Genomic DNA, 127,602 nt, shown 5'->3' on the forward strand with positions numbered 1-127,602 from the left:
TTAGTTAGGTCTTTTTCTTTTACCTTTTTTTGAAGGGGATACACCCAGAGGAACTCAGGGCTAACTCCTGGTTTGAGCTCAGGGACCACTCCCGGCAGTGTTCAGGGGACGATAATGTGTTGCTGGGGACTGAACCCAGGTTCGTGGTGTGCAAGGCAAGTGCCCTATATGAAGTACTCTTGGGCCCTTACATATTTTTTTCTTTGGGGGGCAGGCACCCTGCTGTGCTCAGGGTTTATACCTGATCCTATACTTAGGGATCACTCCTGGTGGGACTTGGGGGACCGTATGAAATTCCACGGATGGAACAAGATTGACTGTTTGCAAGGTAAATGCCTTACCTGCTATTTATTAAACAAATATTTCCCTGACCCTATTTATTACCATTTATTTCTTGGTTTGGGGGCTACACCCAGCCCATCTTGGGGGCTCTTCCAGGGTATAACCTCTGGTGGTACTCATATATGTGATAACAGGGATTCTTACCAGTGCTGTAGCTACTACAGCCACAAACAAGGCAAATGCCTTACCTCCAGCCCAATAGGCATGTTTTAAGAATTACGTGAGTTAATTCAGGGGCCAGACCCATGTACAGTGGGTAGGGCGTTTGTTTTGCAAGCAGTTGACCTGCGTTTCATCTCTGGCACCCTATATGATCTCCAGAGTCCTGCTAGGAGTGATCCTTGAGCACAGAGTCAGGAGTAAGCCCTGAGCACTGCTGGTGCTCTATTCAGGTAAGTTTGTTAACTATTCTTACCTTAACTAATGGTTAACTATTAGTTATTCTTAATTATTATTCAACTAGATTGTTAACTATTACCATAACTAATTTTAATCCTACTTTAATTATTCAGGTTTGATTGGCACTTTGAGTGCCACACACTCTCATCCCCAAAGTGGTAGCTGTTATTATCCTTAAACCTTGTTTCATTCACATTCCTGTTCAAATTCCACTCCTACAGGGCCAGCTTTCCCTCTCTCCTGAGCCTTCTGTGAATTCTACGAGTATAATCCTCAATTTAACACTGAAAGAAGCCACAGTGAACAAAAAATTCTCTAATAAGTTTACTGCACAGAATTTTTCCTGTGAACCTGTTCTATCACACTAACCAGCAGAGGGTGCACAGCGAAGAAAAGCTGCTGGCCTTGGTAGGATAAGTCTCACACAAATCTGAACACGGTTTTAGTGAAGAACTAAAATGTTCTTCATTGAAACCAACCCACTCTTGCCTGAAAACTGCCAAAGAATCTGGCCTGGAGATTTGTCTGGAGGTTGGCAGAGGTTTGATCTCTGGTACCACATAGGTTTCCTCCAAAATCCTGACAGGACTGATCCCTGAGTACACGGCCAGGAGTAAATACTGAACACCTCACCGTGTGGCCCAAAAGAGACCAAAATAAAAACGGGCTATAGTGACAGTACAGCGTTTGCCTCACACACAATCGACCAGGTTCGACTCCCAGCACCCCATATGGCTCCCAGGCCCAGCCAGGAGTGATCCCTGAATGTAGAGCCAGAAGTAGTAACCTCTGACCACGAGCAGGTTTGGCTCAAACAAACAAAAAATCTCGAGGGGACCGGAGAGAAAGGCGCTTGCCTTGCACACAGCTGACTTGGTTTGATTCCTGGCACCACATAAGATGCCTCCGAGTCCCACCAGGTGCGACCCCTGAGCAGAGAGCCAGGGAGAAGCCCGAGAAACCAAAAGTTTAAAATAATTTGATTTGTCCAGTTACCGAGCGGCGAAGCATACTTCAGCACACTACCCCTCCCCTACACAAAAGCGGGCGATTCTGCCACGCGGCTTCCTAAGCTTCCATCTTTTTTGCACGGACACCTCCACACTCACTGCACAGGTGGCGTTCCGTTCCCGGCATGCGCTTTTCCTGTCAGGTGGCACTCAGGCTCCCGAACGCTTCCAACTATCCAGCGAGGAAAAGAGTGGAGAGGTCAATTAAGAAAGGATGGCTCGATCCCCGGCGCGGCCCCAGAGCGCGAGATGGAGGCTGGCAGCTGCTGCAAGAGCCCGGACTTCAGCCGGAAGGGGAGTCCCCAGCATTCCCGCCTCCCGCCCCCCCCCCCGCCCCGAAGCCCCCCGCCGGGCCCGCCCCCGAAGCAGCTCTGCAGGAGAAGCTGCTCCCGCCGCCCCCCGTCTAATGGTCTAATGCTCCGGTCCTGAGTCTGCCCTGCCTGCCTCCGACCGTCCAGCCTCGCGCACGGGGCCGAGGGAGCAAAGCAGCCCGGGTGGCTCAAGGGCCTTCCCGTTTCGGGTCCAGGATCCAGGGTGTGTGTGTGTGGGGGGGGGCGTGGGGGCGCGGTGGGTGAGGAAATCGGGGCTCCCGCGAAGGCCCTGCAAAGCTGGGAAATCGTGGCGTCCCGGCCCAACTCGTTTGAGGAGAAGCTCCTTCGGCGCGAAGGTTTCTGGGAATGGAGCGCGGAGGTGGGGGGGGGTCCGTCCCGACTCACCCTCGCCGCTCGCTCCCGCCGCACAGAAGCTTTGCAAAAGTCCCCGCCGCCTCTCCCGCCTCGGTGTCTGTCCTGGGCAGGCCGGGGGTCGCCAGCGGTCGCATGCACCGAGGGGGGCTCATGTGCGAGGGGGTGGGGGTGATAGCGAGAGCCTGAGGCTCGCAGGCGGGCGGCCCGCGCCACGCGTCCTCGCGCTCTCGTGCGTCGCGGGCCCGACGTCCTCCTTCCTCCCCCCGCCCTCTGAGGACGTCATCCCCATTGGCCCACGGCTCCGCCGACAGCCAATCACAGGCGGCGGAGCATTTGGGCGGGAGACTAAGTCTCGAGCGACTTGCGAGGGCTGCTGCGGGGCATCTCAGGCGCTGAGGGGAGGGCGCCCCTGAGAGGAACTTGGAGCGAAGCTTCTCCTCCCTCCCCCGCCCCTCCCCCACCCCGCGCCGCTCCTGGCAAACACGCCGCGGAGAGGGTCGTGGCCTCCCCGGGGCGACCCCCATCTTGGGTGAAAGGGGCTTCGCCGGTGGCCCTGGCCCGGCACGCGTCAGGCATCATGAGGGCGAATGGCCCTGGGGGGCGCTGCTGTGGGTCAGCGCCAGGGCTCGTCACGTAGGATCCACCGAGGGCCCCCAAAGCCCCCCCAGAACACCATCTTGGGGGTTGAGGGCTGAGGGGGCGGGGTTGGTGGTGTTGGCGGGAGAGTCATCATGGAATTGGCTTTTTTTTTTTTTCACGCTTTCTCTCAGCAGCCACGGGACTTGGGAATCTTTTCCCGCCCCCGGTGACCCCGGGGTGTCCTTCCAGAACGGAGCCACTCGGTGCCCTGAGGGCTTCTCGAGGGTGGCCCGGAAACTGCCACCTCCCCCTACTCCCCCCGCCCCCATGGAGGGTGTTACAGCTTGGGAAAGTGCCAGCCCGCGCGGCCGGCGGCACCTGCCCGCGGCTGAGGCAGCCGGTCCCGGCCCACCGGGTCGCTCCCGACTTCCCGAGTCCCCAGGCCTCGGTCGGGGACACGTGGCAGGGTGACCGCGCCGCGGAAACGGCGGCGGCGGCGGCGAGCCAGCGGCGGCGGGAGAGGAAGGAGACGCGGCGGGGCGTGTGAGTAGTCTGGTGTCCCCCCCTCCCCGACCCCACCCGTCCCGGCAGCCTCGTGCAAGCCCAAGGCCCTGCTGGGGCGCGGGGGTGTCGGGCTGCAGCGCCCCGAGGTGCGCGAGCGAGCGGGACAGCGATTCTGTGGGCTGTGTGCTCGAGAGTGACCCCTGGCGGTGCCGGGGGGGACCCGCGCTCGCCAGCCCCGGAGCCCGGGGGGGGGGGGGGGTCTCCTCTTGCCCCAGGCCACGTGGCCTTTTTACCACAGCCTGGGGATGGCTCAACGAGGTGGGGGGTGGGGTGGGGCTCGTTCTCCCGTTGGGTCATCATCCCCCGACCCCTTGGGCGCCTCTGGTGTCAAGAGGGAAAAAAAAATAAAATAAAACAAGGAAACGAACGAAAGACATTTTCACTTGTAGTTGTCAGCTTGGAAAGAGGAAGCAATCCGTGGCAGGAATCTTCAGAGGGAGCACAGATTTTAGTTTTTATTTTTTTGCATTTAGGGTCACATCGGGCGATGCATAGGGTTACTCCTGGCTCATGTGCTCAGGAATTATTACTCCTGGCGGTGCTCGGGGACCATATGGGATGCTGGATATCGAACCCCCATCGGCCGCGTGCAAGACAAACGCCCTCCCCGCTGGACTATTGCTCTAGGCCACGGGAACCCAGATTTTATTTATTTATTTTCTTGTTTTTGCTTTTTTTGGGTCACACCTGGCAATGCACAGGGGTTACTCCTGGCTCTGCACTCAGGAATTACTCCTGGCGGTGCACAGGGGACCATATGGGATGCGTGTGCCTTGCACACGGCTCACCCGGGGAATCAAACCCGGGGCATCTCAGGCGCTGAGGGGAATCAAACCCGGGTGGGCCGTGTGCAAGGCAAACGCCCTACCCGCTGTGCTATTGCTCCAGCCCCGGAACCCAGATTTTCGATGTCGTCAGCAGCAGCACACCACACAGGCGCCCGCACATGCACTGCTACTAAAGGCAGGACTGTGCTTTTTGTGGCACCTGTCCTGGCAGATGGGGTGCCAGTGTAGGTAACTTGGGATGGTAAAGAGAACACTACTTTTTGTGTGCCCCACCCCTACCATGAATGTGTTCTTATCAGGATTGGATTATTTTTCTGCCAAGTAGGGAGGACTTAGCTTGACTTTTTATTTATTTATTTATTTATTTATTTATTTTTAAATTTTTGCTGTATCCTGTGATGTTCAGGGGTTACTCCTGGCTCTGCACTCAGAAATCACTGCTGGCAGTGCTGTGTGGGGAACCCTATGAGCTGCCGAGAACTGAACCCTGGTCCACTGCTTGCGGGAAAAATGCTTTACCCACTGTACTATCTCTCTAACCCGGCTTTCAGTTTTCTTTTCTTTCTTTTTTTTTTTTTTTTTTGCTTTTTGAGTCACACCCGGCGATGCACAGGGGTTACTCCTGGTTCTACACTCAGGAATTACTCCTGGCGGTGCTCAAGGGACCATATGGGATGCTGGGATTCGAACCCGGGTCGGCCGCGTGCAAGGCAAACGCCCTACCTGATGTGCTATCGCTCCAGCCCCCAGTTTTATTTTCTTTTAGCACCATTTTTTTTTTAAACCCAGCAGTGCTCAGGAATTACTCCTGGCAGTGCTTGGGGAACCATATGGGATGCCGGAGATCAAACCCTGGGTTGGCCATGTGCGAGGCAAACACCCTCCCCGCTGTACCATTGCTCCGGCCCCAGCACCATTGTCTTTTTCTCTTTTGGTTTTAGGGCCACGACTCCTAGCTTGGTGCTGGAGGTTCCTCCCAAGGGTGATTAGAAGTGTTCAAGGTTCCATAGTCCATGGAACCTTGAGAGTGAAGGGAAATGAGCTCTAGGGTGCAAAGGTCTTAACTGTAGCCCTCTGCACTGCCTTTCCACCCTAACACCATTTTACTTTGCTCTCATTCGTGCAACACCTAAAAAGGAATGATAAAAACTTATGTAGGACTTCAAAACTGATCAGCTTCAAGTGGTAATGTGTAGCCACCAGAGGGTAGAAAGGAGCAAACAAATGTGTTTTCCTTTGTGTGGATGGCAGTGTTATTTTATTTTATTTTTTTCATTGTTGAGAATTAAACCCAAGTGGCCTGCACAGATACTGGTGCTTTATAGCTGAGCCACATCTATGACCCTTGCCAGTGTTATTTTGGAGTTGAAAATTTTAATTTCTTATCCTTGGCATTTATAATGTCTTAATCTATTTCAGAACTAGAGCCATCACAGCAGAGTGCTCTGTCCTATGTGAGACATGTAATATTTATTTAAAAAATAGTTTTATGGGGGGGTTGGAGAGATTGTACGGAGGGTAGGGTGCTTGCTTTGCACATGGCCAACTGGGTTCCATTCCCATATGGTCCCCCGAGCATCACCAGGAGTAATTCCTGAGTGTAGAGCCAGGATCACTTCTGAGGATTGCCAGTAAAAAGATAAACCATACAAAGATAAACATACAAAGTTTTATCTTTCACCATAAAAGATAAAATATACAAAGTTTTATCTTTCACCATCCTATGGTATCTTGTTTTTTGGGGGGTAGGGGTGGGGCGGGGTTTTCTTTGTCCATGGAAGTGTTCAAAGCTTACTCCAGGCTCTACACTCAGTCACTCACGAGGGCATGGAAAACCATATAGGATGCTGGCGATTGAATCTGGGTAGGCTGCCTGAAAGGCAAGTTCCTTACCTGCTGTACTATCTCTCCTCTACAGCCCCATCATTTCTTAGATTAAAAAAAAAATATGGAGGTCACACACCTGGTGGTGTTGGGGGTGGCAAGGGGCATGTGATTCCAAGGATGAACTCGGGACCTCACATGTGCTAGGCAAATGCTTTATCATTTGAACTATGTCCCCGGCCAGTAGTCTTTGCTTTCTGGTAACTGAGTGTGAACAGTTTTCCCGAAGTGACTATTAATGCTTGTGATGCTTTATTTGAAGATGTTTGTTTTAAAAAAAACTTTAAGAATTTTTTCGCCACTAAGGTATCTTTTTAAATTTTTTTTATTGAATCACTGTGAGATAGACCTTTACAAAGCTCTTCATGATTAGATTTCAGTCATACAGTATTCCAACACCCATCCTCCATCAGTGTATATTTCCCAGCACCAGTGTCCCCAGGTTCCCTCCCATTACCCCCGACCCCCTGCCCCCTGCCTGCCTCAGTGGCAGGCGCTTCTCTCTCTCTCTCTCTCTCTTTCTCTCTCTCTCTCTTCTCTCTCTCATTCTCTCTCTCTCTCCTCCTCCTTCCTTCCTTCCCTCCCTCCCTCTCTCCCTCCCTTTCCTTTTGGGCATTGTGGTTTGTAATATTGTAAGTTATCTTTTTTTGATTGGTGTATTTATTTATTTTGAATGTTAATTACAATTTCATTCATGTGAAATTACTTGTCTATAGCTAAATAACTAATAAGACAAGAGGCTTCATTGTGTCATTCATCTGTTGCTAAAAATGAGATATTAAAACTGGAGCTATATGATGGATACAGTCAATTAGAAAGACACTGTCATGCCTTTATGGAGTTTGTCTTATGATAGTGGAATAGGAAAACACACACACACACACACAAATACTTTCAAGTTGTTTGTGGTGATCATTTCTAGAAAATTGTACAATGTTCAGTGTTCAGGAATATAGCTCTAATCTAGGAACCAGTGAATCAAGATGTTGCTTATGCCTGATTGTTTTCCTTTGGCAGCCACTTTTTTTTGGGGGGGGTGTTTAATATTATTTTAATATAGCCAATAAATAAATGTTGTACCTTGAAAGCAGGGGAGAAATATGGCTTTTATTGACAACTATGTAAAATGATAGCCTTGGGCTTTGTAGTCAAATTGATGAAAGATTCTTTTTATTTTCCTTGGAGGGACCTCTTAAGCAGTGCTTAGGAGGAGGGGGGGAGGGCCTCCTCCAGTGAGTACTTGGCAACTGGGCTGCAGTAGTGGGAATTACCCATGCCACTGTGGTGGTGGTGCTTGGAGGCCTGTAGGGCTGCTCCTGGAAAGGTTTAGGGGCCCCTGTGACTGTGAGGATGGGATTGGAGTCAATTGCATACAAAGTGTGAGACTTAACCTCTCTACTGTCTCTTTGGCACCTCATTTTGTGAAGTTATACAATTTTCTCATCATTGCTTAGCCTTGATTTCCTCATGTATAAAATAGTAGTAACACAGGACCAGAGCGATAGTATAGCCAGTACAGCCGGTCAGGAGCAGGCAAGGGTGTCAGGTCTTGGCAAACACCCTTGCCTGCTCAAGACCTGAGTTCGAGCCCCAGCATCCCATATGGTCCCCCAAGCACCGCCAGGAATAATTCCTGAGTCCAGAACCAGGAGTAACCCCTGAGCATCTCTGGGTATGACCCAAAAAGAAAAGAAAAATATTAGCTCTTTGGTAGTATGTTTTTAGAAGTTAGAGATATATGAGAGATATGAGGACAAAGTGCCTCTTGTAGATATGCTTCGTTACTGTTTGCCATTATTAGGCAGTGGTGGGCCATTAAAGGTCTGGGGTCAGACTAGATACTGATATTAGTAACTCATTTTGTAAGGTTTACTATGTACAATGCATCATTTGAGTGTGTGTGTGTGTGTGTGTGTGTGTGTGTGTGTGTGTGTGTTTTGCAGGGGGAGGGCCACACCCAGGACTGATCAAAGATCTCTCCTGGTGGGGATTGGTGGACCATATAGGGTCCTGAAGATTGAACCTGGGTTGGCTGTGTGCAAGGCAAGGGCCCTACTCACTGTACTATTGTTCCATCCCCAATGCATTGTTCTAAGAACTTTATGGATATTTTCATTCTTTTTTTGGGGGGGGGGATTTTGGGCCACACCAAATAATAGCCAGAGATTACTCCTAGCTCTATGCTCAAGGATCACAACTGGCAGTGCTTGGGGGACCATATGGGATACTGGGGATCGAACCTGGGTTGAAGCACCTTACCTGCTATGCTATCACTGTACTATCACTCTGGTCCTGGGTTATTTTAATTCTTGCAAAAGCTCTAACAAAAGATTTATAGTCCTCCTTGTTTTTTAATTAAGGGAACTGAGATTCAGAAAGTTTAAATTGTTTGTTCAGGTTTATGTAGTAGTACATTTACCTGAATAAGTTTTAAGCCAGGCAGCCTGCACAATCTAAGCTTTTTAACCACTATTCTATGACAATGAAAAACTTAATGAATATTTATTTGGTTGTAGTTAACTAATAGACTATAGTATCAAAAAAAAAAAAAAGAAAATTAGTCTGTATTCTTTACAGCTGGAGCGATAGCACAGTGGGTAAGGTGTTTGCCTTGTACGCGGCCGACCTGGGTTCGATTCCTCCGCCCTCTCGGAGAGCCCAGCAAGCTATCGAGAGTATTTGGCCTGCACAGCAGAGCCTAGCAAGCTACCCGTGGTGTCTTTGATATGCCAAAAATAGTAACAAGTCTCACATGGAGATGTTACTGGTGCCGGCTCGAGCAAATCGATGAGCAATGGAATGACAGTGATACAGCGATCCTTTACAGCTAAGAACATGTTAAGAATAATTCTGAACATTGAAAGAGAATACCTGTATGATTCTTGATTTCGTGTACGAAGAGATATGTAAATTTTAATTAAAAAAATTTTTTTTTTTTTTTTGCTTTTTTGGGTCGCACCTGGTGATGCTCAGGGGTTACTCCTGGCTCGGCACTCAGGAATGACTCCTGGCCGTGCTCAGGGGACCATATGGGAAGCTGGGAATCGAACCCAGGTCGGCCGCGTGCAAGGCAAACGCCCTACTCGCAGTGCTATCACTCCAGCCCCGAGATATGTAAATTTGAAGTTCACAAAGAAATAAAATTTAGCATGTGAGACTTTTCCTTTCATATGTTATTATGTCTTCTAAATATATTGCTTATATATTGGTCACTCCCTTAAACATACAGGGGACAAATGGGAAATCAGTGATTTTTTTTTTAAAACAGTCCAAAGTATTCAGCTTCTAGTTGAAAATATAGACACTAGGGAGAGACAGTGCAGAGGGTAAATTGCTTGCCTTGCACGCGGTCAACCTGGGCTCTCTTCCTGGCACTGAACATGATCTCTCAGCCCTTCCCCAGGAGTGATTTCTGAGCAGAGACAGAAGTCCTGAGCATGGCCAGGTGTGGCCCCAAAACAAAGAAACAACAACAACCAAATAAAAAAAAAAGAAAGAGAAGAAGGAAAATGTAGATGCTAGAAGCTTAATAAGTTTAGGCATTTTTTTTTCTATGTAACTCTAAAGCCAGAGTCAAAAAATGAAATTGAGTTTGTCCTAGGTATCTCCTACCTTTTAAATATTACGAAGTATTCCTATTTCTCGGCTTTCTCTCCTTTTCTTTGGAAACATGCTTTTGGGTAGAAAGCAACAAATCAAACAGCAGGAGGCAAGTAAATTAAGCTTATTTTAGTTTTTCCAGTGAAAAGAAAGAGGGAGCAAAACCCGTCCCATTGTAGAGAACCGAGGCTTGGATGTGCCATTCTAATAAGCCCTTGTTCCTTATCCCCCCAATGGAACGCTGCATTAATTCCTCAGATTGTATAGTCTTCACTTTAAATATAAATATATATATAACTTCCCCTTCGCTTTCCTCCTCCTCCTCTCCCCCTTTTTTTTTTTAATTTCCTATAATAAAGTTTCCTATTGGATAAAATCAGCTCCCTGATTTATGCCTGGTTCCTATTGGAAGTTCTCAGGAGCTGACATCACTTAGGAAAGCGAGGGGGTAGGGCTGCCAGATCAGTTTGTCACCACCCAGGCTCCTTAGCCTTTGGCTGGGTGCAACTTCCATTTTAGGTGTTGGATCTTAGAGAAAAAAAAGAGAGAGAGAAAGAAGACCAGGAAAGATCCTGAAAGGAGGAAGAGGTGGCGAAAAACCAACTGCCTTGCTGGATTTGTCTTTCTCAGCACATTGACGAAGACTTGGGTTTCTTTCTTAAAAGGACTGGCTTTTAGAAGTCCACATTTGAGGTGTGTGCCTTTTTTGAAAAAAAATATATAGAGTGGGTTAAGAGGATAAGCCAAGTCGGAATTTTGTTTTATGATAACGTGGGAATTTGAAAACGAGAGGGGTCTGTTATGCTGAGGAGTAGCTTCTAAGGAGCTATTAATGTTCTTTCTACTTACTTTGAGGAATTTTGATATTTTATTAAGTTGAAAGAAAAGGTAAAATACTCAGCACCCAGAAGCAAACTTCTCGGTTTTTCTAACATAGGGAGATGAATAGATACAGAGTGGTGAGAGCAATTCTGTAAATCTGCATTTCAGGGTGTTCTTTTTCTTTTATTCTGCTAGCGAACTTGTGTTTTTAGAGCCCAAACCAAAAGGTTTTTTTTTTTTTTCTTGGCATGTTTCGTGTGGGCTGGGAAAGGAATTTGTCCGGGTCGGAAGCTAGTTATACAGATGGTTCTTCATATGTTTCAAAACTTTTTAATACCACTTTTATTTCAGATAGATTTGGAGAAGTGCAAAGTTGCAAGGAGCTTTGCAACTTAAATGGTGGTTTTTTTTCCGCCACAAGAGAGTTTGAAGGGCCCGATCAGTTTCAGCCCTGCTGTTCTGGGTGGATCCCTCTTACTTTTCCAGGTGCGGTGGGTGGGAGCTTCATTCCCCGGCTAAAGTTGTTTCCCTGCTTTGCCTTATAAAAGAAAACAAATGGATCCTTGCTAATTGAATTGCCATTCCATTCTTTCTGTAACTACCTTTGGTGGCAAAAATTTGTGGAGCCCTCTGCAAATTTATTGTTCGGTTTTTATCTTTAAAGGGATAAGGAAGTTCTAACCATCTTATGTTCACCTGAAAAAGTGGCACACACCTGAATATATTTTCAAGCATTTTGTTCTCTGAATTGTCGATGGATTAAGTAAGGTTAGGCTAACAGAAAACACTTATTTTTGGTTTCTGTTATAAAAAATAAAAAAGGGGAATTTTTATTTTTAAATCAAACTGAAAGTTACTTTTTGAAGGTGAGTTTACTCTGGTTAAGTTGCTGTGAAATTAAAAAAATCTGTAAGAGTTGAAGGCCCATAATTGTGCATTATACTTAGTATATTTAATCTTAAAATTCGTTTTTGTAAGTATATTATTTCAAAAATACTCATTCTAGGTAATTAAATGGTCAGTTCACCAGTAGTCAAAATTTCTGTGTTCTTGTCCTTTTTCCCTTTGAAAAAGGAACCAGTTTGAATATTATAGCTGGACTAGATACTACCCTAATTGTAGCAAGATGAGTGTTAATATTTGAGTAAGCTGCTTATTAGCTTATACTGGTGTGTATCTTTACTATCCCCCGGCGCAGACCCTCTTCTTTTCAGGCTACAGCACTTTCTTCAGTTTATTTTCAAGTGTGTTTCTTGAAAGATCGTTTTATCCTAATGAGCTTTTTAGCTCCAGAGGCAGCGGAACTTTGTTCCTCTTAGGACCATCTATACAAGGAATACAGAAAATCTTTAGTGTCTGAATCCCATAATTATAGGAAGTGCAGTGAAAAAAAGACAATGTGCATATACAGTCTGTTAGACTACTGTAGTTCCTGTTTAATATTTTCCAATTTTTCTTTCAAATAGTCTCTGCCTCTGATTGCAGCATTTGGGGAGGTTTCTTGGTGGACCTCTGGAGGGTTGTTCGTGTTGCTGCCAGAGTGTCGGTTTCCCAGCTCAACCTTTAGGGGGAGGGATTGAGGGAATCTGAAGAACTGGAGTACAAAGGCAGTTTGAAAATAGGTTCTGGATGACTGAGTGGTGGTGATTTGGGTCTAGCATTAAATCCTTGGCTTTGTGTAGCTGTAGGGAGCATCCTGGTGACTAGTGTAGAGGAGGACTGTTTCTACCAACTGAGGTATTGTTTTAACTGGTGTGTACTAAAGAGGCTTTTGGATGATAAGATGGAAGATTTTCCTTTTACCTCACCTCTACTGGTTCTTGCAAGAAATATATAATAAAGCACGTGAATAGGTGATTTTTTTTTTTTCTTTGTTCTTCATTTTGGTTTTGAGATGGAAAGTGGTATGAGTTGTGCAGGTTTTCCTTTCTTGTTTGACTCCTCTATTCTGATGGTTTCTTTGTTATGAATAAGGTTGCGGTCTGTGTCCAGGTGGGTTCTCTTGGGTGGTTAGAGTTCTAGTGCCTTTCTTAAGATTCCAGTTATGGAGAATTAGAGAGGCAATCATGAACCAGAGAACAATCATGTTCTTTCAGCTGACATAAAAAAAAAAAGTGACGATTGGAGATCTTAAAAAAAAAAGAGATCTGAGTAATTACAATTCAGTCTTTAGTATACGAGATAGTTGCTCTCTAGGGATGAGGGAGATAGAATGGATGGAAATAAATAAAGCAGACATCACTGTTCAATCGGAATAACAATATGTTTAGCTCTGTATATTTTATTGCTTTCTATTTTGGTATCGGGATAGTCCCCTGATACTAGCTATAAACCCACTCTCCCACCCTTTGTTTTTTTTTTTTTTTTACTGTGTTCTACTTATCTTTGCATAAGCTATTTAATTTCTCATAGCTAGGTTATTGTTTATTTTTAATCAAAAGTATATGAACCTCAGAGAAGCCAAGGGTTGCTGAAAATCACATTGCCTATAAGTGATCAATGCCAAGTCAAACCCTGGCCTCACTACAAAGTCCCAGGACTTGACTACTACACTGCCATTTTCCCGAGAGAAAAGAAACAAGGAACAGCCGAATTCTTGTTAGAGGCAAGGGTGTCTTAATGGGAAGGGTGTACAGCGGGGCTTTGAGGGGAGGTCAGTCCTCACTTAGCAACTCCCTCTGTGGTGGGATAATGTATGTGAAAAAAATCTATTTCCAGTAAGCACATGGAGCGCTGGATATGACAGAATGTATGTTATCTCAATCTTTAGAACAGAATCTTTCCAAATGTACACCACTGCTGTCCTAATTGCTTACATTGCTTAAATGTACTAGAAAGACTTCAAACTTGCAAGTAAATTTTTTTTCTTTCAGAGAATTTTTTAGGAAAGTAGTTTGGACTGATAATGCCAATTTGCATAAAGAGGTTTATACTGATAGGGAATTCAAATAATGTATCACACTATTAATACTGTGTGTTTAACCTCATACATGAGAGGCATGCACTCTGCCAGTGAGCTCCATAAAATTTGTCTTTATTTTTGTCTTTCCCTCAAGTTTGAGCTGTCTGACTGTGAGTGCTCTTATCTCTGCTTCTTCTTAGCACCTATTTTAGTACTTGTTTTTACTGAGGTGCGTGCTCAGTAAGCTTTGGTCAAGTAGGCATTTGATGGGAATTAGTGACAGACATTTGTGGGGAAGGGAAATTGAGACAGGAAGTAGTATAGCAGATTAAAATCATAAATCTCATTTTGAAACACTTTCAACCTTTTTTACATCACCTCTGAAAGTTTATGGAAATAAATGGAAGATTTAAAATTTTAATTTTTCTTTAATCTTGTTTCCTTTCTAGGCAAATAATTTAAAAAGTAAGGATCCAATTTTATTTCAAAATATAGTCAGCTGCTGACTTCGGCCGAGAAACCTTAAAACCATTTTTTAGGGAGAGGAACTTGTTAGGAGAACATTTTAGAGTAAGCAGCAGCAAAGAAGTATTGCTTTTGGCTGCATTGAAAGTTAGTGGTTTTTGTTGTTGTTGTTTGTTTTGGTTTTGGTCCACACACAGTGGTACTCAGGCTTATTCCTGGCTCTGTGGGGATTGAACCTTCCTTGGCCATGTGTAAGGCAATCGCCCTGCTTGCTGTTATTCTCTCTGCCCAAGTTAGTGGTTTTTGTACACTTGTTAATTAAAAACATTAAGCTTGGGGTTGATAGCTTTGAGCATGAGTATTTCAAAGATGTTTGGATGTTTGTTGCATTTTTTTTTTCTTTTTGGGTCACACCTGGCAGTACACAGGGGTTGCTCCTGGCTCTGCGCTCAGGAATTACTCCTGGGGACCATATGCTCAGGGGACCATATGGGATGCTGGGAATCGAATCTGGGCCGGCTGCGTGCAAGGCAAACGCTCTACCCGCTGCGCTATTGCTCCAGCCCTCATTGCATTTTTTTCTTATTGTTTTTGCCCAAGAAACTTCAGATTTTGTTTATAAAATAATGTATTGGGATGGTGCTGAAGAGATAATAAAGGGGATAAGGCTGACCTGGGTTTGATTTGTAGCATCCTGTATGGTCCCCCAAGTGCCGACAGGAGTAATTCTGAGTAGAGAGCCAGAAGTAATCCCTGAACATTGCTGGGTGTGGCGCCAACCCTCACCCCCACCAAAAAAAAAAAAAAAAGTATTGGGAATTTTGAGTTTAGAAACCCAAATTGATTTTCATGGGTAATTTACAATAACAGTAACCAAAATCTTGCCTAGAGGAATGAACTTAGGTACCCAGTGTACATACACAGATATTCTTTCATGTTCTCTCTCTCACAAAAAAAAATGTTTAATATCATGAGAAGCCAAAGCAGGGTTTGTGCTACTTACATGTTACTCCTAAAAGGTTTCTAATAGAGATCATTGATGTAACCTGTGCAGATATAGGGAGGAGTAACTATCTGGTGAGAACAGACAAGGAGTGGGGGTATAATATGGATTGATTTTTTTGAATTTTTATGGCATACTGTATTTTAAATTTTTATATCTGTTTTTGGGCTATACCTGGCTGTACTCAAAGATCACTTCTGGTGGACTTGGGGGGCCAGAGAGGGTACCAGGGATTGAATCAAGGTTTTCTGTGCAAGGCAAACTTGCCCCATCATATTGTATTTTTAAAAATAATTTTATTTTTTGGGGGGGAAGTTTGAGGCCACACATTACAATGCTCAGGGGTTACTCCTGGCTTTGCACTCAGGAATCACTCCTGACAGTGTTCCAGAGACTATATGGGATGCTGGGGATCAAACGTGTGCAAGGCAAGCACCTTTTTGTACTATTCCTTTATCCATCCATGGCGTGCTGTATTTTTAGAAATGATTTTCTCCTTCATCTTAAATTGTATACATATCTCTGTATTTTTTTTGGGGGGGGCACACCCAGTGGTACTCAGGGGTAACTCTTGGCTCTGCGCTCATGAATTCTATCAGTGCTTGAGGGACCATATGGGTTGCCAGAAATCGAACCTGGGTTAGCCATGTATAAGGCGAGTGTACTATCACTGTACTATCACCTGCTGTACTATCACTCTGTCCCCTTAGGATCGACTTTTTTTTTTTTTTTTTTTGGCTTTTTGGCACACACCTGATGATGTTCAGGGGTTACCTCTGGCTCTGCACTCAGGAATTACTCCTGGTGGTGCTGGGTACCATAAGGGATGCTGGGGATTTTTTTTTTTTTTTTTTTTGCTTTTTGGGTCACACCCAGCGATGCTCAGGGGTTACTCCTGGCTCTGCACCCAGGAATCACTCCTGGCGGTGCTTGGGGGACCATATGGGATGCCGGGGATCGAACCCGGGTCGGCCGCGTGCAAGGCAAACGCCCTACCCGCTGTGCTATCGCTCCGGCCCTGGGATGCTGGGGATTTAACCCAGGTCGGCCGCTGTACTGTCGTCTGGCCTATAGGATCAACTTTCGATTTTAAAAAATGTTCAGCCTCATAGCAAAATTGCAGTAGCATAGTAACTCTTGTATACACTTTATTTACCTAGATGCCAATTTTTACCATCTCACTACAACTAATTTATTGTTCTCTTCGTGTATATTTGTCAGTACTCTGACCAGACAGAGTTTCCAGAAATTGGGAGCACAAGGTAGTGTAAATTAGCGATTAAATACATGGATTTTGGAGCCAGACTCTCTAAGTTCAAATCTTGCTCTGCCGTTGACTAGCTGTGTAATCTTGGTAAATTATTGAATTGCTTTATACCTTAGTTTCCTTATCTGTAAAATGAGGATAATATTAGTTGTGCCTTCAGATTGCCATGTTGATTTTATATTTGTAAAATTCATAGGATGGTGCTGAACTCAGTAATGTCATTTTTGATGTCAGAAAGGATGCTTTAAACAAATCAAACTTCATTTGTCTGGATCTTTTAAGAGCTAATAGAGCCTGTGACTATATGGTAGACTTAGTTGCTTGTGTTACAAGTAGTTATAATTTCTTATCCCAGTAAGATAAAACATTTTTGTTTGAATGGGTGGGATGGGGAATTGTATAGGTGGGATCATCCAAAATAATCCCCAATAAGGGTGTTAATGGAATGGAGAACTGTGTATTTTATTTTTTGGGCCACAATTAGCAGTGCTCAGGAGTTACTGTCAGCTCAGTATTCAGAGTACCTAACTTTTAGTAAAGTAAGCAAGCAATTGGGACAATTGGTAAAGTTTGAATATCTTCCAGTAATTTCTTCCATGACTTGGGTATTTTAGGGAGAATTTTTTTCTACCTTTTTGTATCTCTAAGAGGAAACTGTGGTCTAACATTTAAGACCAAACTCTGTGTGTGTGTGTGTGTGTGTGTGTGTGTGTGTGTGTGTGTGTGCGTGTGCGCATGCACGTGTGCCCTTGTGCAAGAGTATGTTTGTGCACTAGTGGGGTCTAGCATTCAAATGTCAACTCTTCTGTGTGGGGGCGGGTGTGCACAAATCAGTGAAGTTCTGGGGGCTATTCCCAGTGCTGCTAGGGGCAATTCATGGGAATAACTGCTGAACCCCTCCCACAGATAAGCTTTTATTTTGTCCCGGGGGGGATTGGAAGAGACTCATTTATCTTTATTATGCTTGACTTTGAACCAGTTTGTTTTGGGACACACCCAGTAGTGCTTAGGTGATACTTTTGGCTCTGTGCTCCTGGATAACTTCTGGAGGTATTTAAAATACTATGGTGTAGGGAATTGAACCCCAGCCTTCTGCATGCAAAGCATGTACTCAACTTGATGCGCTATCTCCCTCATCCCTGAACCGATTTATCTTTTATTTTTGAACAAGTTTATCTTGAGGACTCAGTTGTCGCACCATGATTTTACAAGATACAATTGCATAAAAATGAAGGAAGGTTTTTTTTTTTTTTTGCTTTTTTTTAGGTCGCACCTGGGGATGCACAGAAATTATTCCTGGCTGTGCACTCAGGAACCACCCCTGGCGGTGCTCAGGGAACCATATGGGATGCTGGGATTCAAACCCGGGTGGGCCGCGTTCAAGGCAAACGCCCTACCCACTGTGCTATCACTCCAGCCCCTGAAGGAAGGTTTTTTAACCATCCCTTGGAGTAATCTTTTTTTCTTTTTTTTTTTTTGCTTTTTGGGTCACACCCAGCGATACTCAGGGGTTATTCCTGGCTCTGCAAGGCAAGTGCCCTACCCGTTGTGCTATTGCTCCAGCCCCTGGAGTAATCTTTTTATGTTTGGGAAATATCCTTTATTTTCATCCCTTATTTTTATTTTTTTTTGCTTTTTGGGTCACACCCAGCGATGCTCAGGGGTTACTCCTGGCTTTGCACTCAGGAATTGCTCCTGGCAGTGCTTGGGGGACCATATGGGATGCCGGGGATCGAACCCAGGTTGGCCGTGTGCAAGGCAAACGCCCTACCCCCTGTGCTATCGCTCCGGCCCCTTTTATCCCTTATTTATAGACGTTTGTAAAACTAGGTAATGAAGGAATTTTTTAGTTCATCAATGAGTGTTCTTTTGAGAAAGGAGACGTTCTTTTGGGTGGCTTGGAGAGATAGTACAGTGAGTAGGGCTCTTGCCTTGCACTCAGCCAACCCAGGTTCGATTGCTGGCATCCCGTATGGTCCCCTGAGTCCACTGTCTATGAGTGTTTCCTGAGTGCAGAGCTAGGAATAACCCCTTAGCACTACTCGGCATGGCCCCCCCAAAAAACCAAAACAAAATGGAATAAAACAAGAATAACAAAAATAAGTCTGTTCTTTTTCTGGCGCACTGGAGGTGGGTCTCCGGGTGTTGATGTGGGGTGGGAGGAGGAAGACACACACTCGGGCGATGCTCAGGGCTTACTCCTGACTCTGCGTTCAGGGATCACTCCTGGCAGTGCTCAGGGGACCATATAGGGTGCCAGGGATTGAACCTAGGTTGGCTATGGGTTCAAATGCCCTACCTGCAGTACTAGTGCTCCAGGCCAAGAGATGTGTTCTTATGTAGAAAGAGGGAAATATGGATAATGTTTGTGCTAGGTGCAATATTGCCTGGAGACTTGCCAGGGTAGTTGTTTCTCGTGTAAGGTTTTGTTCTATTTTCTTTCTGTCTTTTCATACTGCACAACACATGAACTAGTATCCTGACCAGTATTTTAGCACTGTTACTTGGGAGTTTCCTATTATAAATCCCCTATTCGGCTCTCAATTTTTTTTTTTTTTTGGGTGGGGGCACATCTAGCACTGTGTTTCGTTGTTGCTCCTAGTGGTGCTTGGGGGCCATGTGGTGCCAGGAATGGAAACCAGTCATCCTACATGCAAAGCACTTGCTTAGTCCGCTTCAGTCTGGTGATTATCTCTCTGGAGCCTCCATTTCCCCCCACCCCCCCCTTTTTTTTTTTTAGGTTTTTGGGTCACACATAGCAGAGCTTAGGGCTTGCTCTTAGGGCCCTGTTCTCAGGAATCACTCCTGGTGGGCTTGGGGGACCATACGGAGTGCCAGTGATCCAACCCGGGTGGGCTACGTACAAGGCAAGCACGTTACTGTCTGCTGTCCTATTGTTCAGCCCCCCTCCACTTTTGTTTTAACCTACGTTTTCTCCACTGATCCTCCCACATTATCATTTTTGCTTTCCTGTCCTCTAATGTCTCTTTTCTCTCTTCACTTTCCGTATCTTTTGTTTTCTTTAGTTTGGTGGCCTTTGTGGACATCGGGACATTGCTTTGCTTTACTAATACTTAATATGGAAGAAGTTTTGAAATTTGTTTCTTTTTTTTTCTTTTTTTGTTTTTGGACCACATTAGGCAGTGATACTTAGGGGTCACTCTTGGTGGTGGTTAGGGGACCACATGATGCTAGAGATTAAAGCTTGGCCCATTTTGGGGGATTTGTCTTTGGGCCACACCCAGCTGTACTTAGTTGTCATCCTCTGTACTCTGGGATCATTCCTTGAAGACTTGGGGGGGACCATATGCAGTTGCTGGGGATAAAACCTGCATTTGTCTGTTTAAGGCAACTGTCTAACCTCTAACCTGCTGTCCCATTTTTCTGTCTCTCTGTCTCTCTAAGTATATACATACATATATATATATGATTTTTTTAGTAGAATAAAATGTGCTCATGTTAAAGTTCATTTCAGTTAAACCTGAATTTGAACTTGATTGTGTTCTGAGAAATGTGGTCTGTTAATTAAGACCAGTTTTAGTATATATATATATACACACACATATATATATGCATATATATATATGTTTTTTGCTTTTTTGGGTCACATCTGGCGATGCACAGGGGTTACTCCTGGCGCATGCACTCAGGAATTACTCCTGGTGGTGCTCAGGGGACCCTATGGGATGCTGGGAATCGAACCCGGGCAAACGTCCTACCCGCTGTGCTATCTCTCCAGCCCCCAGTCTTTTTTAATTTATAGATCTCATTTGTATGTACTAATTTGTTACTCATTTTGGTTCAGTACAGCAAAGAAGCAGAGTAGTAGATTACTTTCCCCAAAACATAGAGTTTTGTGTGTGCGTCCCATGTTCTGTGATGGAATGCAGGTAGTTGAGGAGTGAAAAGAATTTTATTTTAGAGAACTTACATATTAAGAAAGCAAGTTATTTTCTGATGGTTTAGGACATAAGACATTGTTATAGAAATTGGGTCAACTCTTCAGTACCTTTATCAAAGAACCTGCAGTTCCTGTTTCATTGCAAGTGAAGTAAGCCTCACTGAAATAGAGTATTGTATGTTCGGCTTACTTTTAAAATAAAGAGTCTTAAATAGGGGAAATTGGTGCCAATCTGATTTCTTTCCACTGTTTCTTTGTTGGAATAGGGAAGTTTTGTTACCTCTCTGCTGTTCTGCTCTCCATCATTTACTTTGTAAATCAGGGCAGAGTTTGCTATTTGAGTGTATTCCCTGCTAACCAAATCTGCTGGTAAGGCTATAGGAGATCCCAATTTATTGGACCTGATATCATAATTTTATAAAAAAAATGTGTAGAAAGAAAATGTAACAAAATTCCTTTCTTTAAAATTTTTAACTTTTTGTTCTTTTGAAAAAACAAAATATTTTTTATCATTGAGAAGACATGTAAAAGCTTGTGCCAAACACAACTTATAGAGGTCTAGAAGAATATTCTGGTTGGGAGAGACCGCTAATAAACAAGTCAATATATAGTATCTGAGGGTATACTATTAAGAATAAGGGAAAAGAGAATTAGGGTAACAATGAGGTTTTTGCTTTTTATGTTTTTGGTTTTGCTTTTTAGGCCACAGCCAGCGGTGCTCAGGGTTTACTCCTGACTCTGCATTTAAGGATCACTCCTGGTGGGGCTTGGGGACCGTATGTGGTGCCAGGGATTAAACCTGAGTCAGCCACATGCAAAGCATGTGCCTATTTCTCCACCCCCACAATGAGGTTTTCAAGTATAGAATGTCCGAAAGGTAGATCTCAGTTGGGGGCTGAGAGATAGTACAGCTGATAAGGCTCTTGCCTTGCACATGGCTGACCCAGCCTTGATCCCTGGCATTCCTTATTATCCTCTGAGCAATGCCAGAATGATCCCTGAGTGTAGAGCCAGGAATCACCCCTGAGCATCGCTGGGTATGGCCCCATATAAAAACAGAAACAAAAAAAAAAAAGAAAAGAAGAAAAAAGAAAAGAAAAGTAGATCGCACACAGTATGTTTGAGAGAGAGACCTAAAAAGTTAGGGTGGAGTCACTTAGATAATGGAGTATAAAGGCCCTATGAACTCTTGTGTTTGCTCAGGGATCACCTCTGGAAGTGTTCAGTTGACCATATGTGGTGCCAGGAATTGAACCAGGGTTGGTTGCATGCTTCTATTTCTCTGGCTTAAGTCTTTTCCATGAGGGAGGACACACCCGGTGGTGGTAGTCAGGGCTTCTGACTCTGCTCAGGGTGGTTCTGGAGATAGCGAAGGGGCAGAAGTAGACCGGTTTAGAGTGACCCAGTGGGTTTGTATTTGGGGAAGGGAGGATGATAGAGGAGCTTGTTACTTGTACTGTATAGTACAAAGAAAAGTTAGCTCCTGACTTCAGACCACAGCTGTTAACAATTCTTTGTAAAGAGGTGACATCTGACCCAGCTTCCATCTTTTCCCATTGCAGAAATTCCATGTGAGTGTAGTCAGCAAATAATTTGCAGAGTAGCAGATTTTTTCATAGGTTGATGACCCTCATCTTGCAGATTACTATTATGGTAACTACTTAGAATAAGTGTGCATGCATTTGGGAAGTGAGACTAAAATTTTCTTTCGCAGAGAAATGTATTCCTTCATGATTTTTATCTAGTCAATTTTCTTTTTGGTTTTTGGGCCACACCTGGCAGTACTTACGGCTTACTCCTGGCTCTGTGCTCAGGGATTCCTCCTGGCTCAGGGAATCATGGGTTGCTGGGCTCTCACCCAGGTTGATTATGTGCAACACGTGCTCACCTGCTGTATCTCTCCCTAGTTCCAAGTAGCAGTATCAGTGTAATTTTTGGAATTTTGGTCCACAACTGGCAAAGCTCAGGGATCACTCCTAGAGATGCTCAGGGGACCATATGGGATGACAGTGACTAAACCTGATTGGCCACATGCAATGCAAGTGCCCTACCCACTGTACTTTCTCCAGCACCAAAAGCAGTAAGGGTTTTTAAACCATAAAGAGCCAATTAGTGAAATTTGTGGATTTGAGAAAGAAGTATGAAATATTTAGTGTTCTGATATGGCAACCCTATTTGAAAAAGTAAGAGTATATTTCATTCCAGAGTACTCATATCTGGAATCATTTGTTCATCCTTTCCCTCTCAAGATTTCTGGTTTAACTAGTCTGGCCCTCAGTGAAAGAGTCTCTCTGTCTCTCCATTGGAGTTTAGCCTTGGAACATGACCTGGTTACCTCTGTACTTCCTTTTAATTATACCTCTCTACTTGTCATCCTGTTACTTAATATGATCCTTGGGGGATGACCTCAATCAGTAAACATTTTTCCCTTTTTCATTCCCGTTTCCCTTGGCCAGGTAACTATCACCTTGCATAGAAAATATTCTAGATAATCACAGATTACTTCTAAATTTGAAGTTGCTTTGTATAAGTGCTGGAATTTTTTTTTTTCTTAAACAGTTTTTAGTTGTTATTTTGAAAGTGTGCTTTCAATGTCATTCTCCTTTATTAAAACCTTTTTTTGTTGTTGTTGTTTTGAGCCACACCCTGCATTTCTCAGGGATTACTCCTGGCTCTACTCCTGGCTCTACCTAGGACTGTATGGGGTGCCAGGGATTGAATTTGGGTTGGCTGCGTGCAAACAAGAACTCTATCTGCTGTACTTTCACTCAGGCCCCCTCCTTTCCTAAATTTTTAGAGACATGGTTCCTTGTGGAAATATTTTCTGTTATGTTTCTAAACCATATTGCTGTGTTCTAAACCAGAAATTAAATTGACTTGCTTAGAAAGGTATCAGAGGTAACATTTGAATCCAGAGTTTGTGGATTATTGTCAGTTTGACTAGAGAATCTCGAATGATAGATTTAGGTTAGGACTTTGTACTTTTATCGACATATAACATGGGACTGGTCTCTGAAATTGTGGCCCAGCTCTTTGTTCCTTGGAGGATAGTTAAACTAAGTATTATAAAAAAGAAGCAGGTAAAAGAAGCAGTCTGAAGTGTAAATAGGAATATCTTCCAGTGTTGCAACTCAGAATTCTAGAGAAAGTCAAAGAAACCTTCCTTTTAGATTGTGAATCTAGAATATAGGATTAGGATTGTGTCATTCTATATTTAAATCTTTAAATATATTATAAATATAAGTATATTTAAATATAAATATAAATATATTTAAATCATTCTATATTTAAATCCTTATATTTAAATCTATATTTTCAGATGTGCTTTTTTCACTGAATAATAATCAGAGAGGTCGGGTAAACAGTAAGGGAAGCCTAAATAATATATTTTATAAGCAGTGCCCTTTTTGTTAGTTTCTTTTGGGGGGGAGTAGGGGGAGACTTGTGGGGAACCACACCCAGTGGTGCTGGGTATGGGGACTCCTAGTTTTGTGCTTAGGGAGTTATTCCCAGTGGTGTTCAAGGAACCACGTAGTGCTGGGAATTGAACTGAGGGCCCCATACATGGGTTACCACTGAGCCACACCCCAGTGCAGTGCCCTTTTTGTATAGTGGTCAGAGGGTTTTCAGGGTTAGGTCAGTACAGTGGTTTGTAACAGCTGACAAGTAGAAGTATTTTGGGGGCTTTTTAATTTTTTTCTTGGGGAGGTCTTCCCTACCCTGCTTAGGATCTGTGGAGGTTACTCATGGTGATATTTGGCTTAGTTGTATCCCTACAAGCCTGGCTTCTGATAGAGTTCTACCAGAGGCCTCCAGGCTCACATTTATAGGTGCCCCGGGGTCTTTGCATGCCAGTAATGGACACAATTCTTTGAGGTATCATCCTGACCTTTTGTGGGCTTTTAAAAAATATGAATTCCGGGGCTGAGATAGTACAGGGTTAAGGTGCTTGCTTTGTATTTGGCTAACCCCGATTCATTCCCTGGCAAAACACATATGATCCTCCTGGACACCTCTAGGAGTAGGCCCTGAGCACAGTTGGGTGTGACCTAAATCCCCCACCCTACAAATGAAAAACGTGAATTCCCAGCATTCCTTCAGAAATTGAGATATTGGTGATGGAAAGTAGATTTTGGAGCTGTAAAGCTTCCCAACTGACTGATCACTAAGATTTGAGGAATATGAAACTTGAGTTACACAACATATCTGTGACTTCTCAGCTTACTAATATGGAAAGTGAAGACTATTTCACGGTAATAGATATGATGAGAAAATTTCAATCTCTGCCATGTATTATTTCGGAGTTATAGATGTCACTGTTTCCTCTAAGGATTATGCCAACATGTATGGTATGGGGGACTTGCCTCTTAGGAGGAAGGGAAACTTTAGACCATATCTTCATTTCCCCTCTTCGTTTTGAAACTCCAACAAATTCAGGAGAGGATGTTAGCATTGAAATTCAGCTGGACAATTTGTTTAAAACTCGACAGGAAGGGCCAATGTTACTTCCTGTCTGAAAAGGAACTGCTGGCTTCCTCCTTGGCTAACTGGTCAACTTGGAATATGGATGGGGGGGAGGGCTGACCAGTTAATCCTTTTTTTTTTTTTCGGAGGGGTGGGGAGTACCTCTGAAGAAATGGCTAGGGGTTCTGGGGCTACCCCTGACAATACTTGGCCAACCAGGCCAGTGGGCTCAGTACTAGGACCCAGTGGTGCTGGAGGCCACCATAGCCACAGTCATCAGGACAGGAAAGTGACATGAGACGTGGGGCGGGGAGGGTCGAACTCTGCACTTGCAAGGCATGCATCCTGGAACACTGGGCTATCTTCTGATTAACTCCTGATTAGTTAATGCTTTTGTCTAGCTACTTATACCTTGGGAAATTGTTACCACCAATGTTTAAGTGAGTAAGCCTCTTGTTTGCCTGACATGGCTACTTTTTTGCTCGTATGTGATGACCCCATACTAGGTTTGACTATGCAGTCCTATTGAGCCCAATGGAAGCATTCCAATCTCCCAGATATTTTACATTCAACTTAAACCACCTTTGTTTTCTCTGACATTTGAAAATAGATCAAGGAGTTGTAGAGGAGAAGCAAAAACCCATTTGACACTGAGGGTAAGCCGTGAAAAGAAGAACATAATTGGGAAGAGGGGAGTGGATGACAAAGGTTTTTTATTTTTAAATTGAGCCAAGAAAGCATTCCTTCTAAGTGGGGCCAGTTGGCATTCTTCCTGCTATTTTAGTCCAGGCTTCTCCTTCCTACTGGCCAGTCAATTGTATTAAGTGTTTGATGTAAGTTTGAACTGTGGTCTCTGGGGGTGGGGGAGGTGAATGGTGGAAACAGCTGGTGCCTTCATCAAGCTATCTCAATTATGTTTGTTTTCAGTGTTTTGGTGGGGGGTTGCAAAGGAATTGGATATGTGTTAGCAGAGTCCCATTAACTCGTGCAGTAGGTTTGGATTCTCAGGCATTCTTATTACTTTGTGTTGGCTAGCTGGAATTTAAATGTTTCCCAATTACATCATATTCTCTGTTGCCTCCTCCCCCTCCAGTTCTTTATTTTGAGCCTGATTTGGAGAGAAATGGGTTATGTGGGAAGTTAGATTCATGCTTTTCCAGCCATTGAGTATTGAGCTTAAGTCTTGTCCCCTTCGTTGACTTCAGCCCCTCCATTGACTTTCTCTTTATCCACTCGTTATTTCTTTAAGATTCCTATATACGTCGGTCTGCAAATAATCTTAGAATCAGGACCTCTGGTGAAGTCCTGCTGCAGTGTAATTCGTTGTCTAGATTCCTCTCCTTCCTTCCTATTCACCCCGGGGTGACTATTTCTGAGTCAGCATGCTTTTATGTCCACCTGTTCAATGTGAATGAGAGAACGTGCTAGGCATCCTTTGTGAGCATCTTTAGCACCGATATAGTTGTGTCTAATCATCTATCCATCTTATAACCCTTTTGGAAATTTTTAAAATATATGAAACCTCTCATAAAATCAGAGATTTCCAAACTTGTGGCATAACATCCCTTTTTCTGGGGGGGGTGCGGGCGGGTGGGTGGTGTGTGTGTGTGTGAGAAACAGTCAGTGCCTTATTTTGAAATTTACCTTCTTTAAGCAAACAAGCAGAGAGCATCCTCCTCTCCCCCCACGCCCTCCATTTGCATTCAAACCTTCTGCCTCCTACCCCTGGATTATTACTAGATTAGCTGCTTCATGTTACTGTGCCCATTTTGGGAAACACTGTACTAGACTATTTTAAATCTGCTTTTGTGTAATCCCCTCATACTTTAGTACAACTAGTGTAATATAACTTGGACTGTAAATGACGGGGTATTTAAAAAGTATTAGCTATGGGGTTGCTCTTTGCTCTGCTCTTAGGAATTATTCCTGATGGGTTGGGGGAACCAAATGGGATGCTGGAGCTTGAACCCCGCTTGACTGCCTACATGGCAAGCACCCTGCCCACTGTACTATCTCTCTGGCCCCCTAATTACTCTTAGAAATTAAAAAAATTAGCCTATTTCAGTTCAGGTGAGAGATTCTTCCCTCCCTCCCCCAAGTATATCAAGTTTATTGGGAAGTAATGGGAAGTAACAAGAGTGGAGCAAGCCTTGAGGTAAGAGATCTTAAACTTTCAGTTTGTGTGCTCCAATGTCTCTTCAATGGCTAGATATTCAATGGCTGCTTTTGAAGATCTGCCCAGGTCCAGAGTTGAACACATGCTTTTTATGCAGGAGGCCAAGGTTCAACCCCCCTCATGGCCCCTTGAGCATCACTGGGGGTGACCCCTGAGCACAGCCTCGTATGGCCCCAGACTATTCTGCTTTTCCTCCAGAAAGTTAGATTCTAAAATATAGTATTGCCATTGCACTTTTTTTTTTCTCTCCAGCCTTTAAATGACTGATTATTGTGTTTATTTTGTCCCAGTTTTAACTAAGTGGTGCTCATATCTTACTCCTGGTTTTGTGCTTAGGAATAACAAGGTAAGAGGGCACTCTATGCCCCTTTGCAAGGCAGGCATAATCCCTCTCCTCTGTCTTCAGCCTCTGTTCCATCTTCTTTTACCTGATCATCTTGGATCCAGATAGGGATGAATTGCTTCTAAGTTATGCTGTTTTAGACTTTGCTATATTCTGTATGGTCTTTAGGACCAATTCAGAGCACTTAAGCAGATTCTAGGAGGCAGGAATCCATGAGAAAGAACTGGAGAGCAAGTGAGAAATGATAGCATATTACTGTAACTTGTTGGTTGCCTGGAGTGCTGTGCTTGTATGCTTGGGAACTGAGCCCTTTAGGCAAAGGGTGTTATACCTCTTTGGATTTCAAGAATCTCTGGCTAATAGGGCCTTGACATCTACATCTTTGCTTCTGGGTTTTAGGGCTAGCATCCAATGGAATTGCAGAAGATAATAGAAAAATGCTTCACTTATCCCATTTTTGGAATCAGCTGAGTACTGATTTTGGAATTCGGAAGGGATGCTTTCTTTTTTGATGAGATTCCAAGCTTGCAACCCCTGCTCCAGGGAGCAGTGAGCAGGAAAAGTGTGGTTGCTGTCTTGATCTCTTTGTTGCCAGGGCTATTACGCAATTTCTATGGGTTCTCCTCTCATTCCCTAGAGTAATAGGGAACTTTGCTCTCAGCACCTGCTGGTGCCTCTCCCACTTCATTGTAGGGTGTTGTCTGAAGTTGATCTTTGTGTGGCTTCTTAGAAGTTAACTGTGCTTGTGGGGAAAGGAGTTTGAAAGAGTCTGAAAACAGTGGAAATGGGTGATCGAGAAGGTGACAGAGGATGTGCCCCAAGATGCTTCTCCAGGTGGGAATATTCCATAGACTATTCCAAGTTGGCTATCAGATTGCCATGATGAAGCTTTCTTTGAGATGTATCATATATAGCTGACCTGCATATAATAGCTGCAGTAGCTTTACAAACCTCTAGTGGTACAGTGCCTGCAAAGTACAGCAACTTGCCAAGTAGGAATCTTAAAAATCCCCTCAGCTTCCCCCCCCCCCCAGCTCCCCCTCTCCCCACAACCCTTGCACATGGTATCTTTCTGCTGATTCTTAAAGGTCTGAGCTTTGTCCCATGTAGTGTTGGCTTGGGGCAGGGAGGAGGGTTGTTTTCTCCGAACATGATAAGGAACTGAGCAGGGTAAAGTGGGAGCTCTGGCTGGTGATTGGTAGACAGGATGCCCTGGAATGCGGTTGGCCTGCAGCCCAGAATCCGGCACTTTGTATTTGTTTGTTTCTGGGAGACTGTGGTCTGGTGCTACTGTGACAGGAAGTGAGAAAGCTGGGAGTGGGGGAACTGAGAGGGGCGATGTCTTTGTGGTTCTCCTGTGAAATCTCTTTGTCCCTGGAGAGCTGCTCTGCTACAGAAGAGAGCAGCCTTTGTGTGTCAAATGGGTCTCAGAGCTTCTAGCTACTCTGAGGGGATTAGGGAGTGTGAATTCTGACTGTATGTAGCCTTTTGCATTTTAGCACTTGAGTTGTATAAATGGCCTCAATCCCTTAACATTAGGGACCTCACTGAGTTATGTGTGTGCTACTGTTAATTCTAGATCTCTAGGATTTAATTGAAAAAGGGATTCTGGAAGAAGAGAAATGCTGCCCCTCTCAGAGAGCCCAGCAAGCTACCGAGAGTATCCTGCCCGCACGGCAGAGCCTGGCAAGCTACCTGTGGTGCATTCGATATGCTAAAAACAGTAACAACAAGTCTCAAAATGGAGCCGTTACTGGTGCCCGCTTGAGCAAAATGAACAACAGGACGAGAGTGCTACAGTATATAGACAGTATGTCTATATACCTCACTGGGTCTGAAAGGAATGGAAACAGGAATGCTGGGGTCCTACATTTTTGGTCTCAGCATGTTAATTGGTACCCAGTGTTTATGGAGTTAGAGAAACCTACCCTTGTTAGATTTAGTATGGAAAGGTAACTGCCGATTCTCTGCACATAAGTAGGGAATGATTTATAGAGGTTTTTTTTTTTTTTTTTCTTTGCGGGGAGAAGGGGTGTGTGGGGAGAGGGCACACCTGGCAATGCTCAGGGCTTACTCCTAGCTCATTACACAGGGATCACTCCTGGGGCTTGGGTTCCATATAGAGTGCCAAGGATTGAACCCTAGGTGAGCCATGTACAGGCAAGTGCCCTTCCCCCTGTACTATTGCTCTGGCTTCTGATTGGTAGTTTCTGAGGAATTTTTGCCCCTTTGTCTAGACTGAATTAGCACCTGTAGCTCTGTTTCTCTCCTCCTTCCTTTTTGCTCCATGTTTTGTGTTTTCCCTGCGCTTCATTCCAGATGTGAAACAGGCATTTCTTCTCACTTTGTGAATTGGGTAGCTGAGAACTCAACTTCTTGCCAAGCTGGCCAGTCCCTGAGAACACATACAAACCCGCCTTTGATTGCCCAGGAGGACAGCTGCCCTAGAGGCAGATTGCTAACATACCACTAGAACAATCCCTTCCCTCTGTTCTGTTGCTGGCTAGCACTATCTTCCTTCCCTGCTTCTAGTTCTTTCTGCTTCCCTTCCCAACGCCAGTCTGGGCTCGTGGTTTAAGGACATGTCACATTAAAAATGAAAGTAGGTGGGGTTGTATCAGTAGTACAGTGGGTAGGGCGTTTGCCTTGCCCATGGCTGATCCACACTCTGTCCCTGGCATCTCATGTGGTCCCCTGAGCCCACCAGAAGTAATTCCTGAGCGTAGAGCCAGGAGTTACCCCTGAGCACCGCTGGGTGTGGCCCAAAAAACAACAAAAGAAAACAAAAGGCTGGCATATTTGTGATCAGATTCTTTCTTAAATTAGGGATCAATTAGTTAATATACATATCCATATTTCTAGATAGGTAAATGTCTTTGTACAAAGTAGTACTTTTATTTTTAAAATGTTACTCTTTAAAAAATATTTTTGTTTTGGGACCATCCTTGGCAGTGCTCAGGAATTACCCCTGACTGTGCAGAGGACCATATGGGTTGCCAAGGATTGAACCCGGGTTGGCTGTGTGCAAGGGATTGCCTTTGTGGCTGTACTATCTCCCCAGTCCCCAAAGTATTACTATTTTTGTGTCTAGCACCTTCAGTCTTGAGTTTCTGTTCACTTGTATCACTTGTCATCCCGTTGATCTTCGATTTGCTCGAGCGGGCGCCAGCAACGTCTCCATTTGTCCCTGTCGCATGCTAGTGTAGCCCAATGATATCTGCTCGCTCCAGGAACAGGAAGAGCCTCAGACCATTCATTCAGGGTTTTGACGAAGAAGTCTGGCTATCTCGTTAGTGGGTGACCACGCGGTCTTTTGATGTCCCGTGGAATCTAGTCAGTAACAGCTCTAGTCCAGCGGTTGTCTCTGAATCGCATTACATGTCCGGACCATCTGGAGACTGCACTAAAAGCCTCCATCCCTCTCGGAGAGCCCAGCAAGCTACCGAGAGTACCCTGCCTGCAAGGCAGAACCTGGCAAGCTACCCGTGGCGTCTTCGATATGCCAACAACAGTAACAACAATGGGCCTCATTCACCTAACACCAAAAGAGCCCCCAATATGGCAGCATTAAGAAAGAGTTTCTGTTGCTTGAAAAAAATGGGATATATGAGGTAGGTTGCAAGAGTAACATCAAAAGGCCTAGCTTTTTCCATCTCATGTCTCACTTATTTCCCCTCTCCTCCCATGAAAATTTATATTCGGGAACTTCTCTATTAGGATTAGTATGCTTTTTAACCACAAAGAGTATAGAAAGTTAATACCCCTTTCTATGAAGGAGGAAGAACCTGGATTTGGAGTAGAACATACTACTTATTTCTGCCACTAACTTGCTATCTGGCTTGGGGAAAAAAGGTACAGTTTATATAAAGGGGCCAACATTAACCCAGAGGTTGTTGAGATCATTTGTGATAATTTATAGGGAAAGGACAATAATAATACAACTTTACTTTCTCTCTGTGATCAGATTTTTCTTTCCTTTTTGGGCCACCCCAGGGTTTATTCTTGGCTCTGTGCTCAGGGATCACTTCTGGAAGGAGGGGCAGGGGGGCGTCATATAGATTGCTGGGGATTGAACTTGAGTTGGCCATGTGCAAGGCAAATGCCCTACTGATGTGGTATCTTTTTGGTCTTCCTTTTTTTCTTTTAGATAGGGAGAAACATTTGCTTCATCTATCTGTCCTATTGACAAAATAGAACCATAACACTCAAATTGTTTTTTTTTTCATACCTTCCTTTACTTCTCTTTTTCACTCTTTCTTCCCCTCCAAAAAGGGTACTGTTACTTTTCAGAGTTTTGAGGAAATAGAGCTATGTAAAATATGATTCAGCTACAAGTGCATACATTCAGCCTTTCCAAGTTCTCTTAAAGTGAGGGACAAAGAGATGGGACATGTGTGGGTGGGACGGAATGCCCCAGAAAGTAAGGGGGTTTGGTGAGAAACTGCTTTTTTTTTTTTTTTGGGGTCACACCTGGCAATGCACAGGGGTTACTCCTGGCTTTACACTCAGGAATTACTCCTGGCAGTGCTCCGGGGACCATATGGGATGCTGGGAATTGAACCCGGGTCGGCTGTGTGCAAGGCAAACGCCCTAGCTGCTGTACTATCACTCCAGCCCCAGAAACGGCCTCTTTAGAAAAGGAATGTAAGCTCAAATAGTTGGATGACCTCTAGCAAACCATAAGGTTAAGCTGTTGTTCCATGTTTTTTTTTTTTCTCCTTCCCTCATCTAGAGAAGGGTATGAAGCTAATAAATGAGCAGATTAGTGATCATGGGAGTCCAGAACTTGGGTAGGAGGAATTTAGATAAGGAATATTACGTTTTATTGGGAAGGATGGGGCTGGGATTTTAAGATTTTTGTTTTTTTGCTTTGGGGCCACACCTGGTAGTGCTCAGGGCTTACTCCTGGCTCTGCACTCAGGAACCACTCCTGGTGGGCCCAGGGGACCAGATGGGGTGCTGGGTCATCAAACTTGAGTCAGTGGCTTGCAAGGCAATTGCCCTACCCACTGTACTATCTCTCCTGCCCCAGGAATACTAAGTTTTTGAACTTAGTTAAATGTAAAATTTCTTTTTATAATCAAGAACCCAACAGTGCCTTTTAATTTTGATTAAACTCATTTCCCATTATGTACCTGACCACCATTTTTGTCCCCCAATTAGTTGGGAAGGAGAAAGGCATTTGGCCTCTCCCCTTCCTCCAGTCTGGCACCTCCTTCTGTTTTTTTGCCCCTCCCTCTTATCTTTGTTTCCTTATCAGCAATTCCCTACTGCTCTGCTTTTTCCTTATAAGGCCACGTGAGGCACCATTGGCAGGCTTACTGAAGGGATTCAGGTAAGTTACTCAGTCTCAAGCTTTTAGGATTGAGAGAAAACTCTGTTATCAGCCCCAGTGGAGGGCCTTGGGGAGGCATGTGGATAATGGAGGAGGTGAAGGAGGCAGCCTGGCCTGAGAGATCTGAAGGACTCGTTAGACCAGTCCTGTAGTATGTGTGTGTATGTGTGTGTTTTCAGTCTTGGCCCCCTTCACTAGCTAAGAGCCACACCCTTCCTTTGCTTCAAAGCCAGCCTAGTATTTAGCCATATAAGTATGCTATGGTTTGGGGGGTTCCCAGAAAACTTAGGAGGGGAAAACAAGAGAGCAAAAGAATGTTTCATCTGGTTTTTAAATTTTGGGTCATGATGGCGAGCGAAGTGATTTTTTTTTCTTTCTTTTAAAGTCATTGTAAAAGCTTTAAATTCTGAGGGCTGGAGAGATAGTGCAGCAAGTAAGACTTTTATGTGGCTGACTCGGGTTTGATTCCTGGCACTCCACATGGTCCCCTGAGCCCATCAGGTGTGATTTCTGAGCACAGAGCTGGGAGTAAGTCCTGAGCACCTTTGGATATGTCCCTAAACAAAATATAAAAACCTTGAATTTCTGACAGGTAACTTTGAGTCACAGTTATACGATTGGAATTTTTTTTTCTTTTTGGGTCACACCGGCAATGCATAGGGGTTACTCCTGGCTCATGCACTCAGGAATTACTCCTGGTGGTGCTCGGGGTCCATATGGGATGCCCAGTTCAGCTGTGTGCAAGGCAAAATGTCTTACCTGCTGTGCTATCGCTCCAGCCCCTGGAACATTTATTTATTTATTTATTTGCTTTTTGGGTCACACCTGGCTATACTCAGGAGTTACTCCTGGCGGTGCTCGAGGGACCATATGGGATGCTGGGAATCGAACCCGGGTCAGCCTCGTGCAAGGCAAACGCCCTACCCGCTGTGCTATTGCTCCAGCCCCCAACCCCTGGAATTTTTTTGTTTTTTGCTTTTTGGGTCACACCTGGTGATGTACAGAGTTGCTCCTGGCTCATGCACTCAGGAATCACCCCTGGCGGTGCTCAGGGGACCATATGGGATGCTGGGATTCGAACCCGGGTCGGCCTCGTGCAAGGCAAACGCCCTGCCCACTGTGCTATCACTCCAGCCCCCCCTGGAATATTTTTAAGGTGCCCTATGGACCTAGAGAATGCCAGCTAAATCTTCTTTAATAAGAAATATTTAACATGTGTTTACATGTTTAATTTTTTTAAATTTTGGGGCCACACCCTGTGATGCTCACGGGTTACTCTTGGCTATGCACTTAGGAATTACTCTTGGTGGTGCTCAGGGAGCCATATGGGATGCTGGGGATAGAACCCTGGTTGACTGCATACAAGGCAAGTGCTCAACCCACTTTACTGTTGCTCAGGCCCCAAACATATATACTTATTTTAAATTCATTTTAATCTTTTTTTTTTTTTTCTTTTTGGGTCACACCTGGTGGTGCACAAGTGTTACTCCTGGCTCTGTACTCTGGAATTGCCCCGGCGGTGCTCAGGGGACCACATGGGATGCTGGGAATCGAACTCAGTTCGTCCGCGTGCAAGGCAAATGCCCTACCCACTGTGCTATGGTTCCAGCCCCTCATTTTAATATTTAAAATGCTTTAAAATGCCATTCACTTTCTTGTGAAAATGTGACTCCTCTGGCCAACCTCTTAGGTGCTCTGGACCTAAGTGGAGAATCTGGATGTTGAATAAAAGTAGATCCAGGAAAAGCAAGCAATTGCTAACATCAAAGACAACGAAGGCTGTTTTCAGTATATTAGTTTTGTTTTATTTTATTTTTTTCTTTTTGGGTCACACCCGGCGATGCACAGGGGTTATTCCTGGTTCTACGCTCAGGAATTACTCCTGGCGGTGCTCAGGGGACCATATGGGATGCTGGGACTCGAACCCGGGTCAGCCTCGTGCAAGGCAAACGCCCTACCCGCTGTGCTATTGCTCCAGCCCCAGTATACTAGTTTTGTAATTCTGAAAAGTGCTGAGTGAAGTGAGGTTTTGAGTAATCTTTAGGTTTTAATGTAAATCATGTCTGGGACATAAGGTTAATATGGAAATGAATCTTCCCAGTGAAGGGAGAAATAATAAAATGGTTCTGACTGAGCTTCAGACTGGAGCAAGTGGTGGGTGGGGTACTTCTTACTTTTAGCCTTTGGACTCTGGTAAATGCACTCTTTGTGATAAGAAACTATAGAAAAATCTATTGACTCAGTATATTCGTTTGATTTAAAAATAAGGGGGCTGGAGCGATAGTAACAGCGGGTAGGGCGTTTGCCTTGCACGCAGCGGACCCGGGTTCGATTCCAGCATCCCATATGGTCCCCCGAGCACCGCCAGGAGCAATTCCTGAGCGCAGAACCAGAGCCAGGAGTAACCCCTGAGCATTGCTGGGTGTGACCCCAAAAGCAATAAATAAATAAATAAATAAATAAGTAAGTAAAATGGTCATTTTTTTCTGTGGTTAGCAGGAATAATTACTTTGAATTTTGGGTCAAGTGATAGTTAAGGCAAATTAAAGCTTTTTAGGTATCAAGAAAGCTTGAATGTTAGTTCTCTAGTTCTTTAGTTTTCTATCTAGAAAGCTTGAATGTTTGAATGTTAGTTCTGTGACATGTTAGTGTCATAGGTGCTATATTGATTGTAGTCTTTTTTTTTTTTTAATTAGGTTAAAATTAGTAGCATAGTAGCAGTGCTTGGGGGTTATTCCACTCTCAGGGCTTGGGAGTTGCTCCTGGCAATTTTGAGGGTTATGTAATATCAGATCTAATACCCAGCCCTCCTGGATACAAAACATATATACTCCACACTGTTGAGGTATCTTTTTTTTTTTTTGCTATTTTTTTTTGGGGGGGGTCACACCCAGCGATGCTCAGAGGTCTGCATCTCAGGAATTGCTCCTGGTGGTGCTCGGGGGACCATATGGGATGCTGGAATCAAACCTGGGTCCGCTGTGTGCAAGGCAAATGCCCTACCTGCTGTGCTATTGCTCCAGCCCCTTAAGCTGTCTTTCTGACCTTTGATTGGTAGTCTGTGGTAGGAAGTTCTGTGTGTAGGGTTTTTTTTCCCAAAGTGTTTTGTGTCACACCCAGTGGTGCTCAGGACTTATTTCAGGCTCTGCACTCAGGGATCTCTCCTGGCAGATTCTCGGGATCATATGTGGTCCTGGAGTTCCAACCTGGGTCAGCCATGTGCAAGGCAAGTAACGTACCTACTGTACTATCTTAGCATAAATAATTTTTCCTCTTTCTGCAGAGACTGGTTTATTTAATTTTGGTCATGTCTTTGTGTATGCATATCTGAGCTGCACGTGAGTCAGAGAAAGGTTTTCAGAATCACCCATCTTGATAAACAACAGAAAAGAGGTGACCCACAGAGATAGTACAGTGGTTGAGGAACTCACTTCTACAAACTCTGGTTTAATTCCTGGACATGCATATGGTCCTCTGAGCACCACCAGGAGTGATCTTGAAGCGTTGCGGGGCGTGGCCTCCCCAAACAACAACAAACAACAAACAGAAAACCCAGAACAGAATTTCCTGGCCTATAATTTTACATATGCCAGTGTTTCTCAACCAGGTGTCATATAATGAAAATTGGTGGTGGGGTCAGCGCCCAAAGGGAGAGAGGCAACAGAGGGGAATGCTCTGCCAAAGAGGCAGGGTGGGGAGGGGGATGGGGTAGGAGTGTGGGGGAGGGATGATGGGGTCATCAGCAGAGGACGGGCACTGGTGGAGGGATAGATATTCAAGCTGTATATGACTGAAACACAAGCACGAGAATATGTAAACCTGTATCTGTACCCCCACGGTGATTCATTAATGAAAAAAAAATTGGTGGTGGGGGGCAATTTTTCGACAATATGAATTTTCACCCCCAACTTAAAGCTCAGAGAAAATTGTTATCACCAGTGGGCCCCATGTGAAAATTGAGTAATTGGGGCCCCATTGCACAAGACTAGGGGCCCACTGTTACGACAGGTGGGCCACAAGATGGAGACAAGGTGAGAAGGGGGCCATGCTCAGAAAGGGTGAGAAACCCTGTACTAAACCATTAGAGGAAACTCAAAATTAAAGAATTAAAATAATAAAATGGAAGCTTGTTGGACGGGAGATAGAAGTTCAGACCGTAGGACACTAGCTTTGCTTACATGTGACCTGGGATCAATCTCATAAAAAGTCCCTGCAGCCTACCAGGAGTGATTCCTGACTGCGGAACCAGGAGGAAGGCTTGAGCACAGCTGGATATGGCCCCACAATAAAAAACAACATTAACAAAAATAAATTGGAGCTTATTGAGCTATGACTTCTCTCACACCTCACAAGTAGTTTTTGGTAAAGCCATGACTTAAGCCCCATGTTTTTGGGCCTTTAGTTAGGATTTTGTTTTGCTTTTCTTTTTTTTGTTTCTTCTTTTTAAAAAAATTTATTTTTTTTTATAATGTTCACAATGTTTGATTACATTTACTATTCGATGGCTTTTCTTTTTAAGCATATGAAAAATCTCTGTAATTTACTGCATGTATGTAAATAGAAGGGGAGAATGTGGAGATTATAGGTGATTTAATTTTGTTTTTCTCAGGGGCTATTGCAGACTGCTCAGGAGTAACCTCTGGTGGTGCTCAGGTGACCATATATGGTGCTGGAGGTTTGAATCGGGGTTGACACCTTTGCAGCTGCACACAAGGCAGGTGCCCTCCCTCTTGTACTACCTCTTCAACTCTGTGTAAGCAATCTTGTTTCCTTCAAGCAGGGAGTCTTTCTAATAATGTTATGCGATTGTCTTATTTAATCTTCGCAATGACCTTGTTTATTTCTCTCATTTTATAGAGAAGGAATTTGAGCTTTAGAAAGACTAGTGGTGCTTTGCCCCAAAAGATAAGAGCGATGCTGTGAGTCTATTTCTTTAGCTGTGCAGAGGATTGAAAGCAGGTCTCATGCATGCCAGGGGTGTGCTTTACCATTGAGCCACAGCTCCTGCCTGGCACGTGACTTTTTTCATCTTGGTACTTGGTTGGTAAATACGAAGAAAGAACAAATTGTTGAGTAGTGTATTCTTTCAGAAAGCTCATTCAATTTGATTTGTGATTTGGGATTTTTTCCCTTTGCCTGGGGGCCATACCCAGCAATGCTCAGAGATTACTCCTGGCTTTGTGTTTAGGGAATTACTCCTGGAAGGGCTAGGGGGACCATGTGTGTTGCAAGGGTTGGCTGCATGCAAGGCAAGCACTCTACCACTGTACTACTGCTCTGGCCCCCTGGTTTGGGATTTTTACAGGAGATTTTTTTGGGCAGGGACTGGGGGGCGCACCTGTCTCTGCTCAGGACTTAACTTCTGGCTCAGCAGCTGGGTATCAATCCTGGCAGGCCCAGGGTGTTGCCAAGGACTTCATTGGCTTGGCCATGTGAAAGGCACCACCTTGTCTGCTGTACTATTGCTTGGACCCCTTCAGCAATTTTTTTTTTTGGGGTCATCCCTGGCTCTGCACTCAGGAATTCCTCCTGGCAGTGCTCAGGGGAACATGTAGGATGCTGAACATTGAACCCAGGTAAGCCACATCCAAAGCAAATGTCTTACCTGCTGTACTGTCCCTTTAATGAAATTTTTAAAAACTTAAAAAAAAAAAGAGCCAGGAGTAACCCCTGTCATCGCTTGGTGTGACCCAAAAAGTTAAAAAAAAAAAAAATTAAAAAAATTTTTCTTGTTTTTAAGCCACACTTTGCAATACTCAGGGTTTACTACTGGCTCTGTGCTCCGGAATTGGACCTGGGTCGGCTACATGTAAGGTAAACACCCTACCTGCTGTACAGAGTCCCCTATAAATAAACTATCACAAATTTTTTTATTGTTGCTATTCGTTGTTGTAGACTCATAGACCTATTGGACCTATGACTTGTTAAGATGAGTAAAACAAATTACTTTCAGAAAGTTGGTTCTTGGGGAAAGCATGAATCACTGATACGTTCCCCTCCCACTTCTTTATGATTTTTTTTTCTTTCTGTGAGAGCATATCTAATTCATTGAAAATATTAAGTGAACTTGGAAAGGTGCTATCTGGGACTCAGAAGGCTTTTTAACTCTAGTTGCCAAAGTTAGTCAATGGTTTGCAGGTTCTGGTCTATAGCATATTGTTTTCCTCCCATCACCTTCATTCTACCACATATACCTTAAATGTAGACATTATGGATAACCCTGTGAACTCTAAAGAAAAGTGCAGAGTCTGGGGAGAGAACACAGAAAGAGCATGAGGTGCTTCCCTTGCTTGTGACTCTTGGTTTAATCCCTGAAGCTGTATAAGTTCCCCTGTGCGGAGAACCAAGATTAAACCCTGAGAACAGCCAAATGTGTTCCAAAAACAAACAAACAAAAAATCCTTTAACTTTCATTCCCCTCCCCCCCATGGTTGGGGGGGAAAAAAGTTTTCAAGGGTTATAGAAGAGAGGGGCTAGGCTGGGTGGTTCATCTTAATACGGAGCTTATATTACACCTTTTGGACTCTATAATGGAAAGATTACATAGGCTTTGAAAGTACAGAGATTTGGATTAAATGGAAAAATTTGCTGTTAACGGATACCTGGGGGAGTTTCTTCATCTAGAGACTGTTTCCTCATTTGCAATAAAATTTACTTCCTCAGGGTTGTTGTAAGGATAGCCAGGATAATAGATGTAAAACACCCAGTAATTGTTAGTTCTTTCACCTTCCTTTTCTCCTTGGTAATAAAATGCTAAGACTTCAAATAAGGAACCAAGAACTTATAACATATGTGTAATGCTGTGACTGCCAGACAGTCTAGAAACACTCTGTCCCAGAAATACTACTCTAGGTGGGACCTCCTAGTAAATAGACTTGAAGTAGGGAAACCAGCTCATCCACTCCCTAGAACCCAGTAGTGTCCTTTTTTTTTCTGTTTGTTTTGGGGCCACACCCTGTGGTGCATAAAGGCTATTCCCAGCTCACTGTTCAGAGGTGAGTTATACACAGCATGTACCCTGGTGGGGCTGGGGATTGAACTTTGCCCTCCCTCCTGCATAGAATACACCCCTGCCCATTGAGCTAACTCTCTGGCCCAAGTTATAATTTTGATCAGTTCAGTTCATCTGCCAGTTCATAAAATAGTTTTGGGCTGAGGACATTGCCTTAATATAATTGGAAGGTAGAAACTAACTCTTGAAACAACTTAACACCTCACATTTGTATAACATTATCTCACCTGATCCTCATAGCAACTCTAGGTTAGATTGGCATAGTGCTGTTGGCATCTTACAGATGAGAACGTGACAGTGACTATTACCAATCTTGGCTAGTGGCAAATCCAGAACTGCGACTGGTCTGAGGACTGTTCTGTCCTACATAGTCTCTGCTTGCCTCTTTTATGTAGAAATATCTTCTCATGATTTTAGGCCCAGGAATCTTATCTTTCTGTTTCACTGCTGTCTTCAAATTACAGCTAGGCGATCAACTTTTAGAGCCATAAAGATGAGAGAACTACTAACCTTTCAGTTACTGCTTCCTGATTTAGAGCCTTACCTTCCATATTAACTAGCTTACGATCTATCCTGAAGCTCTTAATTGAATTAAAGTGGTGGGGGCAAAAAGCAGCTTAGTTATGGTAGAGTGACAGTTTCTTTGTTTAGCAGGGAGCAAGTGTTGTTACTGTATGACCCATAGTAGTGGTAGTTTGGGCTTTTATTAGCAAAGATGATTACAGGGCAGAGGCTGCCAGAGTGATAACTGCAGTTCAGGCCCTGTTGAAACCCAGAAATTGAATTTCTTTGGAGCCCAGAGTCCTCTTCATGCAAGGTTCATGAGACATTTTACATAGCAGATAAGGGCAAGTGCTTAAAATGAAGAAGTGAAAATGAAAAGGAAGCAAGATATTTTAATTTTTTTGCTTTTTGGGTCACACCCGGCAATGCTCAGGGGTTACTCCTGGCTTTGCACTCAGGAACTACTCCTGGCGGTACTTGGGGGACCATAAGGGATGCTGGGAATCGAACCCGGGTCAGTCACATGCAAGGTAAACGCCCTACCCGCTGTACTATTGATCCAGATTCAGCTCCAGCAAGATTTTAAAAATCTGGCTACTTCATTAAGACCTTTCAGTAGTCTGTTGGAATGAAGAGTGGGAATATGATAACTGACAATGGCCTTTGGACTGAGAAGAACAGGAGATGATAAGTGATTGTGGGAACCTAGAGCCTTAGAGGAATTTGGAGAATGATTGTGTTCTTGGATTTGGGGATCCAGTGGAAGGATCCCTGTAGTGACGGGGAATTAATTAAGGAGTTTATTGGATACCTGTTTATCAGTTTCTCTGTATGTTCTTGCTTGGTGAATATTGCATATTCTGTAAGGCAGACAGGCCCAAGTCTTTGTGCTTGGTGGGGCTGTGGGGAGCGTGGGAAAGGGAACTGAAGCTAAAGGCTCAGCCCAGGCTAGTCCCCACATGTTTTTCCCACCACGACTATTGCATTGGTTTCTCAATGTCTTTGTGGGCATGCTGGAACCGGGCTTTGAGGTTTCTCCCTCAGGGGTGGGAAGGAGGGGGAAGGGCATTCCAACAGTAATTTTTTTCTCTTTTTGGTTTTGCTGGGAAGAGGGGGTGAGTGAATATTTATCCATATTATAACCTGGTCCCAATTCTGTATAGAAGTAGAAGTATGCTGACATGACATTAGAATCCAGATTTAATGCAAAAACCACACCCAAGATCTTTATATCTAAAAGCAAAGTCTAAAAGGTATTTGTCACAATAAGCAATTCCAAATCATATTATAAACTATTCCCTCCCATTTCTAGATTGTTTTTTCCTAGTACCTGCCCCCCTTTTTTTAGTATAGTGAATATATTTTATCTTCCTCTCATTTTCATTTTTCCTTCGAATATTTCTGCAGCTCTCTCCTTCCTGCTTCCTCCTTGCTGTGGTGGCTGGGATGCTTCTCACATGACTTTTTGAATCTAGACTGGGCTGTACTCTGTGTTAAACCAATCAGTTACGACCTTCTGTTAACAGGTGTGTATGGAAATAATATTTATTAAGACTTAAGAAATTTTTAAATGCTTTTTTTTCCGTTAATGGTTATTAAGAGGGTGGGAGGATGGGCAAGGGCTAATTCTAGAACATGCCTTTCAATGTGGTATATTTTGGACTGCCATGAAGTTTTTAGTAGCTTTAAGAGAAACTTTATTAACATTGATTGTATGAGTACAATATGTCTCTGTTTACTAGTCAACTTGCAGTTTACACCTTTGTATGGGGAACTCTTATTATCTATATAACTCATTTGATGTGAGTTTGAACTACTTTGAGAGATAATTTCAGAGTTTGAGCTTTGTACTCCCTTTCTTTCTCCTCAAGAAGCAAAGGTCCCCAGCAATAGTGCATTTTTGCACATAGAATTTTTTGTGGTTCTGTTGCTCTTATCTCCATTAGCCAAAGGACATTTGTTTTGCCCTCAATATTGCATTATAGTTTTGAAAAACAAACTCCTTCATAAATATATTAAATAAATATGAGGGCTTGTTTTTGGTGATGGGAAGTTTTTTATCACTTCCATTTCTTATTAACAGTTTAGCATATAATTTAGTATTTTAACTCCCCTTCCCCCCCACCCCTGTCCTCATCACGGGGTTGAACCTAGTACCTCACACATGCAAGGCATGCATTCTGCCACTGAGCCATCTACCTGGCCCCTAATTTAGTATATTTTTTTCATCACTGCAGCAGTTTGAGTGTTTAGATTTGGCAGAGATTAAATAAGATCTATATTGCCCCTTTATCTCTAGGAGCAACCTGCCCCTGAAATACAGGGAGTGCTTATCTGTATTTTACAGTTACAACTTTTCATAAAGTTGATAATAGCAAAATTTTCCAGGGAAAAATAGTCTAATTTTAACCTCACGCCATGACTACGGTCTTTAGACATGTTCTTTCTTTCCTATCAATAGTGTAGACTTAGATTTAATTGTACCTTTCTTTTCAAAAATTATTTCTGATGTAAAGAGGGTAGTAGACAAAGAATCTTACTTGAGCAGACACTGGTGATGGACTCCTGGGCTTGGTGGTGGTGGTGGTGGCTTACTTTCTGCACTGCAGTTAAACCACAAAAGGCCATCTTTGGCTCTAGGGTTAATAATTCATCTGTCTTCTCTGACCTGTGTCCTTTTCTCTCTTCTCTTACTTCTCTCACCCCAACCCTGTAGTGTGAAGTGAGGGGGGTCTTCTCCCTCTTTCCTCCTCCCTCTGTGATCCACCTTCCTTTTTACCCTACCCTGCGGCGGCTCTGCCCCTTACCTTCATGGATGACTCAGAGGTGGAGTCGACCGCCAGCATCTTGGCCTCTGTGAAGGAGCAAGAGGCCCAGTTTGAGAAGCTGACCCGGGCGCTGGAAGAAGAACGGCGCCATGTCTCGGCGCAGCTGGAGCGCGTCCGGGTCTCACCACAAGATGCCAACCCACTCATGGCCAACGGCACCCTCACCCGCCGGCATCAGGTAACCCCTCTCTCCATCAGGTAGGATGCAGGTAGGACTTTGGCATGGTCATAGAGAGACTATGATTCTTGGGAAACGTCTCATGGTGATGGGTAGTTCCCATGCTTCTCATGAACCTTCCCTGGGGTGATACATTCTGTTTAGGAATTTGGGGATGTAGGGCCAGGCATATGGATCAACAGTAAAATTACATTTCTTGCATGCATGAGACCTTGGTTCTATCCTCAGCACTGCACATAATGAATAGAGAAAAACAGAGACAGGGATTGTTATTGCTATGCTGAGTTAGGTAGTCTTCTTTAGAGGTGTCCATCTGATTTGCTGGAATGGCATTTTTTAGATTGGGATAATAGATTCTTTCTAGTAATGGTAGATCATAGAGTTTGGAGTTGTACTCAAGATACTTTTGTTTTTTCTTTTTGGGTCACACCCAGTCATGGTCAGGTGTTACTCCTGGCTCTGCATTCAGGAATTACTCTTGGCAGTGCTTGGGGAACCATATGGGATTCCTGGGATTGAACCCGGGTCAGCCATGTGCAAGGCAAACACCCTACCTGCTGTATTATTGCTCCGGCCCCCTCAAGATACTCTTGTTTTCTCATATTCCCCCCCACACCTCCACCCCCTTGGTATAAAAAAAAAAAAAATCAGGAAAGCAAAAAATGCCCCTCAGTGGTTGGGGATGGTGGCACTTATACTCGGTTCTAGTTCACTCTTCCTCTGGGAACAGTATGTACTGAGATCATGTGGCAGTGTCCATAAATTGTGTATTCCTGTTCCATATTGTCCTTGTGTGCTCTTTTTGTTGGCTGTGCAAGTGATGTCTTGGAGGAAAGGGTCATTGTTAATTTTGTCGGTTAGAGTTGAAGAGGAGGGAGCATCATGCTGCTGTTTAACCCACATAACCACAGGAGCCAGTGGTCTTTGGGTTGGCTGACTCTGTGATGTGACTTTGGAGTCGGTTTTAGAAATGAGAAGTATCTTAGTTTTCCTATGGTTTCTCTAGTCTGACCTTGTTGTGATGTAATCTGTCTGAGGTTTTTGTCTGGGGTGTGTGTGCGTGTGTGTTTGCATTTGTAGTAAACATTGCTTGATAGACTGCACTTTGCAATTCCCTGATGAATACTCATGCCTTAATAGTCCATTTCATTGGTTACTTATACTTTAAGACAGAGAAGGACCCCTTATGCTGAGGAGCATTCTAAGTGAGATGACAGAATTCCAGCTGGGAGATAATAAGGAATTTGAAGACAGATTGTTTACAATGCTCCTAGCATTATCGGAAGCTGAATAGAGGGTTAGAGAGGAGAAGTATATATATTGAAAGGAGAGAGCAGGTTGACTTCGACTTGGGGGTGATGGGGAATTCCAGGATTTAGTGTGTGGTTTTTCTCTTTTATTTTTAACTTCAGCTCAGCTATGAAACCACACCCTTCCTTCTTCCTGAAAGTAATGTTTAACTTCCTCTCCCTGTAGCATTACACTCCCTATGTAATAGGAGTAGGGCATGGGAAGAGTATCCCTAGGTGACTAGATCTCATTGTTGGAAGAACAGTCAGATGTATTTTTACATAGTGTAATGTTATTAAATTATTTTCTGCTGTTCAAGACAGAACAATATAAGGATGACAGTCTCAAATACATTCTGTGGGAAGTTCAGTTTGTATGAGGAGAGTTGGGGGATTTGATTTTTTTCCTGCTTGCAAAGAGAAACTCATAACTTTTCTATGAAAAGCTGCTTGACATGGGAGTTTCCACTGGTAGTAGTAGAGCATGAAAGATTTATGAAGCAATAAGCCAGACTTTTTGGATCTTCCCTTACCCCCTACTCTAACGTATCTTTCCAAAATGACTTATTTTTAGGGCTTTGGAAAAGATTGCGTGTTGGATAACTACCTGTGTTTCTGCTATTAACTCAGCAAATTGTTTTTCGGATGGAGTGTTTGTTATGTGCCACACACTGTTCAAGGCACTAAGGATATATCAGTGGATGAAACTGACCAAAAAACACCCCAGAAACAAACAAAAAAAAAACCCTAATATTCCAGAAACAAAATCCCAAAGCACAGCTTCTGCTTTCATGGAGCTTACATTGTTATGTTCCAGTGACCCAGACTTCCAGTGTTTCAAGCCTGATACCAATTTTGAAGAAAGTGCTAAGACTTAAGGAGTGATATGATTCTTTGTATGAGTACTGACAGAAAGACTTCAGGCCACTAATCTTTTTGAAATCTCTTTCCTGTTTGGCAAAAAGATCATTTGTGTTTAATAGCGCAAAGGAAGGCCACAAAGTGAATTGTCTTGTGGGCTATCTTTCAGAACGGACGGTTTGTGGGCGATGCTGACCTTGAGCGACAGAAATTTTCAGATCTGAAGCTCAACGGACCCCAGGTAATTCTTTTGGCACAAGAATTACTGTGTTTCTTTATTCATATCATTTTACTTCCCAACCAATAAGGGCATCTTAGTGTCTTACAAAGTACCTGGCACACTGTAAATATCTGTTCGTTTCTTTTGTTTAGGAAGATGAAGACATAGAAGGGCCAGGGAGATCAAAGGCACAGAGCACATGCTTTTCGTACTGTAGCCCCCGGTTCAGTCTCTAGCACTTTGCTTCCCCTACCACTTCCAGGAGCACCGTACAGAGAGTTGCTCCTAAGTATTGCCAAGTTTGTCCCCCCAAAAAACCAAACGGAAAAGTAGAACTTCGAGCTCTTTCATTTTGTTTTGGGATGAATTTTAGCGAACAAATACCAGTGGTCCCAGTGTTTGATCCTTTAATTAATGCATCGTCTTTCTTGAATGGGCATGGTTTCACTTTGTAGGAAACCCTACCTAAAATATGTCTTGAAGGTTATGCAGTATCTCAGAGTTACATGCCATCTGTCAGGAAGATGGCTCTCCCTGAGATTTTCTGCTCATCTTTTTTGATTTGTTTTGATTTTGGGCCATATCCAGTAGTGCTCATGGCTTACTGTGGCACTTTGCACTTTGCAATTCCCTGATGAATAGTAATCAGGGATTACTCTTGGCAGTGTCTTGGACCATATGTGGTACCAGGATTGAAGCAGGGTCAGCTGTACTGCAAAGCAATTGCCTTAACCCCTGTACTATCTCTGTAGCCTTGGTTCATCTTAAAAATTGTTGGCTGTATATCTTTTTTTTAAAGATCATTCAATTACACCTGTAGGTAACATAGTTTCTGCAAAATTAAATCTGCCAACTCTCATTGGGTAAAAGTTTATGTAGCTATAGTTAAATCAGTTCAAATGTGCTAAATGACTAGAACTGGGAAATTAAGTCTTCTTCCCTTCTGTACAAGTTAAAAAAAATCAGAATAGCCATTGCTCTGGGACTACTAGGCGATATATGAATCCGTATCCAGGGAGACAGTGATTTTCCATAGGGGTGGATTTCAAATATACATGACTTAATCATAGCTCCTTCTCTTTCTGTGTAGGATCACAGTCACCTTCTCTATAGCACTATTCCCAGGATGCAGGAACCAGGGCAGATTGTGGAAACCTACACAGAGGAGGACCCCGAGGGAGCCATGTCTGTGGTGTCTGTGGAGACCTCGGATGATGGGACCACTCGGCGCACAGAGACCACAGTAAACCGGCTTGTATACGGCTTTGGGTGGTGGAGGAGGTGCTCCTATCCTTGCAAACAGGGAAGGGCTTAAATACTCAGGGTGCGTGAAGGGCCACTGATCTATAATGAAGGGATAAAGAAAGTGATCTCAGCTTGGACAGAGAATATAAAGAATATACGGGAAACGAATGGAATGAGGAGAGAGAAGGTATATTAAGGTCTGTATTGGCGTACTTTATAGGCATCCTGCCTGGGACTTCCTAGATGGTAAATTATAAGACATTTCCAGGTAGAGTGAGCTGAAGGTCGGGGCCTCAGCTTGTATAGTTCACTTATTTATTATTTTTCTTTTGCCTTATTTGAAGGTCAAGAAAGTAGTGAAGACTGTGACAACAAGGACAGTACAGCCAGTCCCTGTGGGACCAGATGGGCTGCCTGTGGATCCCTCATCAGTTTCCAACAACTATATCCAGACTCTGGGTCGTGACTTCCGCAAGAATGGCAATGGGGGACCTGTTCCCTATGTAGGACAAGCAGGCACTGCTACCCTTCCTAGAAACTTCCACTACCCCCCTGATGGATATGGCCGCCACTATGAAGATGGTTATCCGGGAAGCGGTGACAACTATGGCAGCCTGTCCCGGGTGACCCGAATTGAGGAGCGGTATAGGCCCAGCATGGAAGGTTATCGGGCACCTAGTAGACAGGATGTCTACGGGCCCCAACCCCAGGTTCGGGTGGGTGGAAGCAGCGTGGATCTGCATCGCTTTCATCCAGAGCCTTATGGGCTAGAGGATGACCAGCGTAGCATGGGCTATGATGACCTGGATTATGGCATGATGTCTGATTACGGCACTGCTCGTCGGACGGGGACACCCTCTGACCCGCGCCGACGACTCAGGTAGGCAAGAAGTGGGGAAGAAACATGATATTTCAAAATTGGGAGTACAACCTACCCGCGGTGCTGTTGCTCTGTCCCCTAATGAAATCTTCTGGTTATAAAAGTTATGTATTCTTACTGTAGAAACGACTTGGAACATAGAGGCCTGAGGACAGGGTTCCGGGCTCTGAGGTGAGGTAAACTATAGACCAAGACCATAATGGTCAAACGCCATTATAGACACATTATCTTGATGATAATGTTTTTGTTTGTTTGTTTTTTTGCCTTTATGGCCCACACCCAGCAGTGCTCAGTGCTCGGTGCTTATTCCTGCCTCTGCACTCAAGGATCACTTCTGGTGGGCTTGGGGGACCTTATGGGGTGGCTGGGGATTGAACCCTGTGTTGGCTGCATGCAAGGCAAACACTCTACCTGCTATAGGGCTCCTGCCCCAATTATAATTTTTTTTTTTTTTTTTTTTTGCTTTTTGGGTCACACCTGGCCATTTACAGGGGTTACTCCTGGCTTTGCACTCAGGAATTACTTCTGGCAGTGCTCAGGGAACCATATGAAAGGCTGGGAATCGAACCTGGGTCGGCTGCATGCAAGGCAAATGCCCTCCTCGCTGTGCTATCGCTCCAGCCCCTATAATTTTTTTTAAATACTGGAGTGATAGGACAGCGGGAGGGCGTTTGCCTTGCATGCGGCTGACCTGGGTTCGATTCTTCCGTCCCTTTCAGAGAGCCCAGCAGGTACCGAGAGTATCCTGCCTGCATGGCAGAGCCTGGCAAGCTACCCGTGGTGTAGTCTATATGCCAAAAATGGTAACAACAAAGTAACAAGTCTCACAATGGAGACGAGACTGGTGCCCGCTCAACCGCTCAAGCAAATCGATGAGCAATGGGACTATAGTAGAGAAAGGTTAAGCTGCTTGCCTATATTTAGCTGCAACTGTGACCTTGGTTGGAATTCTGGCATATAGTCTTTGAGCACTGCCAGGCATGGCCACGAGAACTGCTGGGTGTGACCCAAAAACAACAACAACAAAATCTGTTGTTTCTAAGACAAGATCCCTTTTTTGGTGATAGTGTATTTACAGAGGAGTTCAAGTGTTTTTGTGAGTTTCTCCAGTTTCTGGTTAATTTGTTTGGTTTTTGGTTTTAGAGCCACACCTGGTAGTTTGATGTTAGGAGTTTACTCATGGTGAAGCTGTAGGAACGCTACTGTGAAGGACCAGGTGGTACCAGGGATCGAGGCTTCCTGATTGCAGAATCTGTGCTCAGCCTATTGAGTTATATCTTTAGCCTTCTGGTTTGCTTAGAGCATATCCCTTGCTTATGTGAGGACCTGGGTTCAATCCCAGGCTCTAAGTAAAAAGCCATGAAATACTACCACCAAGAGTAAAACAGACGAGAGACAGAGAGACAGAGAGACAGAGAGCGAGCGAGCGAGCGAGAGAGAGAGAGAGAGAGAGAGAGAGAGAGAGAGAGAGAGAGAGAGAGAGAGAGAGAGAGAAGGAGGGAGGGTGGGCGGGGCTCGAGCTTTGCATATCAAGGACCCAGGTTTTGTCCCTCCACTGTATTGCCCTCCAAGCAGGTTGGTTTAAAAAAAAAACCCAAAAAACAAAAATAAAATAAAGGGGCTGGAAAGATACTACAGTGGGTAAGACATCCAACCAACTTCGGCTTGATTTCTAGCATTCCTGGAGCACCACCAGGAGTGATCCCCATGAGTAAGTAATCCCTGAGCATTGTAGCACTACCAGGAGTAATTTCTGAGTGCAGGAATAAACCTTGACCATTGATAGATTTGGCTCAAAAACAAAACAAAACACCCCTCCCCTCCAACAACAGCAAAAAAAAAACCCACAAAACCCACAAAGAAATAAAATGCCCTTTATGTTTGTTTTAATTTCAAGTTAAAAAACAAACTTGATTTCATAATCCCTGATACTTTGTGCTTAGGTGTTTAGGTTTGGTACATTAGTACTGAAAACTCATTAAACAAGTCTCTATTCTGATTTGCTACTTATCCCTGGGGATTCCTTGGTGATATGAAAAAGGAGTGATTGAGGTTTGGTAGATGGTTTGTCTCAAGAGACTGTTTTATAATGAATGGTCCTTTGAAAATCTTTTCTGTAACCGACCAGATTAGAACTGTTTTAGGTTTTGCAGGTTACATTTAATTTGTGTTTTGAGTCACACCTGGCAGTGCTCAGGGGTTACTCCTGGCTCTGCACTCAGGAATTACTCCTGGCAATGCCTGGGAGACCATATGGAATGTTGGAGATCTAACCTGGGTCGACTGTGTTCAAGGCAAACGCCCTGCTTGCTGTACTATCACTCTGGCCCCTATAATTTATGTGTATGTAGTTACTGTCTTTTTGCAGCCATGAAAAACTGTGAAAACCATTCTTAATTCTGAGGTTTGACTCTTGGCCTTGCTTTAGAATAAATCAAAGACAGTTTTGGTAGATAACAGCTGTCTACAGAGGATTCTGCCCAGGGCGTTGGCTGTCTGCTAGTTTTGATCAGTCTCCTTTTTCTGACCTCCTCATGAGTTAAGTGATTGAACCTGGGTGCTCGTGTGGTTTCTACAAGCAAAGAGAAATAAGTACAAGAGATGATTTATAGTTGACTTTAAGATGAGGCTATTCCAGCAGCAGTAGATGAATTTCCGTATATAGATGGGGTCATGACTTTCTAAAGCACATACCTTGGTACTCATTTTCATTTTCCTCATACATTAAGTAGCTTTGGTTAACAGTGAACTGGGCTTGGCCCAGGGGTAGAGGCCTCATTATCTAAGTCTGAGTCAGTCGTCTTTAAGGTATCTTATGGAGAGCTAATCTAACTTCCATGTGACTCACCTTTTATTCCTGGGGAGGTGGAGGTTGGGAAGGAGGCACCACATCTCAGCTGGTGCAACTTGGGGCATTGGTAGGTAACATTTCTCTACAGAGGAGTCTGCCCTGGGCGTTGGCTATGTCTACTAGTTTTGACCAGTTGTCTCTTTTTGACTTCCTCATGAGTTAAGTGATCGAGCCTGTGTTAAGAGGGTGCTGGGGTGGCTTTTGCTGTCCATAACTGTGGTAACAAATATAAAGAGTCAGACAAGGTTTGGACTTGGATTTGTTCCAAATGGCAGTGAACTTAGAAACCTGCTTAACTTGCAGGGACATTCGTACTTCCTGTTCCGGCTTTAAGTAATACAAGGTCAAACTAAAACAGTAAGGCTGAGTGATTAGTGGAAAAAGCACTGAACCAGAAGACCCTCGTTGTAATTGTGCTTTTGCCACTAGTTATGTAGCAAGTGGGTTGACTGTGTGGAAGGCAAATGCCTTACCTGCTGCTCTATTGCTCCAGACCCTATCTTTATTATTTTTTAAAAAGAAGAATGTCATAATCAGTGTTGTAAAAGAAGGAGATAAAAGGACAGTTTCTCCGATGTTTATTTGTTTATTCATGGTCATTGTTTTTGTAACTGGTTATTACAATAAGAAAACATGCTAACTTGCAAAAGTTAGGGGAAAAAACCAGAAAAGCATACCATCCCTTGATAGAATTGGAATTTTACTTAGCACAAGTAACTTTTAAGGCTTAAAGTTCATTTTGCTTTAATCACTGTATCACTGTCTCCCGTTGATCATTGATTTGCTCGAGCGGGTGCCAGTAATGTCTCTATTCGTCCTAGCCCTGAGATTTTTAGCAGCCTCTCTTTACTCATTCTTCCCAGCAGTGCCGCATTGGAGGCTCTTTCAGAGTAAGGGGAATGGACCCATCATTGTTACTGTATTTGGCATATTGAATATGCCATGGATAATATTTAAAAATTATTATTTTTTAACTTGGTGCTTTGTGTCTCTAACTCACAGTTGAGTGATTGATACTGACAGCTAGGAGGCAGGCCCTCTGCTCAGGCTTAAAGCTTTGGTGACAGTGGGAGTGGTTTTGTGGAACAGACAAGGGGCTTATTTGGAAAGTACTGCACAATAGATTTTCCTCTCTCCTATGGGAGCCACAGTGAGATGAGCTCACAGATAATGGGTCTTTTCCTTTCTAGTGTTTATGAATAAATAATAGCATGACAGACTCACCCTCTAGTGGTTGTTGGTAGTACTGAAACATGAATGATCTCCAGTTAGATTTTACTCCTTACCTTCAAAATTTGCTTTTGTTTCTTTTCCTTTGTGACTGTATATCCCAGTTATGATGGTGTTCAGTAGACTGTTTTGACAAAATTGGAGAAAAAAGTTTTCCCCACTTTTTGAAAGTAGTGTTTCTATGAAACATTTTGTGAGCAGAAGTAGTGTAAAGTGAAAAAAATGATATACATATGCATTTATACCATTCCTTTTTCCTTTTGTTAATGTTTTGATGACTTAGGGTTGTGCACGCTCTTGGTTGTGGTGCTCCTACATATCCTTGCTGGGATTGTCCACTGGGCTACGTTTTAGGTGCAGGGAATGCCAGGTGGTAGAGCTACAGGTCTGTGCTCAGCAACTAGGACTTGAACTTGTGGCTTCATATATGCTGGACAGGTACTTTTTGCTACTGAACCAGCCCTAGGCTACTGGTAAAAGTTTTGAATGTTCTGAGAACTCTGAGATACCCCACCAAATCATACCAAATACAACATAAACCTCAGAGTAAAAGTAGGAATAATATTGATCCTCTAGAATGCAGTAACCAGGAATGAGCTTAGTAGAGTTACTTTCATTGCCTGGGATGCATGCTATTACTAGAGTAATTGCTGTAAGATAAACCTGAAAGCTTATTTTTGCTTTTGTCATAACAGTGAAAATTTTTTTGGGCTGGAGCAATAGTATGGCGATTAAGGTGCTTTCCTTGTGCACAGTTGACCCAGGTTCATTCAGTCCCCATACGACACCACATATGGTTTCCTGAGCTCCAGGAGTGATCCTTGAGCTCAGAGCCAGGAGCAAGCCCTGAGCACAGCTGGGTGTGGCCCCAAAACAAACAGATGAAAGTTATCTTTATATTTCAGTTAAGTAAAACTGAATTTATATTTCAATTAAGTAGTACATAGATAACTTGCAAAAGTGAAATGGTTGAACATATGAACTTTTGGGGTTTTTTGAGGGACAGCAATTGCCTGTGGTGCTCTGGGAGCATATGGTAACAGAAATCGAATTCAGATTGCCTTCCTGCAGAACATTCCCTCAGTCTACTGAGCTATCTTTCTGGCCTTGAAGCATTAACTTTTTAAGATACTCGGGTAACTCCTGGCTCTGCACTCAGGGATCACTCACTCCTGGTGGTGCTTGAGGGACCAGATGGGATGCCGGGGATTGAACCCAGGTCAGCCTTGTGCCAAGAAAATGCCGTACCTGCTGTATTATCACTGACCCCTGGAACATTAACTTTTGAAAAGTTGGGAGATACCCCTGTTGTGCTTAGAAATTAGAGACTAGAAATCATATCTTGAATACATTTGCTCAGTAGCAGAGATAACTTTGGGATGAATTGTAAAATTTAATATTCAAGGTATTACATCATCTATACCAAAATCAGATCATTTCCTAATGATGTTGCAAGAAGTCCTATACTATTTTCTTGCTGTCAGATCCTATTTTATAATGTTCAAATTATGGTAAAGAAAAGGCTTAACTTTGGAGTGTGTTTAAGAGTCCATCCAACCATCTGTTTCCTGTGTGTAAAGTGCTTCATTTCCTCTTTAGCTAAGGGTTCGTAAGAACTGTTCTCAGATTTGGTTTGGTTTGCTGACTTCTGTGGGTTGAGTCAATTACTTTGGTTACCTCTGCTGTCTGAGGGCATGTCTCCATCTAGAGTCTCCATCTAGAGACGTTACTAGCTGTCGGTTATCATTCAAATGTTTAGCAGTCAGTTTGGCTATGGTCTTATGATTAATATCTGCACATAATATTCTACATCCTTGGTACTGATTCTCTTGGGCCAATAGAATTCACAGAAAAATAGAAAGTTTTAATCTAATTACAGATGCCATTTATTTATTTATTTATTTTTGCCTTTTTGGGTCACACCCAGCGGTGCACAGGGGTTACTCCTGGCTTTGCACTCAGGAATTACTCCTGGTGGTGCATATGGGATGCTGGGAATCGAACCTGGGTCAGCCTCGTGCTAGGCAAATGCCATACCCGCTTTGCTATTGCTCCAGCCCTTACAGGTGCCTTTAGAATTAATTGCCTTGTTAAGAAAAATTGGTCATTGTATCATTCATGCAAAGAGAGAATAGACCTAGTGGACTGGAGCTGGAGCTACGCTTATCTTAAAGAAGATGGTACAGCTTGATGTATTCTTTCTACTTGATTCAACACTGCAGGAGCTATGAAGACATGATTGGTGAAGAGGTGCCCCCAGACCAATACTACTGGGCTCCTCTGGCCCAGCACGAACGCGGAAGTTTAGCAAGCTTGGATAGTCTTCGAAAAGGAGGGCCCCCACCCCCCAACTGGAGACAGCCAGAGCTACCGGAGGTGATAGCCATGCTAGGATTCCGCTTAGATGCTGTCAAGTCCAATGCAGCTGCGTACTTGCAACATTTGTGCTATCGTAACGACAAGGTGAAGACCGATGTTCGGAAGCTCAAGGGCATTCCAGTACTGGTGGGCTTGCTAGACCACCCCAAAAAGGAGGTGCACCTCGGAGCCTGTGGAGCTCTCAAAAATATCTCTTTTGGGCGTGACCAAGATAACAAGATTGCCATAAAAAACTGTGATGGTGTTCCTGCCCTTGTGAGATTGCTGCGAAAGGCTCGTGATATGGACCTCACAGAAGTCATTACTGGTGAGTTCTATGTCTAAGGGAAACTGCTAGTTCGTTCGTTCCTTCCTTCCTTCGTTCCTTCCCTTCCCTTCCCTTCCCTTCCCTTCCCTTCCCTTCCCTTCCCTTCCCTTCCCTTCCCTTCCCTTCCCTTCCCTTCCCTTCCCTTCCTTCCCTCTCTCCCTCCCTCTCTCTTTCCCTCCCTCCCTCCCTACTTCAGAGACGCTGGACCCCTAGATGTTAAAAGATACAACAGTTTGTTTCTCCTCCTTCCCTCCCTCCCTCCCTCCCTTCTCCCTCCTCCCTCCTTCCTTCCCTCCCTCCTTTCCTTTTACAGAGTCATTATTATGACCCCTAGATATATATATTAAAAGATATAACTTTTTTTTTTTTTTTGCTTTTTGGGTCACACCCAGCGATGCTCAGGGGTTGCTCCTGGCTCAAGCTCTCAGGAATTACTCCTGGTGGTGCTTGGGGGACCATATGGGATGCTGGGAGTCGAACCCGGGTTGGCCCAGAGCAAGGCAAACACCTTCCCTGCTGTGCTATTGCTCCAGCCCCGAAAGATAGAACAGTTTTGTCTCTCCTTCCTTCCTTTCTTCCTTCCCACAGGCCTTCCCTGCCCCCCCTTCCTTTTTAGCACTGAGGATTTAGCTCAAAAGCCTCTCCTGTGAGGCATTTGCTCTATCTCTAATCACATCCCCAGCCCTTTTAACTGAAAGATTCATGACCTGCTGGTCTTTGGATCACATCCTTTTCACAGATTTATTTGGATCATTGCAAAGTTCAAAATTTTAAGGAATTGTTTGCTAATGTTTAAATTCAGAAGACTTGACTTAAAATTCCAGATTCTTGATTTCTGTTAAGTGCGTGTAAGAATGATACCAGTGGATCTGCTTTCTGACCTAGAAGTAATTGGGCTGACTGGGGCATAGTTTGCAAGAATTTTCAAAACATTCTGTTATTTTGGGTAGGGCAGGGTGGGTGTTTTTCTTTTGTTTTGTCTTTTGCCACACCCAGCAGTGCAACACAGGGTCCAGGGGATTAAACTTGAATATGCCAAGGCTGAGCTCAGCCCTTTGAGCTCTGGCCCAGTTATTTACTCTGATTTGTTTTTTCTTCTTTTTTGGTGGTTCTAGGGATTGAACAACCTCACACATAAAAACAAGAGTTGTACTGCCGAGCCATATCCTCAGCCCCCTTTCTGTGTTATTTCTGACCACTTACAAGCTTACGAAAATTGATTCCCAAACTTTGAAGCTGGGTGTTATTTGCCACTTATCAATGTTCTTGAATTTCTCTTAAATGCCTGCTTGTTCAGATTTGACCTGCCAGATGTATACAGATATTTGAGCTTGTTCTTGTTCTTGCTTTAGAAAAGTGATTTTTTCATATTGTGGCTTCTATTTCATTAGTGCATACTGACACAATTTTGTGGATCACTATCAGTGTTCCAAGAGAAAGGAGAAAAGAAATAGCATGGCATTGATTTGTAGTTGGGGGCAACCTTACACCTCAGGCCATCTTTATACTATCTTGGGGATACTTTTGATTGTCATAACCGAGAGAGGTGAGAGTGAGTGCTACTGGCACCTAATGAGCAAAGGCCAGAGATAATTGCTAAGCATCTAAAGTGGGCAGTGCATTTCCTCACAACAAAGAAATAGCATGTCTACATTATCAGTGGTACTCAGAAAGCATTGTTATGTTAAATATTGTTTGATGAAATTGTATATCATGGTAGATGTGTTTATATTGAGCCATAATGGTAAAGAGTATGTGTATATATGTATATGTGTGTGTGTATATTTATATATATATATATATATATATATGCATCACAAATAGGAGCTTGAATATCACTCCAGTGTATTTTGCTCACTCAGGAGGACAAAGAGTTGAGAGAATAGGGATTTTCTTTGGCATTCTTCAGACATATTGTTTTAGATATTGGAAAGTTATCTAATGAGTTTTCTCTGCCAGGAACCCTGTGGAATCTCTCATCCCATGACTCAATCAAAATGGAAATTGTGGACCATGCACTGCATGCCTTGACAGATGAAGTGATCATTCCACATTCTGGTTGGGAGCGGGAACCTAATGAAGATTGTAAGCCCCGCCATATTGAGTGGGAGTCAGTGCTCACTAACACAGCTGGCTGCCTTAGGTAACGTGAAGGCTTGGAGAATGTGAATATTGACATTTGGGGAACTGACTTGCTTTTTTTTTTTTTTTTTTCCAAGTATAGTCTGAATTCTGTAGCCCACCTTTCAGCCTCCATCACTGTCTTTATTGTTTATTGACTTCAGTCAGTCTGCTTTTTCACAGCTCCTTTGTGTACCACATACACTGACTGGCTATGTTGGTTTTCTTGCTGTTCCCCACATATCTTCTTCACTTCTATGCTTCTTTGACTTTACCTAATTTTTCCAGTGCTTACCATAAGTAATGTGCTTGTCTAGTTTGGACTTGTGTGTCAATGTTTTTACCCCTAATTATCTGTAAATCTATCTAGGCAATTGCAAAAAAATGAAACCAACAACTGAGTACTGAGTACAAGAAAGGTTGGGGGTGGGGTGAGGAAGATGTATTCTTCCTTTGACCTGAAATGCCCTTTCTCCTTTATCATTTGAGGTTAAACTCAAGTCTCTTTATTTTTATTTTTTAATTTTTTTTTTGTTTTTGCTTTTTTGGGTCACACCCCGCGATGCACAAGGGTTATTCCTGGTTCTGTACTCAGGAATTACTCCTGGCGGTGCTCAGGGGACCATATGGGATGCTGGGAATCGAACCCGGGTCGGCTACGTGCAAGGCAAATGCCCTACCCTCTGTGCTATCGTTCCAGCCCCAAGTCTCTTTATTTAATGATTTTTTTTTTTTTAGAATTTCTGCTTATATCCTATAGAAGCTGCAATGTGTTCTGCTCTTTGTAACATTATATCCGTGTGTCCTCTGGTCATTCATTTGAATTTCCATATATGAAATGTCAGTTCTATCTGAAATTCTTGGTGCACTTTATTAGACGTCCTCCCACCACACCAATTTTAAGTGTTTTACTTCAACTTTGTTTCAAGTGTATTGTCTTCCTATAGCAGGTACTCACTTTTTGTTACAGTGGATAGAAAAAATACTGAGAATTAGAGATGTTGGAAGATATTAAGGGAAGATATTAATGGATTTTAGCTATTCTCAAGCCTTTCCCTTTCCTCTCAGAAATGTCAGCTCAGAGAGGAGTGAGGCTCGCAGAAAACTTCGGGAATGTGATGGTTTAGTGGATGCTCTCATTTTCATTGTTCAGGCTGAAATTGGACAGAAGGATTCAGATAGCAAGGTAAGCTAATGGCTGAGGGAATTCTGTTATATGTTTTGTACATGTGGTACATATGGTACATGTTTATATACCAACCAACCACTGGTCTGCAGACTACTTATGGTTCACGGGTACAGAAGTATTGAAAACCAGGGCCACAGAACTAGTACAGTGAATAAGGCACTTGCCTTGTACACGGCCAACCCTGGTTAGATTGCTGACAGCCCATATAGTCACGGCCAGGAATAACCTCTAAGCATTGCTGGGTGTTGTTGTAAATGACCAAAATAGATTGAAAACCAATGTTTTCCTCAGTGGTTATCAGTACCAGTCCTTGGATTGGTATGCAGATAGGTGCCATCCACAGATGGATGAGTGGTTTAGGTATATTATCTCGGGCTTTCAAATAACATTGGATACTCATACCATTACTCACTGTCTAACATGTATGTTCATCTTAGATGAAGACTTGTTTTTAGAATTTCAAACCCATGGACCTATGGGGTGAGTGACTCTACTACTGAGTCACACCCCCAGTCCTGGCCACATCAAAAACTGGCAAATGTCGAGTTATTCATATTTGAACCTTCTGTTAGACTCAAAATCAATCTATAAGGATTTGGAGAAGCTTGAACACTTAAGGAAGGCATCATGAAAGATGATGAATTGGGCTATACTTTGAGGATCAATGTATGCGTGCGCACGCGTGTGTTTGTGTGTGTGTGTGTGTGTGGCCACACCCAGTGATGCTCAGTGCTTCCTCCTGCTCCTCCTGGCTCTGTGCTCAGGGTCACTCCTGGCAGTGCTGGGGGTAGACACTCTATGCAGTGCCAGAGATTGAACAGCAGTTCACTGCCCAAAAGGAGAGCATCTTTTTTTTTTTTTTTTTGCTTTTTGGGTCACACCCAGCGATGCTCAGGGGTTACTCCTGGCTTTGCACTCAGGAATTACTCCTGGCCGTGCTTGGGGGACCATATGGGATGCCAGGGATCGAACCCGGGTCGGCCGCGTGCAAGGCAAACGCCCTACCCGCTGTGCTATCGCTCCGGCCCCAAAAGGAGAGCATCTTAACCCCTTACTATCTCTCCAGTCCAAAACTCAACAGCTTAAATTGTGGAAACCTCTTTTTGCTGGGAGATCATTATAGACATGCTCTTCTCTCATTGTATATTCTGTCTTTTGTTCCCAAAGCTGGTGGAGAATTGTGTTTGCCTCCTTCGAAACTTGTCATACCAAGTTCACCGGGAGATCCCACAGGCAGAACGATACCAAGAGGCACCTCCCAATGTTGCCAATAATGCTGGACCACATGCAGCCAGTTGTTTTGGGGCCAAGAAGGGCAAAGGTGAGTTCTGGTTTTCTTGTTTCTTCCTCTTTAACATAGGATGGGTAAAGGAAGGAATACTTGTAGCTTTAGGTGCAAAATGCTTGTCGAGCAACATAGCCTGGTCTAGTCAAGGTTTTCTTTTTCCTCTGCTCTGTGTTGAGTGTTTCATTCTAGGTGATAATGGTGGTGGTGGTGATGGTGGTGGTGGTGATGGTGGTGGTGGTGATGGTAATCATCTGTATCAGTGACAGGGAAAGTGATGGACGAGAATTCAACTAACTTGGGGCCTTCTCCCCCCATTCCTCCTTTGTGTTTCCTATGCTTTTCTTTTCCTCTCTTCACTTTTTTGCTTATTGCCCGTCATCTGTTGACATCTTTTCCCTGCATTTTTCTTCTTTCATTTCTCTCCTTTGCTTTCTTCCTTGGGTGACGTTCTGGAAGATGAATGGTTCTCCAGAGGTGAGTGGAATATTTTAAGGCACTTATTTTCTAATTTGCATGTTTGTGTTTCATTTCCCTAGTACTTCCTTGCCTAACCCTTCCCTGCAGATGCATGTAGGACAATTCAGTTGAGGGAGACCACTGGAACAAGTTTAGCTTCTCTGAGTTAATGACTCATGGCATGCTATTTCTGGGGAATAGTCCAGTTATCAGAACTGAGGGCAATAGAAGAAATTATGACTGTCCTTATCTACGTATCTATACCTATTTTTCATCCTTGTTTCTGAATATTCCCCTGCTGGGAAAATATGGTGGCCCTGATTATTTTTCTCTCACTTTTTTTTTTTTTGCTTTTTGGGTCACACCTGGCGATGCACAGGGGTTACTCCTGGCTCTGCACTCAGGAATTACCCCTGGTGGTGCTCAGGGGACCATATGGGATGCTGGGATTTGAACCTGGGTCGGCCGCGTGCAAGGCAAACGCCCTACCCGCTGTGCTATCTCTCCAGCCCCCTCTCTCACTTTTGATATATCTCTGATTTAAGATTTTGAGGAATAAAAAGTAAACCAGATAGAATTTTCCTCTTTTAAACGTTTTCTCTCCCCTCCTGCCCCCTTTTAATTTCCAAAGGGAAAAAACCCACAGAAGACCCAGCAAATGATACAGTGGATTTCCCTAAAAGGACAAGTCCTGCTCGAGGTAAGTCTTTTTTCTCCCTCAGTCTTATGGGTGTGTTAGAAATGTGGTTCACAGACAACTTGTTTGTAGCTTAAGAGCTGACTGTGCAGTATGTTTTCTCACTTATAAATTTGAAGTGATGGTATCTTTATATTCATCGATATAGTGAGTCCAAAATTCACTCCTTCATAATATAAAAGCATTACTTGTTTTTTAAAATCTGTGATGGTCTCTCATTGTTTTTTGTGGCGAGGGAGATTTGGTCTTACCCAGCAGTCATACCCAGTGATGCTCAGGGCTTTCTCTGTGCTCAGGGATCACTCCTGGCAGTGCTCAGGGGAGCATATGGAGTACAGGAGATGGAGCCCGGGTTGGGTGTGTAAGACAAGCACCTTATCTGCTGTATTATCTCGCCAGCCCCTGTGATGGTCTTTTCTATTGAGATTTAATAGAAGTGGGGAAAATAAGTTAATTAATAATAGAAAGAATTCTTTCAAGAGAAAGAATCAAAGTAAACTAGAAGAGAAGAGGCAGAGAGGAAAGAAGGGAGTTAAATATGATGGGCAGATACCTGTTTTGCTTTTACTATGTGTTAATTCTTTTTGTTGGTGTGATGAGTTCCCATGAGTTGCTCAGGGAGTCCAGGGGCCACTTGTGGTGATGATGACCGGGCTCGGTGGAGAGATTGCTCAATGGGCTAGAGCAACCTTGCCTATAGGAGACCATGTCGTGAGCCCAGGCCTTCTTTACGCAAAGCATGCACTTCATCCAGGGGACCACCTATCTCTCTGGCTCTCAATGGATTAGTTGTGGTATTTTGTTTGTTATTGTGAAACAGATACATTTTGTTGAAAGATCAACTTAGATACTGAGAGAAGGGGGTGAGTAGAAAACAGACTTCTTCAGTGGGGGAAAGCAAAAGAGAGATAGAGATAGATACATATTCTGAATAAAGCTTGAAAAGGCCTTCTTTTGTTTCATAGCCACTCCCAAAGGTGCTCAGGGCTTACTTCCAACTCAACGCCTGGGGTTTGCCAGCACTGACCCAGTCTTTGAGCATGCAAAGCATGCTTTCCATGTTAAGCGATCTCTGTAGCTTGAATTAATTCTTGAGAATAAGAACTGTGGGGCCTTCACCCAGTACCTCTATTGCAAACCACAACACCCAAAGGAAAGAGAACAAAAGGGAATGAATGCCCTGCCGCAGAGGCAGGGTGGGGTGGGGGGTTATGGGGTGGGGGTGGTGGGAGGGATACTGGGAACATTGGTGGAGGAGAATGGGCACTGGTGGAGGGATGGGTGTACAGTCATTGGATGACTGAAATGCAAACACGAAAGTTTTTAAGTATGTAACTGTACCTCACGGTGATTGACTAATAAAAAAATAAATTAAAAAAAAAGGACTGTGGGGCCTTTTTCCACTCTGAAGAAGCCCAGGTTCTCTCTTGAACACATTTCTCTCTTTCTCTTTTTTCTCAGATCTCTTTAAATTTTCTTTCAATAAAAAGAAAGCTTTTAAGTTTCACTTAAAAAAAAAAAAGAATCAGTATTGTGGGCCAGAGATATACTTCAGTGGTTAAGGCATTTGTTTTAAATTTGATGAACCTTGATTTGATTCCCAGCACCGTATATGTTCGCCTGAACACCTTCAGGTGTGCTCAACGCCCACCCCACATCCCAGTTTCCTACCATCCTTTCTTCCCTTCTCTCCCAAAATGATGAGGGCTGGGAGATGGTTCAGATGGCTGAAATGCATGTATTGTATGCTTTGCACCTCTGAGCACTGTTGGGAGTGAACCCTGAGAACCAAAGCATGTGGTCCAAAATCAAACAAAAAGAATAATTAGTGGCGTGGAAGTAAGGTATCTGTTGTTGGGTGATAAGTATTAAGGGAACACAAAGACATACGAACATAGATCTGTCAATTATAGTACTTCAATCAGCCAGAGCCTAGTTTGTATGTACTGATTTGCCTCCTGTACCTTCTTCCCCTATTCCTGTACAGGCTATGAGCTTTTGTTTCAGCCAGAGGTGGTTCGGATATACATCTCACTCCTCAAGGAGAGCAAGACTCCTGCTATCTTAGAAGCCTCTGCTGGAGCGATCCAGAACCTGTGTGCTGGGCGCTGGACAGTGAGTATCATATAGAAGGTGGATTTGGAGGTGGGAGAACTTAGCTAATTGGCTGCCATTTGCATTTGTCCCACTCTTTCTGTGTGCTACGTCTAGTATGGTCGATATATACGTTCTGCTCTGCGTCAAGAGAAGGCCCTATCTGCCATAGCTGACCTCCTGACCAATGAACATGAACGGGTAGTAAAAGCAGCATCTGGGGCACTAAGAAATCTGGCCGTGGACGCTCGCAACAAAGAATTAATTGGTAAGGAGTTAAATGTTTACCATTGTCTCAGTTGTAATTTGGTGCCTTTAATCTAGAGGGTATTAAATTTATTTGTTGAAGGAACTGAGAGGAAGAATGCTAGTTGTCCACGGGTTGTGAATCCGAGTTCTGGAGAGGGTTCCAGTTTAATACTTCTTGGAAAGACAAGAAGTGATTTCTCTTCAAAAACAGGATATTTACTATTCAGCCTTCTCTTGTTAGTAGGCATTTAAGCACGTCTGTGTGTTTTCATTTAATCCTTACTACTTTTCAAAGATTCAGTATTTATTTATTATTACTTTAAATCTTTTTGGTTTGGGGGCCACAACTGGCAGTACTCTACATTTGGGAATTACTCCTGGGGGTTCTCTGGGAGCCTTATGAAATGCTGGGGATCGAACCTGGGTGAGTTGCATGCAACGCAAGTGCCTACTGCTACACTATCTCTCCCACCCTCAGATTCAGTATTTATTTATTTATTTATATTTTTGTGCCACACTTTGGTGGTGCTTAGGGCTTTGTGCTCAGGGGTCATCCTTGGCATGCAGACCATATGTGGTACAGGGGATAGAACCTGGGTCAACCATGTGCAAGGCAAGCACCCTACCTACTGTGCTATATCTCCGTCCCAAGTTCATTATTTTTAATAGTATGAAAAAACTGATTGGGGTAAATTGCCCAATTTTATGTGGCAGATGCCATTTTTTTTTTTCAAAATTCCTACCCACTTTCTTCAGTTGAACTATTCTTTAATATTCCATATACTTTTTAAATTCTGAAATGCCGGTATAGCATATTTGAAAGTACGTTTGTTTCAGTGTGGTTGAAGGAGAGAATAAATACAGTAGAAGGACAGTAAATTCAGGGCAGTTTCATGTTCTTTGCCCTATTGATATGATAATCCTTCCGGAAAATGAAGGTTTTATATGAACATCACTTAAGTTTAATAATTTAGTGATTTAAGTATGAAGGTTAGGCTCCTTGTAACCTGAGTCAGCCTGTTCTTCACACACATTCCTGTCTTAATGCTGTAGGTAAACATGCAATTCCTAACCTGGTAAAAAATCTGCCAGGAGGGCAACAGAGTTCTTGCCAGAATTTCTCTGAGGACACCGTGGTCTCTGTTTTGAATACCATCAATGAGGTTATTGCTGATAATTTGGAGGCTGCCAAAAAGCTTCGAGAGACACAGGGTATTGAGAAGCTGGTGCTGATCAATAAATCAGGGTGAGTTTAACATTTAAAATCACAAAGTTTGGGTGTGCGAGGGGAATTGCTAGCCAGGAGCTTTTCCCCCTTTTGCTTTGTAAGATTATTTTCCCCTTTGTTTACATGTGAAATGTGCAGGGGTACTGCGCTTCTGTCTTAATGTTTACCCATAAATTGATAATATTTTCCATGAGAAAATAAGAGAGAGAGAGAGAGAGAGAGAGAGAGAGAGAGAGAGAGAGAGAGAGAGAGAGAGAGATTGGGACAGAATATAGGACTTGGTGAATATTTGATCTTGCCTGCTCTGGTGTCTTCCCTGGTCTTTATCTCTTTTTCTTTCTTTCTTTTCTTCCTCTCTTTTCTTTCTTTTTCTTTCTTGGGATTGAACCCAGGTTCTCACACATGCAAGGCAAGTGCCCTTCCACTGAGCTACACCCCCAGTCTTCTTCCCGGGTCTTAAACCCAAATTCCATGTGATGTTATTTCTCTCAAAAGGAACCGCTCAGAAAAAGAAGTTCGAGCAGCAGCACTTGTATTACAGACAATCTGGGGGTATAAGGAACTGCGGAAGCCACTGGAAAAGGAAGGATGGAAGAAATCGGACTTTCAGGTAGCAGGGAACTGAGCATTTGTTTTTTGTTTGGTTTGACTTAGTTTGGTTGTTTCTTGGAAGCATGGAACCGAACCTTTTATTTATTTTATTCTATTATTATTTTTTTGGGGGGGAGGGCTTTTTAGTCTCAAGTAATGTTTTGTCTTTGGTTTCTATTTCACTAATTTTTTGTTAGTAAAGAGATTGGTTTACTTCTCTCCAAAAACATTTGTGACTTATCTTAACTTCCAAACAGGTCTTCCTCTGTATTGTGACATATTGTATATACTGGTGGTGATGAGAGATGATGCTCTCTGCAGTTCTCTTAGAATCTGCTATAGCCCTTTGAAGGAACTGGCTTTTTTCTAAAATTTTGTCTCCTGATAGGGTTTCCCCTCCCCCCCTTTGCTTATCCTCCACCTCCATTCCCTCCTGTCTTTATTCCTTGGTTATTGAACTCAGGAATCACACTAGGGTTGGCTGCATGTAAGGCAAATGCCTAAATGCCTGTACTATCTCTGGCCCAATAATATGGGTACTTGGTACTTTTGTAATCTCCAGGAACACAAATGGAAGACATTATATTGTGTCTTTTTGTATAGGTATTTATGAGTTACCCTTTGAAAGAAGAGTTATATTTGGGGACAGGGGTCTAAAGATCTGTATTAGGGATAAGAAACCCTTAAGTGAACTTAGAACTCTCATGTTGCTGCATTTTATGTTTGCTCTCCAGGTGAATCTCAACAATGCCACTCGAAGCCAGAGCAGTCATTCATATGATGATAGCACTCTTCCTCTCATTGACCGGAACCAGAAACTAGGTACTGTATTCAGGGCATGCTCTGTACTTTTGTTGTACACATGGTTTTGTGGGCATACTATTTTAGAAATGGGATAGAGTGACCAGAGAGATAGTACCAAGATTGTAAGCACTTCAGATAGAGCCTCATTATTAAAAAATAATGCTTTTAAAAAATTGTTATGTTAGCATGTATAAGTTTTTAGCTTTAAGTGAACTAAATCATTAAAATCAATCAGCACAGTAAATAGTAATATATAATACTCATACCAATTCAAGCTGCATTAAATCTTCATAATTATTTAAGATTGAAAGTGGCCCTGAGACAAAATAATTTGAAAAGTGATGTGTGGGGGGGAGAAGAGGGGGAAGGTGGTTTGTGCCACGCCTAGCAGTGCTCAGGGATTACTCCTGGCTCTGCATTCAGGGATCACTCCTGGCAGGGCTGGGAGACCATATATGGTGCTGGGGATCAAACCCAGGTGGGCCACGTGCAAGATAAGTGCCCTAATGTTCTATCTCTTGCCCCCCATGAATGGTTTCTTTAATTTTGGGGGTTGGAGTGAGGTGGGGTCACACCCAGTAATGCTTCCTACTGGCTCTGTACTCAGGGATCACTCAGGTGGTCTTGGGGGACCATATGGAATTGAACCTGGCAAGACATTTGTGCTACCTTTAAAACTATTGCTCTGGCTCCCTAGAAAGGAATCTCTTTTTATTCTTATAGTTTTGGTTACACCTGGTGGTGGTAAGGACTATTTCTGGCAGGGTGCGCAGGAGTTATTTCTAGAGGTGCTAGAGATTAGAACTTGGTACTCCTGCGTGCAAAGCTTTCACTCGAGCTCTCTTAGCCATCCCCCAGCCCCTGGAAAGAGGTCTCTTTTAAGTTCCATCACGACTTTATGTAAAAATTTGAGTAATACATAATACTCAGTAAAAATTTGATGGGAGGAGCTGGAGCAATAGTATAGCGGGTAGGCATTTGTGTTGCATGTGACCAACTCAGGTTTAAATTAACCTAGCACCCCATATGGTCCCCTGAGCCCATCAGGAGTGATCTTTGGGTGCAGAACAGGAATTAAGCCTGAGTACTGCTGGGTGTGCCTGCCCCCAAATCTGCAAAAAAATTTTTTGATTGGAGGTTGGGAAAGTAAAAAGACACTTATTAGAGAATAATTTTTATGATTAGATTTTTGGGTTGGTTTTTGACTTGCATAACTTTTTGACTTCATACAGATAAGAAACCTGATCGGGAAGAAATACAGATGAGCAGTATGGGATCAAACACAAAATCATTAGGTAGGTAATTAATTCCTGCTTAAGGACAGGATTAATATTTTATTGGGATGAGGAATGAGAACTGACTGGCTGTTCAGGTTTTTCTAACACCCCTTCATTTACCATCTTAGAAAAAGCATTAGCTGTACATATCTGTTTTTCCAATAAACATAGATGTGATCCATCTACATTTTTCTGTGGAATACAGAAAAATTCCCATTTGTTTAAAAAAAAAATTGGGGCTACTTCTGGCAGTGCTGGGGCCTGGGGATGACAGATGACAATTACCATGTATGGTGCTGGGGATTGAATCTGGATCTCTCTTTGTGCAAAGCATATATTCAGCCCATTGAGCTATTTCTCCTGTCCTCAAAGATTGGGGGGGGGGAAACCCCTTCATATGCCTCTCTCAGTAGAGAATCAAGTTTGTGTTCCTAACTTATTCAATCACTTTTTTTTTTTTTTAAATTTTAGGCACTTCATTTTTTTGTTGTTGTTGTTCATTTGTTTTGTTTTTGGGTCACACCCGGCGATGCACAGGGGTTATTCCTGGCTCATGCACTCAGGAATTACTCCTGACTGTGCTCGGGGGACCATATGGGATGCTGGGATTTGAACTTGTGTCAGCCTCATGCAAGGCAAACGCCCTATCCACTGTGCTATTGCTCCAGCCCCTATTCAATCACTTTTTATATTCTAACCTAGGCTTCTTGTCTTTGCATACACACAGTATTAGCTTACCAGTCTACTTGCTCTTTTCACTGCATATTCTAAAGAATTTTTTTTCTTTTTGGGTCACACCCAGTGATGCACAGGGGTTACTCCTGGCTCATGCACTCAGAAATTACTCCTGGTGGTGCTCGGGGACCATATGGGATGCTGGGAATTGAACCGAGGTCGGCTGCATGCAAGGCAAATGCTCTATCTGTTGTAATATCGCTCCAGCCCCCTCTCATTTGCTTTTTAAAATTCATCCCCAACGTTTTAACCAAAGTTTTGTCTCTTTGGTGATGTTACAAACTGTTACAGCGTACCTTATTTATGTATTTATTATTATTTTTTCTTCACACCCAGCATTACTCAGGGCTTATTCACCTCTCTTTGATCGGGCATTACTCTTCGCAGGCTTGGGGGATGATTTAGGGTGCCAGGGATTGATCCCAGGTTGACTATGTGCAAGGCAAGAGCCTTGTTCCTTGTGTAAACTCTCTGGCCTCTACACCTCAACGTTCATTTCAATATCTGTAATATATAGAACTCTTCAGTATAGGTATTTTGAATTTTTCAAACTCTGGGTATATGTTTTACATGTTACCTTTCGCATTTGCCTTCATTTTCTTTTTAAATGAAAAACCACCAAATATTAATGCTCTTTTGTAGTTGTGGTGAAATCTCAGTTACCATGGAGATCTTCAATTCACATTTACCTGCGTATTATAGATTGCACAGTGGAGGAGAACACCATGTTTCTGTATACATTTCTCTTTCCTCTCTAGATAACAGTTATTCCACACTGAATGAGAGAGGGGACCATAACAGAACACTGGATCGGTCTGGGGATCTCGGTGATATGGAGCCACTGAAGGGAGCACCCTTGATGGTAAATCCTCTTTATGTGCTATTGTACTTCAAAGGGTGGTTCTAGTTGGAAGCCTGCCTGTTTTGTGAAAAGGGGGAACGTACCTAGTGAAAGATAACTTGCTTTTCTGCTAGGTGTTTCAGGGAAAAAGTAAGAAGTTCTACTTAAAGTTGTGATTTCTCAAATCAGTATTCTGCTGTGAGAGAAAGGGGAAGGAAGACCCGAATTGTGTTACTGCTAAGACTAATGCTAACTGATCTATTCTCATATGTTGTCTTTCTGTCCCTGTTGCTTCTCAAGTGTCTTACCTTTCTCTTCCTATTATCTTGTTTTAATATAAAAAGGTGGGATTTTCCTTTGTTCGGGCACGTACTCACAAGGTTCCTATTTCTTTACTCTCATACTAACAACTTGCATGTGTTCACAGCAGGACCATGGTCAGGAATCTCTGGAGGAAGAGTTGGATGTGTTGGTTTTGGATGATGAGGGGGACCAAGTGTCTTTACCCCCCATGGTATGTTCTCTAGCCATCTGAAGTGCATCCTCCAGGAAGGAGACTCCATGTGCCAGCTGTTTGCCAATCATGTTCATCCGATCAGGCCAGAGACTCTGATCTCGGCCATGTGGGGCTTGGGGTACTGCTTCCGTGATTATTTTACCTTTTAAGAGGCTGGGATGTGCAGCTGGTCATCTAATTCTCCATTATATGCTACTTTTCTCCCTCCAGATTTGCTCAACTGTCTTTTGGTTCTCCTTGTTTCCAACCCTATTAACATCTCTCTTTTTTTTTCTCCCCCACACAGCAGAAGATTTAGCAGCGCTATCTCTGCTCCATCTGGGCTTATAATATATGTATTTTTATTTTTTGGTGGTGAGATGGACTGATGATTTTTTCCCTTTCTTCGCTGGACTGTTGTGCCAACTGCCAGGCTGCCTCCTGCCCTTATAGCCCTCAGTGACTGCCTTCTTTCCATCGACTCCTAATTTCCTCCAATGAAGTTTAATCGTTCCTCCTCCCCCTTCAAGATCCCCACCAATTGCTCCCAAGAAGCCTGACTCAGTTATATGCATATTTTGAGAAACTGCTGCAGATTAGCTCTTTCCCCTGCCCCCAGCTCTCCCTGGAACTCTTGTTCTTGTATGGAGGGAGGAAGAGAATGGGACTCTTCACTGGAAACTATAGGAAGAATTGGGAGTTCCATGCTGTGCATATACAGAGTCCAGCAATCTGATACAATGATGATTCTTATCAAGATTTTTTTTCTGGTGGGGAAGGGACTTTTTTTTTTTTTTTTTTTTTGAGAATGGAAGCATGAGCTCTTCCCTGATGCCTATTGAATATTTTCGAAGCAAAGAAGACCGACAACATAGGCACATTCCACCTGGCAAGGGCCCTTGAGTAAGTGAAGGTCTCCTAGAACTGAGATTCAGAAACCTTGCTCTCCTCATCTCCAGGGCAGGGATCATCAAGGACCTACAAGCTCCATCTCTTTTCCAAGCCTCGTGCCAATCCTGGGCTGTTGTCACCTTTTCCTGAGGCTGTCCTTACCCTTCCTCTCCCATCCTGTGATATATCTGCTAACTTGGCCTGGCCGTTTGCGAGATGCTGTAGAAAAGAGAATGCGTCAAGGAAGACCTTATGGGGTGAGGAGGAGCAGAAAGATGTCTTCTGGGGAGAAGAACCTCTAGGAGGAGCTAATAGGAATGTACATGAATCTGTTAGTCTGAAACTGTCAGAAATCTTTAAGCTGGCTTCCCGTTGCCCCGTTTCTCCTTTTATTACCCAAATAGTTCTGTCTTTCCCTACCTATTCCTTGGATTGGTTGACTGACAAAAGGACTTGATGTACATACTCCTGCCCCCTTTACCCTAAAGAGGTGGGAATTGCCCCTGGCTTTGCCTCTTCTTTGTGCCTTTGGCCTGGGATGCATCTCCCCCTTCCCTTCCATGTGCCTTTCTTTGCCTCTGCAGTCTCACTTGTCATGATTTTTCAAATTATATTTTGTTGCCTTTTTTTTTTTTTAACCCAATATTGGCCCTACATAGTAGAAAGGAGAGGTGACTTTGAGCACCTCAGATTCTCCATTGGGAATTAGCCTCTAATTTCAGCCATAGCAAACTTTTGCTCAGTAGTATATGGTTTTTAAAAAAATCCTATCTATTCTAATGAATCTCAAAATGAGGTTGGTGGAAGGAGTGGTGAATGGTGCAGCTCTTAATCTTTAGTCGCCCAGAATATATCATCATCTCTAAAGGGGTTGCAGGGAAGTCGTGTCATCCCCCTGTACTCTTTCCCCATACCACCTCTTTTCAATTTAGTGTATATTAGCATATTGGAGTAGAGAAATCCAATCCTTATTTGTCTTTAACCCCTCCCCTTAATCTAAATGTTCTGTTCAATGCAACTGGAAATCTCGATCCTTTTCCTCTTTTCCCCTGATAGATAGAGGCTATGGGTAGGAGAAAAGTACACAATTCACCATCAACCTTCCCCTTTCTCTATACATTAAAATCCCTACGTACCCTTCTCTCCAGGTCCCATTTCTTCCTACTCCTTTCCTGACACAAAGGAGCCTTTTCCTCTCTGTGACCCTATAAGCATACTGCACAGGGGCAATTACCCCCATCCAGACTGGCTCCATTCTTGGCTTCTCATGTTCTCCTCTGCTCTTTTCCTGGTGCTCTTTTTCTCGGTGGGGTGTGGGTAATAGAACAACCTGGGATTTGGGGAACCTTTAACTTTTTTTTTTTCCTTTTGTTATAAAAACACTAAAACATTCAATTCCAGAGAACCAAAAATCCCACCTGCCCACCGAATACTACTAAGGAGCATGTCTTTTGCTCCATACCTTTTCTGTTTTTCTTTCTCTTGTAATGCTTTTAAAAAAACAAATGAGGTTTTTTTATATAAATAAAGTTTTTAAAGTGTGTATGTGGGGGGTCTGTGTCATTTCTTCACTCAAGCTATATCTCTTCCTTCCTTTTCATCTTGGTTACTTCCTTATGTATCAGTGTCCTTCATCAGTACCAGGATGAATTTATTTTGAACTCAATCCCAGGTCTTACTAAATAAAATTCTTTTAAATCATATAATAAACAACATTTTCCTTCTGATTAATCTTAAAATTTTAATGGCTAGGTAGACCATATGGAGCTTAGACTTGGAGATAAGCAGCAGAATGAGGAATTAATGATTTACTAGTTAGGATTCCTTTACAACATATGACAAAGTAAAGTTGACTATGTGGTTCTATAAAAAATTGGGTAGATTAAAAGCTACCAACTCCAATTCCCATCCTAATAAATATGAATATATAGAATTAACATCTTCATGTTTACAAGTACTAAACACTAAGACATGTTTCTTCTTAGATAATCTTTAGTTCTTTAGTGAGAAGATGAGACAGATTTATAGTTTCCTACCAAATTATATGTGGATGGGTACAGATACTTCTTGTATTACGAGGGATTTTCCTTATTGCAGAAATTGAGACCTTTGGAAAGAGATTTCTTTCTGAGGCTCCTAGTTCCTGTTGGATAATTAATAAGACTATTTTGTATGCCCAATCTTAATTTTTTTTGGCAGGGAGGGGTGGAGTTCACAGCTTGCCATGCTAGGGGACTGTATGATATCAGGGGTTAAGTTCCAAATTCCCATGTAAAAGACATGTGCCTTTGAATCGTCTTCCTGGCCCCTATATGTCTCAGTTTTGTTGAACTAATTCTTGGGTATGAAAAGTTTCTTGGACCAGTAAAACTAAAAAACTAAGCATTTGTCTAATGACTTTTAAAACTTGATTTTATTCTGACAGTTGTAATTTTCGACTAGAAGTTTAAAGTAGAAGGAAAAAATTCAGAGCCAAAATGCACTTGGAGAATACTTTCCAAAGAAGTTTGGTAACCACGCTTGAGAAGGTTTTGTCTATGTAGAAAAACCTGGTCATTGGCGAATAGTCCTTATATTTTTGTTATAGTCTCTTGCACTGACTCTACAAACCTTTCTCTTGTTTGATCTCATCCCATATGTATGAGTATCTTCTATATGACAGGCATTATTGTGGGTGTTGATCTAAATTAGAGATTGAGACAGGTGAACTCATGTCGAATAATTGTATTCTCTGAGAGTCCCATGTAGCTAAGATCTGTGATCTTTTGATGTTTTTCTTGTCTGCCCTCACCCCAAATGAAGTATTAAATTACAGCTCAGATCTCTAAACCCCTGTATCTCATAAATTTTCTTGACACTGAGTTAGGAATGCTTTTGAAGCTTCTGGTATCCTCATACAGCTTCACGAGTCCTGTGGATTTTGTTGAGATTTATCCTTGTGTTCCCTGATCCTTTAGAGCTTGAGCTTTTCAGAAGGTAGTCTATAGATAATGCTCGACCACTTTTTGCTTCAAAGAGATTTTTTCAAAGTGAACTTGGTGGAATAGAAAGCTATAATGAGTCTTGCTGTGACATACTTTCTTACAGTTCAAAACTGTGACCTCATTTGTATTCTTCTTCCTTTTTGGTTTTTGGGACATACCTGGCAGTGCTCAGGGCTTACTGGGCTCTGCTCAGATGTCACTCCTGGCAGTGCTCATGAGGTTCAGGGAATTGAGCCTGGCTTGGCTGGTGCAAGGCAAGTGCCCTGTCCACTGTGCTATCTGACCTCTGGACTCTTTATTTCTTACTGAGTGACTCTGCTTTGTTACATACTGGGAACATCTCACCCAGAAAAAAACTAAAGACCAGTCTTTCCAGGTCACTTTTTCTCATTTTGTCTGTTATATCTGGAGAAAGGGTTTATCTTGGTATTTTCATAAAATTATAGACCAATGAGACCTAGCTTTTTAAATCTGAACAAACACAAACTAGTTACCAGGATCTTTTGTTAAAAATGCATATCCCCTTCTGCCCCCGCAGGAGGTAGGGCGTTTGCCTTGCCCGATCTGGGTTTGATTCCCAGCATCCCATATGGTCCCCCGAACACCACCAGGAGTAATTCCTGAGTGCAGAGCTGGGAATAACCTCTGCATCACTGGGTGGACCCAAAATGCAAAAAACTAAAAAAACCCCAAAAAACCAAAAAACCCTTTCCTCCCAAAAATGAAGGAAAAAAACATAAAAGGGCCACGGAGAGGGCTTAAAAGGTTGGAGTGCATGCTTTGCATACAGTAACTTCAGTTCAGTCCCCAGCATCTTGTAAATCCCTGAACAGTGCTGGAAGCAATCCCCAAGCACTGAGCCCAGAATAGTCTCTAGCATTACCTGTTTGGAACTCACCACAACACCATCCAAATAAAAGGTTCCCATATACTATTTTCATAATAGATGAGATTCAGGAAACTGAATTGTTTTATGTTATCTCGAAGGATTAAATTGCATATTGTGTTACTTGAAATAATAGTATAGACTGATGTGTAAAAAAGTGGGTAGAAGAAACTTCTCGTGAATCATGTTATTTAGCTGCAGAGAAGTAAAGTTAGTCCTTGATAAGGGCCCTTCTTAGAAAGACCCCACTGGAAGTTACTGACTTTGAGCTCTGTGTGTCTAGCTACAAAGGATTCCTTTGTAAACCAGGGAGCCAGGTGGCCCCATTGACCAAAGCCAAGGAAGTATCAAAAAGACAACCTACCTCAAGAAAGCATAAAAATTTCAGAAAAGACAGTGGCAGAAGCCATTTAAAAACCTCAAAACTTTATAACCTCTTGACTTTCCTCTGTTTGTTTTCCTTCAAGCATTAATTCTCTGGGCTGGAGCAATAGCACAGCGGGTAGGGCGTTTGCCTTGCACATGGCCGACCCGGGTTCGATTCCCAGCATCCCACATGGTCCCCTGAGCACCGCCAGGAGTAATTCTTGAGTGCAGAGCCAGGAGTAACCCCTGTGCATTGCCGGGTGTGATCCAAAAAGAAGAAAAAAAAAAGCATTAATTCTGCTAATCTGTCTAGAAATTAGAGGTAGACTATAGTTGGAAAGAAAGTTGGGGGAAGTAGGGTAGGGTAGGGATATTATATAAAAGAATGTAACTAATCTATTTTTGGCGTGTTCACATCCTCCACTATTTTCCTTTTATGTAGTATGTGACTCGGGCTGTCTATGAGTGAATAGTTGAGAATCATTTACGTGATTGTAGGAACTGTAAGCTTTGTAACATGTGGCAGCTAGATTATATTTTACTTTTTAGTTGAGGAAAAAGTGTTATACTTCTCTCCATATATTGTTGAAAATACTCGATTTGGGGAGGGTGATGGGCATTAGGCCACACTTGACTATGCTCAGTGCTTTCTCCTGGTTCTGTACTCAGGGGACCACATGTGCCAGGGGTCCATTTGGGATCTAGCTGTGTGCCAGATAAGCACCTTACCCACTACTATCTCTCTGACCCAAAATTCTTTCACTTTTATTGAGGATACACAAGCAATTGCTGTCCTGCTGTCTTTTCCCCAGATCTCTCTCTAGAGCTAGTGAGCACCTATCTGAATGTTGCAAGTACCCAGGAACAAAAAAGAAGAGTTACTCACTCATGATGATGTGGCAGGCACTTACTATGTTCCTGTTTTCACTTCAGTCCTTTTGCCCTCCACTTTTAACATGTTGACCCTAGCCCTGCAAAATTGTGTTTCTCACCACCTGGTGGCTTCATTAAACCCCCCTTTCTTTCAATATTTAAGAAAAAAAATCAAGTAAGTTAATTTTCAACTATAATGCCAAAGTTCTTCCATTTAACACATTATTGTATATACTCAGTGGTATAGTCAGATATGACATACAAGTGTGAGTCAGTGGTGGTACATGATGGGTCAGCATGTTAAGGCAAAATTAGCATTGATATTTCACAAACTTTGGACTCTGCCTTTTATAGGCCTTAAGAATTGAGTAGGGGGAGTTTAGTGTGTATAGCTGGGACACATTTAGATTCCTATTTTGGCATTGCAGTAGATGACTGAAAAAATTTTTTTCAGCAGAAAAAAAGTAAAATGCTTGGTAAAATGTATTTATTAAAAAAAAAACCTGTGAGTGCCCAAAACACAAACAAACAAAAAACCCAGATTGTTGAATTGGTGCAAAAATAAGGAGTCTACGGATCTTCAAAATGAAGTCAAAGCTAGAATCCCAGGAAGTAGGCAACTGCTAATGCTAACTTTCATTTTATTTTTGCCAAACTCAGCAGACCTGATATGTCAGCGTTAGTGTCTAACCTTGGTACGGGAAGTGAAGTCTCTATCTATCGACTCAAGGTAGAGCTCAGATACCATAGAGTAAAGGTGAGTAAGAAATGAACTATAGAGAAGGAGGTAGCAAGGAATTTGTCTTAACCTTAGTAGTAGGCAGAAGGAAAAAATTACATACTGTCTTCCTAGATAATTCCTAATCACAAGATTGTCCTCTGTGGGGTTTCAGCCTAAAGTATTTTCTGTGTGATCCAAAAAACTAGAGAATTTGAAGTGGTATTCAGTTGTTCATGCCTCTAGATGTTTTCTAGAAGCAAATGCAATTTTCGAAGATTTCAAAACAATTCCCATAGATAAACTCTCAAGGCAAATGAATGACCCCGCTCAAAAAATAAAATTCGGGCTAGAGAACTACTACAGTGGGTAAGGTGCTGTTAGCCCATGATCGACCTGGTTTGATCCCTGGCATCACATATAGTGCCCAGAGCTCCACCAGATTTCTGAATGTAGAGCTAGGAGTTAAGTCGTGAGTACCAGTGGATGTGGAATCTCCTCAAAAATTTATGAGATTCGCAAAGAAATATGGCATTTATAAATGAAAAGGGGAACAAAATAACAAAAGCAGACCTATAATACAGAGTACTGAAATTTGATCAAGAATTGTGAAATTAAGATATGGCACCAAGCATGCTAAAAATTAAACCTTTTTGAGTTAGACATGAAAAATAAAAACCTTAAATAAATAATGAATGAAATAAGTGGAGAAATTAAAAGGGGACTACTGAATTGGAAGAGTTTTCAAAATATGATCTAGGCTTGTAGTCCAGAGAATAAGGAAGACTGGAAGATAGTCAAGTTGAGAGATGAATAAAGAGGACGATAGAGAAGAGCTAATTGACTTCCTCTAGATCGCCAAGATACAAGATGAAGAGACAGTATTCAAAGAGAATGACAAAATTTTAGATTTGCTCAAAGACCAAATCTCATATTTGGGAATCACCATGAATTCCAAGCAAGATAGAGACATCAAGATGAAATGCAGAAAATAATTCTCTAGCAGCTAGAATATAGACAACTGTAGGGAGCAGTTGAGATGTCTTTCAACATCACCCATGAAAGGCAAAAACAGAAGTCCTTACCCTTCACCCTATTAAAAAACAGCAGAACTGTTAGGGAAATTGACAGAAAAAACTTAAATGGAAGGTGATCAATTAAAAGTACTTTAGACAAAATCAGTCTGTCTCAGAAAAAGCAATTCTGTAGGACATTATTGAGGCAGAATGGAAACGATCTCAATGGAAAGTCAAATAAAGAATATTCAACAATGATAGTGGTGAATAATGGTAAAAGCATTAACTAAAAGTATGTGATTTGTGGATGGGAAATGTGGTTTAGAGTAAAAATACTGCAATAGCAAATAGGTTGGGGGAGTCACAACACTAATGTAGGAAGAAAGCAAAGCTTAAGACTTATGAAATTAAGTATATGTACATTAGGTAGGATACCACTAACAAGTACATATATTGAGAGGGATGAAGACAGATGATGGGTGCAGGGGGGCTGGAGTTACATCAAATCAGATTCCCAGAGAACCTTTAGGAAGTGATAAAGAGCCTACTATTTTTTTTTTTTTTTATAACCAGTGGTGCTCCGGTTATTCTACCATGCTTTAGGTCACTTCTGGCAGTGCTTGGGGGACCATATGTGGTGCTGGGGATCAAATCTGGGTGCGAAGCAAGCACTCCAGCCCTTTGAAATATATATCATATATGTACAATATGTATATGTATACTATCTAATGTTTCATTCAAGTGCCTATTGCTTTACTCTTTTCTCTATTGGGATTAATGCCTAGCTCATTTGAAATGAGTCAGAACAATAATATGTGAAAAAGAACTAAGGTGACTCTCTAGGACCAGACTGAGATCCAGTCTTTATTCTGCTACATAGCTAGAAAAAGTTGGAAAAATTTTAAACTTTTTGTGCCTTTTATCACATGTGACATGGAAATAATGTGGTCATTGTGAAGATTCAATGAGATAATGAAATTACTCTTAGAACAACGTGGGGCACAAAGTAAGAGTATTGTGTTATTATCTCAATAACCATACTTTTTTCCTATGTGTAAATGTATATATAATTCATGCTTAGCTCTGCTCAGTTACTGAACTGACCTTACTACAAGGGCAATTCCCTAGGACAAACTAGTGCCATTTATTGGTAGGCTCTGGATTAGGAAAAGGTAGCATTAGTCATTCAATATCTAGGCCTCTTTGATCTAGATTCTCCTGATGCTGCAGAATTGGGACTGAACCTTGCAGGAATTCACGTCAAGAATTTTCTTTGGCAGGCCCATGGCGATACATCCCATCAGACTGGTAGCGCTAGTGACAAAGTATACTTCTCTGGGCTAGTTGGAAAAAGGTCTTACTCTGTGTCTGAAACCTTGAATGAGGGGTGTGTGAGAGCTATGAAGGGATTTAATTGAATGCAAGAAGGAAGAAAAAAATATTCGTTTATTAAGTATCTTGCAATGTACTTGGCTGGACACTAGTGATAGAATGGTGTAGAGCCAAGCTCAGTATCCTGAAGGATCATTTTCTCGAACAAAATGGGTACTAGCTCAGATTCTCCCCACTACCAACCTAGACTTGTACTAAGTCAGTCTCATCTCAGACTCCGTATTCCTCCCTTGTCTGCACTTTGATCCTTCTCTTTGCTTTATGTTTCACTTCCGGCATTTGTATGAGCTATCAAAAGCCCCATTTCTGGTTGCATGTTTCCCTCTCAGAAGGCTGGCCCTCTGAGAGTGGTGAGCTGTGTGACAGAAGGAAGCCACTTCCTGTGAGGTGGCCCCTGTCAGCAAGTTTTGCCCACAGAGCAGGAATTCCATGCTCATTCAGGTAAGAAGGCTGGGGGTTGGCAGAATGGAACTGAAGAAGACACATGCCTTTTACTCTTTCCATCATGTCTTCTTACCCTATGGGTCAGACAGACCTATTTGCACTCCAGTCCTTACAAAGGTTCGATGGATCCAGTCCAGAGCATATACAGAGCCTAGAGAGCAGTCTTTCCAATTTTTGACCAAGGAAATAATGCAAGTGGTGAAAGCACAGAGCAGAGTGGGGGGTGTTGCATATGTGTATAAGTGGTATCGGCTGGTCATAGCGCTAATGATTGGATGTCCCCTGCTGGCAGGGTCATCACTGCCAGGCATCCCCACCTTAGCAACACACCCCACTACACATTCTGCACACACCCTTATCCCCATACTGACACCTTTATTTTTTTAAAAAAAGAAAAATATTGCTAAAATGATAAAAGTATTTATTTTTATCTTTATGGGGGTTGGGATTAGGGCCAAGTCTGGCAGTGCTCAGGGGACAGTGTGTGGTGTTGGAGATTCAAACCAGGGTTGCTGCGTGCAAGGCAAGTGCCTTACCTCCTGTAGTATCTCTTTGGCCATATATATGGCCATATATATATATATATATTATCTGTATTTTTTGCAAAATTTTATGCATATTATAGGATTAATATTCCTTATTCCCTTTTATGTCTCTTCTCAGGGATAACTACTGTTAATGATTTGTTGCATATTCTTCAGATACCTTTTTTTTTTTTAACCTTTTGTTTTATATCACATCCAGCAGTGCTCACGGGATACCCGTGACTCAGGGGTTGCACCCTACTGGTTCTTGGGGAACCATGTAGTGCCAGGGATGGAACTTGGGCCTCCTGAATGCGAATCATGTGCACTAGTCTTTTGAGTTATCTCCCTAGCCCCATATACCTTTCTTAATGTGCTTATATAATGCAAACTTATTTCTGATGGAATTTATCTTTTTTCCTCCATCATATTGCTCTGCAGTTTTTTTTTTTATTCTCATAAAAATGTGTCACGGACATTTTTCTACTGTGTATGAGGCTATCTTCCTTTCCTCATAGTTGCCCAGTGTCAGTCTGCCATACTTTTATTTAGACCAGACACGTTCCTCCTGACCTTATGTATGACTGGCCACTGTGGAGCCAAACAACTCGCTTCCTCGGGATATCGGGAAGTGGGGAACTTCTAGCCAACGCCCAGCTTCCTGGGTAGGTAGAGCAGGTATTCCCTCTGCCCTCTGCTCAATGGTGCAGTCTATCAGCTTCCTGTCGTTCTGCTCCTCTGGGTAGAGATGTTTCTTTTCAGATGCTTTTCCTTCTCTTCATGTAAAATGACACTTTGGTTTTTGTGACTGGTCTCTGAGGTGGCAAGGTTTGAGCCCGGGGCTGCAGCATGCAAAGCATGAACTCCAGCCCTTTGAACTAGCTTCCTGGCCTGGGGTTTTGACGTTGATACTCAGATTTCATTTGAAGGAGGGGTTTGCTCTGCCATGCCATGTCCAGGTGTGATATGGGTTCAGTGACAGGCAGTGAATCTTAGCCAGCCATCTGGAAACTGCAACCTCTTCTGGTTTGTTACTGATAGAATTCCTAGAATGACCCCAGAAGAACCCGATTTCACCGTTGTCTACTTAGTACTTTTGAGAGGTCAGATCTTAAGCTCCCCTTTGTTGCTCTGGTTACATTTTGGCTGGGACAAGAACAATTGTGGAGAAGGGTTGTGGGCACTTTGGTGGTGGTTGGGTGCAGTAACTATACATCAATTTCATTAACTTTAACACTGCTGTAACCATTCTTACACTAATTATAATAAAATAAGGAGAAAAAAAGGTTTCACGGGGAACACTTGGTAATTCAGTTCTGACATCACTATTTGTAGTGTCATGGATTCCAGAAACTTACTTTTCTAGTGATGCTAGTGATGGTTATCTCACTGCCAGTTGTTTTGTAACTTTCATTTTATGTAATGTCACTCAAATAATACTGGTTTTTCTAAAGTGAAATTCTGATTCCATTAGTATTTCTATTCATCCTACAAATACTTATTCAATACTTTGGTTAAGACTAGATGCCATTTGTGTTTTTGAGGAGGTATAGCAACAGGGATGGAGAAGTTATATTTTGGAATTATTTAGATGAGCATTATTATAATGACACATTTTTAGCTCTATTAAAGGGTGAATTCTGCAAGGCTTCACAGAGAGGTGATACTTAGGTTGGTTCCACTAATTGGGGAGTGAAGTCATGTAGGTCACATGGAATAAGGTGCAAAAGTACAAAAAGAATATAGCTCACTGGGTATCCTTATAGGCAAGGGGAATTTTCTCTTTATAGAAACACCATCTTATAAATTAAGGAGTGATTGAAATAGAATATCATTTTGCAGGGCTTTTGTTTTGTGTTGGGGCCACACCTGGGGGTGCTCAAAGCTTGGTTCTATTCTAGTTGGGCGCTCAGGGATCACTCCTGGTGGGGCTTGAGAGACCATATGGGGTGTCTGGGATTGAATCTGGGTTTGCTCCGTGCAAGGCAAGGCCTTTCCCTGCTGTACATAGTTGCTCCACCATCCCCCCTCCATCCCCCCTCCATGTTTCAGTCCTTAACAGATCTTAGAACATCAATTGCTAATATAACAAAAAAGAGACAAGAGGTCTGGAAAGATAGTAGGGCACCTGCCTTGCATTCAGCCAATCCGGGTTTCCATCCCTGGTACCCCATAGTGTCCGCTGAGCATACCAGGAGTAACTCCTGAGCACTGCTGTGTGTAGCCCCCAAACCAAACCAGACAAAAAGACCATCAGTACTATGAATTGATTTTGCTTATACCCTTTTCTCCATGCCTGCCCAACCCTACCATCGAGCTTAATATTGAACAGTCCTCCAGATGCAACTACTATGTTACAGGAGATACAGAGAATAGAGGAAATGTTAATGTATACCATGGTTATAATTTTGCAATTAGCAAAATCATTTGGCGGGAGTGGGGGGAGGGGTGTTATAAGACAAATGCTCCGATTTATTTTGTAAACTGCAAGAAGAAGAGAAGATGGGAGAAAAATAGGAAACCTATAGAATGAAGACATCAGCCAATCTATTTGGATCCTGATATAGATGGGCAAGTGCTTTGCACACTACTGTCCCTCCAGCCCCTGATCTAGACATTTTATAAGATAATTTCAAGTTTGAACATTAGATATTTGACTTTATGAAAGGTTATTGTTTAATTAGATGTGATAATGATAGCGTGGATTATAATTCTTCGTCAATTTCAGCAGTGTGATGAAAATTTTATGGAAGTGTTATAAGGAGACCTAAACATGGGCAAGAATGAATGACAGAAAGTAAGATTGGTTGTGAGCTGATAGTCTTTGCGACTGGGCTATGATATCTGGGGTTTTATTATAGTAATCTGTTTCATTTCTGTGGACTGAGAATTCCCATAATGAAAACAAAGATGGTGACTTTGGGAGCTGATTGTTCGGTAGCTCAGACATGGGGCATTTAGATAACCTTGGGAATGGGATGAGAAAGGGGATGGCAGCAGCCTCACAGCTTGGGTTATGTGAAGCAAATGGTTTTCAAATCACCACAGAGACCTCAGGTTTTGTGGAGCAGCCATAAGGGTGAGAGAGGGGCTGAATGAAGGGGGATATCAGATCATTTCCACGTTTTAACAAGGACAGCTTCGCCCCTAATTGAAGCCTTAAATTGGGCTTCTGGGTAATGTTTCATTTATAAAAGGATTCTGAGACTTAAAAATCTTTTTCTAACTGGTGGGGGGACGTGAAACATCTTAAAAGAGTAGTGCAAAAACAAAACAAAAAACCACGAAGACAAAAAACTGGAGGTAAGAAAATCAGCTAAGAGACGATTCTGAAACAAACCATAAATGAATTAGAGATTTGTCTTGAGAGAAATTTAGCTAATGATGATCGGCTCCCAGAGAGAGACACTTTTGTGATATTTAAAATAGCTGTTTCCTGGGGCCCCAGACCTAGGAAGGACAAGGCTGTGGAAATATGTTTCCTCCTCCTCAGGCAACTGGGGTTGGGGCTGGATTCCTCCTCCGGCTCCTCCGAGCACCAGGAAGGCAAGTCCTCCTTGCTACTGTCTCTGTATCTTTTATCAACCTCTTGAATTGAATTCAGGCTTCTCCTGAATGCCATGACTGATAGCATTGGGAGGTAGAAAATGACACCTATTATTTAGCTTTACAATGACCAAGCTGCCCTGATTCCAGCTGCCTCAGATATGTCCCTCCACTTCGTTAACTGCTTAACAGTGCTCTAGCTTCGTGTAACTGCTGAAACCTCAGACTAGATCTCAAATCCTAATCTCCTATTCTACCCTTCTCTCCTTAACTTTGGTGTCTGCCCTGCCAAGGACAATCTTCCCTCCTATAATTCTCCCTGACCCTGGTGCCTTTACGCTACAGAACACAGCCCTGGACTAAGTTGTCTTTGGCTCGTAAGTAAGTAAGTAAGATGGTAGCACTTCAAATGTGGGTGGAAATCAGTTCATGATTACAGGCTTTTATCTCTGTGATTTTCACTCCACTCTTCATCCTGGGTCGATCTGGTTTCTGATGGTTTGGCTTGCCAGCTTTTTATTTTTTGTTTTTAAACCTGGTTCTTGTGGACCTGAATGATAGTACAATGGGTAGGGCACATGCCTTGCATGCTGATGACCCAGATTCCATCTCCAGCACCCATATGGTCCTCTGAGCCCTGCCAGCAGTGATCCATGAGAGCAGAGTCGGGGTTAAGGGCTGAGCACAGCAGACGGTGCTCCTTCCAACAAAACAACACCAAAGCCAAACAACAACAACAAACTTGAATGAGGCCTCCCTGGTTCCAACTTTGAACTCAAGACAGTTCTTAGCCTTAAGTTAGGGAAACCCTTGAGAATCTGATGGCAGTCATGGACTTTCTCCAGGAAAATATAAGCACATGGTATTTTGCCTATAACTTCAGAGTCTAGATTTTCAAAGCTGTGTTGAATGCATCAATAAGCATTTTGATGGCAAAGTGGGGACGGACTGCTTGATTAAAATGCAGAGTTCTTGGCTCTACCCCACATCTACTAAGTCAGAATTTCTGGCAGAAGAGTCTAGGAAGCAATTTAAATAATATCCCTGGTAACACTTAAGCACACTCAAATTTGGAGGAAATTCTGCTCTAAAGACTCAGTTTACCTTTTATTTATTAATTTTTTCGGACACACCCGGTGGTTCTCAGGAGTTGCTCCATACTCCTGGCTCTGCACTCAAGAATTACTCCTGGTGGGGTTCAGGGGATTTTATGGGATGCCGGGGAATGAACCTGGGTCAGCCACATGCAAGGTAAGCACTCTACCCACTGTACCATATCTCTGGCTTCAAGACTCGGTTTATCTTCATAAAAGATCTCATCTCTCTCCCAGCCACCCACTTAACTGTGGCCAAAGGTGTTTCAACTCCATTATCCTGGTCTTCACTTTGAAAAGACAACATTTTCCTTTAAGTCTGAGGTGAAACTTCTTCCTGAGGTATGAAAGTGTGATAAATGAGTTAGGTCTCTTTCCAAGCATGAATTAGATAACGTCCTGCCCCCGGAGACCACGTTTCCTCTTCTCCGTCTGTCAATTTTGCACCCACTTTGTCCCAGTCCACAGTGGAACCTCTCTTCTCCTGGAGATGGCAGATCCCCACCCAAAGCAAGAAGCCCTGAGCTTCTAATGTTTGTGCCACTTCAAGTATGTCATCCTGTGGCTAGCCAGTGGTTCGGTTAGAAGCCTCGTAAGTGGGATGCCAGGGATACTGAAGAAGCCAACATGTGAGCAGATCTGGCTGCATCCCGAGATTCAAAACTGATGGCAGTGAAGACATTGGGTAACTTCTTTTATTGATTTCCTCCCCCCCCCATGACTATAAACATTAAATTAAAAAAAATTATTTTCAAAAATTTTGGGACTATACCCAGCCATGCTCTGTTCAGGGATCACTCCTGGCAGGCACAGGGGACCATATGAAGAGCTGGGGATTGAATCTGGGTCAGCCATGTTGAGGCAAGCATCTTATCTGCTGTACTACTATCGCTTCGGCCCATGACAGACTATCAACATTTTAAAATGTAATCATTGAAAAGAGAAAGTACGATTGTGTTTGCTTTTTTTTTTTTTTTAAAGCAGAAGACAATTTATAATCCTGAGTCCTGCCATCCAAAGGATACCATATTAACATTTTGGCACCCTTCCATTAGTTATTTCCTATAAAATAGCCACAGCAATACAGCTTATACAATAAAAACAACACAGTCACCAACTTTTCTTCTCTAGCATTGCTTTAAAACATTTTGTAGTTAACTCTTTAAAACCATGTTTTGTTTCATGGCTGCATGCTAATTAAATGGGTATACCATAGTTTATTTAACTTTGCTTATTTGTTAGATACTAAGGTTTAATTCTTGTGTATAGTAATATAAATATGCTGTAATAAAGATCTTTGTGCTTAAGTCTTTGTCATCTGGATTATTTTCTTAAAAGAATTGCTGGGTCAAATGTTATTTTTTTGGTGTTCAGGGCTTACTCCTGGGTCTGCCTCAGGGATCACTCCTAGTGGGGCTGGGTTAAGGGGGTGGGGTGGGGGGTGGGAGGGAATACCATATGGATTCCTTGGGATGGAACCTCGGTCAGCCATGGGCAAGGCAAGCACCTTACATGCTATACTCTCTCTCCTGCACTCAAAAGTTAGGATTTTTTTTTTTTTTTGCTTTTTGGGTCACACCCAGCGATGCTCAGGGGTTACTCCTGGCTTTGCACTCAGGAATTACTCCTGGCAGAGCTTGGGGGACCATATGGGATGCCGGGGATCGAACCTGGGTCGGGGGCGTGCAAGGCAAACGCCCTACCCGCTGTGCTATCGCTCCGGACCCAAAAGTTAGGATTTTTAAGGCTCTTACACTAAACTGTTTTCCAGAGAAGTTGACTCAATGAGAGTGTCTCTGTTACCAGAATTAGAAGTCACACTATATAACAAAAATGCTTTAACAAATTCACATAGCAGTAAGATATTACAACAAAGGGTGGATTAACCAGGTTGAGAGGAGATGATAAATAGTAACAATCCTTTTTAGATTCTGGGAGGGAAGGTCTATCTCGTTCATACTCAAAGCACCGTCTTTCAATCTGTACCACATCTCAGTAACTAAAGTCTTGAGTAAAAGTTAGGACAAAGTTTTGGACTATGAACCCAACCCAGTTTATCAACCTTCTAAACTCTCAGGAGACGTGCCTCCTTTTCTCCTGCTACCATTATTTCTCCTCTGAACCCTCTACAAAGACTATTGCTACTCCCCCCCCCCACACACACATACACACACACCACTCTTCCTGTTTCAGATTTGCAATGAAATTTTACTGCTTTGGTACTTTTTTTTTTTTTTTTTTTTTACTTTTTGGGTCACACCTGGCGATGCACAGGGGATACTCCTGGCTCTGTGCTAGGGGACCATATGGGATGCTGTGAAACGAACCGGGAACCGGGTCAGCCGCGTGCAAGGCAAACGCCCTACCCACTGTGCTATCGCTCCAGCCCTTTGGCACATATATATATTTTTTTTTTTTTTGGGGGGGGGGACTTTTTTTTTTTTTTTTACAGGAGTGGGGGTCACACTCAGTGGTGTTCAGGGCTTACTCCTGGCTCTGCATTCAGGGATCACTCCTGGAGCCAGGAGTGCTGGGTCGCTAGGGATCAAATCTCGACTGGTCTCAGACAAGGCAAGCACCCTGCCCGCTGTCCTATGGCTCCAACTCTGTCCTTATTTAGATCCTTAGACCTAGTGACCACCCCTTAACCTCACCCACTCCTTCACTTCTTTCAAGGGTATGGTTCTGCCCCCAGTTCTGGCAGTGTTTTAAAGTTTTCTCCAACCAAGAACTTGAACATGTTCCTAGAGTCTGAACAAGTTCCTGTGATCCAGATAGAATTGGTAAAATTGCATATGTCTTCCCTTCTTTTTACTCTACACCAGCTAATAAATGAACATAGCAACGAAACTTTCTAAGATTAAACTTTGAAAAAAGTGATAAATTAGGCTTAAATTATCTTCTGACAGTGGACTATTTTTTTTTTGAGCAGTTATAGAAAAATTGAATGGAAAACAGTTCTGACATATCCTCATTTGCGTGTATGTGTGTGTGTGTGTGTTTGGGGGCTACATCTCCTTATTTATATATTAATGTGAATTTGTTACATTTAGAGTTAGATAGTATAGGGAGTAAGGCACGTTTCTTTCAGATAGCCAACACTGGTTGGGTCCCCTGAGCAATGCCAGGATTAAGCCCTGATTGCTGTAGGGTATTGCCCAAAAGCACTGTAGCACCACAGCACTGTCATCCTGTTGTTCATCGATTTGCATGAGCGGGCACCAGTAATGTCTCCATTGTGAGACTTCTTGTTACTGTTTTTGGCATATCCAACATGCCACAGGTAGCTTGCCAGTCTCTGCCGCGCAGGTGGGATACTCTTGGTAGCTTGCCGGGCTCTCCGAGAGGGACAGAGAAATCGAACCCGGGTCAGCCACACGTGCAAGACAAACACCCTACCCGCTGTGCTATGGCTCCAGTCCAAAAGAAAAACAACAAAAAATTATTTTGGTTAAAATTGCTGTGCTAATGTTGATAAGTTACAAGCTAATATTTATAGTTTACACTAGGGCTCACTCTTCAGTTTTGACAGCTTTATAAAATTGTGTATAAACACCTCGTAAAGAAGGTTTCATTGCTCTAGGGATTCATCTGGGTTGCATCTATTCATCCTTTTTTTCTCTAGAATTCCTGGAAACACTGCTATTTTCGTGGTCTCCATAATTTTACCTTTTCCAGAATGTCATGTAGATGGAATTATGTTTTATGATTTTGTATTTTATGCAGCCTTTTCGGGGCTGGAGTGATAGCACAGCGGGTAGGGCGTTTGCCGACCTGGATTAGATTCCTCCCAGAGAACCCGGTAAGCTACCCAGAGTATCCCTCCTGCACGGCAGAGCCTGGCAAGCTACCCATGGCATATTCAATATGCCAAAAACAGTAACAACAAGTCTCACAATGGAGACGTTACTGGTGCCTGCTCCAGCAAATTGATGAACAACGGGATGACAGTGCTACAGTCAGATTATGATTGACTGTAGCACTTTTCAGATTATGACCCTTTTCAGATTATGACCCTTCCCCTCCTCCCTTCCCCATTCTCTTCTCTCTCTCTCTCTCTCTCTCTCTCTCTCTCTCTCTCTCTCTCTCTCTCTCTCTCTCTCTCCTAAACTCTAATCCATCGTATGGATATGCTAGTCATACTCTGGTTGGACATTCACCAAATGAAAGACATATTGGTAGATTGCAAGTTGTGGCAACTGCTCTATACTCACGGTGCAAATATTTTGTGTGGACATAATTTTCAAGTCATTTAATAAGTCCAAGGAGTCTGTTTATTGGATAGGTTGGCATGAGTAAGTTATTTTTTTATTTTTATTTTATTTTATTTTTTTTTGCTTTTTGGGTCACACCTGGCGATGCACAGGGGTTACTCCTGGCTCTGCACTCAGGAATTACCCCTGGCCGTGCTCAGGGGACCATATGGGATGCTGGGATTTGAACCCAGGTCAGCCGTGTGCAAGGCAAACGCCCTACCCGCTGTGCTATCTCTCCAGCCCCAAGTAAGTTATTTTTTATAAGAAAGTTTCAGCTACGTTTTAAAGGATTTGCATTATTTTGCACCCCCACCAGCAATAAATGAGAACCCCTATTCCACATCCCTTCCAGCATTTGATGTCATCAATGTTTTGGATTTTAATCACTCTAATTGTATAATGGTATCTCATTATTTTGATAGGGTGAAATTTCTCATACTCTGGTTTCTCTTCAGATTGTATAAACCTCTCACTTTTTGGTTTGTTTTTGGGCCACACCCAGCTGTGCTCAGGGATCGCTCCTGACTGGGGTCGGGGACCGTGTGGGACGCTGGAGATGAACCTGGTTTGGCTTTGTGAAAGGCAACCACCCTACTTGCTGTATTCCAGCTCCAGTTGGATCTTTCACTTAAAAAAATAATCTGCCAAATTTTATTTATCAATTTTTTTTTTTTAGAGGTTCTAGCAGGGGAGTGGGCTGGAGCGATAGCACAGCAGTAGGGCGTTTGCCTTTCACGCGGCCCACCCATGTTCGATTCCTCCGCACCTCTTGGAGAGCCCGGCAAGCTACCAAGAGTATCGCGCCCTCACGGCAGAGCCTGGCAAGCTACCCGCATATTGGATATGCCAAAAACAGTAACAATAAGTCTCTCAATGAGAGACATTACTGGTGCTCGCTCGAACAAATCGATGAGCAACGGGGTGACAGTGACAGTGACAGCAGGGGAGCGCAGCTGCTCGTATACCCTCGACCGGAGACTGTCTCTACTCGGGGAAGGCCGTCCTCTTCAACCAAGCACGCCGCTTGGGGAGGGGTGCACATGGAGCGGTGAGGGAGGAAGGGGACACCATCCTAGCCCGCCAGATCAGCCGAATCAACTCTGGCGATCAATGGGGTGACAGATGTTGCAGCCAGATCGCCCTCATAGATTTTCAAGGAGTTGTTGAATATTTCTTTTTCCTTTCTAATAAGGAGGTGGGAAACCAAATATACTTCTGATTTAGAAGCTTACGTACACATAAAACTGCCAGAAAATATATAAAGAGAGAAAAAAGTGGAGGGGAAATGCTACGCTACATGTTATAAAAACAAAAGGAAGAATGTTGGTGCGGGAATAAACAATTCAAGATGCATAATAAAATTCTAGAGAGTGGAGAATGGGCACTGGTGGAGGGATGAGTACTCGGTCATTGTATGACTGAAATGTAATCACGAAAGTCTGTAAGTCTGTAACTATGTCTCACGGTGATTCATTTAAAAAAAATGTGAAAAAAATCTCAGTGCCTTGGTGAGCTAACAATATGTCAGTCTTCTAGATCTACATTCTTTAAATATTTATTTATTTTGGAGAGGAGTTGGGCTTGGATCCCACTTGGCTGTTCTTGGGGTTTGCTCTGTCTGTGCTCAGCAGTCGTCACTCCATTCTCCACCACCAATGTTCCCAGTATCCCTCCCGACACTGAGATTTTATCATTTGGTCCTTAAAAATTATATATATATATATTTTTTTTTTCTATTTACTTTCTATTTTCATTTACTCCACGCCAGGCTGTTTTCACTCAGGGCGCCCCAGAGGGGAGCGGGGAGAACCCACCCCGCCCAAGGGACCGAGCCCCGGCAGCCAACCTCCACTACCCAACCACTGCCATGCTCCAGACCACTTTCTGGACACATTATAAGACACATCCTACCCATTTTCCATAATTGCCAGACCTATTTGATGGAGTTCAGACAGTAGGCAACAAATCATAGAGAGTAATATATATGTATATATACATATGTGTATATATGTATATATGCAAGGCAAATGCCCTACCCGCTGTGCTATCACTGCAGCCCCTCTGTATGCTCATTTGGTATCTGTTTCTCTTTAGTGAGTATGTTTATATCTTTTTCCCATTTTATTTTGTTACCTATTTATGTGTGGGCCACCCCAGCCATGCTTTGGGCACCGAGACTCTGTGTCGTGGTGGCGATATGATCAGGGTTAGTTGCACATAATACTGTCATTAACCCCTGTGCTATCTCTCTGCCCCACAAATGTGTACTTTTTTTTTTGCTTTTTGGGTCACACCTGGCGATGCACAAGGGTTACTCCTGGCTCTGCACTCAGGAATTACTCCTGGCGGTGCTCAGGGGACCATATGGGATGCTGCGAATCGAACCCGGGTCAGCCATGTGCAAGGCAAACGCCCTACCCTCTGTGCTATCGCTCCAGCCCCCACAAATGTGTACTTTAAATGAGTGGTAGGGGGTTATAGAAAATATTGGCAGATGGAACACAACCTCAACCACTGCTCTAGTGAGTGTCATCTGAAATGTGTGTGTGTGGACAGGGGCGGGCAGTCTCAGGGGACCTATAGGATCTGCACTAACTAACTTTTGTTAGTGCCAAAATGGAATTGTCTTGTAGGACACCTTTTTTGGTGTCACAGACAACCGCTGGGTGTGGAGAAAAGCTGCCTTTTTGACACCTGGTGTCAGAAGTGTTGTGTAAGCAATACTGGTATGAGATAAAATGAGAACTAAGTGCATGTGCGTGCGTGCGTGCGTGCGTGTGTGTGTGTGTGTGTGTGTGTGTGTGTGTGTGTGTGATACTTAGGTGAATTGTAGCGTGTGTGCTTACAAATAAAATTGTTATGAATGTTTATACTTGGAGATGGGTGAGGGTGATCCAGAAATGATTGGATCAAAATTCAGGTGATTATTAAACTTTCTCATGCACCTACACCTCTAAACTTCCTGCCTATTCCAAATTTGACTTTGCTATTTCAGCCGACAAGGAACTATTTTGAGGTACCTCGTGGAGCTGCTGTCTGCCAGCCAATAGCTTCGTTTTTATAGTGTTGCCATCTAAATATGGTCATGTTTGTGTAATTACTTGGATATTTTATTGCATATTTGCCCTTATTTATAAAAGCATTGTGGAAAATGGAGAACTGGAGTGCTGATGTTAATGATTTTATAACTGAGACAAAGGAAGGTATCATTTGGTATGCCAAAAACAGTAAATTTGAGGCTTATTGAATTTAAGCAAGTCTGACAACTGTGTTCAATTATAAAGGAAAACAACAGAATTTAAAACACATGTACAAGATGCTGTAACAACATGTCCAAAGCTGGTAAGGAAGGGAGGGGTTAAATCATGCAGCTGATTTGTGAGTCCTTACAATTAGGGGATCATATTTTGATACACTGTTTGCATATATTGTCTGACAATTTATTGTTTTAAACTCTGTGATCCTTTCCCAGTTAAGCTAGACCTCGCAGTAGCCAGGTCTTGGGGTAGGGTTGTTGCTGGGAACTGCAAAGACCAAAAAAGTCCATCCCTGGATTTTGAGGTTTAAAATATGTTTTGGAAACTCGAGGAAGAGATAAAACTTTTGTGATAAAAAAGCTTTTGAACTTCAAAAGCTTGAATTGTCAATAACCCAGGGCATAAACTTCTGCCTTAACCACAGGCATATAAAGAAAACGAGCAGACAGAGCCAGTTTGTCCTCGGACTTTCTGACTTTCCAAGATTGGACAAGAATTCCTGAGGCTTGTCAAGGGGAGAAAGTCAGGGGGAGGAGAATGTCAAGGTTGGTGAAGGAGCCCTGTGGCCCAGACTCTTCTGTAGGAACAATCCAGAAGCAATGGCTGGCCAGGCAGAGAGCCTGAGACATCTCCCCATAGATGTAAAGTGATGTGGGAGAAAGTGTGAGAGTATGCAAAGGGGAGAGGCTGGGGGTTTTCTTTCTTTTGTTGTTGAAGAAACCACTTAGGGGGCTGGAACGATAGTACAGTGGGTAGGGCGTTTGTCTTGCACACGACCGACTGGGTTGGATCCCCACCATCCCATATGGTCCCCTGAGCAACACCAGGAGTAATTCCTGAGTACAGAATCAGGAGTAACCCCTGAATATTGCCAGGTGTAATCCCAAAAGCAGAAATACACACACATTTATTTAGGGGACCAGAGAGATAGTATAACAGGTATGGCTCTTGCCTTGCACATAACCAACCCAGTTTGATCCTCGGCATCCCTATGTTTCCCCAAGCACTGCTAAGAGTGATCCCTTATATATAAGACACTAGTAGAATTGTACAAGAAAAAAACCTTCAACCCCATCAAGAAATGGGGAGAAGAAATGAACAGAAGTTTCCTCAAAAAAAAAAAATGGCCAAAAGGCACATAAAATGCTCCACATTGCTAGTCCTCAGAGAGATGCAAACAAAAACAACAATGAGATACCATCTCACACCACAGAGACTGGCACACATTCAAAAGAACAAAAGCAACTAGTGCTGGTGTGGATGTGGGGAAAAAGGGATGCTCTTTCACTGTTGGTGGGAATGTCGACTGGTCCAGCCTATCTGGAAAACAATATGGACAGTCCTTCAAAAATTAGAAATTGAGCTTCCATATGACCCCACAATACCACTTCTGGGAATATATCCTGAGGATGCAAAAAAGCACAGTAGAAATGACATCTGTACCTATATGTTCTCTGTAGCACTGTTCACAATAGCCCAAATCTGGAAACAATCCAAGTGCCCTAGAACAGATGACTGGTTAAAGAAACTGGTACATCTACACAATGGAATACTATGCAGCTGTTAGGAGAGATGAAGTTATGAAATTTGCTTATAAATGGATAGACATGAAGAGAATCATGCTAAGTGAAATGAGTCAGAAAGAGAGGGACAGACATAGAAGGACTCCACTCATTTGTGGAGTATAGAATAACATCACATGAGGCTGACACCCAAGGACAGTAGATACAAGGGCCAGGAGGATTGCCCCATAGCTGGAAGACTGCTTCTCGATGGAGAGGAGAAGGCAGATGGAATAGAGAAGGGATCTCTAAGAAAACAATGGCTGGAGGAACCAGTTGGGATGGAAGATGCATGCTGAAAATAGATAATGGACCAAACATGATGACCTCTCAGTGTCTGTGTTGCAAGCCATAATGCCCAAAAGTAGAGAGAGAGTATGGAGAATATTGTCTGCCATGGAGGCAGGGGGAGGGTGGGAAAGGGGGGTATATTGGGGATATTGGTAGTGGGGAATGTGCACTGGTGGAGGGATGGGTGTTTGATCATTGTGAGATTGTAACCCAAACATGAAAGCTTTTAACTATCTCCCGGTGACTCAATAAAATTAAAAGAATAAAAGAAAGAAGGAAAGAAAGAGAGAGAGAGAGAGAGTGATCCCTGAGTGCAGAGCCAGGAGTAGCTACTGAGCATTGTTGGGTGTGGCCCCATACCAAAACCAAAACAATAATTTAAAAATCAGGAGCTACTTCTGACTATGTTCTGGTTTACTCTGGACAGGGCTGAGGGTTGAACTGGGGTGGACTGCCTGGTGCCTTAACCCCTGTCTGGGACCTAAAATGATTTTTTAAAAATCTGAGGCACAGGTTTACATGCATGTAAATGTTTATATGCCTTAGGCATCCAGTGTGACCTCAGCATGTCTACCACCAAGGAGTCTGTATCTGTCCACCACAGTTTACTGGACTCTTTCAATCCTCTCTGCCGCCTTGCTCTTTGCTAACTCAGCTCCACATATGAATGAAATCATTCAGCATTTGTCTTTCTCCTGACTTAATTGGCTTAGCATGGCCCCCTCCAGTCCCCCTGCCGCTCAGAAGTAATCCACTGTGCATCTATTATCATGCCTTCTTTGCCTACTGACACTTGAGCTCTTTCCAGATCTTGGTTATTGTACCTTTGCTATGAATGAAGGCATTTATCTTTTCAAATTAGTGGAGCTTATTCTGTTTGGTGGGCTGGAGCCATAGCACAGCGGGTAGGGCGTTTGCCTTGCACTCGGCCAACCTGGGTTTGATTCCTCCGCCCTCTCGGAGAGCCCAGCAAGCTACCGAGAGTGTCCCGCCCCCACGGCAGAGCCTGGCAAGCTCCCCGTAGTGTATTCGATGTACCAAAACCAGTAACAAGTCTCACAATGGAGATGTTACTGGTGCCCGCTCGAGCAAATCGATGAGCAACGGGATGACAATGACCGTGACAGCGATTCTCTTTGGGACAGTTTGGAACCAGCTTGCTGCTTAATAGAGTTCCTCCACCTTGGGGGCTCCTTCGAGCAAGGCATGTGTTCCAGCCCTTCCAGCTCTCTTCTGGGCCCTCACGTTTGTGTTTCTGTGTTCTCTGGATAGAGGCCTGAGAGTGAACTTGCTAGATCCCTGGGTAGTGCTATATTTGCAGAAATGGCCATACTGTTTTCTATAGAGGCGGAACCAGTTTTCATTCTCACCAGCAGCGAGCAAGGGATCCTTTTTCTTGACACCCCTGCCAGCACTTTCTTCTGATCTTTTTTGATATAGGTCACTGGTGTGAGGTGATATGTCATTTGTTGTTTGGACCTGCCTTGCTAAAGGGGCTTTTTTTTTTCTCTTGGACCATGTGGTCACGACTATGATCTTCATGGTCGGGCAGTCGGAGACCAGATGGGAATAAGGATGTCACGGTGAATGCCAGCATGGGCAGACGTTGACAGAGGGCCAGACACCGGCTCTCTCTCTCGTCTACCCTCATTCCTCAGTCCTTGAGAAGCCCCGAGGAGGAGGCGGAGTGTCTAAACGGGTGGGTGTTGAGAGGGGGGGAACTGTGAAGTGGACTGAGATGGCTCTGAACTGACAGAATATTCTTGCCACCTGGTAGGTGAGGAGCGCAAAAGAGAAGTTGATGAGGAAAAAAGTCACACTTCCTGTGCGGGGGAATTTAGGGCCTGAGATAAGAACCTGCTCAAAATGGGCTGAGAAGCCGCATCAGCTAACACCCCACAAAGGGAGGCACGCAGTCATGGAGGGGTGTTTAAATGTTCTCTTTCCAAATGTTCGAGAGTGCCAAAAAGACATTTTCATAGCGTTGTCATCTCCTGCGCTCCCATTTGCATAATTGCTATTAGCAGATCTTTACATCCGACTTTCAAATATTGAGTTTTCTCTTCACCAAATCTTATTTCAAATGAACCCTTTGCGTTGCAATGTCACACCAGAAAATCAAATTTGATTGTCAGTATTTAAAGTAAGTAATTCAATTTCCATCGTTTACACGTCCGCGTGTACAGGGCATAACCTTCAGATAGAAAATCAAATTAAGCATTTACACAATATTTGAGACTTTATAACTCTTTGGAGCTGAATTCTGAAGTGTATCCACTCCCTTTCCTGTTCTCCTTCCAAACAAATAAAACATGTAAGTATAAAGTTCAAGTTTCAGGCATTCCACATTCCAAAGAATTTCCAGGAGAGGCAGGGATTGTTTGAATGGGAGGGTAACCTCCCCGCCCTCTCCCCTCCCAGAACATCTAAATAAAAATGATCCTGCTTCCAAGCTTCTATTAGTTTATCTATTTTTATCTTGGCCTTAAGCCCACCCAATTGCAGCATGAACTGGAAATGGATAAATTCCTTGGAGTTCGTTTATTTACTGCAAGGGCATGGCAGAGTATAAATAGTGCTGGAGATTTTGAGTCCAAGAATCTGGATTTCGGTAGAAAGGGAGGGGTGCTGGGCCCTTGGGGAAGGGGGGCGGGTACATTGGTGAGGGGTGTGGTGTTGATATTATGTGCATAGGAAATCATCATTAACGGTATTGTAAATCACAGAAACTCAATCAATAAAACACACAAAAGCAAATATCTGGTGGGTTTGGGGGCACTTTTATGACATTCATGTTTGTATTTATGTGTGTATATAAATGAACGAATGAATGAATGAATGTATATTAAGTGCTTATTTAAAAAGATTTACCCAAACTATATATTGAAAGAACAAGTTGTGGGGCTGGAGCAATAGTACAGCGGGTAGGGCGTTTGCCCTGCATGTGGCTGACACAGGTTCAATTCCCAGCATCCCATATGGTCCCCTGAGTACCCCCAGGGGTAGTTTCTGAGTGCAGAGCCAGGAGTAACCCCTGTGTATCGCCAGGTGTGACCTAAAAAGCAAAAAAAGGGCTGGAGCAATAGCACAGCGGGGAGGGCGTTTGTGTTGCATGCGACCAAGCTGAGTTCGATTCCCAGCATCCCATATGGTCCCCTGAGCACCGCCATGAGTGATTCCTGAGTGCATGAGCCGGGAGTGACCCCTGTGCATCGCCGGGTGTGACCCAAAAAGCAAAAAAAAAAAAAATGGTTCTGAGGCAGGGGGATAGTGAAGTAGGTAAAGGCTTACTTGCATGCAACGGATTTTGGTTCAATCCCTGTACCAGAAAAATCCCCTGAGCACCACCAGGGCTCATTCCTGAGCACAGAGCAAGGACTTGCCCCTAAGCATCCCTGGGTATGTGCTCCCTCCCCTGCCCCCCTAAATCGTAGGAGATGAATTCCCATTTAAAGACTAGGAATGTCTGCTCCGCATGTGCAGACCCGCATGTGGGAGCCGGGGTGGGGTGGGGGGTTTGAGGGTGTGTACCTCTCCCACGTGAAACACACTCAAAAGTATATAAAGCTATACTGTTTAAAGAACATTTTCAAGGGAAATACCCATGTATGTGTCATCTATCTTAGGGGTAGAACTTTTTACAAGTTATCTTTAAAGTGCTAATGAATTCTGGATAGATAGTGTAGTGGGTAGGGCGCCTGCTTTGCACGTGACTGACCTGGGTTCAACCCTGGCATCCCATATGATCCCGGAGCCAGGAGTAATTCCTGAGTGCAGAGCTAGGAGTAACCCCTGGGCATCGCTGGGTGTGGCCCCAAACAAACAAAATGATGTGCTGACCTGGGGATTGTCCTAAAATGCAGATTCTGATTCAGTAGGTTTGGGGAAGAGCCTGAGATTCTGCATTTCTTACTGTCTCCTCCGTGATGGAGATGTTGGTGGACCATCCAGCTAGCAAAAATTGTGCCCCTCCTTAAGCTCACCTCCTTCCCTCCCCACAAGACAGAAACACTAGCCGTCACTCTGCTTTATTTTAAGTAATTTGACCATTTGTGATTGTGAACATTCTAATTGTTGTGTTTTGCCTTCAGAATGATAAAAGTTGGGCAAGAGAGACAGTTCAATGGACAGTGCTCATGCATTGCTCTTAGGATTGGGTTCAACCCCTGACATGACAAATCCAAGCAATCCCCGGAGGACAGGAGTAGCCCCAGAACACTACTGGATGGTTTCCAAAACAAACTGTAGAAACAGAATAATACTATGTGCAATCTTTTGTTCCTTGTTTGCCTCAGCCAGGAGTGAGCCCCAGGTACCACTGGGGTGGTACCAAATGCCACCCTCTCCAAGATGTCTTCCACAAATCTCTAAAACTTAGTCAAGGTAAGTGCAGAAATAAAAGAGACAATAAAAACAGTAATATTAGTTTTATTGTTCAAACAAAGATTTTTTTAAAAAGCCCAAAATGTTTCACTTTGTATATAAATACGATCCAGTTCTGTAAATTATTCTTCTTATTCTTATTCTAATTCTTTTTTTTTTTTTTTTTTGGTTTTTGGGTCACACCCGGCAATGCACAGGGGTTACTCCTAGCTCTTCACTCAGGAATTACCCCTGGCGGTGCTCAGGGGACCATATGGGATGCTGGGATTAGAACCCGGGTCGGCCACGTGCAAGGCAAACGCCCTACCCGCTGTGCTATCGCTCCAGCCCCTTATTCTAATTCTTATTCTTATTTCTTTTTGGGTCACTCCTGGCGAAGCACAGGGGTTAATCCTGGCTTTGTATTCAGGAATTACTCCTGGCGGTGCTCAGAGGACCATATGGGATGCTGGGAATTGAACCTGGGTTGGCCGCGTGCAAGGCAAACGCCCTACCTGCTGTACCATCACTCCAGCCCCTATTATTATTATTTTTTGCTTTTGGGGTCACACTTGGCGATGTTCAGGGGTTCCTCCTGGCTCTACACTCAGGAATTACTCCTGGTGTTGCTTAGGGGACCATATGGGATGCAGAGGATCAAACCCGGTTCATGGTGTGCAAGGCAAACGCCCTTCCTGCTGTATTATCACTCTGACCTCTGCAAGTTGGTTTTGTATCCTAATGCTTTCCCAACTCTCCTTATCAACGCTAACAGATTTAGTTAGATATAACTTAGACTGTTACTGCTCTTGGGGCCTGGCCATTGGTGGGTGGATGCCTCTATACATGATAGGGCCAGTGTGGAGAAAATAGCACAGTGGGAGTCAGCCTGGGTGAAGGGAGGGGACTGCCTCAACTGGTTAAAAAGATACGAGGGGGGGCGGGGAGTGTGGGATAGGGCCATGGGTGGGGATGGAGTGATAGTACAGCGCATAAGGCAGTTGACCCATGTCTGATCCCTGACATCCCACATGGTCCCCCAGCACTGCCAGGAGTGATTCCTCAGTGCAAAGCCAGGAGTAACCCCTGAGCACTTCAGGGTGTGGCTCAAAAGACAACCCCCCCCCAGTTTCCCTCCCCCTTCAAATAGCACTCAGAGTACAGGGGTTAGGGCGCTCATCTTGCACCTGGCTCGTCTGGATTCCATCCCTGGTATCCCATATGTTCTCCTGAGCAGGGCCAGGAGTAATTTCTGAGCACAGAGCCAGGAGGAACCCCTAATCATTGCTTGCTGTGTCCCTCCCAGACCCCCCTCTCCCCCCCCCCGAAAAAACCCTTCCCCAAACAAAAATCTTCAAATTCGTTGTTCTAGCTATGGTAGCTCCAATCTCTTTTCTAAACTAACCCATTTCAGTGGTTTAATGGAAATGAGTTCCTGTTTCAGTCTCCTCTGGCAGCAGTGTGGTATTATACACATAGAGAGCTGTGGAAAGGAAAATAAACCAATGATAGATTAATAGCAACAACAAAAGACCCTTCCAGGGACTGGAGAGGTAGCAAAGGAGCTTGCTTTGCAGCCCACAGACCCTGGTTCAACCCCCCAGCATTAGTATGGACCTCTGTATGAGCACAGAGCCAGGAAGAGCCTCAGTGCGCAACTGGGTGGGGTTCAACCTTCCCCTCACCCCAGTAGTACAGGAGTTATAATAGTACTCCAATAAGTAGAACAAAACAAAATATTTTAATTTTTAATTTTAATTTTTTTTTTTTTTTTTTTTGCTTTTTGGGTCACACCTGGCGATGCACAAGGGTTACTCCTAGCTCTGCACTCAGGAGTTACTCCTGGCAGTGCTCAGGGGACCATATGGGATGCTGGGAATCGAACCCGGGTTGGCCGCATGCAACGCAAATGCCCTACCCACTGTGCTATCGCTCCGGCCCCTAAATAATTTTTAAATCCTTCAAAAATTTTCTCACCCTAAGAAATAATCCATCTTAATGATGGACTGTTTGAAGAACTATGAGGTGACCCCAGTTTATTTCTGGCCAGTGTTAGAGACAAAGCTACGTATTCGCTAAATCTCATCCAGTCTTCCTTTTTTTCTGAGTAGAAAAAAAGAATGTATTTCGTTTCCTTTTCTGTGGGGGTGGTGGTGAGGGGTGCGCCTGGGCCACACTTGGTGATGCTCAGGGATTATTCCTGGCTCTGCACTCAGGAGTCACTCCTGGCAGTGCTCAGGGTTCCATATGGGGTGCCAGGGATCGAACCTGAGTCTGCCGCATGCAAGGCAGGCACTTTACCTGCTGTACTATGGCTCTGGTCTTAATGTCTCTTTTTTCCTTTAATTTGTTTGCAGTCCTGGGATGAAGTCAGGGCCTCACCCATTTGAGACACATGCTTTGCCATGGTGCCACACCCCCAGCTCCGTGGCCCAGACTCCTTTAACAGCTATGTTAACCACAAGACTGGTTTTAGGTGAATGTTGTATGGGTTGAAGTGATGCCAGCCAACTTCAGGCTAGGTAATTAAAATCTCACTGTGTCATCTTCATGATCATCCAATACAATCTTGGAGGCTGCAAGCTGAAACGGTGGCAGTGTAAGAAGGGAGGGGCCCCAGTACTGATGAAGGAATAAACAGCCTTCTTGTTGTTAAATTCCTGACACTATGGGGTCCTATCATTACTGTGTAGCCTAAGTTATCGGATCAAAATGCACTCTATTCATCCAGATGGCATCTATTACTATATATTGCCTTGTAAATATTTCTCTGACTTAGTTTTTACCAAATCTCTTCACCATGATGTTGTAGTCTTCTTTTTTTTTTTCTTCTACCTTTCTTTTTGGGTCACACCTGGTGATGCACAGGGGTTACTTCTGGATTTTCACTCAGGAATCACTTCTAGCTCAGGGGACCATATAGGATGCAGGGAATCGAACCCAAGTCGGCCCCGTGCAAGGCAAATGCCCTACCCACTGTACTATTGCTCCGACCCTATGTTGAAGTCTTGACCTCAATTATAAGCATGAACGGAAAAACTATAAATTAACGAAATGTGGTACTTGGGAGGAACTTGGTAAATAGCTGCTTAATGAAAGAAGACAAAAGTGAGAGACTTTTACACTCAGCTTCCAGCTTTCTAGAAAGAATTAAGAAAATGTATTTGTTTTTGGATCAAAGTATCAATGCAAAACATGATTATTAAAAGTTTTGAGAAATTCTTGGAAAAAAATGTAGCAAACATTTAGTCCTGGTGGTGCCATTCTGAAGCAACGATTTTTTGGGTGGTATTTGGGCCACATCCAGCCTTGTTCAGGGTTTACTCTTGGCTCTGTGATCAGGGATCGTTCCTTGTGGTGCTGCGAAGACGATATGGGATGCTGGGAATCAAACCTAGGTTGGTCTCGTGCAGGCAAGAGGGCCCTATATTTACATTTAGTTGTTCTTCCCAGCATTTTTGTCACTCATTTTGTGATGCAGTAACTCTTTTTTTTTTTTTTTGGAATTACCCCTGGCGGTGCTCAGGGGACCATATGGGATGCTGGGAATTAAACTCGGTCGGCCGCATGCAAGGCAAATGCCCTACCCGATGTGTTATTGCTCCAGCCCCAATGCAGTAACTCTTGAGATGTTCTGGTCAGCTGTTTCCCATGTTACTAAGTAGTCTTCATAAGCACAAGTTTTAGTGGTTACATCATAATTCACCTAGTGGCGGAACCATTTAATCCTCTTTTTTGGCGGGAGAGCCATACCTGGCAATGATCAGGGGTTACTCCTGGCTCTGTGCTCAGGAACTACTCCTGGCTTGGGTGACCACATGAAATGCCAGGGATTGAACCCAGATCAGCTTTGTGCGAGGAAAAATGCCCTATTCACTGTACTATCTCTCTGGCCCCATAATCCTCTCCCTCTTTTGAACCTTATTTTTTCTAATTTTTTGTTTTCAAAAATGATTCTCTGAAGGCTTAAGGCACTTTCCTAGCACACAACCAACCCAGATTCTACCCCTGGCACCACTCATCATTCCCTGAGCCCTGCTAGGAGTTATTCCTGAGCACAGAGCTAGGAGTAAGCCCTGAGCACTACTGGCTGTGGGGAAGCGGCTGGAGACTACTGAACGTGGGCAGCGGGAGAGATAGAGTCCCACTGGGCCCCCTCTTCTCTTTTGTGTTTTTACACAGGTCCTGAGTTAAGATGCCAGAATCTGGAAACAATGTGAGTATTGAGAACAGATGGTTGGGCAAAGAAACGATGGGACATCTTCACAATGGAATGCTATGAAACCACCAGGAAAAATGAAGTCATGAATTTTGCTTATAAATGGATGGACATGGAGAGTTATCATGCTGAATGAAATGAGTCAAAAGGAGAGAGACAGACATAGGATGATTGCACTAATCTGTGGAATATAAAAAAGTGTAATAGGTGATAATAAAAAAATGTACCCCCTGACAGTAAAAACTAGGGACAGGAGGACTGGTCCACAGATGAAAGCTTGCCACAAGTGGAAGGGGATGGGGGCGCGGTTGGGGGAGAGGGTATTTGGGATAGAGAATAAGAATAATAGGGTAAGGCAATGATAGTTGGAAATGCTCACTCTGGACAAGAACTGAGTGCTGATAGTAGGTAAAGGGATATACATGATAACCTTTCAGTACCAAGGGAGGTAGTAGGTAGGGCATTAGGAGTGACAGTATAGTAGATACGGCATTAGGAGTGATAGCATAGTGACTTCCTGTGACTTCAGCTGAAATCGGTTTGGCTATAAGTTTCCAAAGAAAGGCGCAGGGGTGCGAAGGACTCGAGCATTTGGTGACCGAGAGCCACCTCTCTAGAACGGTCAACAGCGATGGATGGATGAATGAATGAAGTAGTTGGTTTATTTCTCTCTCTGCCCCAGCATAGTCTGTTCTCTCCCCTTACTGCACAATCATAGTCATAGTTTTGGTCGTAGTCCCAGTCATCATAGTTCCATCATCCTAGCCTCCTCGTAGACCTCAAAGTTTTCTCCTTTGTTATCGCCATCCTACTCTTGTCATATTCTCATAGTCCCTCCTTTCCCCTTACAGCATAGTTATATAGCAATCATGAAGATTGGGGGTACACATAGGTGGGGTCGAACATTGTCATAACAACAAATAGAGGTAACTGTCACTCCTTCAGGGGAAGTTCTAGGAGATAAACTCAAAGACAAAATCTCATCTAAGGGCTCAGCACTCTAGATTACTTGGAGACCCGATCAAGGGCAGAATTCCATCCAGGATGCATTGCTTTATCCTTTCCTCAGTTAGTAATTCATTCAAACAGTCACAGTGAATTTACTTCTTATAATATTTCTAGTCAGTTTTCCAGTAGCTTGGCAGCCACACCCACAAACTCCTTCCCCTATACCCCCTCCTCCTCAAGTGCCATGTAATCTGATAAATGGCCAAGATCCAGAGACTATAAAACAAAGCCCCTGCACCAGGCTGTCAGCACTGGGGCTCCCTTGGAGGGGGTGGGTTGAGTTTTCTTCCCCGCCCCGAGCAGAGCCTCAGCAGCCAAAAACCTCCAGAACCCAGCCACAGCCATGCTCAAGGCCACTCTTCACATGTTCGGATGAGCCTCACACATGAAGGAACCGACAGAGGAATCCAGGAATGCAGGACCGGGGTTGAGATCTCCAAGCCTGCTTGGATAGGGACTGTGCCTCCTCCATCCAGATCCCCAGTTTTCCAGTAGCTTGGCAGTCATACCCACAAACTCCCCCCACCCCATTGTAATCTCATCAACAGTCAAGATCCAGAGACTATAAAACAAAGCTCCCAGAAGAGAGTAACGCAATTTTTCCTGGAGCACGTGGCCGCATTTGGGGCCGCATAACCTCTTTATTTTAATTTTTTAAAAATTTAATTAATTATTTTTTTTCCTGCACGGCAGAGCCTGGCAAGCTACCTGTGACATATTTGATATTCCCAAAACAGTAACAACAACATGCTCTTCGTGTTCCTGGAGCGAGTAGATGCCACTGGGCTACACTAACACACGACAGGGACAAATGAATATGTTACTGGCACCCACTAGAGAAAATTGATGAACAACAGGATGACAGTGATACAGTGATACAGTGAATATTTCTAGTCATTTTGTATGAACACAGTAAGAGATATATTAAGCTTAAAGATTGGTTCTTCTTAGGGACATCTCACTAAATATTCCAGATCATAGTCCTCAGACCAGGTTAGTCTTTCCTAATTCCAGCAGGGTGTTTATTCAGTTACTTCTTTTTGGGTCATGATAAAGTTTGTTCCTTGACCATGCTCTTAACTTATTATACTTAACGGCACTTAGCTTGTCTCCTTTTGATGCCACATAGCTTACAACACTCCCTTCATTGGGCCCCTGCTTTTGGAGTTCTAGGAACTAAGGGCAACTGAGGCTTAAGTCAAGTAAATATGGATGCCCAGGAGTAAATATTATTTTGGAGTTGATTAACTCCCATGTTACAAAGCATAGCAAGAACTCTCTTCCTGTGTCTATACCAAAAGGGCATTGCTAAATAAACCATACAAATGACATAAGGGAAAGAGGAAAGCAATATAAGATTATTAGTGCCTGATGGAATTGGGTGTGTCTCAGGGGCACTGTTGTAGGAGTAACTCAATAAACCTAAGCTCCCTGAGGGAGGGGCAAGGACAACCCCTCTATTATCCAACAACATAGCTGATAGGCCATTAGGACATTTGTCTTGAATGTGGATGATCTGGGTTCAATCCCTGGCATCCCATATGGTCCCCCAAGTACCACTAGGAGTAACTGCTGAGTGAAGAGCCAGGAGTAACCCTTGGGCATAGCCATGTGTAACCCAGAAAGCCAAAAAAAGAGAGAGAGAGAGAAAGAAAAGAAAAGGAAAGAAAGACAGACAGACAGAAAGAGAGAGAAAGAAAGAAAGAAAGAAAGAAAGAAAGAAAGAAAGAAAGAAAGAAAGAAAGAAAGAAAAAGAGAAAGAAAGAAAGAAAGAGAGAGAGGGGCTGGAGAGATAGCACAGGGGGTAGGGCGTTTGCCTTGCACGCGGCCGACCCGGATTCAAATCCCAGCATCCCATATGGTCCCCTGAGCATGGCCATGGGTAATTCTTGAGTGCAGAGCCAGGAGTAACCCCTGTGCATAGCCAGGTGTGACCCAAAAAGCAAAAAAAAAAAAAGAAAGAAAAAGAAAAAAAAGAAAGAGAGAAAGAAAGAAGGAAAGAAAGAAAGGAAAGTGCTTGCCATAAAGGCAGACTGTGGAAGGGTGGGGGCAGGTGGGGAGGATGGTGAGAGGAAAATTGGGGACATTGATGGTGGGAAATTTACACTGGTAAAGAGATGGGTATTGGATCATTGTATGACTGAAACCCAATCATGAACAACTTTGAAACTGTATATCTCATGGTGATTCAATTAAAAAAATTTTATGTGGTCATAATAAAGAAAAGAAAGGAGGTCCCCCCACAGCCCTGCTAGGACTGACCCCTAAGCACAGAGATAGGAATAAGGCCTGAGCACTACTGGGAGTGGCCTCAAAGCAAAAAGGCTGGACATGTGCTTGGCATGCAGAGGGGCCTAGGTTCAAGCCCCAGCACTCCACAGCTTCCTGAGTTCCACTAGGGGTAGGCCTGGTGACCTCCAGCACCACTGGGAACAAAAAAGAAGTGTGTGTGTGGGGTCCCACCTGGAGTCCTGGGAGCAGACTGCACAATCATCGGTGTTCAAGACTTACTCCTGGACCTTTCATTTTCTTTTCCTTTCTTTTTTGAAGTAAAAGCAGACTGTATTTTCAAGTTTTGAGGAAGGGGAAAGAGAGAGAAAGAGAGAGAGAGAGAGAGAGAGAGAGAGAGAGAGAGAGAGAGAGAGAGAGAGTAACAAGTTCAAGAGAACACAGCTTCTCCAAAGGTAGAGAGAGCCCCAGTACACATCATTGAAGTATGAATTTGTATGAAGCATTGAAGTATGAGGGTAGGGGGCCGGAGTGATAGTACAGTGGGTAGGTCATTTGCCTTGCATGCGGCTGACCCGGGTTCAATCCCCAGCATCCCATATGGTCCCCCAAGCACCGCCAGAAATAATTCCTGAGAGCAGAGCCAGGAGTACCCCCTGTGCATCCCCTGTGCATTGCTGGGTGTGACCCAAAAAGCAATAAATAAAAAAAAAATAAATAAATAAATAAACAAATAAAGTATGAAGGTATGAAAGTCACATCTCAAAAGAGGAGATGTGGGGAACACATATGCTCAGGCACCACACACGCTTGGCCACAACACATGGACACAAGCAGCACATGGGGGCTCAGGCAGCTTGTGGGCCCGGAGCCTTCGTTTGTCAGATGTGATCGTCCTAACAGAGGTGGCCTCACCTGACTATGGGAGCAGATGTTTAACACACTCACACATAAGCAGAGGCTTCAAAACGGCAAAGCCCTGAATCAAGTGTGTTAGGTGCTGTGTCTTCCCTAGTCTCGCATCCCCTCGATAACCAAGGCTGCTTTCCCTCCGTTCACTGTGTGACTTGGAAGATGCTGCCCTTTTCTCAGTCCAGCACATCACCTCGCAGGACTCAGCAGGGGAAGAGTCTTCCCCGGAGCTTCCTCTGCAGAGCGTCCTTCACTTCTTTGTTGCGGAGGCTGTAGATGAAGGGGTTGAGCATGGGAATGATGATGGTGTAGAAGACAGACACCACTTGGCCATTGGTATCATTCGTGGACCCGTGCGGCTGTACGTAGGTGAAAACCACAGTGCCATAAAAAATAGCGATGGCCAGGAAGTGAGAGGCACAGGTGGACAGCGCTTTCTCGCGTCCAGCTGCTGAGCGCATCTTCCCAATGGCCACCAAGACGAAGCTGTAGGAGGTGATGATGATGACAGCCGGCAGAAGGGTGACCAGCGCTGAGAAGATGTAGAGGACCACTTCTGCCGTGGCTGTGTTGGCACAAGCCAAATGGAGGAGGGGTGGAATGTCACAGAAATAGTGTGTCACGCGGTTGGGCCCACAGAAAGGAAGGGCAAAGACGTTCCCCGTCTGGATAGCAGAGTTGACACCACCAACGGCATAAGAAGCAGCCACCAGCTGAAGGCAAGTCTCCTTGGTCATGACAGAACTGTAATGGAGGGGCCGGCAAATGGCAACAAAGCGGTCAAAGGCCATGGAGGCCAGCAGGAAGCTCTCTGCCGTCACGTGTACCACAAAGAAGATCAGCTGGACCACACAGCCCTCAAAAGAGATGGACTTGTCCAACGCCAGGAAGTTGACTAAGAGCTTGGGTGTGACCACCGAGGAGTAACAGATGTCAAGGAAAGAGAGGACGCTGAGGAAGAAGTACATGGGGCTGTGGAGACGGGCGTCTGTGAGGATGAGCCCCATCATCCCCAGGTTGCCCACCACTGTCATGGTGTAGATCAGCAGGAAGGTTCCAAAGAGCAGCTCCTGGAGGTCGGGATAGTTGGAGAACCCCAGCAAGATGAATTTCGTCACGTGGGTGTGGTTGCCACTGGCAAGGGCTAGTTCTCCAGGGCTCATCTGAAGAGGTGACACAATTGAAAATCACTCAGATCATAAGTGCTCCAAGACCATGCCCACTACAAGGCACTATGCAATTACGGTGAACATGAAGCCAGCATAAGGCCTTGTCTATAACAAGTTAATGGCCAGGGTCATGCCACCACGGAAAGGACTTGGGTGTGTGGAGTAGGCAGAACCCCAGCCTTCCCTCTGATATCCTTGGATACTCTATGAACATTTTTCTCATCTGAAAAAAAAAAGAAACAGTATTCCCACTTCCGGGGCCAAAGAGCTAGTACAGCAGGTAAGATGATGGATGGCCTTGCATGTGGCCAACCCAGGCCCAATCCCCAGCACTCCTGAGCCCCATCAGTAGTGAGTGACCTTTCAGTAGAGAGCCAGGATTAAGCCTTGTGCAGAGAGCTAAGAATGATCCCTGAACAGCGAGCCAGGAGTGATCCTTGAGCAGAGCCAGGAGTGATCCTTAAGTGGAGAGCCAAGAGTAAACCCTGAACACTTCTTCTTTTTTTTTTTTTTTTTTACTTTTTGGGTCACACCCAACAGTGCTCAGGGGTTACTCCTGACTCTGCACTCAGGAATTACTCCTGGTGGTGCTTGGGGACCTTATGGGATGCTGGGGATAGAACCCGGGTTGACTGTGTGCAAGGCAAACGCTCTACCTGCTGTACTATAGCTCCAACCTCACTGAATACTTCTTAATGTGGCCTGAAAACTCTCAAACACAAACAAATCCAAAAAAAAAGCACTCCCGGGGCCAGAGTGATAGCACAGCGGATAGGGCATTTGCCTTGCAAACGGCCGACCCGGGTTCAATCCCCGGCACCCCATATGGTCCCCCAAGCACCGCCAGGGGTAATTCCTGAGTGTAAAGCCAGGAGTAACCCCTGAGCATCGCTGGGTTGTGACCCAAAAAGCAAAAAAAAAAAAAAAAAAAAAAAAAGCACTCCCGCTTCTCAGGGTTGCTGTATAGTCTACCAAAATAAATAAATTTTAAAAAATAATATTAAGTTATGAAATGTCAGGAACACTGTCACTGTCATCCCATTGCTCATTGATTTGCTCAAGTGGGCACCAGTAACGTCTCCATTGTGAGACTTGTTGTTACTGTTCTTGGTATATATCAGATACATCATGGGTAGCTTGCTAGGCTCTGCCATGCGGGCGGGATACTCTCAGTAGCTTGCTGGGCTCTCTGAGAGGGGCAGAGGAATCAAACTCAGGTCGGCTGCGTACAAGGCAAATGTAGTCAATAATAATAGGGTCCTTTCTCTAATCTCATATCTTTAAATAAGCTTATGATTCCAGTTGATGATAATTGTATTGTGTCTTTAAAAAAATCAAGATGCAGGGGTCAGAGCCCTGTGGTTAACCCGGGTTCGACTCCTGGCACCACATATGATCCCCTGAGTACTACCAGGAGTGATCCCTGAGTGCACAGCCAGGAATAAGCCTTGAGCACTTATAGGTGTGATCCCCCTCTCAAAAATAAATAAATAAATAAAAGAAGAAGCTATAGGGCCAGAGAGATAGCACAGAGTTAGGTGCTCGACTTGCACATGGCCCGCTGAAGTGAACTGGGTGCCACATGGGGTCCACGGAGCAAAACTAGAGTGATCCCTGAGCACAGAACCAGGACAAAGCCCTGAACACCACTGCTGTGGGTATTGATTCTCTGCAAAAAGAAAAAAAAAGGAAACCCTCCCCCCAAAAAAAAATCAAGACACAGAATTAATGTGATAGTTCAAAGGGTCTGGCACAAATATTTTGTACATGCAAGCCCTGAGTTTGATCTCTGGCACTGCGTGATCCTCCAGTATTGCTGTGTGTGAAACCCCCCTCCCCACCTAAATTAAGATAAAATATACTTATCATTTTAGTTTCTTTTGTTTAGCTACACTCAACAGTGCTCAGAGAATACTCCCAGCTCTGTGCTCATTCTTCATGGTGTCCATGATCAAACCCAATTTTCCTGCACACATAATATGTACTCCAGTACACTGAGCTATTGTTCTAGTCCCAAATTCACCATTTTAAAGTGTGCGACTCAGTGGCTGTTTGATAATTCACATGATTGTGCAAATGTCCTTATGATTTAATTGCAGAACATTTGTATCACCCAGAAGAGGAAACCCCATATTTATAAGTAGTCACTTCCATTCTCTCCTTTGCTCAGTTTCTGGAAAGCATTCATCTATTTCCTGTCTCTATGGATTTGCCTATTTTGAACATTTGCAGAAATGGATTAATATGATCTATGACCTTCTATGTCTGACTTTTTATTTTTCCTTTGGGGTCATACCAGGCGATGCTCAGGGGTTACTCCTGGCTCTGTGCTCAGGAATTACTCTTGGTGGTGCTTGGGGACTTTATGAGATGCCGGGGATTGAACCCGGCTTGGCTGCGTGCAAGGTAAATGCCCTCCTTGCTGTACTATTGCTCAGACCCTGTGTCTGACTTTTTTCATTTGGTGTTTTCAAAATAGTTGTAGCATGTATCAGCATTCATTCTGTCTCGTATGTATTTAGACACTCGTCAAGATATCCCTTTGTGTTATAATCACTTTTGTCCTCTGAATCTATTTAGTATAGAATGACACCTGGGAGACCACTAGCAATGGTATGGCCGTGCTTGCTTGACTGTTCCTAAAACATTTATCTATAGGACTAGAGGTGCCCAGCATCCTTTTATTCTTTCCTACACTGTCCGCTCGCTTCTCTCTCTCTTCCCCTTCCTTTTCAAGGTCTGAGCCTATTTCTGAAGTCAGAACGAAGGAAACTTCATTCACCTCTTCATCTACATCGAATGTTTTTCTTTGAAGGACAAGGCAGAAATGTGGATTAGGTTTTGCAGAGAACATAGAAAAACAGCCTCCCCTCTGTTCCCATCTGTAATAACAGGTACAGAGGCATGTCAGGAGAGCAGTGGGCTGACAGGATGGAGAGATGCTTGTTAGTCTGGCTCTGTTGCCTAGTGACTGTTACCTTGGGTAGTTTCCTCTCTCTGGACTGTGACAAAGTCAGAGTTTGGTGTGGCAGATCTCTGAGGTCACCCCGGGTCCCCTAAGTATCATGTGAGAACATCTTTTTGGAGAGTCCTGCCTGAAAATGGATCTTTTTGTCCGTGTAGCCCCAAGCCACACAGAAAGACTCCATGTGTGCTGGTCTAGAAAAGTTTACCCTCCCTTGATCTGATGGTAAAGATCAGTTTTATGAAGGTCTGTTAAACTCAAGAGGATCTGTTTCATCCACAGTGAGTAAGGCGCTTGTGTTGCATGTTGCTGATCCTAGTGTGAGCCCTGGAACTGTGTATGATCTCTAGAGCTTCCCCAGGAGTCATCCCTGAGCACAGGGCCAGGAGTCAGCCCTGAGCATCGCTCATTGTGGTCCCCAAACTGACCAAATCAAACCAAACCAAGTATCAGGCTGGAGCCATAGTACAGTGGGTAGGGCGTTTGCCTCGCACGCGGCCGACCTGGGTTCAATTCTCAGCATCCCATATAGTCCCTCGAGCACTGCCAGGAGTGATTCCTGAGTGCAAAGCCAGGAATAACCCCTGTGCATTTCTGGATATGACCCAAAAAGCAAAAACAAACAAACAAAAACCAAGTACCTCGATCACTGTTAGTGTGATCTCTGACAACTTTTTGGTCCATGAAGTAGGAAACCATGAGGAAAACTGTTAACATAAATGAGATGGGGACATGGTATGGTTTCGTTATGGTAACGCCATTCAATTTGTTGAACTCCTTGGTTAATGCCAAGAGCCACATGTGATGTATCATTGAAAATTATTTTTAGTTCATTCTCTATCATTTGCCAATTTGAAAAGACTTCCCATTTTGTTGAGAGATTTTTTATTTGCCTTAGAAAGAATTTTCTAGGTGGTCATAAGGCCATTGGCTTTTCCAACATCTATTTATGAAATTTCTCTCGTAGAAGCATGCATTTCTTTTCAAAAGTAAGAGAAGGGGCTGGAGCAATAGTACAGTGGATAGGACGTTTGCCTTGCAGGTGGCCGACCCGGGTTTGATTCCCAGCATCCCATATGGTCCCCCGAGCACCGCCTGGAGTTACTCCTGCATACAGAGCCAGGAGTAATCTCTGAGTATAGCAGGGTGTGGCCCCCCAAAAAAAAAGTAAGAGAAGAGGGGCTGGAGTGAGCACGGCGGGTAGGGCGTTTGCCTTGCACTCGGCTGACCCAGGTTTGATTTCCAACATCCCATATGGTCCCCTGAGCACCGCCAGGGGTAATTCCTGAGTAACCTCTGAGCATCGCCAGGTGTGACCCAAAAAACAAAACAAAACAAAACAAAACAAAACAAAACAAAACAAAACAAGTAAGAGAAGAGACTGAAGAGATAGTAGAGGGGGTGAAGCACTTGTCTTGCCCAGAACCAAGGAACTGCAGGTCCCTCCAGTCCTGCCAAGGAGCAATCCCTGAGCCAAGAGCCAGGAGTAAGCCCCAAACACTACTAGGTATTGCTTCTAAATCAGCCCCCCACCCCCACCACCAACATCAAACTCCAAAGTAAGAGCAGGACAACTGTGAAATGTCAAAGGCAATGCCTTGAAATGGACTATTTCTGAGATTGGACTGCTAACGGAGCTTGCATGTCCCTGAGAGTCAGTGAAGACTTTGGAGTGTGCCTAGGGCGAACAATTTCAAGGGAACAAATGTCCAGAATTATTCTTTCACAAAACTGAGATGCTGGGCTGGAGCGATAGCACAGCGGGTAGGGCATTTACCTTGCACTCGGCCGACCCGGGTTCGAATCCCAGCATCCCATATGATCCCCTGAGCACCGCCAGGAGTAATTCCTGAGTGTAGAACCAGGAGTAACCCCTGTGCATCGCTGGGTGTGACCAAAAAAGCAAAAAAAAAAAAAAACTGAGATGTTGGATTGGAGACAGCTCATGCCAGCCTCGCATGCTAGAGCCCTGGGTTCAATCCCTGACACTGCATAACTTCCTGAATATCCCTTTGAGCATTGAGCCCAGTGTCCATGAGGTGAAGTGCCCCACTATTCTCATCTTCCCTTTCGTGTAATGGGACTTTCTGGAACACACAGGCCTTTCCAGGATAACTTTCCCTTTAATGTGAAGGTCAGATATGGAGTTCTAAAAGTCAGGGTCCCAGAGGTGTCAAAACACTTTAAGATGATTCAGACTTGGCATTTAACCTAGCAAAGTCAACTTTGTGAGCAGAACTGCGGCTCTCCACACGGGCACCCTGTATGTCTTGGGTGTTTACTCATCCTTTTCTCATTTTCGTAGCAAGTTTTTCATTCTGGTCAAACCCAATGTTCACAAATCTCAGAATTGCAATGAATAAAAACGAAACGTTTTCCTTTTTTTTTTGGGAAGGATGGCAACCTAATCCTTACACACACACAGAGACACATAGAGGCACACACACACAGACCCCCCCCCCCAATCACACTGAATATTGTTGAATATTGTTTTAAAGTGGACTTTTAGATTCTGTTCTCCAGTAAATATTTCCCTCCTACTTTCTTTCCACCTTCCCCAGGTCCAGCTTGTTTTCTCTGGTCTCCAGCTCATAGGATAATCTTGTCCTTCAAAAGCACCCCTGTCAATAATTCTTAATTGTTGTGACCTCGACTAAATTACCATAAATTCTGAAAAGCCATCTATCCCTCAGCCCTTCTGGTAAGCCTCCTCTTCCTCTTCTTCTTCTTTTTTTAAAATTTGGAGTCACATCTGGCTATATCCAGGGGTTACTCTTGGCTCTGCACTCAGGAATCACTCCTGGCGGTGCTTGGGGGACCCTATGGGAGGCTGGGGATAGAACCGGTGTCGGCCAGGTGCAAGGCAAACAGTCTATCCACTGTATTGTTGCTCCAGCCCCATTGTCAGCCTCTTTTTGCCCAATGGAATAATTTTTGTGTGCTGTTGTAATCTGGTAGTTGGATTTTATTCACACAGCTATCTTAAAAATTGCTCAACATGGCTTTGTCAGTGTTGCCAAGCCATTCTTGACCTGATTGTGCTGTTTTACTTCCCTATCACCTTATAACTTCTGAGAGCAGAGGCTGTTCCAAGCCAATGGCAAATATTTGAACAATTATTGTTATCCAAAAGTAGTTGAACAATCGTGGCTGTTCAAAAGTATTCAAAAACACTACCGTTGCTAAAAGTCTTTAAACAACCTCTGTTTAAAATAGCTTAAGATGCAGCCTTCACCATGTAAGATGTGGAAAGTTTGTGGAGCGACAATTGTGCTCGGGTGAAACTTCACAGGAGTGAAGTCGAGGGGGGGGTGACTGCCCAGTTTGTAGTAGGAACCCAAACTCCTCTCCCCCCTTCCCTGGGGAAGGTTTGGGAAGGTGGACAGAGGGGGCTGGGTCTTGCGGGTTGGGGAAGGCTAGGCTGGCTGGAGGAGGCTGCCAAGCTCAGCATCCTGGAAGTTGGGAATTCATCCAGGGGTAAATATTTACTAGGCTAAAGGAACGTTGCAAAGAGCTGGGACTCGTGGTGAAGATACCCCACCTCCTGGGAAGCCTGAAAGTCAGAAGGCCATTGCAGAAAGGGAAGCATATATATAGTTTTTCTTTTTGGGTCACACCCAGGGATGCACAGGGGTTACTCCTGGCTCTGCACTCAGGAATTACTCCTGGCGGTGCTCGGGGGGCACCATATGGGATGCTGGGAATGGAACCCGTGTCGACCACATGCAAGGCAAATGCCCTACCCGCTCTGCTATCGGTCCAGCTCCCAGGGAAGAGTACCCGAGGCTGCAGAATCTTACCCTCTCCACCTACTAGATTGGGAATTGCAACGGAACCAAATTTCTCAGGTCTCCAGAAGGCAGAGGGACCTTGGCCTGGGCTTAAAGGTGGGCAGAGTAGGAGGTGAGGTGATTGTGGAGGAGCAAAGAACAACTTTGACTATTGGGAACAGCCCCGCCTGATCTCAGTAGACTTTCCCCCCCCAGACAAGTACCCACCTTTGCAGACAGCGCTCCGTTCTCCCGGGACATCTTCGTGGGCCCTCAGGAGCCTCTCAGCCTAGCCAGGCGGGGTGGGTTCTGGACCTCTTCATCACTCCTGGCTGTGACTTTTCAGTTCTCTTCCCAAGAGCGGGTTCTAAGGTGGCGGCTCATCCAGATGAGGCAAGCTAGACACACAGACTGCGGTGCTGAGGACGCCTCCCAGTCCAGTTGGGATTTATAACTCTGCCTCTATCCCTCTCGTCCCGATCCCAGGGGACGCCAAGGCTCAGGGCCCCCCAACCCTCACCCCCCCACCCCCACCCCTGGGGAAGGCCTTGAAACCCACTCACCTCGTCTCCTCTCCTGGGGTCCTGGAAGGTTCCAGCCTCTGGGAAGCAGAGTTGACTCCTTGGAGGATTTATTTGGTCACTTGGTCCCCATTCTCCCAGTCACTAGGCAGAGCAAGGTGAGGCTCAAGGTGATGAGCCATTGCTGAAGGTTCCTGAGGGAGCAGAGGAATAGTTTGGAACCTTCCAGTTGCCTCCGTGGAATCTGAAATCTGGAAGAAAAGTCATCTTGCCTTTTATGGGGGGAAGGTGTGCAGTTTACCAGCTCTGCTTACTAAATAATCCAGGGGGGCTGCTCTGCTGGACATCGCCTCTCCTGGACCCTAATACGGGTCCACCCAAGTGGACACCCTGATTCCACTGAACACAGTCTCAGGCTCCAGGTGGGGCGGGCTCCGCTCCTGGCCTTGTTCCTGCTGGCCCGAGGCTGGGAGGCACCCAGGAGACTTGCAGGCACCCGGGGAAGATGCGGAGAGAGGAGTCTGGAGCCTGACCCCCTCCACGAGGAAACTCTCCCTGGCTTCGGCCGCCAGGGATGTCTCTGAGGAGGCACTGGGGGCCTTGTTAACGCCACGGGTAGTTGATTGATAGTAGCAATTTCAGAAAATTATGTTTCCGAAAGGAAGCGAGCTGGCAAGCCCGGGAAACGCCGGTGGGCATAAGGTAGAGCCCGGGGAATTGCTCTCTCAGGGAGGGGAGAGGCACGGGCTGGCTTCTCCTCCTTTTTCTCTTCTGCTTTGTGGTAGCGGTGGCGTCTCTCTACTCTCCCGAGGGTAGTTGTGCGGAGGGTCTGTGAATCCTGGGTAGTTGGCACTGTGGAGAGTTGCAGAGCTGATGGAACAGGAGCGTGTTACCCCCAGGGGAAGACCCAGGGTATACTTCCAACACTACCGAGTAGCAACGTTAAAAAGGGCCTATTAGGAGATTTTTTTTTTTTAAAGCACCAGGAAATGATTGGATATTTATAAGTTGCATTGAAATAATCGGGGTGGGAATATGGGGGAAATGTAAAGAACAATTTGGAGACAATTGACAATATAAATTGTGGACTAGCTAACAGTATTATATTGATGGAAAATATCCCAGTTTTGATCATTGTACTGGCTATGGCAAAGAATGGCCAATTTTTAGAAATTACTCTGAAGTGTTTAGTGATAACATAAGATACACATGGAGGTACTATGTATACGTGAATATACATGCGTACTGCATGTATAGATCAAAAACATAAAAGTGACAAAGATAAACAATCTATGACTTGGATACAGACTTTATTTATTTATTTGTTTTTCTTTTTGGGTCACATCTGGTGATACACAGGGGTTACTCCTGACTCTGCACTCAGGAATTACTCCAGGTGGTACTCAGGGTACCATATATGAGGCTGGAAATTGAACCTGGGACAGCCGTATGCAAGGCAATTATCCTACCCGCTGTGCTATTACTCCAGCCCCAGATACAGGGTTTATAGCATTCCTATATTATTGTTTCAACTTTAAAGTATTTTCAATACTTTTAGTTTTTTTTAGTTTTTATGGAATCACTGTGAATTACAAAGTTACAGTTTTTCATGACTGAGTTTCAGGCACACAATGTTCAAATACCAATCCCTTCACCACTGCCCACTCAATATTTTATAAGCATGCACTGTAGCACTGTTGTCCCATTGTTCATCCATTTGTTTGAGGGAGGGCACCAGTAACATCTCCACTGTGAGACTTGTGACTGTTTTTGGCATATCGAATTTGCCATGGGTAGCTTTCCAGGCTCTGCCGTGCGGGTGGGATACTCTTGTAGCTTGCTGGGCTCTCGGAAAGGGATGGAGGAATCGAACCTGGGTCAGCCGAGTGCAAGGCAAATGCCCTGCCCACTGTGCTATTGCTCCAGTCCTTTATAAGCATAATTAAAAAAATAGTTGTTTTTGGACTACACTTGGCTGTGCTCAGGGATCACTCTTGGCAGGGCTCAGGGGACCATATGGGGTACCAGGGATTATTGAACCCCCATAGGCTGTGTGCAAGGCACGGGCACTACCAGCTGTGCTATCGTCTTAATCCCCAAAGCGAAAATTAAAAAAACAACATCCAGCAGAGGAAGATGTGAGGGCAGAGATGAAGTGCGAATCTGCTGTAGTTGATCATTTGGAAGCCGAGTGATCGGTCCAAGGATGAGTTTATCAGTGTATACTTTGAACACATTTGAAAAAAAATATTTTTTGGTATTTGGGTTACACCTGGCTATACTTAGGGCTTGCTTGTGACTCTGCTGAGGGATCACTTATGGCAGGGCTTAGGGACCATTTATGGTGTCAGGAATTGACACAGTTTTGCTGTAAGCCCCCTACATCTCTGGCCCTCAGTCTTTGAATAATTATTTTAGAGATGAAATAGCACAAAATATAAATTTAAAGTGTGAAGCATGTTAGTTTGATGTCTTTATATGTTGTAGTATGATTGCCACTATAGTGATGGTTTCTGTCCCTGCATCCCCCCACCATTTTTTTGGAGTCACATCTGGCACTGCTCAGAGGGGTTACTCCTGGTTCTGCATTCAGGAATCACTCTTGGCAGTGTACAGGGGACCATATGGGATCCTGGGGATTGAACCCGAGTTGGATATGTGCAAGACAAATGACTTACCCACTGTACTATTGCTCCAGCCCCTGTAGTGATAATTCATCCCATCTGAATTAAGTTCTGTTCATGTTGTTGCAAATAGAATTTTCTTCTTTCTTAAGCTGGAGTGATAGTACAGCACATAGGGTGCTTGCCTTGTCTGTGGTCCACCCAGGTTCAATCCCCAGCACCACATGTGGTTCCCTCAGCCTGCCAGGAGTAATCCCAGAGCTCAGAGCCAAGAGTAAACTCTGAGCACTGCTGGTTGTGACCCAAACACAGACAAAAAAAGGTTTTCTTCTTTCCTATGATTAAATAATTTTTCCTTTTTTTTTTTGCTTTTTGGGTCACACCCGGCATTGCACAGGGGTTACCTCCTGGCTTTGCACTCAGGCAGTGCTCAGGGGACCATATGGGATGCTGGGAATCGAACCTGGGTCGGCCGCATGCAAGGCCCTACCCGCTGTGCTATTGCTCCAGCCCCCTGATTAAGTAATTTTTCATTGTGTGCATATTATTTGTATTTCTATTGACTTATATCTACATATTTAGAAGAATACACACATCTGTATCTGTTCATCTAGTGATGCAGTGATGGGTACTTATTTTCAGATCTTGTGAATAATGTTACAATGTCAACATAAACACAGCATATTACCCCTACTGCAAACCACAACACCCAAAAGGAGAGAGAACAAATTGGAATGCTCTGCCACAGAGGTGGAGCAGGGTGGGGGGGATGGGATGGGGGGGTGGGAGGGATGCTGGGTTCATAAGTGGTGGAGAATGGACACTGGTGGAGGGATGGGCTCTCGAACATTGCATGAGGGAAAAACAAGCACGAAAATGTGTGAATCTGTAACTGTACCCTCACTGTGACTCACCAATTAAAAAAATAAATAAATTATAAAAAACACACAGCATATTAATAACAAATGAACTTTGAAGTGTCATAGGAAAAATATTTTTTTTCTAATTCTTTTTTATCAAGATTGTTTTTTTGGGGGTGGGGGTGGCACACACAGCAATTCTCAGGGGTTATTCCAGGCTCAGCACTCAGGAATTACTCCTGGCAATGTTTGGGGGTTCACATGGGATGCCAGTGATTGAAACTGAATTGGCCGAATGCAAGGCAAGTGCCCTACACACTGTACTATCACTCCCTTTTGGTGATTCTTTATACTTGGTTTGTAGTTTAAAATTCCTAAGTGGAAAAATAAACTAGCTACCTAGAGTAGTTGTGTAACATCTTTTCCCCCTCTCGGTGTTTCTCTTACAGGCAACAAAACTGATGCTCAAAGAAAGGAAGCTGCGTACCCAAGGTCATGTTGCCTATTAATTCTAGACTCAAAGCGTTAGCCTGAGTCTCCTGGGTGCTAGTTTATGAATCTTTACATATTATTGTCAGCCTCTTACAAGACGCTTGGTCAGTAGTTTGGGATTCTCAAGCACATAAAACTTTCTTTTTACCCTAATACAATGCTTCAGTATTACTTCACTTTTTAGGGGAAAAAAATGAACAATTGAAAATAAAAGCTCAATATAATACCCATATCTACCATTTTGCCCGTCAATTAAATTCCTGATGACTCTGTGTGTGGAACCCGTTGCAGTGTGCAATCTCTGGCACACAGGCGTATGTTAGCATCAGACATCCCATGTGTGAGCACGACAATGATGCCAGCACAGCCACCAGGATCTATGCTAGCACCACAACTAAAGGAGGCAACGGACTCCTGGTGAGCATATGTGTGAGTACTGCAACCAAGAGTGGGACTGCAACAATTATGATTGCAGTAATGACAACCACAGAGAAAGTGGCACAAGGGGAGGGGGACAGAGTAGATTTTTTAAAAAGAAAAAAGCCAATTGTATTGGAGCAATAGTACAGCAGATAGGGTGTTTGCCTTGCGTGTGGCTGACTGGGTTCAATCCCTGGCATCTCTTATGGTCCCCTGAGCACCATCAGGAGTAATTTCTGAGCATAGAGCCAGGAGTAATCCCTGAACATTGCTGGATGTGGCCCCCAAGACAAAAACAAAGAACCAACCAAACAAAAAACAAATAAAGAAGTTGTCTAAAAGCTAGGGTGACTTGATCAGAAACCAACTCTGGGGCCGGAGAGATAGTCCAGTGGGTAGGGCGTTTGCCTTGCATACAGCTCATCTGGGTTCGATCCCCAGCATCCCATATGGTCCCCCAAGCACCGCCAGGAGTAATTCCTGAGTGCAGAGCCAGGATGGACACTGGTGTGATTAAAAACATTATTTTTTTTAATCAATTAAAAAGACAATTTAAAAAAACAATTAAAAAAAAGGAAAAAGAAACCAACTGTGATGGCACAAGGATTTTAGACATTTAGAAGTATGAACAAATCAATTTTCTTGTTGGAGTAACTCAGTCTGTGGTGTTTTGCTATGGCGGTCCTCGAAGACCAACGCAGGGACAGAGAGACATCTGGTTGCACGGACAACTTCCCACTATCCACGTCAGCGTTAGCTCTAATCCCCTGTCATTCCTAACTCTATTAGGTAGTTTCCTTCCACAGAACAGGTTTTATTACCCTGACTGAATAGTTTTAGAAAGTTCAAATTTACTTTAGTGTTATTCTGAGGGAAGTATGATTAGACAGAAAATCTGCTATGAAAACAGAGTGCCTTGAGAGTTTCTGAGAAAAATATGAGTTACGTCTAGAGTGTGTGAATCTCTCTCTACCCCCAACGGATAGTCAAGTGCTGACTGTAAATGATCTAATCCAAGAAATGGAGGTGTCCATGTAGATTGTGTAGATGGTTCAAACAGCATAAACCCATAGCAACCAATTTACATGCAAGTGAGTGTAGGAGATAGAATGAGCATGGGATTTGCAATTATCCAGGTTAAGACAATCTGACTTCATAGCTTAAAATGTGCAAGACCTTGGTTGCCAGTGAATGTTTTTCCCCTCTGAGAAATGGGGCCAAAGTAGTCACTCCAGTGTGATTAGAAAGATTCACATGAGACAATGTTCGCAAAGCATGGATAAACCCTAACTGCCTTCCCTGTCTACTTTAGAATAGACTAAACATATAGCTTCTTATGAAGCAGTAGAATGTAAAATAGAGGAGGGGAAAGAGCAATGCTTCCCAAGATGCAAAGATAAAAGACAAAGAAAATTTTAATCCTGTTAAATTTGTGAAGGCAAATTTAACGGAAGGTTAGGAGAGAATAGGGATGAGGTCTCTGGTGGGGCTGGAAAACAAAATTTGTAGAATTAAGTAGAATCATTTTATGAGTAGATTACAATGGCCTGGTTACAAGCAACAGAAAACTCCATCAGCTGTCTTTCATGGATCTAGATATTTACTTTTTATTTAATAGCAAATGTGATCACTGTCACTGTCATCCCATTGCTCATTGATTTGCTCGAGCGGGCACCAGTAGCATCCCCATTGTGAGACTTGTTACTGTTTTTGGCATATCGAACAGGCCATGGGTAGCTTGCCAGGCTCTGCAGTGCAGGGAGATACTCTCAGTAGCTTTCCGGGCTCTCCGAGAGGGGTGGAGGAATTGAACCTGGGTCGTCCACGTGCAAGGCAAATGCCTTACCTGCTGTGCTATTGCTCCAGCCTGATAACTTCAAAAATTTTAAAAAAGTTAGGGGCTGGAGTGAGCACAGAGGGTAGGGCGTTTGCCTTGCATGCGGCCGACCCAGGTTCAAATCCCAGCATCCCATATGGTCCCCTGAGCATCACCAGGGGAAATTCCTGAGTGCATGAGCCAGGAGTGACCCCTGTGCATTGCCGGGTGTGACCCAAAAAGCAAAAAAAAAAAAATTTTAAAAGTTGTTACACTAACATTAAAAATATGAATGTGACATAATTAACATAGTTACTTGAATGCGCCATAATTTACATAGTTACTTATAACCGAGTTACAGGTGCATAATATTCCACTATCAATCCCACCTCCAGTGACTCTGCCCATTATCAGTGTCCCCAGGTTCCCTCCCACCACTCAGCCTGCCTCCTTGACAGGCATGTTTTTGCGTTTGGTTGTTGTAGTTAGATCTCCTGCTTCCAGTGTCATGGCTCCATAGTTCAGATGGATACACGTGTCACGCCTATACAGCACCAATTGCTGGAGGCCCGTTACCTCCCATCCATCATCTCTTCTTACTGTCTCGCTTGGTTTCTTTCCTCCCTGTCCTTCTCACTTCTGTCATGTAGGGTCCAGGAGAATCTGCTTATCCCTACCTTGGTACCTATTTGTATTGAATAAGAAATGTGGTGGTAGACTTCATTTTTTTTTCTTTTTGGGTCACACCCGGTGGTGCACAGGGGTCACTCCTGGCTCTGCACTCAGGAATAATCCCTGGCGGTGCTCAGGGGACCATATGGGATGCTGGGATTCGAACCCGGGTTGGTCGCGTGCAAGGCAAACGCCCTACCCGCTGTGCTATCACTCCAGCCCCTAGACTTCATTTTTATTAAAAACTTTTTTATACTTACAAATTATATATTTGTTGACTTTATCATGGTTTTATGATAACGTCACTGTAAGCATCACTCTAACATCACTAAAAGAGTGGGTATCAGACCTCTTCTGGTGCATAAATCTCAACACCCCTATCACGAAATTCTAATGATGTTCCCAGGATTAGACTTATCCACTCCACACTTTCCATTCCTTCCCTCTCGTAAGTACCCGACCCGCTGTATTATTGCTCCGACCCATATTTAAACTTTTTTTTCTTTCTACAAAGATAGATGCAAACATTCTCTTAATCTAACTTGAACATCTTCTTTCTTTATTACATATTTAAATTCTAGTTATTTCTAAATACTTTACTATTTTCCACACATGCATATAAATGTTCAGTTGTTATATCATTCATGGGCTGGAGCAATAGCACAGCAGTTGGGCTTTCGCCTTTCATGCAGCTGACCCGAGTTCGATTCCTCTGCCCCTCTTGGAGAGCCCGGCAAGCTACCGAGAGTATCGAGCCCATGTGGCAGAGCCTGGCAAGCTACCCGTGGGTACTGGATATGCCAAAAACAGTAACAATGAGTCTCTCAATGAGAGAAATTACTGGTGCCCGCTCGAACAAATTGATGAGCAACGGGATGACAGTGACAGTATTATATCATTTAATAGGTGTCGACTGAGGGGCTGAAGTGGTAGTACAGTAGGTAGGTAGGTAGTACATCTTGCACATGGCCAACCCAGGCTTGACCCCTGATATCTCATATGGTTCTTTGAACCTGCCAGGAGTGATTCCTTAGTGCAGATCCTGGAATAATCCCTGAGCATCGTGGGTGTAGCCCCCAAACCAAAATAAAATAAAACAAAAATTAAAATATATTGATTGAATATCTACTATGTGCGCCACATGTGGTTCCTTTACCTTAAATAAGTTTCCCCACCTAAAATATCAAAAGGAAGCTGGGCTAGGTACTGAAAGTGCTGACTTCAAAAGCCTCCGGAACTCATCAAATAAACATGCATGACTTTTTTTTTTTTTTAATCAGTGAGAAATGTGTGATTTTGCTGAGATGGGAATTCAAACCACCTGCCCTGTTCCACTTGTGTTTGGAGTGAGTCCGAACCTATCTGAATCTCTGGTATTTGCCCTCGGTATGTCTTTGTTGAATATGCACTTGATTTATTTGTTTTTGGGCCACACCTGGCAGTGCTCAGTGCTTACTCCTGGCTCTGTGCTCAGGGATCACTGCTGGTGGGGCTCAGGGGACCACATGGGGTGCTGGAGATGAATCAGGCTCACCTGCTTTCGAGAGAAGCACTGTGTGTGTGTGTGTGTGTGTGTGTGTGTGTGTAGATTTTGTTCTAACTTCTTTTACCTAAGATCCTATTGTCACACTAAAATGGCCACGGAAATCACTCCAGGTTGAAGTCTTAAATCTGATTCCTGGTGTATAGCCTTGGATACATTATATAGCTACATAATTGCATAAAATACATAACATGGCTCTGAAGTTTCCTCATTGTGAACTTGAAATTCCTGGCTCTCAGGGAGTATGAAGAGTCCCAGGTGCGATAGTGCACTTAGAATGAATGTGATTGCATAGAGCCTGCCTGGCATAGAGTAAATACGTCTCCTTAGGAAGCACTCATGGTAGCCTTCTATTGGCTGGATTGCAACGTAGATCCTGTATGTGCATATAGCTTCACTTTCTTCCTTCCTCTCCTCTCCTTCTTCCATCCTTCCATCCTTCCTTCCTTCCTTCCTTCTCTTCCTTCCTTCCTTCCTTCCTTCCTTCCTTCCTCCCTCCCTCCCTCCCCTCCCTCCCTCCCTCCTCCCCTCCCTTCCTTCCATCCTTCTTCCTTCCTTCCTTCCTTCCTTCCTTCCTTCCTTCCTTCCTTCCTTCCTTCCTTCCTTCCTTCCTTCCTTCCTTCCTTCCTTCCTTCCTTCTTTTCTCTCCTTCCTTCCTTCTTTTCTCTCCTTCCTTCCTTCTTTTCTCTCCTTTCTTCCTTCTTTCCTTCCTTCCTTCCTTCCTTCCTTCCTTCCTTCCTTCCTTCCTTCCTTCCTTCCTTCCTTCCTTCCTTCCTTCCTTTCTCTCCTTCCTTCCTTCTTTTCTCTCCTTCCTTCCTCCCTCCCTCCCTCCCTTCCTTCCTTCCTTCCTTCCTTCCTTCCTTCCTTCCTTCCTTCCTTCCTTCCTTCCTTCCCTCCCTCCCTCCCTCCCTCCCTCCCTCCCTCCCTCCCTCCCTTCCTTCCTTCCTTCCTTCCTTCCTTCCTTCCTTCCTTCCTTCCTTCTCCCTCCCATCCATCCTTCTCTCTCTCTTTCTTTTCTTTCTTTCTTTCTTTCTTTCTTTCTTTCTTTCTTTCTTTCTTTCTTTCTTTCTTTCTTTCTTTCTTTCTTTCTTTCTTTCTTTCTTCTTTCTTTCTTTCTTTCTTTCTTTCTTTCTTTCTTTCTTTCTTTCTTTCTTTCTTTCTTCTTTCTTTCTTTCTTTCTTTCTTTCTTTCTTTCTTTCTTTCTTTCTTTCTTTCTTTCTTTCTTTCTTTCTTTCTTTCTTTCTTTCTTTCTTTCCTTTCTTTCTTTCTTTCTTTCTTTCTTTCTTTCTTTCTTTCTTTCCTTCTCTCTAAGATGGGACTGGAGACATAGTACAGCATGTAGGGCATTTGTCTTGCACACACCTGACCCGGGTTCAACCCCAGCATCCCATAAGGTCTCTCCTTGCCAGGAGTAATTACTGAACACAGAGACACAAGTTATTCCTGAACACCACTGGGTGTGGCCACCAAATTAAAAACAAACAATTAAAAAAAAAGTTTAGGGCCTACAGAGATAAGTACAGAGGGGAAAGTGTTTTGCCTTGCAGGCTGCGGACCCTGGTTCAATGCCCACCATCCCATGTGGTTGCCTTAGCACCGCCAGGAGTGATTCCAGTGCAGAGGCAGGATTCCTGAGCTCTGCCAGGTTTGGCCCAGAACGAAACAAACAAAACAGAGTAAAACACTTGATTCCACTGTATCGGTGTAAGGTTTCCTTGGAATCCTCCAAAGAACTGGTGATCGAGCTGTCAGGCATTCTACTGAGGAAATGGTCATGACTGATAAACGGCGAATAGATTGAAGAAGGAAAAAGGTGAACCTTAGGTAGGATTAGAACAAGGGTCACAGTGGCCCCTGGAAAGAGCCAGCCCGGGGGAAGGGCTGTCCAGCGAGAGAGTGCTCAGGTGACACAGTGTGGCAGGCAGCAAGTGGGCAATACCACACTTGGCTTCCGGGTGGTCAGATCTGAGCCCCACTCCCTTTTTAGTCTGTCCCCTCGCTTCAACCTTCCACCTGCCTCTACCTACCTTTCCCTCACTAGCTGTGGCCGTTGACTCCATCTTCCCTTTTAGCTGACCATGCAGATCTTCGAGCAGGTCATGCTCACCGCCCCCCGCCCCCCCCCCCACTTTGTTTCTAGGATGCTGCTGGTGTGGGAAGTAACTGGAAAGACTCTACGAGGGCTGATGATGACACACATTTTCCCATCATCATATAAATATCCTCCCGTGATGATAGTGTGGTTAGATCACAGCCTCATGTTGAGGACATGTCGAGGAGAGCTTTCAGAAGCACTGAACGTGGCCATTGTTTCTCTTACTCCAGTCCACACTGGTTTTACGGGCGGCTGGAGTGATAGGACAGTGACAGGGTGCTTACCTTGCACTTGGCTGACCTGGGTTCGAGCTTCAGCATCCCATATGTTTCTTCAAGCACTGCCAGGAGTCATTCCTGAGTACAGAGCCAGGAGTAACTCCTGAGTATTGCAGGCTAAGGCCCCAAACAAAACCAAACCACAAAGCAAAATAAATAAATAAATAAATAAATAAATAAATAAATAAATAAATAAATAAAGTTTTTTTCCCTCCATGTCTTTCAGTTCGGGCTGTGCCTGTGCTCCCCAGTCAGAACACACATGCGATGCCCTCCTCCAATTCTTTTTTTTTTTCCTCCTCCAATTCTTGTTCTTCGAAGTTGTAAAAGTTGGTCTTCTTTCTTCCAGTCAAAATGGATGCTTCCCAGGCTTAAATATATAATGCAAACTTCCCCTTATCCAGACCTCCCTAACTAACAGTCATTATTTCTGAAATTGTACAGTGTTTTGGCAGTGGGTGTGCCTCTGTCCTTTGGCTATTAACTGCCTTGTGTTTATTAGAAAGTTGTTAATTGTGTGACAGAGTTGGGATAGGGAAGAACCACCATAAAATAATAGTTGTAAATGTCACTCTGGATAAAAACTGTGTTGAAAGTTTGATAACCTCTCATTACCTGTATTGCAAGCCATAAACCCAAAAGAGAGAGAGAGAGAGAGAGAGAGAAGAGAGAGAGAGAGAGAGGAGAGGGAGGGAGGGAGAGAGAGGGAGAGAGAGGGAGAGAGAGGGAGAGACAGAGGGAGAGACAGAGAGACAGAGAGAGAGGAAAGGAGGGAGAGACAGAGGGAGAGACAGAGAGACAGAGAGACAGAGAGACAGAGAGAGAGGGAGGGAGGGAGAGACAGAGGGAGAGACAGAGAGACAGAGAGAGAGGGAGACAGAGGGGGGAAGAGGGGTGGGAGAGGGAGAGAGAAGTGCTTGCCATAGAGCCAGGCTGAGGAGGTGGTGGGTGGTGGGAGAGACATTGGGGACATTGGTGGTGGGAAATATATACTAGTGGAGGGACGGGTATTAGAACATCGTATGATTGAAACCCAACCATGAACAGCTTTGAAACTTTGTATCTCAAGGTGATTCGATAAAAATAAATAATTTTTAAAAAGTGGCAGGTTTAGCTCTCGAACCTGATCTATATTTGCTAGTTCTGTATTCAGTATAGTTCAAGAATATAGGAGGATATTCCGTGGTGCTTAGTAACTACTAAGCTCATTGACTATTAAGCATAGAATTAGTTAATACCATAGCTACTGAGTCACTGACAGAAGAAAGTGGCTTTAGAGGAAGTCAAAGGAATAGAAAAGCGAGCTAAAAATTGACTAAGGATGCATCAGGAGAGGTAGAAGGCCAGAGACCCTAATGGGTTACTACCTTTCCCTTCTACGAAGTATAAAGGATGATTGGGTATTGGAAATGGGAAAAATCGATTGGTGCCAAAGCATAGGAGCTTACAAGATTTAGAAATAGAACCTCCTTATATCAAGACCTAACATTTGAGAGTTCCAGAACTTCAATTTAACCTAATCTAACTAAATCGTCAGAGGACAGGGAGACAGGGATGGAGTACATACCTAGTAGATGCAAGGCCTCAAAGTTCGATTCCTAGTACTACATGGCCTTCTAAGAACTGCTGGGTTTGGTCCCAATGTCCTCCCAGCACTTTTGAAGCTATGAAGCACCACATCGCCTATCAGCCCACACAGTGATCGAACAGTCACACTGGGAGTGATTCTGGGTCCTCCAAAACCATGCTAGGGTGATACTCCTGAAAAAAACACTGCCACGGAAATGTAGGATCACAAATTCTGGAAGGACACCATGGACCACTGAGAAGAGCATTGAGTCATGTGTGATTCATCTTTTAATACCTTTGCTAAGTGGTCAGCAAATGTCCATGACTGGGGACTTCACTAGTATAGAACTCGTAAGTTTGGAGAAATGGAATTCAGTTTGGCTCAGTTCAACAGCAGAAGAACTGGAAGGAGGCCAGGAATGGAGGTCAGTGGAAGTGTATCTGCTGTGCATGTGTGAAGCCTGGATGTAATTTCTGGTACCACCGAAGTAGCACTGTCGCACTGTCGTCCTGTTGTTCATCGATTTGCTCGAGCAGGCACCAGTAACGTCTCCATTGTGAGACTTGTTGTTACTGTTTTTGCATATTGAATGTGTCACGAGTAGCTTGCCAGGCTCTGCTGTGCGGGCAGGATACTCTCAGTAGCTTGCTGGGCTCTCTGAGAGGGACGGAGGAATTGAACCCGGGTCGGCTGCGTGCAAAGCAAATGCCCTACCCACTGTGCTATCGCTCCAGTATGAAGTAAGTAGAGAAATAAATGGAGCATAAATATGCTCCTAGCATTGTGGCAGGTACTCCTTTGGGGAAGACACAAATGATGGCCTCTGACTGTCTGCATTTCTGAGGGTCTCCTTGAATGATGGGCAGTTAAATGCAACATTTTGTCAGACAAATCTTTACTTTTTCCTACCTTTTCCCATTCCTCCCTCTATTATTAATTTTCCCACTAGTTTATTTTTCCTATTTCCTTAAATATATATATATATTTATTTATTTATCCCGTTGCTCATCGATTTGTTCGAGCAGGCACCAGTAACGTCTCTCATTGAGAGACTTATTGTTACTGTTTTTGGCATATCCAATACGCAATGGGTAGCTTGCCAGGCTCTGCCGCTCGGGCTCAATACTCTCGGTAGCTTGCCGGGCTCTCCGAGAGGGGGGGAGGAATCGAACACGGGTTGGCCGAGTGAAAGGCTAAAGCCCAACTTCTGTGCTATTGCTCTAGCCCATATATATGAAATGTACTCTCTGGATACATTGTTCATGTAATGAATAGGCTTTAGTAATACTGAGTTCCAACACTCCATCCCTCCACCATGTACATTTCCTAGCACCAATGTCCCCACTTTCCCTCCCATCACCCCCCACCTCTCCAGCCCAACCTGCTTCTATGATAGATGATACTTTTCTTTCTTTCTTTCTTTCTTTCTTTCTTTCTTTCTTTCTTTCTTTCTTTCTTTCTTTCTTTCTTTCTTTCTTTCTTTCTTTCTTTCTTTCTTTCTTTCTTTCTTTCTTTCTTTCCTTCTTTCCTTCTTTCCTTCTTTTTCTTTCTTTCTTTCTTTCTTTCTTTCTTTCTTTCTTTCTTTCTTTCTTTCTTT

General features: G+C 43.7%; 2 protein-coding genes across 4 annotated transcripts; one reads left to right on the forward strand and one right to left on the reverse strand.

The window, feature by feature from the left end:
• The first annotated feature begins 10,314 nt into the window (after nt 1-10,314).
• CTNND1 (catenin delta 1) lies at nt 10,315-70,814 on the forward strand. 3 transcript variants are annotated; one of them, XM_055141112.1, is made up of 20 exons: nt 10,315-10,545; nt 41,454-41,572; nt 42,763-43,052; nt 45,372-45,443; nt 46,513-46,665; nt 47,012-47,547; nt 53,851-54,314; nt 56,274-56,457; nt 57,504-57,621; nt 58,792-58,945; nt 59,369-59,386; nt 60,000-60,068; nt 62,053-62,180; nt 62,277-62,427; nt 63,462-63,654; nt 64,132-64,246; nt 64,962-65,049; nt 66,264-66,326; nt 67,802-67,905; nt 68,312-70,814. In XM_055141112.1, the coding sequence occupies exons 3-20, from the start codon at nt 42,858-42,860 to the stop codon at nt 68,417-68,419; spliced, it is 2,913 nt and encodes a 970-aa protein (XP_054997087.1). In that variant the 5' UTR covers nt 10,315-10,545; nt 41,454-41,572; nt 42,763-42,857; the 3' UTR covers nt 68,420-70,814. The 3 variants fall into 3 exon arrangements, with proteins under 3 accessions (XP_054997087.1, XP_054997085.1, XP_004620455.1); XM_055141110.1 differs by having other exon boundaries at nt 68,688-70,814; XM_004620398.2 differs by lacking the exon at nt 59,369-59,386 and having other exon boundaries at nt 68,688-70,814.
• A 34,599-nt stretch (nt 70,815-105,413) lies between these two features.
• Nucleotides 105,414-106,373, reverse strand: LOC101545541 (olfactory receptor 1052-like). Its single transcript, XM_004620453.2, has one exon. It carries the CDS (start codon nt 106,371-106,373, stop codon nt 105,414-105,416), a length of 960 nt encoding a protein of 319 aa, XP_004620510.2.
• Nucleotides 106,374-127,602: the final 21,229 nt, after the last annotated feature.

The sequence above is a fragment of the Sorex araneus genome, chromosome 6, assembly GCF_027595985.1.
Source record: "Sorex araneus isolate mSorAra2 chromosome 6, mSorAra2.pri, whole genome shotgun sequence".
Classification (NCBI taxonomy): Eukaryota; Metazoa; Chordata; class Mammalia; order Eulipotyphla; family Soricidae; genus Sorex; species Sorex araneus.

Excerpts from the sequence above, each read along its gene's own strand:
- LOC101545541 (XM_004620453.2), bottom strand. The coding sequence starts at position 106,373 with ATGAGCCCTGGAGAACTAGCCCTTGCCAGTGGCAACCACACCCACGTG.
- CTNND1 (XM_055141112.1), top strand. The coding sequence starts at position 42,858 with ATGGATGACTCAGAGGTGGAGTCGACCGCCAGCATCTTGGCCTCTGTG. Across the intron at positions 56,458-57,503 it reads AACACAGCTGGCTGCCTTAG|AAATGTCAGCTCAGAGAGGA; the intron begins GTAACGTGAAGG and ends CTTTCCTCTCAG. Across the intron at positions 66,327-67,801 it reads ATCAAACACAAAATCATTAG|ATAACAGTTATTCCACACTG; the intron begins GTAGGTAATTAA and ends TTTCCTCTCTAG.